The following is a 142,027-nucleotide window of genomic DNA, read 5'->3' as shown; positions in this document are numbered from 1 at the left end:
TTGGGCAACATAGTGAGACCTTCTTTCTACAACTTTTTTATTTTTATTTTTTAATTTAGCTGGGCATGGTGGTGCACACCTGTAGCCCCAGCTACTCAGGAGGCTGAGGCGGGAGGATTGCTTGAGACTGGGAGATCAAGGCTGCAGTGAGCATGATCATGACACTTACTCCAACCTGGGCAAGAGAGCCAGACTCTGTCTCAAAAACAAACAGAAAAATTAGGCTGGAACACAAACAAAAATCAGGCTGAAACTATATGTATAGATACATTTTACTTAAGTATTTGTTTATTGTCTGTCTCTCTCTTCTAGAATGTTAGCACTATGAGTCAGAAATTTCTTTTTTTTTGTTTGTTTTTTTTTTTTTGAGATGGGGTCTCACGCTCTTGCCCAGGCTGGAGTGCAGTGGCGCGATCTCGGCTCACTGCAAGCTCCGCCTCCCGGGTTCCCGCCATTCTCCTGCCTCAGCCTCCTGAGTAGCTGGGACTACAGGCGCCCGCCACCGCGCCCGGCTAATTTTTTGTATTTTTAGTAGAGACGGGGTTTCACTGTGGTCTTGATCTCCTGACCTTGTGATCCGCCTGCCTTGGCCTCCCAAAGTGCTGGGATTACAGGCTTGAGCCACCGCGCCCGGCCTGAGTCAGAAATTTCATCTGTATTGTTCACTAATGTATTTACAATGCTTCAAATGGTGCTGCCTGATATACAGTATATGTTTAATAAATATTTGTTAGGTATGTGAGTGAATGAATAGATGAATAAATAGAAATATGTACTGTATTCCCTTCATGGTGAATTACAGTGTATACTGCCATACTTTGCCCGGGCGACAGAGAGAGACTCCGCCTCAAAAAAAAAAAAAAAAAAAAAGAAAACCTCTGCATAGGAAACATAGTTAACATCTCATTTCCAAATGATGTCACTTTTAAATGTTTTGAAAGTGATAATACATATTATTCATCCCATGGAATTACTATCTGGAGGGACACACTACAGGAAATATTTCTGTCAAATGCATACCATCATTCATGTTAGAAGATGGTCAGGATATTTCACTCCAAACACCACTCTGGACTCTACCACAGAATTCTTAGCGTACTTCAGAAATGGGAGCTGAGTGTGGATGATTATCCAGAAGAGGACTTGCTTTGACTCTGGCCAGTTCTTTGACTTAGAAAGCCAAGGAGCTATGGGAGAATGATCAATAGAAATGACAGGCTAGGCCAGGCGTAGTGGCTCACGCCTGTAATACAAGCATTCTGGGAGGCCAGGGCAGGCGGATCACCTGAGGTCAAGAGTTCAAGACCAGCTGGCAAACATGGTGAAACCCTGTCTCTGCTAAAAAAAAAAAAAAAAAAAAAAAAATTTAGCCAGGGGTGGTGGCAGGCACCTGTAATCCCACCTACTTGGGAGTCTGAGGCAAGAGAATTGCTTGAACCCAGGAGGCGGAGGTTGCAGTGAGCTGAGATCGTGCCATTGCACTCCAATCTGGGCAACTAGAGTGAGACTCTGTCTAAAAAAAAAAAAAAAAAAGGACAGGCTAGAGCTGTGGCCCATGGAAAAGAAATCACAAACTTGGGCCCTATATTTATCAACAGGGTGGAATATATAGTCTCCATATAGTCTCCCTCCAGTGTTTTTGTCTGCCTGTATCTTTTTTCACTATTGGTAAAATGGTGACGGCACTAGTCATGATAACCACATACTAGAACTGTGGGAATAATGTGGGCTTTGCAGTCAAACATGTGTGAGTTCAGATCTGCCTCTGCCATGTATTAGTTGAGCAACATTAGGCAAGCTATTAATACATTGATTCAATTAAGTTTTAGTCTCCTCTCCTGTAAAGTACAAATTTAATACTTATTCTTCAGCATTATTGAGAGTCTTGAATGAGATTTTATTTTATTTTATTTTATTTTATTTTATTTTATTTTATTATTATTTTTTTTTGAGACGGAGTCTTGCTCTGTCGCCCGAGCTGGAGTGCAGTGGCCGGATCTCAGCTCACTGCAAGCTTCGCCTCTCGGGTTTACGCCATTCTCCTGCCTCAGCCTCCCGAGTAGCTGGGACTACAGGCACCAGCCACGTCGCCCGGCTAGCTTTTTGTATTTTTTAGTAGAGTCGGGGTTTCACCGTGTTAGCCAGGATGGTCTCGAACTCCTGACCTCGTGATCTGCCCATCTCGGCCTCCCAAAGTGCTGGGATTACAGGCTTGAGCCACCGCGCCCGGCCTTGAATGAGATTTTAAAAATGTGCCTGTATTCCTGATAAATGCTGGATGTTGTTATTATTTTTTTTTTATTTTTATTTTTTATTTTTTTTATTTTTTGAGATGGAGTCTCGCTCTGTCACCCAGGCTGGAGTGCAGTGGCGCGATCTCTACTCACTGCAAGCTCCGCCTCCCAGGTTCGCGCCATTCTCCTGCCTCAGCCTCCCGAGTAGCTGGGACTACAGGCGCCAGCCACCACGCCCAGCTAATTTTTGTATTTTTTTAGTAGAGACGGGGTTTCACTGTGTTAGCCAGGATGGTCTCGATCTCCTGACCTCGTGATCCACCCGTCTCAGCCTCCCAAAGTTCTGGGATTACAGGCGTGAGCCACCGCGCCCGGCCTGTTGTTATTATTATTATCTAGCAGAATGCCCATTCCACAAAGGCAGGAATTTTTGTTTGTATTGCGCTTTGATGTATTCTTAACAATTAGAACAACGTCTGTCAAGGAAGAAGTGCTCAACAAATATTTGTCAATTGTTGGATGAATTATTATTATTACTAAGACCTCTTGCAGCTCTTTTATGAAGTTATGAACCTGCATAAAAGGAACTTAGCAAAATGCCTTAAAGAAAGGGATGTTCTTTGTGTTGATACTGGACACCCTTGTCTTCTCTAAAGAGTACATTTACCCTCCTTTTACCTAGATATTATTACTCTCAGAAACCAGTACCCAAGAAACCTACAACACTCAGCTATTTCAGTCTTGTCTTCCTTACTAGACTATAACTTCTCAGAAGCCAGGGAATATTTTTTCTTTCCTTTTTTACTTTTGTATATCCTCATGCTACTTAGTGTGTACTACATTTTATATGTTGGCTGAGCATGGTGGCTCACACCTGTAATCCCAGCACTTTGGGAGTCCGAGGTGGGTGGATCACGAGGTCAGAAGCTCGACACCACCCTGGCCAATGTGGTGAAACCTTGTCTCTACTAAAAATACAAAAATTAGCCGGGCATGGTGGCAGGCACCTGTAATCCCAGATACTTGGGAGGCTGAGGCAGGAGAATCGCTTGAACCCGGGACACAGAGGTTGCAGTGAGCTGAGATCACACCATTGCACTCTAGCCCGGGTGACAGAGTAAGACTCTGTCTCAAAAAACAAACAAACAAACAAAACCAACTAACTACATGTCAGGAACTGTTTCAAAAGCTTTGCCTACATGATCTAACTTCATCCTCACAATATCTCTGAGACATCAGTATTCTCATTATTCCCATAGGACAGAGGAAGAAACAGAGGAATACAGTAATCCCAGCTACTCAGGAGGCTGAGGCAGGAGAATCGCTTGAACCTGGGAGGCAGAGGTTGCGGTGAGCCAAGATTGTGCCACTGCACCCCAGCCTGGGCAGTAGATTTAGGCTCTGTCTCAAAAAAATAAAATAACTTAAAGACCGAGATTAGTTTTTCTTCTACTTTGATCTTCTTCGACTCAAAAAATATTATCTCTTCTTTCCTAACCCTTTACAGTCATAATATGAGGAAGTAGGTTTCCCATTTTTCTGAACAAGAGTTTGAGATACCTGCATCACTCTCACAAAATCATATACTACTGGAAATCTCTCTCTCTCTCTCTCTCTCTCTGAGACAAGGCCTGGATGAGTCTGTCACCCAGGCTGGAGTGCAATGGCACTATCTCCTCACTGCAACCTCGGCCTCTTGGGCTCAAGCGATCCTCCCACCTCAGCCTCCCAAGTAGCTGGCATGCGTCACCACATTCGGTTAATTTTTGTATTTTTTGTAGAAATGGGGTTTCATCATGTTGCCTAGACTGGTCTCTAACTCCTGGCCTCAAGCAATCCTCTCACCTTGGCCCCACGAAGTGCTGGGATTACAGGCGTGAGCCACCACACCCAGTAGAAAATGCCATCTCTTTAGCATTCTAAAAATCTCTTGGCTGGGGCGTGGTGGCTCACGCCTGTAATCCCAGCACTTTGGGAGGCCGAGGCGGGCAGATCACGCGGTCAGGAGATCGAGACCATCCTGGCTAACACGGTGAAACCTCGTCTTTACTAAAAAATACAAAAAACTAGCCGGGCCCGGTGGTGGGCACCTGTAGTCCCAGCTACTCCGAAGGCTGAGGTAGGAGAGTGGCGTGAATCTGGGAGGCAGAGTTTGCAGTGAGCCAAGATAGCGCACTGCACTCCAGCCTGGGCCACGGGCGAGACTCCATCTCAAAAAAAAAAAAAAAAAAAAAAAAAAAAAAAAAAAGTCTCTTAGGCCGGGTGCGCTGACTCACGCCTATAATCCCAGTACTTTGGGAGGCCGAGGTGGGCGGATCACTTGAAGTCAGGAGTTCAAGACCAGCCTGGCCAACATGGTAAAACCCCACCTCTATAAAAATACAAAAATTGGCCAGGCGTGGTAGCACGTGCCTGTAATCCCAGTTACTCGGGAGGCTGAGGCAGGAGAGTTGCTGGAACCTGGGAGGCGGACTTGCCGTGAGCAGACATAGTGCCACTGCACTCCAGCCTGGGCAACACAAGACTCCGTCTCAAAAAATAAAAAAGTCTTCATTCATCTGAAATGTGTCGGTGTTACCAGAGCGGGAACCTGCATTGAGAAAAATCAGGTTTTCTGGGAAAGACTTGGAGGTGGGAACTCAAGAAGGTATTCTCAAAACTGTGAGCTGGGAACCAAGACAGCGTGACTCAATTCAGCACCGTGGACAGAGCTGCCGAAGCCCTCAGGACCCTGGACAGAGAAGCAGGCCGCTCAATCCCGGGTAACCGAATTCGCATCACTTGAGAACCCACCAAGCGAAACTAGAGAGTTCAACTCCCCTTTCCCTCCCTTTTCTTCTCCCAGACCTCAGCCACCTGCTCCTGAGTCTTAGGAACAGAGGTACAGGGAGCGAATATATTTTAAGGGCGCCACTAACAGCGGGAGATAAGACTTTTGGGAGGGGAGGATTATGTAAATAAAAATGGCTCTGGCTGATGTACTAGAAGAACTCTTGAAAATTCTAATTAGAGTCCTCAGTTGGGAGTGGGGCACTGCTAACAATATTTGTTAACAATATGTATTTTTTTAGGCGGAGTAGCAAAGGGCCACACTTGTCCTTTTTATCCCACGAAGTCCCACCTCCCATTCCTCATGCTCAAGTTTTCGTTTCTTGGAGAGCACCTCGTAGGAGATAATTTCTGCAGTCTCTTGCTTTCCTTCCCATCTTCCCCTTCCCTACCCCCACTCATCCGGTCTCTCTGAAATACACATGTGCCCACATCCGCACGTGCACACACACACACACAAACACACACACAGAGCCACAGCGTGAGAAGCCCAAAAGGTTCTGCACACTCGGTGGAGAAGATTGAATTCAGAGCAAGCGGATGCCCCCGAAAGCAGGCTCTGTCCCTTTAAATGGGTTGTAGTGGTGGGGGAAGGGAACTGGCCGGAGCTGGCATTGTCCAGTTTGAACTGAGCACCGGAAGTGAAGGGGCAGGGCCAGGGCCGTGCACGGAGCCCCGGGCCATTGTCCATCTCCGACCAGGGCAGTAGCCACCCCCACTAGCCAGCCCTCTTTATCTCCTAGAAGGGGAGGCTACCTCTTCAAATGAGGAGGCCCCCCAGTCCAGTTCCTCCACTAACCCCACTATGGGGATGGGAGCGCATAAGGAGGGCCTGGGAATCTAAGAGTGTGAGGAGTACAGAGGAAGTACCTCTACCCACCAGCCCACCCAGTCCCTCTCTCAGCAGTGGATGGGGATGGGGTGGGGGTGGGACGAGAAGGCAGCTGGCGGAGAAACAGCTTCAAGACTCTTTGGGTTCCTCTTGCTCTTCAGGGAGCTTACCTGGGGCTAACTTTAGACACACAGGTTTGGAGGGAGGAAAGAGGGAAGAATTATTTACAACGAATCAGTTAAGAGCACTTTCTCTTTTCTAACTGGGGGAGGCCCAGAAAAACTCTGTGTCAGAAACTCTGGGAGGCAGACATTCAGATGTAGTCAGAGGCAGACAGACTTTGGAAGGCAGCGCTTTGGTCAGGACAGACCAGCCCTGTGTGTCCCCAGCCTCTCCCCCCTGCTCCCCCATCCCGGGCTTCCTAGTGTCCAGAACTCCAGGTCTATCTAAGCACACGGGGGTGGGGGGTGAGAACGGGTCAGCGCCAAGCAGCCGGGTCAGCTCAGAGGCCTGAGGGGGAAGAGAGGGGGAGGGGCGCTCAAGAGCTGGGGGAGGGGGAGGGCCCATTCATTTCTCCCTTGACAGGTGGTTTGTGTTTCTGATTGGCCAGCGCTGCCAGGCTCACACCTCCCTCCCCCAACTCTCTGGAATGTATAATTATCTGCGCGGGGGGTGGGGGTGGTGTGTGTGTTTGTGTGTGTGTGTGTGTGTGTGTGTGTGTGTGAGCAGTCACGTGGTTTTAAAACTACCCCCCCCCACCAGGTCCCCCACCTGTATCTGCTTTGGGGACCCCTATTGAGTCCAAAATGCAGGATCCCAAATTCCGGGGTACTCAAGCCTTCTAGAGCAGACAGCCCCAACTCCAGATGTGTGTGTGGGGAGGGGGTGTCAAACCTCAAGGTTCTGAGAAGGGACACCCCAGAGGTGTCAGAGACCAGAGCAGTGGGGGAGGGCCGGAGCTGGAGCTGGAGGGAAAGGGAGGGGAAAGGAGAGGGAGGGGAGGGGAGGGGGCTGCCCGCGGGGGGTTGGGTCATTGTCTTTTAGAATTTGGGAGCCTTTGAAAAGCCGTGGGCCCTCCCACCGCTATTGTGCGGGGGAAGATGTAGCAGCCTCTTCTCCGAACCACCCCTTTGCCTTCGGACTTCTCCGGGGCCAGCAGCCGCCCGACCAGGGGCCCGGGGCCACGGGCTCAGCCGACGACCATGGGCTCAGTGTCCAACCAGCAGTTTGCAGGTTCGAGCTCGGGACTTAGCTGGGACACCTTAGGAGGCAGGGGCGGCCAGAAGCCACGTAGAAGGAAGGTGGAGAACTGACTCCAAGGCTGCCCAAAGGACCCCAAGACGGTGCGGCCTCCTTCTTCATAGGGCCGTCTCTGGAGCAAGGAACCTTGGTGTTCCAGTGGCGTGCGCGCCAGACTACGTGGGTGGATGGAGGGGAGAGGTTTGTCTCGCCATGAGTCTCCGGGAAACGCATTGTGGGAAGAGGAGCAAACTTTCGGGGCACCACTGTCCCGGTGTACGCTAGGGGAGCGCGGGAGGCGACCGGGATAGGTTTCTTCTGTTCCTTGGTAGCTGCCCCCTCCTGACTGTCCACTTATGGGGTTGGACACTCGGGTCTCCCTGCCTGGAGCCCGAGACCGCCTTCCGATTCCGTGCCCCCTAGCTGAGTGCCTGGCCCTCCCTCTCTCTAGGTGGCTGCGCCAAGGCGGCAGAAGAGGCACCCGAGGAGGCGCCGGAGGACGCGGCCCGGGCGGCGGACGAGCCTCAGTTGCTGCACGGTGCGGGCATCTGTAAGTGGTTCAACGTGCGCATGGGGTTCGGCTTCCTGTCCATGACCGCCCGCGCTGGGGTCGCGCTCGACCCCCCAGTGGACGTCTTTGTGCACCAGGTGAGACTGATTGCGGTAACTTTGTCCAGGGAAGGGCGTCTAGGTGCACGTATCCACGGGTGGGCTCCGGGTTCGCTGTTGAATTGAGGGCCTTCGGGAACCCTCATTATGCGTCCCTGTCTTTGCTTCGGCACCCCAATTCTGAGTCCCTGTTAACTATCTCGGGGGGAGTAGTTGGAGGCAGCACCAATTATCAGCACCCCCGCCCCCTTCCGGGAACCCCTCCGGCTCACCACGTGTCTATTACCTCTTTCCCCTGGGAAGGGGTAGGGGGCAGGGAGGTGACCCCATGTGGCAGAAACTAAGGTTGTATTGTGCTTGCCGGTGGGGGGAGGGCGAGCAGGCCGGCCAGGGAAGCACATGCCGGGCCTGAGCCGGGCGCCCAGCGCCTCCAACGTCTGAATGGAGCTCAGAAGGCGGGAGAGAGTGAGGGCAACTGGCTACTGGACCCAAGGGGCATAAAGCCGAGAAGTCAGCCACATCCCCTTTTTAATGCAGACCTCACCTGGCTGGTCACTAAAAACTGGGTTTGGCCGATCCCTGAAGGATCCACATGGGAGCTTGTAAGCTCAGGACTGGGGTCTTTGCTGTCCACTTCCCGTGAAGAAGGAAAACCCAAGGAGCCCTGGCCTTCCTTACATTCCTGGGCCAGGCTGGGAGGGAAGTGGATAGGTCGCAACCCCAAGTTCTCAGTTAAAGCAGGGCAGCACAGTAGGGGGTGAAATTCAGTGTCGCAGGGCAGGGGGTGGAGGGAGGCTGGCCTCTGGACCTATTCTCCGCTTGGCATTTATGGCCCCAGACAGCCATTGATTGCTGTCTCAACATTCCTGGCCTCAAACAAGAAGCCAGAGACTTCAGGTCTCCCTCCTCCCAGGCTTCCCCTTCCTGAATATCCTAGAGGCATTCTGGTGGTCCTGGGCCACCAGCTACCCATAAAGACCATGGAAAGGAAGTTGCTTGCTGCCTGTGGCCCTTCCATCTTTGGAGGTTTGCGGCTGGATCTGGAAAGAAGAAATTGCTAATCCCAGATCGTGTAGGTTGACACCCAGGCCGGGCAGGGAGGGGTTACTTAAGGGAGGTTGGCTTTAGGAGGTGTGGGGGAGGGGAAAGGAGGATGTGGGGATTAAGGGCTGGAGCCTGAGGGATGGCATTCTTGGGGGGAGGGGTGGGGAAGGGAGATGCTGGATGGACTAGTTGGAGGCAGCAGGGACATCTTTGAGCACAGCCTTCAGTGAGGAACAAACCAGGGGAATAGATGCAGAGAGATGGGGAGCCACTACTTAGTGCTGGGGCCATGGGGTCAGTGGGCTACTTGAACATCTGCCAAGAGGACCTGTAGCAGGATACTGAGCTGACCCCTTGCAGCATCCTGATCCCCCCCAACCCCCCATTAGACAGCTAGTTTCCCACTGGTGGCTTTTCTCCCTTCTCTGTATCATTTACATATGTGAATGATAACCCACAGGAAGTAATTGTGGGAGAAAGAAGGGAATTGGCCTCTTTAGATCTATTAAATCACTTTATTACAGGAACCAGCTTTGAATGGCCCTCCTCAGCAGGGTAGCAAGCCTCCCCCACTCTCCCATTTATCTGATCACAAAGAGATTAAAATCTTTCCTGGTCTGGGGACTGGACAGCTCCCCCAACTTTGGGAGGCTGGAATAAAAGAGTCAGACCCAACGTTTCCTCATCTCCCATCCAAAGGCTGCCTGATAGGGAAGGGCTGAGGGGAACGTATCCCCTCATCTTTTGGGTTCCTTGGTGATATACATACCCCAAGGAAGGTGGTTTTTTGTTTGGTTTTGTTTTTTGAGCAAATGGGGACTTGGGCCTAGCAGGCTTCACCTCAGGATTTAGAGCAATTGGAAAACTATTGGATGGCATAGAGCATGCATTGAGTCTACACTACGGGGTCAGATGTACTGGCTTGGAAATACTGTGGATTTTAGGCTCTTGGAACATCCAGGAACCCACAGTTGAGTAAGTTGTCAAGAGGGAGCTGAGCTGGAAGAGAACTAAGAATTTGTCTCTCTAATCCCCAGCTCTTCCCATTCTACTCAGAAAGCACAAAGATGGGTGGCGATTCCCTGAACTTTTACCTGGTAGCTCTGATAATGGTAGCATGCCGGCAGGGCTTGGGTCAGGGGTCCTCCAACTCCACCTTAGCGGTAAGTTAGATTAGTGATTCCGGTCTTTGCACTTGTTTTTTGTTTTTTGGTTTTTGGCTTTTTTGAGATGGAGTTTGGCTCTTGTTGCCCAGGCTGGAGTGCAATGGCACGCTCTCTGCTCACAGCAACCTTCACCTCCCAGGTCAAGCGATTCTCCTGCCTCAGCCTCCCGAGTAGCTGGGATTACAGGCATGTGCCACTATGCCCGGCTAATTTTTTGTATTTTTAGTAGAGTCGGGGTTTCTGCATGTTGGTCAGGCTGGTCTTGAACTCCCGACCTCAGGTGATCTGCCTGCCTCGGCCTCCAAAAATGCTGGGATTACAGGCGTGAGCCACCGCGCCTGGCCCTTCTGCACTTGTGGTTAGAAATGACTCTCTGGAAATGTAATGGTAAAGGAATTTAGTAAACACAGGATAAATTGTTTACTGGGGGAGGAAAGTGTTCCCGAAGCAGAGAGTAAGAAATCTTTAACAAAACTTCCCATTCTTTGGCTGCTGGGGTTGGGCACCCTGGGGTTAGGGTGGGCTGGTGGGAAGGTAATTGTCCTAAGATAGCATCTACCAGAGGGAGGGGGTCAGGAAGCCCTTTTGCAAGTAAAGAGGAAGGGGGAAAGGCAATTTAAAAACATTTTCTTTTCCCTTCCAAAGTTGGGGTTATTAGGATCCCAACGCCCTATTAACTAATGTTCTTATGCTCTCTCCCAAATGCTGTAATATCCTCTTCAAGAGTAGATAAGTAGGGGAAAAATCCCACCCCCTAGCCAAAAACTAAACAAAACAACAACAAAACACAAAGCAAAGAGATTTCTATAACAACTCTTCAGGTACACATCTTTAGATTTAGAAATCTGCCTGTCTCTAGAGTTAGGGAAATAGATAGCAAGCCCTTAAATGAGTTTCTCGATCTCAGCACTATTGACATGTTTTGAGCAGGATAATTTGTTCTGGGGAGCCTGTCCTATGCATTACAGGATGTACCGCAGTGTTGCTGGTCTCTACCCGCTAGAGGCCAGTTGCATCTCAGGTGTGACAATCAAAAACATCTCCATACATTTTCAAATGTCCCCTTGGAGTCAAAGTCTCATCCCTGCTTGAGAAACATAGTTATACAGGAAAGCTGGAGCAAGAAGCTAAACTGTCAACTATTTCCCTGGGATTCATCAAGAATTCAAAAATCCTCATTTTGGGCCATTTTAAGAGTTTTGGTGTAACTCATGTTTCCTGTGGTTCAATTTGCAAACTCTCAAGATTTATAAAAATTTGGAAATAAGGAAAACTCCCTGCTTTCCCATAGTTCCTCAGGACCCAGATATGTTTAAATCTCAAATATGTTTAAATTGACTTTCTGGCTAAAATGCTGTATTAGAAGACTAGGAGTCAAAAGAAAAGCCCAGATTTGACCAAGGGACCAAGTTGGTTTAGGAGAAAAAGTTTTTAATACCTAGACGAACTGCTGAAATTGCCCTGAAGCCACGTGGCCTGCTTTTTCTGGAAGCCATGAGTGAGGAGGTGGTAAGAGCAATCTTATTCAGGGTCTAGGTTAGGACTGCTGGGTTTGGTGGCAGGGTTGTGGGGGTGGGTGGGGAAATATACGAGATCTTTCCTCCTGGTTTGTAACACTGCACCTCTGATTGCTCACCTCATGTCTAGTTATTGATGTACTGCTCTTATACCCTTCTTTATGTAACCCATAGGCTCTTTGAAGGGAGAAACTTAGCTGCCTGGTTAATTTTCTAGTATGCACTCGGTGGGCTGAGGAATGAATAAGAAAAGGGGCATCTTGAGGACCTTGGTGAATCAGAAGTACACTTAGCAGTCTGGGGTCCATGTCGGCAGAGATCTTTCGCTTTCTGGGCTGGCTACATGGCCTGGGCACAACATAGAATATGGCCTGGGCACAACATGGCACTATGAAAGTTTGTGGAATGAATGTCAGTAGATCACAACTCTGAGCCCAGAGATGTTCCTCTCATTTTTGTTGATAGAGTGGAAGCCACAGATTTAGTGGCCATCCATGAGTTATTTCTGTCCTAATAGGAAAAGGCAGCTTAAAAATAAATTAACTTGATTTTTCAGAAAGTTGGTAGAGAGGCAGGAAGGTTCCTGAACACATGGTGGAATCTTCTGGGGTCCTCTTCTTTCTGAGACATGCTTCTAGACAATGTCTTTTATTTTTATTTTTTGAGATTGAGTCTTGCTCTGTCACCCAGGCTGGAGTGCAGTGGCACGAACTCGGCTCACTGCAACTTCCGACTTTTGGGTTCAAGCAGTTCTCCTGCCTCAGCCTCCCAAGTAGCTGGGATTACAGATGTACACCACCATGCCCAGCCAACTTTAGTATTTTTAGTAGAGATGGGGTTTCACCATGTTGTCCAGGCTGGTCTCAAACTGGAGTGGTCCACCTGCCTGGGACTTGCAAAGTGCTGGGTGGCATGAGCCACCGTGCCCGGTGACAGTGTAAAGTAAAGGCTGTGACACCATCCTGAACAAAGCTTCAAATATGGGAAGTTTCTACCCTGTGGTTGTTGACACTGCTGCCTGCCTTACAAGTGGTTTTCAGTAACATTCACCATGGCCATTTAGTGTCTTTAACATTGCTAATCACATTCTACTGGAATTATTGTTTTTTGGAGTAACTGCCCTAGGTAAAGCTACATCTCCTCTCTTCCTGCAGGCATGAGTATCAACCACTGGCCACATAGTCGGAGTGGGAGGTCAAAGGAGTTGGGGGAGAATACACAGTTGATAGAGACTTATTTAACATGATCTCAGCATGGAGGTTTTTTTGTTGTTGTTTGGTTTTGTTTTGGAGACGGAATCTCTCTCTGTTACCCAGGATGGAGTGCAGTGGTGTGGCCCCGGCTCACTGCAACCTCCGCCTCCCGGGTTCAAGCGATTCTCCTGCCTCAGCCTCCCAAGTAGCTAGGATTACAAGCACCTGCCACCATGCCCGGCTAATTTTTTGTATTTTTAGTAGAGACGAAGTTTCACCATGTTAGCCAGGTCTCGAACTCCTGACCTCGTGACGATCCGCCCGTCTAGGCCTCCCAAAGTGCTGGGTTTACAGGCATGAGCCACCGCGACTGGCCCAGCGTGGAGTTATTTAATTTAGACGAGACTTGACTTTTCTAAGCAGTATTCTTTTCTAAGCAGTAGACTGTAAGAACTGAGTTTCTGGCCTAAAAGTCTAGGAACCTTTCATTCTTATCCCCGATAGAGCAGGTGGTTGGGTGGGGCCAGGGTGGGACGTGGAGGACGAGATGACTGCCCTAAGGAGCTGTGGAGGATAAATCTACCTGGACACTTGTTCACAGCCCAGACCAGGTAGCTAGCTACTCAGTACCTCCTGGTATAGGCGCCCTCGGGCTTACCTTTGGCCAGACAGGCTGAGCAGCGCCATCTGGTGGAGAACTCCAGGCAGGAACTACACGGCCTGGCTGTGGCTGAGCAGAGGGGATCAGAGGGATTGGTTGCCTGAAGCCTTGGGTTCCAGACACCCCTTTCACCACCCTCCTTGACACACACACACCATCAAATAACTGCTTCTGGGAGAACCGGTTGGTTTCCTAACCCTTACCATATCTTACCTCCAGGAATGAAGCAAGATAGGGATGTGACACCACAGGACTGAGTCACTATAATTACTTTCATCAGATGCTTTTTTAAACGTAGCTGCTAGAAAGTTTTCAATTATATATGTGACTTGCATCATATTGAATTGCATTGGCGAGAGTTAGGCCAGCTGCATTCAGCTCAGCTCTTGCCTCGTACTGCAGCTTTAACGAAGGTGCTTATTAACCCCTCTGACTCCATGTCCTCATGTTGTAACATGAGGGTCTTCATAACACCCCACTGCACCAGTTTATTACAAGGGTTAAGTGAGTTGCAACATGTAAAGTGGTTAGAATGCCACTTAGCCTACAGTAAGCATCAATTAGTAACAGTTATTTTGCATAGTACATAGACATTCGACAAATGATTGTGCAAGCTAGGAACCTAGAACTGAGGTAGAGACTTGCACTATGGAATCTTCGGCTGGAATGGCCTGGAAGAAGAGCTGGAATAGCCTCTTGCAGAAGAGCCAAGAACCCCAGCTTTAATCTGCACAACTGTAGCAAGTACCCTGAAATTCTGTTGCCACTTATGTAGAAAGAGGGACACTTAGGTTCCTGCGTGGTTTTTTTTTCTTTTTTTTTTTTTTTTGTTCATACCTTTTTTTTCTTCTATAATGTTTTGTTTTGTTTTTAACTCCACATTTCCTAAGTGACCCCTAAGGCTCATTCTATCTCTAAACTTGTAAAGGCATAAATTGATGCTGAGATGAGGTACTTAGTGTGGGCTGTATAGGGTAAGGCAGGCAATTACTGAGGTATTAAGAAGGGATCAGAAGGCCTAAGTACTTTAACTGGAGAGCTTCCTTCCCTGCCATCAAAAAAAGAAAAAAATGCTTTCTGTTGTCTGATGCCACATTCCCCAACACAGTAGGCCCAGGCAGGCTCCCCACTGTCCTAACTTGAAGAAATTGGGAAAGGATGATGTGAGTCATGCCTCCTCTCCTCCTCCCCTTTAAAACAATTTATCTGAATCAATAATTGAGGATTGGACTGAAGAGACCCAAGGGGAGGTGGTTCTGTTTGGTTCTATCCATGAAGTGGGCAGTGGGCAAGCCAGAGAAGGGAAGATGGCTGCTGATGGTGACTTTGGCAAGACTGCCTGGGGAAGGAAGGATTTTCTACATCTAGTTCTCTTACCGTGACCATAACCCCAACATGGAGAGGAAGGAAGAAACTGTTGAATGTGGGGAGGAGGGAGAGGGGGATACAAGAGGGATCTGTGCCTTGGAACTCCAGGAATCTGACCACCAGAACCAGCCAGTGTCAACTCTTTGTTTCCTGGGGCTGGGCCCTATTGGGGGAGCTCAGGCCATGCCCCTCCCCCCAAGGTCTTTTCTTTTTGGAGGGGGTGGGGAAAGGGGCGGGGCCCTGCTTTGTGTGTGGTTGGGGGTGGAATGGGGGTGGTACAAGAATTTCAGGCGCTTTTCAGATGCAGGCCCTGGGAGGCTGGCTCTGTGGGGCTGCACGCTGATTACCTATCTGATAAGAGAGGAATTCAAACTATGTGTTTTAGAAAGGGGCGGGGGAGGAGGGCAGGGAGCCACCCCTGGAGACCACCGGTTTAAATCTTGGCCAGCCGGTTACACTGAGATGCCTGCAGGGGTGGGGGTTCACTCTGTAAAAGTCTTAGACCTCAGATCCTCCAGTGATGCAGTGAGTGACCTGAGAGGACTAGTCAATTTCTTGTTGCATGTCCCCACTTAAAGATCCTCTTAAAATAAGCCTATGAGGTGTCCATAGAGGAAGGTGTTACTCTCCAGTAAACTGGGGCTCAGAGAGGGGATAGTCTTCTGAGTTTCTATAGCTAGTTAGGATAAAACCAGATGCTTGGCACTTAGTTCTCTCTGTTAACCCGCCCCATCCAGTCGGAAGAGGTTGATAATTGCCACTGAGGATTTATGTGTGGCAGGCGAAGTGCTAACTACTTCTCATGCATAAAACCTCACAGCACTACCATAAAATTAGTATTTACTCCATTTTATAGATGATTAAAGAAAGGAGGGAACAGGCCCTCAGACTCAATCAACCCTTGTTCCTAACCATTTACCTCCTGAATCACAGCTAGAACTAAGAGTGTCCCAGCCTAACACAGGCTGGGCAAGCGAGTGAAGCTGGAATTGCCTGGGTCCAGAAGGCTCTTGGTCTGGCTCCTCTAAGACCTCCCGACTCACCCACTAATTGCATCTCTTGTCCCACCCAGCTCAATAAAAAATAAGTCAAATCTAATTATAATTTTTATTTTTTGAGATGGATTCTTGCTGTCACCCAGGCAGGAGTGCAGTGGTGCGATCTCAGCTCACTGCAACCTCTGCCTCCCGGATTCAAGCGATCCTTCTACCTCAGCCTCCCAAGTAGCTGGTACCACAGGCACATGTCACCATGCTCAGCTAATTTTTGTATTATTTTGTAGAGAACAGGGTTTTGCCATGTTGCCCAGGCTGGTCTCCAATTCCTGAGCCTCAAGCTCAGGATCCACCTGCCTCAGCCATCCAAATTGCTGGGATTACAGTTGTGAGCCACCATGCTCAACCTTACAAATTTAAGTTTAAACTCAGGGTGGTTACTGTGCAACAGCAAGAGAGATATTGCACCCGGCCCGCAATATCATCTTAAAACAAAAATTTGGCCAGGCACAGTGGCTACGCCTGTAATCCCAGCACTTTGGGAAGCAGAGGTGGGCGGATCATGCGGTCAGGAGTTTGAGACCAGCCTGGCCAATAAGGTGAAAGCCCGTCTCTACTAGAAATACAAAAATTAGCAGGGTGTGGTGGCGTGTGCCTGTAGTTCTAGCTGCTCTGGAGGCTGAGGCAGAAGAATCGCTTAAACCCAGGAGGTGGAGGTTGCAGTGAGCTGAGATCACGTCACTGCACTTCAGCCTGGGCGATAGAGCGAGACTGTGTCTCCAAAAAAAAAAAAGAAGTGATGAGGAATCTGTGGTCCCCATCTTGATGAAGAGCATGCTTCATCTAAGTTCCAGTTTGGAATACTCCCCCCCAGTCACCAGCATAAAATACTAATGCTACTTACTCATGTTTCCTTGAGCGAGGACTAGGTAGGTGCACAGTGATCCCTTTTGCTTTTTTTCTATGACGACTACTCCTTGTTGACATATTGACACTGTTGTTTTACTAAAATAAATGAAGCTGTAATGAAGTCTATTCAGGGTAGGGTCTGAGATGCTGTCACCTCCACTAAATGTCAAGTTGGTGGTGCAGTAAGTGGCATGATAGAATGAGCTCTGAGCTTTAAATCAGGAACTCTGGGTCAACTGACTCTGGCTTTGCTACAGAACTAGCTGTATGAATAACTTTTTTTTTTTTCTTGATGGCTGCTGGCTGTTTGCTAACTGCTTTATAAATATCAGTGTCCTTAAATTTTGGTACAAATATGCAGTGTTCTAATGGGATTATTCCATACATATTGTTCTAAATCTTGCTTTTTGTTTTTTCTTTAACAATACTGTGGTTATCTTTCTCAGCTGAATGATTAAAAATTTGCCTCCTGGTTCATTAATTCATTAAAAAATGTGCTAGGCATTATTTCAGGTACCAAAATGTGGCTGTGAACAAACCAAAGACTTTACGTTGTTTTTAATGGCTGCATGGTATTCATTATTATAGATGTACCATATTTATTCAACCGGTACATTTAACAAGGTAAAAAGCCTATATGAGGAAAAAACTCAAATTATATTAAAGGAAAAAAATGAAAAAACATACCACGATCTTGGATTGGAAGATTCAGTGATTCTAAAGGCTATGGGAAAATATAAATTGCCAAGAATACCAGGTATTACCATTTAAATTGGATATCATCAGCAGCATAGCAACTACAAATAAACCGGTAGGTTATTTCCAATTTTTTTAAACCAACAATGAGATACTGAATATATGTGTCATGCTAAGACTTCCTACTGATATCTACTTATATTATGTTGTGTAATTCTTTTTTCTTAGTGATTCATGGTATATTTTTGTAGTTTTACCAGTCTGATTATCTGTCTTAACTTTTCAGTATTTTTCTTAACAATGAGGTGTTTAAATCCTCTGAAATGTATTTTGCATGTGTATCAAACAATGTGTAGGAATATGGCTTCCTTTCCAAATGGATTATTAATTTTTATAGCAGGATTTATTGGATTATTTTCCTTGCTTATTGATTTCTCCATGTATTCTCAGATCTCTCTGTGATTTTCCATTTTAATCCTCTGATCCATCTGCTTGGGTTATACTGTCTTTTGGTAACATTATTTTAATATAATTTCAAACTTTAAAAAGCCTGCAAGAACAATACCCAACGCTCCCACATAACCTTTACTCAGATTCATCAACTCTTAACATTTTCCCCCTTTGCTTTATCATTCTTTATCTTGGTACAGATAGTTTTATTTCATTTTTTAAAACTGTAAATTGGAGACAGTAAGCACCTTTATCTCTAAATATTTCAGTGCGTATTTCCCAAGAATGGGAATAGTGATCTTTTTTTTTTTTTTTTTTTTTGAGACAGGGTCTCACTCTGTCACCCAGCCTGGAGCATCTCTTTTCACTGCAACCTCTGCTTCCCGGGCTCAAGGGATCCTCCCACCTCAGCCTCCCCAGTAGCTGGGACTACAGGCATGCACCACTATGCCTGGCCCATTTTTGTATTATTTTGTAGAGACGGGTTTTTGCCATATTGCCCAAGCTGGTCTCGAATTCCTGGGCTCAAGCAATCCGCCCATCTTGGCCTCCCAATGTGCTGGGGATTACAGGCATCAGCCACTGTGCCTGACTGGGAATATCAGTCTTACATCATTTCAGTACACTAATCATAATCAGGAAATTAAACACTGATACATTTATCTATATACCATATGCAAATTTTGTCGATTGTCCTATTTTTTTTTTCTGTTTCAAGATTCAATCTGGAATCTTGGATTGCATTGAACTGTTCAGTTCTTCAGGCTTTGTCTTTTTATAGCCTTGACATTTTTGAAGTTCTGTTTTATAGGAATGTCCCTCAGTTTGAGTTTGTCTGATGTTCCCTCAAGGTTAGATTCATAGTCATAAGATTCAAAGTCATTAGATTTAAAGTCATAAGTCCTTAGTGCATCATATCAGGAGATATGTGTGTCCTATTGTAGGCAAAGCAAAATGCAAAGAACTTGACTAGGGTATTATTTGCCAGTTTTCTCCACTGTAAACTTGCTGTTTTTCGCTTTGTAGTTGCTACGCTGCTGATGATATCCAATTTAAATTGTAATAACTGGTATTCTTGGCAATTTATATTTTCCCATAGACTTTAGAATCACTGAATCTTCCAATCCAAGATCGTGGTATGTTTTTTCATTTTTTTCCTTTAATATAATTTGAGTTTTTTCCTCATATAGGCTTTTTAACCTTGTTAAATGTATTCTGAGGGTTTTGGTGTTTTTGTTTGTTTCTGAGACTCTGTTGCCCAGGCTGGAATGCAGTAGCATAATCTCGGCTCACTACAACCTCCATTCCATGGGCTCAAGCAATGCTCCCACCTCTGCTGGGATTACAGGAGTGAGCCAGACAGTGTCTGGCTCCGTCACCCAGGCTGGAGTGCAGTGGTGCCATCTCTGCAACTTCTGCCTCCCGGGTTCAAATGATTGCCTCAGCTTCTTGAGTAGCTGAGATTACAGGTCTGTGTACCATGCCCAGCTAATTTTTGTATTTTTTGTAGAGATGGCATTTCGCCACTTAGGCCAGGCTGGTGTTGAATTCCTGGATTCATGTGATCTGCTCACCTCTGCCTCCCCCAAGTGCTGGGATTACAGATAGGCATGAGTCACGGTACCTGGCCTATTCCATTTATTTGTTTGTTTAACATGTTTTGCAGCCATTATTGTGATTTCTTTTTTTTTTTTTTTTTTGAGACGGAGTTTCATTCTTGTTTCCCAGGCTAAAGTGCAATGGCGCAATCTCGGCTCACCACAACCCCCTCCTCCCAGGTTCAAGTGATTCTCCTACCTCAGCCTCCCAAGTAGCTGGGATTACAGGTGCCCACCACCACACCTGGCTAATTTTGTATTTTTAGTAGTAGAGACAGGGTTTCTCCATGTTGGTTAGGCTGGTCTCAAACTCTTGATCTTAGGTGATCCACCTGCCTTGGCCTCCCAAAATGCTGGGATTACCAGGCATGAGCCATCGCACCCGGCCCATTATTATTATTTCTTAAATCAGTGAGCATCTTGAGGTTTTTTTTCTTTCCTAAATAAGGCATATAATATTGCTTTGAAATAAAAATACCACTTGATTTTGTATTTTTTCCAGTATTCTATTTATTTGGTCTTTTGATGATGGTATAAATACTAAGTGAGGCATTATGTGAAAAATGAATGTTTCAGTACTTTATAGTGTGACACTTTATATTTTATTTATTTATTTTTTTGAGATGGAGTCTTGCTCTGCCAACCAGACTACAGTGGTGTGATCTTGGCTAACTGCAACCTCCACCTCCAGGGTTCAAGCAATTATCCTGCCTCAGCCTCCCGAGTAGCTGGGATTACAGGCGACTGCCACCACACCCGACTAATTTTTGTATTTTTAATAGAGACACAGTTTCACATGTTGGCCAGGCTGGTCTTGAACTCCTGACCTCGTGATCCACCTGCTTCAGCCTCCCAAAGTGCTGGGATTACAGGCGTAAGCCACTGCACGCAGCTGAGCTACCATGCCCAGCTATTTTTATTGTATTTTATTTATTTATTTATCTATTTATTTATTTTTGAGACAAAGTCTTGCTGTGTTGCCCAGGCTGGAGTACAAAGGTGCCATCTCGGCTCACTGCAACCTCTATAGCTTGACACTTCAAATTTCGTAATTTTATATTTGTTGATTTCTTCCAAATGCTTATATGTAGAAATTTTTCTCTTTGTTTGTTTTGTTTTTTGAGACAAAGTCTCACTCTGTTGCCCAGGCTGGAATGCAGTAGCATGATCTTGGCTCACTGCAACCTCCGCTTTCTGGGTTCAAGCAATTCTCCTGCCTCAGCCTCCCAAGTAGCTGGGATTACAGGTGCCTACCACCATGCCTGGCTAATTTTTTTTATTTTTAGTAGAGATGGTGTTTCACCATGTTGGCCAAGCTGGTCTCGAACTCCTGACCTCAGGTGATCCACCCGTCTCGGCCTCGCAAAGTGCTGGGATTATAGGTGTGAGCCACCGTGCCAGGCCCTCTGTTCTATTTTATTAAGAACTTTAGGCCGGGCGCGGTGGCTCAAGCCTGTAATCCCAGCACTTTGGAAGGCCGAGATGGGAGGATCATAAGGTCAGGAGATCGAGACCATCCTGGCTAACACGGCGAAACCCCGTCTCTACTAAAAACACAAAAAATTAGCCGGGCGAGGTGGCGGCGCCTGTGGTCCCAGCTACTCGGGAGGCTGAGGCAGGAGAATGGCGGGAACCCGGGAGGCGGAGCTTGCAGTGAGCTGAGATCTGGCCACTGCACTCCAGCCTGGGCGACAGAGCGAGACTCCGTCTCAAAAAAAAAAAAAAAAAAAAAAAAAAAAAAGAACTTTAAATTCTTAATTTAATAGCTATAAAATATCATGGCATCTGCTTATATAATTATGATTTTTGTTAATGTACTGGTAGACTTTTGTTGTTCGTAATTGTAGTGACTCTGAGTCAGTTTCCTTACCAGTAAAATAGGAGTACCATCACATTTGATTCCTGCCCTACAGGAATAAGTGCTCCTGGTCTTTCGGTGTAATAATGGAAACTAATGTTATTTCCCTTCACCAGAGTAAACTGCACATGGAGGGGTTCCGGAGCTTGAAGGAGGGTGAGGCAGTGGAGTTCACCTTTAAGAAGTCAGCCAAGGGTCTGGAATCCATCCGTGTCACCGGACCTGGTGGGGTGTTCTGTATTGGGAGTGAGAGGCGGCCAAAAGGGAAGAACATGCAGAAGCGCAGATCAAAAGGAGACAGGTATGGACTGGAAGGCAGCTTTTAGGTTGCTGGAGCATCCCCAGTCTCCCAATCCTGTCAGTTTTGGGTCACACAGCAAAACACGAAGGGAAGCCTGTGGTCCCTGGCAGCATCTGGAAGGCTGAGTGCCTGCAATAGGTGTGGGCAAGGGCAGTAGGTGAGGAGGGCACTGGGGGTGACTTAGTGCTTCTACTTGGGACAAGTAAGTTTGCTCTGTGGGCTCTAGCCTCAATTGTTAAGTGAGGCCAGTGATACTAACATCCTAGGATGGTTTTAGAATTAAAGGAAATCATGGATTTGCAAATGATGCGACAAGATAGTATTATCTGTATCTGTTGTTGCTTTACCAGGTCTGCAAATGGCGGGTTTCCTTAATCTTGTTTGGTCTTTTTTTTTTTTTTTGAGACGGAGTCTCGCTCTGTCGCCCGGGCTGAAGTGCAGTGGCCGGATCTCAGCTCACTGCAAGCTCCGCCTCCCAGGTTTACGCCATTCTCCTGCCTCAGCCTCCCAAGTAGCTGGGACTACAGGCGCCCACCACCTCGCCCGGCTAGTTTTTTGTATTTTTTAGTAGAGACGGGGTTTCACCGTGTTAGCCAGGATGGTCTCGATCTCCTGACCTCGTGATCCGCCCGTCTCGGCCTCCCAAAGTGCTGGGATTACAGGCTTGAGCCACTGCGCCCGGCCATCTTGTTTGGTCTTAAAGCCCCTTAGCTCTGAACAGATACTATAATTTGGCTTCTTTAATTTCTCTTATATTAAGGGTATGGAAGAATCTCTCCTATCCTCCAAGTTGCAGTTCCCAGTTGGGGTCAGTAACTTCTATTTCTGGTGTCTTGGTATTTTCAAGTTGACATGAATCTGAAGAGATCACCTAGACAATTAGATGTGGAAAGGACTTAAGAGATCATTTAGTAATAGTCCTCCTTTTGTAAGTGGGAAGTTTGGTCTCTGGGAAGGGAAGTAAGTGACAAACCTGTACCACAGCCAAGGTGTCCTCATTCATGGGAATCATCTGGCCTCTTCTTGCTCCTTTCTCTTACTTTTACCATCTTGATTTGTACTAGGTGCTACAACTGTGGAGGTCTAGACCATCATGCCAAGGAATGCAAGCTGCCACCCCAGCCCAAGAAGTGCCACTTCTGCCAGAGCATCAGCCATATGGTAGCCTCATGTCCGCTGAAGGCCCAGCAGGGCCCTAGTGCACAGGGAAAGCCAACCTACTTTCGGGAGGAAGAAGAAGAAATTCACAGCCCTGCCCTGCTCCCGGAGGCGCAGAATTGAGCCACAATGGGTGGGGGCTATTCTTTTGCTATCAGGAAGTTTTGAGGAGCAGGCAGAGTGGAGAAAGTGGGAATAGGGTGCATTGGGGCTAGTTGGCACTGCCATGTATCTCAGGCTGGGATTCACACCATCACCCTTTCTTTCCTCTAGGTGGGGGGAAAGGGTGAGTCAAAGGAACTCCAATCACGCTCTGTCCAAATGCAAGTGAGGGTTCTGGGGGCAACCAGGATGGGGGAATCACCCTGCAACCTGCATACTTTATCTGAGGCTCCATTCCCAGAATTTCCAGCTTTTGAAAGTGGCCTGGATAGGGAAGTTGTTTTCCTTTTAAAGAAGGATATATAATAATTCCCATGCCAGAGTGAAATGATTAAGTATAAGACCAGATTCATGGAGACAAGCCACTACATTCTGTGGAAGGGAATCTCTCAGGAGTAAGCAGTGTTTTTTTTTTTTTTCACATCTTGTATCCTCATACCCACTTTTGGGATAGGGTGCTGGCAACTGTCCCAAGCAATGGGTAATGATGATGGCAAAAAGGGTGTTTGGGGGAACAGCTGCAGACCTGCTGCTCCTGTGCTCACTCCTGCCCCATTCTGAGCCAATGTGATTTTATTTATTTGCTCCCTTGGATACTGCACCTTGGATCCCACTTTCTCCAGGATGCCAACTGCACTAGCTGTGTGCGAATGACGTATCTTGTGCATTTTAACCTTTTTTTCCCTTAATATAAATATTCTGGTTTTGTATTTTTGTATATTTTAATCTAAGGCCCTCATTTCCTGCACTGTGTTCTCAGGTACATGAGCAATCTCAGGGATAAGCCGGCAGCAGCTCCAGGTCTGCGCAGCAGGAATACTTTTTGTTGTTTTTGCCACCATGGAGAGCAACTATTTGGAGTGCACAGCCTATTGAACTACCTCATTTTTGCCAATAAGAGCTGGCTTTTCTGCCATAGTGTCCTCTTGAAACCCCCTCTGCCTTGAAAATGTTTTATGGGAGACTAGGTTTTAACTGGGTTGCCCCATGACTTGATTGCCTCCTACTGGAAGATTGGGAATTAGTCTAAACAGGAAATGGTGGTACAGAGGCTAGCAGAGGCTGGGCCAAGTGAAAGGCCCAGAGAGCAAGCCAAGATTAGGTGAGGGTTGTCTAATCCTAGGGCACAGGACGTGTTTTACATCTCCAGATCCATTCTTCACCAGATAAGGCTAGGCCTACCATGCACCACAGGGTGTGTGTGTGTTTGTAAAACTGCAGTTGCCAAGGATAAGTTTTAAGACCAATACCCCTGTACTTAATCCTGTGCTGTCCAAGGATGGATATATGAAGTAAGGTCTAAGATTCTTAACCTGTCAAAATTCTCGGGTTCCAGGGAGACACACAAGTGAGGGCTTTGTGGTGCCTGGGGCCTGTGTCCTGCCCTGCTGCAGTAGTGATTAATAGTGTCATGGTAGCTAAAGGAGAAAAAGGGGGTTTCGTTTACATGCTGTGAGATCACCGCAAACCTACCTCACTGTGTTGAAACGGGACAAATGCAATAGAACGCATTGGGTGGTGTGTGTCTCTTCCTGGGTTCTTGTCTCCCCTAAATGCTGCCCCCCCTCTAGTTATTGTATTTGTCTGGGCTTTATAGGACTTCACTAAGTTGATTGCTAGGTGGCCTAGTTTGTGTAAATATAATGTATTGGTCTTTCTCCGTGTTCTTTGGGGGTTTTGTTTACAAACTTCTTTTTGTATTGAGAGAAAAATAGCCAAAGCATCTTTGACAGAAGGTTCTGCACCAGGCAAAAAGATCTGAAACATTAGTTTGGGGGGCCCTCTTCTTAAAGTGGGGATCTTGAACCATCCTTTCTTTTGTATTCCCCTTCCCCTATTACCTATTAGACCAGATCTTCTGTCCTAAAAACTTGTCTTCTACCCTGTCCTCTTTTCTGTTCACTCCCAAAAGAAAACTTACACACCCACACTCATACACATTTAACACTTGGAGTGTCTCCACAACTCTTAAACGATGTATGCAAAAATCCTGAAGCTAGGAAAACCCTCTATCCCTTGTTCCCAACCACCTAAGTCAAGACCATTACCAATTCTTTTTTTTTTTTTAAGATGGAGTCTCTATCACCCAGGCTGGAGTGGAGTGGCATGATTGGCTCACTGCAGCCTCTGCCTTTTGGGTTCAAGCAATTCTGCCTCAGCCTCCTGAGTAGCTGGGATTACAGGTGCCCACCACACCCAGCTAATTTTCATATTTTTAGTAGAGATAGGGTTTCACTGTGTTGTCCAGGCTGGTCTGGAACTCCTGACCTCAGGTGATCTGCCCACCTCGGCCTTCCAAAGTGATGGGATTACAGGCATGAGCCACCACGCTGGGCCGACTATTTCTTGATATATTCATGCCAAACACTGTAGCCCGGGCACAGTGGCTCACGCCTGTAATCCCAGCATGTTGGGAGGCTGAGGTGGGCGGATCACGAGGTCAGGAGTTCAAAACCATCCTGGCCAACACGGTGTCTCTACTAAAATACAAAAAAAAAAAACAGCTGGGTGTGGTGGTGCATACCTGTAGTCCCAGCTGCTCGCAAGGTAGAGGCTGCAGTGAGCCGAGATCGCATCACTGTACTCCAGCCTGGCAAGACTCCATCTCAAAAAAAAAAAAAAAAAAAGACATTGCTGTATTTTGGATGGATCAAACCTACTTAATTTTTAATCCTAAAGTAGAGAGATACAACTGGGGCCTTCCATGTAGGAAGTGGGGTCAGGAGGCCAAGAAAGGGAATATGAATGTAAATCCAAGTCACTCAGGAACTTTTATGCAGGTGCTAGAAACTTATGTCAAAGTGGCCACAAGATTGTTTAATAGGAGACGAACGAATGTAACTCCATGTTTACTGCTAGAAACCAAAGCTTTGTGTAAAATCTTGAATTTATGGGAAGGGAGGGTAGGAAAGCCTGTACCTGTCTGTTTTTTTCCTGATCCCTTTCCCTCATTCCTGAACTGCAGGAGACTGAGCCCCTTTGGGCTTTGGTGACCCCATCACTGGGGTGTGTTTATTTGATGGTTGATTTTGCTGTACTGGGTACTTCCTTTCCCATTTTTTAATCACTTTTTAACACATGCTGACTCTTCTCTTCCCTTCTCCTTTCCCTGGGAAAATACAATGAATAAATAAAGACTTATTGGTACTCAAACTGTCATCCCCTTGTCAGATGTTTTTGCCCTTCCCATAACTCCCACTTTCTTGGATTGGGACTCAGAAGTCACAGAAGAACCATTACATTTTTCTGTTCAGCCACTTTGTTAGGAATGAATCTTGAAAGTTCAGTCCTCTTAGCACCTCATTACAGTGGATTTTTGTTTCTAGTTAAAGCCTCTTGTCCTTTCCTTGGAAGCTTCCACATTCAAGAGGGGATTAGGGGCTTGGCATGCATAAGAATGGGGTTGCCTGTGCCACTGGCTGGGATGAAAGGATGGGGCCATGGCTTGGGGCATGAGACCCTAATAATACTTTGTCCCCTACTCCTCAAAGTCCTTTACAAATCTTAATTAATTAACCCCTTGCAGCATCCCAAGGACAGAAATGTGTTGTGGAACTGGGGAAATTGAGGCCAGAGGAGATTCACTGACTAACTATAAATGCAACATTTTCTTTGAGCCAAAGTTTGCTTTTTATGAGCATCGAATTTTTTTTATATATCACAAGTCATCAAGCAAGAACACTGATTTTTAAACATCTATTCCCACTAAGGGAAGGATTTTAAAAAGGAAAAAAAAACTTGATTGGAGGCAAACCAAGTATATTAACACAACGTGCAAGGAAACAGGGAAACCAGTTTAAATCCCCAAGCCTGACATTGTCAGAGCAAGGGAAAGAAGTTTCATACATCTACTCCAGGGACTTTGTGGCTCCTTAATTGTACCAAAAGTCAAAGCTGACAGTAGAACCTCATAAAGCAGCAAACTACTAGTGGACTTAGTTAAATTGTCTTGCTGCAAAATGAAGTAAGTCGGACTGAAATTTACTCCCCAGGTTGCAAAGCAGGAAGGATAGAAAAGCTCAATACTATTCATTTCTACTCATCTCTAGGGCTTTCTCTGATCATGTTGCTGTGTTAAAATAACCCCTTTCATTAGAAAGAGTGGAAGACGGCCGGGCGCGGTGGCTCAAGCCTGTAATCCCAGCACTTTGGGAGGCCAAGACGGGCGGATCACGAGGTCAGCAGATCGAGACCATCCTGGCTAACCCAGTGAAACCCCGTCTCTACTAAAAAATACAAAAAACTAGCCGGGTGAGGTGGCGGGCGCCTGTAGTCCCAGCTACTCGGGAGGCTGAGGCAGGAGAATGGCGTAAACCCGGGAGGCGGAGCTTGCAGTGAGCCGAGATCCAGCCACTGCACTCCAGCCTGGGCAACAGAGCGAGACTCCGTCTCAAAAAAAAAAAAAAAAAAAAAAAAAAAAAGAAAGAGTGGAAGACATAATCAATTAGAAATTGCCAATAAAAAATCTCTTCCTTGCCTCATTTCTTTAATAATATTGAAAAGTGAAATGCGACAAAAAGGTTCTTTGACAATTGTGAATTTTTATTCCACTCAAGACATAATGCATGATAAAGTTGTATTATGCTTTGCAAGAAATACTGGTTGTGGCCGGGCCAGGTGGCTCAAGCCTGTAATTCCAGCACTTTGAGAGGCCTAGGCAGGCAGATCACCAGGTCAAGAGACCCAAACCATCCTGGCCAAAATGGTGAAACCCTGTCTCTACTAAAAGTACAAAAATTAGCCAGCCGTGGTGGTGCGCGCCTGTAGTCCCAGCTACTCGGGAGGATGAGGCAGGAGAATCGATTGAACCCGGAAGGCGGAGGCTGCAGTGAGCCGAGATCGCGCCATTGCACTCCAGACTCAGTGACAGAGCCAGACTCCGTCTCAAAATAAATACATAAATAAATAAAAATAATACTGGTTGTATAAGAATCTGTAAAAAATTTTTTCCTCCTTTTTCAATTTTGAGAAGATTGAACTACGTTTTTTTTTTTTTTTGAGACGGAGTCTCGCTCTGTCGCTCAGGCTGGAGTGCAGTGGCCCAGTCTCGGCTCACTGCAAGCTCCGCCTCCTGGGTTCACGCCATCCTCCTGCCTCAGCCCCCCGAATAGCTGGGACTACATATGCCCGCCACTACGCCCGGCTAATTTTTTGTATTTTTAGTAGAGACGGGGTTTCACTGCGTTAGCCAGGATGGTCGTGATCTCCCGACCTCGTGATCCACCCGCCTCGGCCTCCCAAAGTGCTGGGATTACAGGCGTGACCCACCGCGCCCAGCCTTAACTACGAATTTCTTTTGTGAGCCTAGAATCCTTGCAACCCTTTTTTTCGTAAAGGTTCAGTACAGAGCTAATGCCCTTAGCTTTTCTACCAGGGTTAATTTGTTATTTTCGTTTATGTGCTGCCAAAGCGAGCACCTTTCTGTTATTTTAGAAGTCATTCTTTTTTTTTTTTTTTTTTTTTTTTTGAGACGGAGTTTCGCTCCTGTTGCCCAGGCTGGAGTGCAGTGGCGTGATCTTGGCTCACCGCAACAGCCGCCTCCAGGGTTCAAGCGATTCTCCTGCCTCAGCCTCCCGAGTAACTGGGACTACAGGCGCCCGCCACCACGCCCGGCTCATTTTTTGTATTTTTAGTAGAGACGGGGGTTTCACGATGTTGGCCAGGCTGGTCTCGAACTCCTAACCTCAGGTGATCCGTTCGCCTCCGCCTCCCAAAGTGCTGGGATTACAGGCGTGGGTCACCGCGTCTGGCCTAGAAGTCATTCTTATGGCAGAGATCCTTCTGGCCTTACCGCTTCTCCTGAGTTCGTTGAGACAGGTCTTGGTAATCCACAAATCCTAAAATATGCGTGCCTTAAATCGGCACAAAATAGATTAATATTCTGCGCGTCTGTAAGATTGGCTGCGGCTAGAAACTTCTTCCCAGACGATTAAATCCACTAAATAAAACACGAAACGTAACGAGATAATTTTTAAGAGTATGTACCAGTGCTCTAATGAAGCCCGGTTCTGCGGCATTCCCAGGTTAGGACGCTGCCTTACCCCATTTCTCAGCAGTCCTAAGCTGCCTTCAAAGGCCGAGAAGCGCCTCGATTCTTCCCCCTGGCTCATTTCACTGGCGCGTTTTCCAGAGGCCTCCCAATCTGTGAGTCTACCGACCCTTCCGCTCCCCACACTGGGCTCAACCCCGTCTTCCCCAGCTGGTCCCCCAGCACGTGGCCTGGAGCCCAGCCTCCCGCCCCGCTGGGTCACGTGAGCCTGGCTCTCACCCTAGCCGGCGTCCACACCCCACAGGACTGAGAACTGCCCTCCCTCTAGCCCGCAGGCGCAGGCGCAGGGCAGGGCCCCCCCAACTTGGGTGACGGAGGGGGCGTGTCGCAGCGCCCAAAGATGACGTGTTCTTCTAGCGCCACGTCGTGAGGAAGTGCCGGCCCACTGACGCGGTGGGGACGCGCCCAGCGGAGCGAATCAGGTGCCACTGAACTGAAGGGGTGAACTAGAGGAGAAGAGGGTGACTGGGCGGGGAGCAGCTGCGGGAGAAGCAAAGGAACGACTGAGGGGATAATCAGGAGACCACTGAGGCGTGAAGTACCGGCGGTGCGATAACTGAAGGGGTTAGTAACTGGGAGCGCAGAGTGGGAAACAGCTTGAGGGAAGATGGAGAAGGAAGAAACAGGGAATGATCAAGATGTGGGCACCATGATGTGGCAGGAAGCTGACTTAGATGTTCAGAAGAAGTCAGTGCAGATACTGAGGAAATGGGAATGGGAACAAGTCTGCAAAGGCACGAGAACCGAGGAAAGGCTTTTGCCCCCCAGAGGTCTCATTGCCTTATAAAACTGTGGGTGGTAAAAGATTATAGGCTTAGACCAGTGTCTTTGGATTCTAATGCTGGCTGCTCTCCACAGTCCATCTGATTCCCCAGAAGTCAGTTATAGCTCTTTGCAAACCTTGGTGGCTTCTTATTTTCTTTCTTCTTTATCCAAGATTACCTGGCTGGTGTTTGGTTGTTCTGGGGTGATCTTCTGACTGGAAAAGAACTATGTCATGGATCAAGGAAGGAGAGCTGTCACTTTGGGAGCGGTTCTGTGCCAACATCATAAAGGTGAGCAATGGCTCAGAGCACTAGTTGGCCTTCTGGTCAGTTGGATAATCTTGTATCAAAATCTGTTAATAAAGTTGAGCAATTCATGATTTAAATTCGTGGAATTTAGCAAGGAAACCAAAGAGTCTTAGAATGGTAACTTCCAGGTCTACATTTCTGGTAGACTTTTGTCCTAACTCTGACATTTTCAGGAAGCCGAGGCCTCTCAATATCAGTGGGCCGCCTAGACTGCTAAGTATTCCTTATAGAGAACTGAAATTTGTTTCCTTGGAATGTTGATCCACTGTTCCTTGTACTGTCCTCTGGATTTAAATAGGTTAATCTTTGATATATTCTTTGATCTGGCAGTAGAGCTTGGGGGCTGGGCCTGGTCCCTCATGCCTGTAATCCCAGCAATTTGGGAGGCCGAGGTGGGCAGACTGTTTGAGCTCAGGAGTTGAGACCAGCCTGGGCAACATGGCAAAACCCTGATTCTACAAAAAAATGCAAAAATTAGCCGGGCTTGGTGGTGTTCACCTGTAGTCCCAGCTACTCGGAAGGCTGAAGTGGGAGAATTTCTTGAGCCCAGGTCAAAGCTGCAGTGAGTCATGATTGTGCCACCGCACTCCAGCCTGGGTGACAGAACGAGACTGTCTCAAAAAAAAAAAAAAAAAAAAAGTTCAGAATGAGACTCTGTCTCAAAAAAAAAACAAAAGGAGTTTGGGCTCTAGAGGCAGACAAACGTGGCTGAAATTCCTGTTCTTTTTTTTGAGACGGAGTCTTGCTCTGTCACCCAGGCTGGAGTGCAATGGCACAGTCTTGGCTCACTGCAGCCTTCATCTCCCAAGTTCAAGCAATTCTCTTGCCTTAGCCTCCCAAGTAGCTGGGGTTACAGGCATGTGCTACCACACATGGCTAATTTTTATATTTTTAATAGAGATGGGATTTTACCATACTGGCCAGGCTGGTCTCAAACTCTTGACCTCAGGTGATCCACCTATCTCAGCCTCTCAAAGTGCTGGGATTATAGGCCTGAGCCACTGCACCTGGTCTGAAAGTCCTGTTCTATCATTTAGTAATCATGTGACTTTAACAACTATAGAATTGTTATGAGAATTAAATGAGACATTAATATAAAGCAGTTAGCATAATGTCTAGCAGTTCTTAATTATTATTAGGGTTGTCTTTCAGCCATTTGAAGACTATTATCTCCCATCTTCCCCAAATCTTCCCTCAGCTTTTTCTCTAGGAATCACAGCAATATTGTATCTGCCTAAGACAGGTTTGAGATTGGGGCCAGTCAGCTTGGTTTTGTTTTTCAGCCACAGGCTGTCAAGCAGCAGGCAGTAATGAATTCATGAGTCAGTAACCTTTATACAAGCCCCACACATGCTCACAAACAAATGCCAAGGGATCTCAAGCAGTCCAGGGAATGGGAAGTATCTCCTTGGGGAACCACTGCAGTGGTATGTTTGGAAGAACAAGCTGCATAACTTGAATGGATTTTGGGGGATGGAAAGGCTGTATGTGGGAGACAGAAGTAGAAAAAGAAGAAGTGTTGATGAGGAAGCAGTCAGGGAAGAGCCCTCCCAGGTGAGGAAAAGTAGGCTAAGGAGTCCATTTGTGTTATGGGAGATAACTCAAAGCTGCTCCAAGCCAGATAAGGGTTTTGTTTTTTATGGTTTCTTTTTTGAGATAGAGTCTTATTCTGTTGCCCAGACTGGAGTGCACTGGTGCAATCTTGGCTCACTGCAACCTCCGCCTCCTGGGTTCAAGCGATTCTCCCACCTCAGCCTCCCAAAGTAGCTGGGATTATAGGCACCCGCCACCACGCCTGGTTATTTTATTTTATTTTTTTTGTATTTTTAGTAGAGTTGGGGTTTCACCATGTTGGCCAGGCTGGTCTTGAACTCCTGGCCTCAAGTGATCTGCCTACCTCAGCGTCCTAAAGTGCTGGGATTACAGGCTTGAGCCACCGTGTCTGGCTCCAAGTAAGTTTTGTTTGGCTCAAAAAAAGTCTTTTTGGTTTGCTTTGAAAAACAATTTTTTTTTTTTTTTTTTGAGACAGAGTCTCACTCTGTCACCCAGGCTGGAGTGCGGTGGCATGATCTCGGCTCACTGCACCCTCTGCCTCCTGGGTTCAAGCAATTCTCCTGCCTCAGCCTCCGAAGTAGCTGGGATTACAGGCACCCGCCACCACACCTGGCTAATTTTTCTTTATTTTTAGTAGAGACTGAGTTTCACCATGTTGGCCAGGCTGGTCTTAAAACTCCTGACCTTGTGATCCACCCGCCTCGGCTGCCCAAAGTTCTGGGATCATAGGCATGAGCCACTGCGCCCGGCCGAAAAGCAAAATTTTTATAAAAATCCTGATGTTTGGTTTTCTTGCAAGATCAACAGATCCAACAATATTGCGCCCCAGTTCCTGTGTGTCAGCAGTTGGCTAGAGGTCAGGAATTAGTGCCCTTTTTTTTTTTTTTTTTTTTGAGACAGAGTCTCACTCTGTCACCCAGGCTGGAGTGCAGTGGCGCCATCTTGGCTCATTGCAACCTCTGCCTCCCGGGTTCAAGCCATTCTCCAGCTTCAGCCTCCTGAGTAGTGGGGATTACAGGCTCCCACCATACCTGGCTAATTTTTTGTATTTTTTGGTTTTTTTTCCCAAGATGGAGTCTTGTTCTGTTGCCCAGGCTGGAGTGCAGTGGCATGATCTTGGCTCACTGCAACCTCCGCCTCCCAGGTTCAAGCAGTTCTCCTGCCTCAGCCTCCCAAGTAGCTAGGATTATAGGCATCTGCCACCACGCCTGGCTAATTTTTGTATTTTTAGTAGAGACGGGGTTTCACCATATTGGCCAGCCTGGTCTTGAACTCCTGACCTTGTGATCTGCCCTCCTTTGCCTCCCAAAGTGCTGAGATTACAGGCGTGAGCCACTGCACCCAGCCCTAATTTTCGCATTTTTAGTAGAGATGGGGTTTCAACATGTTGGCCAAACTGGTCTTTAACTCCTGACCTCAAGTCATCCACCCATTTTGGCCTCCCAAAGTGCTGGAATTACAGGTGTGAGCCACTGCACCTGGCCATATGAGTTCCTTTTTTTCTGTAGAAGGTAACATCTTCGTTTCACTATACCCATCAAAATTTTTCGGCTGGGCACGGTGGCTCAAGCCTGTAATCCCAGCACTTTGGGAGGCTGAGACGGGCGGATCACAAGGTCAGGAGATCGAGACCATCCTGGCTAACACGGTGAAACCCCGTCTCTACTGCAAAAAAACTAGCCAGGTGAGGTGGCGGGCGCCTGTAGTCCCAGCTACTGGGGAGGCTGAGGCAGGAGAATGGCGTGAACCCGGGAGGCGGAGCTTGCAGTGAGCTGAGATCCGGCCACTGCACTCCAGCCTGGGTGACAGAGCAAGACTCCATCTCAAAAAAAAAAAAAAAAAAAAAAAATTTTCCTGGCCAGGCACAATGGCTCAAACCTGTAATCCCAGCACTTTGGGAGGCCAAGTCGAGTGGATCTCTTGATCCCAGGAGTTTGATAGCAGCCTGGCCATTATGGTGAGACCCCCATCTCTACAAAAAATAAAAAAATTAGCTGGGTGTGGTAGTGTATTCCTGTAGTCCTAGCTACTTGGGAAATTGAAGTGGGAGAACCTTTCTCCTCCCAAAAAGTGGAGGTTGCAAATGAGCTGAGATAACACCACCACACTCCATCCAGCTTGGGTAACAGAGTAAGACCCTGTTTTTTTTTTTTTTTTTTTTTGAGACGGAGTCTCACTCTGTTGCCCAGGCTGGAGTGCAGTGGTGCCATCTCAGCTCATTGCAAGCTCCACCTCCCAGGTTCACGCCATTCTCCTGCCTCAGCCTCCCGAGTAGCTGGGACTACAGGCGCCTGCCACCATGCCCGGCTAACTTTTTGTATGTTTAGTAGAGACAGGGTTTCACCATGTTAGCCAGGATGGTCTCGATCTCCTGACCTCGTGATCTGCCCACCTCGGCCTCCCAAAGTGCTGGTGGGATTACAGGTGTGAGCTACCGCGCCTGGCCTGAGTAAGACCTTTTTCAAGGAAAAAAAAATTTTTTTTTCCCTTTGCTCTCTAGTTGCTCTAAACCAAGTCTGTACTTAAGAGCATATGGTTGAAAGATTAACTCTGGAGGCAGAGGGACATCAGTTTGAATCCCCATTTGTCTCTTCTTAACTGTGTGACTTATGCAAGTCACTAGAAGTCTCTGAGCTTGTTTTTCCATCTGTAAAATGAAGATAATACTATTTACTTTATAGACTTGTATGATAAGATGAAGTATAAGAAGCTTAGCAGGCCGGGCGTGGTGGCTCAAGCCTGTAATCCCAGCACTTTGGGAGGCCGAGATGGGCGGATCACGAGGTCAGGAGATCAAGACCGTCCTGGCTAACCCAGTGAAACCCCGTCTCTACTAAAAAATACAAAAAACTAGCCGGGCAAGGTGGTGGGCGCCTGTAGTCCCAGCTACTCGGGAGGCTGAGGCAGGAGAATGGCGTGAACCTGGGAGGCGGAGTTTGCAGTGAGCTGAGATCCGGCCACTGCGCTCCAGCCTGGGCGACAGAGTGAGACTCCGTCTCAAAAAAAAAAGAAGCTTAGCATAGTATTTGCCATGGAGTAAGTGCTCAGTAAATATGTAAATAAAAATAAGTAGGCCGGGCGCAGTGGCTCAGCCTGTAATCCCAGCACTTTGGGAGTCCAAGGTGGGTGGATCACGAGGTCAGGAGATCGAGACCATCCTGGCTAACACAGTGAAACCCCGTCTCTACTAAAAATACAAAAAAAAATTAGCCGGGCGTGGTGGCAGGCGCCTGTAGTCCCAGCTACTCGGGAGGCTGAGGCAGGAGAATGGCGTGAACCCGGGAGGCGGAGCTTGCAGTGAGCCGAAATCGCACCAGTGCACTCCAGCCCGGGCAACAGAGCGAGACTCCATCTCAAAAAAATAATAAGTAGGCCAGCTATGGTGGCTCATACCTTTTTTAATCCCAGCAGTTTGGGAGGCTGATGAAGGAGGATTGCTTGAGCCCAGGAGTTCGAGACCTGGGCAACATGCGAAAACACCCCACCCATCTCTTTTTTTTGAGATGGTCTCACTGTGTCGCCCAGGCTGGAGTGCAGTGGCATGATCTCGACTCACTGCAACCTCCACCTCCTGGGTTCAAGCGATTCTCCTGTCTCAGCCTCCAGAGTAGAGTAGCTGGGACTACAGGCACATGCCACCATGCCTGGCTAATTTTTGTATTTTTAGTAGAGACCAAGTTTCACCATGTTGGCCAGGCTGGTCTCGAACGCCTGACCTCAAGTGATCCACCCACCTCAGCCTCCCAAAGTGCTGGAATTATAGGCGTAAGCCACCATGCCTGGCCGACTCCATCTCTTAAAAAAAAAAAGAAAAAAAAAAAGGCTAGGTAGGTGTGATGGCATGTGCTGGTAGCCCTGGCTAGTCAGTGAGAGGCAGAGGTGGGAGCATCACTTGAGCCCAGGAGGCCAAGGCTGCAGTCAGCTGTGATCACACCATTGCATTCCAGTCTGGGTGACTGAGTGAGATCCTGCCTCAAAATTAAGTAACTAAGTAAGTAAACTTTAATGTCTTTTTACTGAGTTAAAAGCACAAAGTACCCAATTCCCTTCATTGAGGTTTTCATCACATAACCCAAACTTATCACCTTGGGGTGTAGTGTCTTCCTTTATCCCTGAAGAATATGAAACCTGTTCATGATTTGTCTTCCTATTCCACAGGCAGGCCCAATGCCGAAACACATTGCATTCATAATGGACGGGAACCGTCGCTATGCCAAGAAGTGCCAGGTGGAGCGGCAGGAAGGCCACTCACAGGGCTTCAACAAGCTAGCTGAGGTGGGTTTGTATGGCAGAGCCCAAAGTGAATAGTCTGTGGAGAGGTGGATTATAGCTAGAAAACCAGGCTCTGAGTTTGCTGTGGTTGAAGAGTGTTTTGTGTATCTGTCTCTGTGTTTTACTGTTTGCTTGCTAGCTATAGGTCTCATCTTGACATTGGCCAGATGTGGTTGCTTATGCCTGTAATCCCACACTTTGGGAGGCCGAGGCAGGAGGATTGCTTGAGCCCAGGGATTCAGGACCAGCCTGGGCAACATAGTCAAACCCTGTCTCTACAAAAAAAATTTAAAAATTAGCCAGACTTGGTGGTGCACACCTGTGCCTCCAGCTACTCAGGAGGCTGAGGTGGGAGGACTATCTGAGCCCAGGAAGCTTGAGGCGGCAGTGAACAGAGATTGTGCCACTGTACTCTAGCCTGGGTGACAGAGTGACACCATCTCAAGAAAAAAAAAAAATGACATTAACAAAGAAGTAATCATCCAGTGAATGACCATAAAATATTGGAAATAGGAACAAAATTGCCTCTTCTTATTTTAATAAATCAACAGTTTATATTCTATGCCTCATCCAATCCTTATTGTATGCTCTACATGACTTAACATTAATAAAATTGCATCTGTAGCTTCGGTAACCTTATTTTTTAACATTTTGGTTTTGTTTGTTTGAGACAGCGTCTCGCTCTGTTGCCCAGGCTGGAGTGCAGTGGCATGATCTCTGCTCACTGCAACCTCCACCTCCCGGGTTCAAGTGATTTTCTTCCTCAGCCTCCTGAGTAGTTGAGATTGAACACCTGTCACCACATCCAACTAATTCTTTTGTATTTTGAGAGAGATGAGGTTTCACCATGTTGGCCAGGCTGTTCTCGAACTTCTGACCTCAAGTGATCCACCCCCATCAGCCTCCCAAAGTGCTGGGGTTACAGTCATGAGCCACTGTGCCCGGCCAACATTTGGGGAAGCATTTTTTAAGGTGTATATATAAGCTTTCTAACTGTATATTTCAATGACTATAGAACATTTTATCAAGAGGATCTGATACAATTTAACTGCTCCACTATTACTTGACATTACAATAAACATTATAAATAGTACTGTTTCACCCTGGGCAACATGGTGAGATCCTGTCTCTACAAAAAAAAAAAAAAAAAAAAAAATTAGCCAAGCATGGTGGTGCATGCCTGTGGTCCCAGCTACTTATGGGACTGAGGTGGAAGGATCACTTGAACCCTGGAGGTTGAGGCTGCAGTGAGCTATGTTCATGTCACCACACTCCAGCCTGGTGACAGAGCAAGACCTTGTCTGAAAAAAAAAAGTACTCTTTTTGGATAAATTCTTAGAAGTGACATTTCTGGATGAACATTGGGTGACTATTCATTCTGCTTTGGCAAGGCTGACAGGTTTCTCAGGACGCAGATCTTTCAGTGCTAAAACTGGTGAAAGTCCCCAGCAAACCAGGACATCACTCTACACAGAGGTCATGAACATTTTGTGGTATAATGCATGTTATAAATTGGAAAACATTAAGTTTAACAAAAGAATGGAATATGACAATCTTGGTGAAAGTTTTAAGAAGAATGGAGGGCCGGGAGCAGTGGCTCACGCCTGTAATCCCAGCACTTTGGGAGGCCGAGGCACACGGATCATGAGGTCAGAAGATCAAGACTATCCTGGCTAACACAGTGAAACCCCATCTCTACTAAAAATACAAAAAACTAGCCGGGCGTGGTGGCAGGCACCTGTAATCCCAGCTACTCAGGAGGCTGAGGCAGGAGAATGGCATGAACCCGAGAGGCGGAGCTTGCAGTGAGCTGAGATTACATCACTGCACTCCAGCCTAAGCAACAGAGTGAGACTCCGTCTCAAAAAAAAAAAAAAGAATGGAAATATGGTCTGTAGTTCACAGGTCCCAGTATCCTGGCACAAGGGCACAGCGTGATGCCAGGGCTGTGATGTTTTTTTCTTGAATGAGTGGCAGTGGGGTTCTCACTAACACTTTGTAGAAGTCTTTACTTTATGGAGTTTGTTGACTCTGGCTTCTGTTTTGTAACTGAGAGGCAGTTTTGCCTAATGCTTAAGAGCTTAAGCTCTGGAGTCCCTCAGAACTCATTGGCACCCCTGCTCTGTCACTGTCTGGCTTTGCGACCTGCAGTGAGTTATGTAGCTTCCTTTTGCCTCAGTTTCTTCATCTATGAAACAAGGTTAGCAATCTCTCTCAGTAGATTATTTGAAGATAAATAAGATGGCACAATGGAAAGCATGTAGCACAGGCCCTGACATAAAGGAAGTGCTCAAAAATCAAACTTGTTATTAGCAATTATATTGACTGATGTCAGTGGTGGGTTCCAACCCAGATGTGCCATCCACAGTGGCTGCCTTGCAAGGTCTTTAGAGCCTGAGACTGTTCAAGTGTCAGGTTCTCACTGGTAATTTTCCTAAGATAACAATAGATTTGTTTGCTTGTATGTTTGTTAAGGGGTTAGAGAGGTAGCTCTTTAGCTTTGTTTCTTCTGTTCTCCATCTCTCAACATTTCTCCAGCTCTCTATCTCTCAACATTGTTCTTCACCTCTCAGCATTGTTCTCCACCTTTAGTGGTACAGGATTAGAGCAGCCCCAAAGGACTAAGTTTTTTTCTTTTCTTTTTTTTTTTGAGACGGAGTCTCGCTCTGTCGCCCAGACTGGAGTGCAGTGGCGCGATCTCGGCTCACTGCAAGCTCCGCCTCCCGGGTTCACGCCATTCTCCTGCCTCAGCCTCCCGAGTAGCTGGGACTACAGGCGCCCGCCACCAAGCCCGGCTAATTTCTTTTTGTATTTTTAGTAGAGACGGGGTTTCACCGTGTTAGCCAGGATGGTCTCGATCTCCTGACCTCGTGATCCGCCCGCCTCGGCCTCCCAAAGTGCTGGGATTACAGGCTTGAGCCACCGCGCCCGGCCCTTTTTTTTTTTTTTTTTTTTGAGATGGAGTCTTGCTCTGTCACCCAGGCTAGGGTGCAGTGGCGTGATCTCAGCTCACTACAACCTCCGCCTCCCGGGTTCAAGCGATTCTCCTGCCTCAGCCTGCCGAGTAGCTGGGATTACAGGTGCGTGCCACCACTCCTGGCTAATTTTTGTGTTTTTAATAGAGACGGAGTTTCATCATGTTAGCCAGGCTGGTCACAAACTCCTGACCTCGTGATCTGCCCCCCGTGGCCTAAGTGCTGGGATTACAGGTGTGAGCCACCGCGCCCAGCCAGGACTAAGTTTAAGTGTGAGTTTCATTTTTTCTTTTTTTTGAGACAGAGTCGCTCTCTCTGTCGCCCAGGTTGGAGTACAGTGGCGCGATCTTGGCTCACTGCAACCTCTGCCTCCCAGGTTCGAGGGATTTTCCTGCCTCAGCCTCCTGACTAGCTGGGATTTCAGGCCTGCGTCACCACGCCCAGCTAATTTTTGCATTTTTAGTAGAGATGGGGTTTCACCATGTTGGTCAGGCTGGTCTTGAACTCCTGACCTCGTGATCCTCCCACCTCGGCCTCCCAAAGTGCTGGGATTATAGGCATGAGCCACCATGCCTCGCCTGTTTTTTTTGAGTCAAAGTCTCGCTCTGTAGCCCAGGCTGGAGTACAGTGGTAAGATCTCTGCTCACCACAGCCTGTGCCTCCCGGGTTCAAGCAATTCTCCTGCCTCAACCTCCCAAGTAGCTGGGATTACAGGCATGCGCCATTGCACCCAGCTAAGTTTTTGTATTTTTAGTAGAGATGGGGTTTTACCATGTTGGCCAGGCTGGTCTTGAACTCCCGACCTCAGGTAATCCGCTCACCTCGGCCTCCCAAAGTGCTAGGGTTACAGGTGTGACCCACCGCACCCAGCCAGTTTCATTTCTTTTTGAATTATAATTTCATATGGTGAAATGCACAGATTTTAGGTTTTGACAATGCATTCATTTAACCCATACCCCTGTTGAGATATGAGACATTTCCTGCTGGGCGCAGTGGCTCATGCCTGTAATCCTACCACTTTGGGAGGCCGAGGCAGGCAGATCACCTGAGGTCAGGAGTTCGAGACCAGCCTGGCCAGCATGGCGAAATCTGTCTCTGCTAAAAATACAAAAAGTTAGCCGGGTGTGGTGGCACATGCCTGTAGGCCACCTACTCGGGAGGCTGAGGCAGGAGAATCACTTGAACGTAGGAGGTGGAGGTTGTAGTGAGCCAAGATTGTAGCACTGCACTCCAGCCTGGGTGACAGAGCGAGATTCCACCAAAAAACAAACAAAAAAAAAACAAAAAGATGTAGGACATTTCTATCTCTCCAAAAAGTTCCCTGGTGCCCTTTCTCAATCAACTTCTGTTCCACCTCCTCCTTTTCTTCTCTAGGCAACTACTGTTCTGATTTCTGTAACTATAAATTTGTTTTTCCTGTTCTAGAACTCCATATAATGGAATCAGACAGTTGAGTTGAGGATTTTTGACATATTCTTCAACTCTGAGCCTGTTTTATCATCTGTAAAGTAGGCATGAAAACAGCAGTGTCATTTTAAAGTGGGTGTTCAAAGAATCGAATGAAATTATGTGAAACCCCTTTGCAGGCTATTAAATGTTACACAGCTGTCCAGTTATTGCTTTTTTTCTTTTGACTCATCAGCCTCCCAACCTACCAGAATAATGAAGTTACGCTGTGAGTAATAACACCTTGTGTTTTTATATTGTTCGTTAACCACCTTGTAAGGGATGGATTGTGATTCCTATTACAGGTAAGGAGACTTAAACCTAGAGAGATTAAGTGATTTGATTCTAGTCACATAAGTGCATGATGGACTCAGGGACTAGAACCTAGGTCTTTACACTCTCAGTGCAGAGTTCTTTCTTGTAATGCACAATGCCATCAGCATTCACTAAGATCACATTTTTCAGTTTCTTCAATGGTGGTTTTCTCCTTGTTTGATTCATTAATTCTAACATAAACACTGATGTTATCCTAGCTTCACCCAGCTTTGGGAGGAGAAAAGTCTGCCTCCCATCTCCAGCTCTGAGTCAGGACCAAAAAGTACCTCTTATTTCCCTTCCCACTCTTCCTTGTATCCTAGCTCCTTGCCTTCTCCCCTCTCAGACTCTGCGGTGGTGTTTGAACCTGGGCATCCTAGAGGTGACGGTCTACGCATTCAGCATTGAGAACTTCAAACGCTCCAAGAGTGAGGTAGACGGGCTTATGGATCTGGCTCGGCAGAAGTTCAGCCGCTTGATGGAAGAACAGTAAGATGCTATCAGAGGGGAGAGTATGTTCTTCCACCACCCCCAGCCTTATCCTAACCCTTGAAATTCTGTTATCTGAGGCTTACTTAAGGGACTCCCAACTCTTTTTAATGTTGGTTAGACATCTTGGGTGGCAAATATCAGAAATACAAGATAGTCTTTCATTCTTTATTTCTTCCATTTTTTTTAAATTAAAAAAGGGGCATTTATTTGAGGATATTGAGGTGTGTCACATGATTTAAGAACAAGTACAGCCAACCTCAAGCAAAACTGAAACCAGGAATTAAACCCACTAGGTAGAACCTCTATATTCATTTATTTCCATCTCTCTCTGCAGACCAGTTTTCTCTGCCTTAAAAGAGCAACCCAGAATCAATAAAATCCCTTAATTGGGATCCCTAAATTCTATCAGATTTCTACCCCAGAGCCAATAAACTATGGCCAAGGAAGTGGAGTTAAAGAAAACATTAAGGAAGTCATTTTCTGCTGCACAGTGAACCCTAAAAAGTTTCTGTACTCCCCCTGCATAGTCTTTTGGGAGGGATGGGATGATGCATAAGAGACAATTATGGGGAAGCGTCAGTACCATTCTTAGCTGTCAGTAAGTTTAGGCTTAACTTAGGGAATAAAGCCAGAGAGGGGCAAAGACGAAGTTCAGTGGAGACTGCTTGCTTCAAAGTATGGAGCCCTTACCAGCCAGAATTGCCCAAAAGCCTTAGTTACAACTGTTGTGTGCCCAGCTCCTACCTATACCAGGAAGATGAGAGAACAGTGAGCCTAGAACTCCAGTGAAGGTAAGCCTAGAACAATGGGTGGTAGGGAGGGTAGCCAGGCTTCCTTCTGTCTATATTAGGATGGTGAGATTCTGGGCTACAGACATTGCTCCCTGGTCCCCAGCAGAGCCTGTGTGGCTCAGAGTTTACACCTAAGGAGCCGGGGATGGAGGCATGGGGGGCACATCCCACTAATCTTACCTTTTTAAAGTGCTTACTATATGCCAGGCTTTGAGCCTAAAATATATTCTTACTCATCCTGTAATCACATGACAAAGATATTATTGGCCCATTTTTAGAGAGAAGGAAAGTAGAAATCAAAGAAGTTAAGGCATATATCCTGGGTCACACAGCTATCAGGCAGAGCCAAAGTGCACACCTGGGTCTTTCTGACTCCAGAGCTGAGCTATCATCTACACTGTGCTCTGAGAGACAGGCCATCTTACAATTCCTGCAAGATCAAAATGCACGGCAGAAGAGATGCTAATGACATTGCTCTGATCAGTTAATAGTAGAGAAAATGGACTTCGTTTATCATGAAGTCCTGGCGAAAGCAAGAAGAAACCTCAGAGGTGCTTTACCATTAATGTGCCACAGACCCCAAGGTCTGAGGAGGTGTAGAAAGAACCCAGTGGGAGTAGGGTAGAGGGTGCTGAGTTGCATTTACCTATTTTATGTATTAGGCTTCTGTGTAGAATTTGATTTGAAGAAAGGGTTCTTTGGCTGAAAGAAAGTGGGAAAACCACTGGCCTTATTCTGTTTCATCAGTTGGGAAACAAAACCCTGGTAAAGAGAAGAGGTTGAGCAGGGTGGCTCGCACCTGTAATCCCAGCGCTTTGGGAGGCCAAGGAGGGTGGATTGCTTGAGTCCAGGAATTTGCTTGAGTCCAGCCTAGGCAACATGGCAAAACCCCATCTCTACAAGAAAATACAAAAAAAATTAACTGAGGATGGTGGCACATGCCTGTAATCCCAGCTACACGGGAGGCTGAAGAGGGAGGCTCACTTGAGTCTGGGGAGGTTGAGGCTTCAATGAGCTGTCATTGAACCACTATCTTCCATCCTGGGCAACAGAGTGAGATGCTGTCTCAAAAAATTAATTCATTAAAATAAAAATAAGTAAATTAAAAATTTAAAAAACAGAAGACGAGGGCTCACGCCTGGTCACACATCAAGCTAGTGGCAGAACTATACCACAAGCTAGTAGGAAGAGCTGAATCAAGGTCTTCTAGTATACTTCCTTCTATTAAGCTCCCATTTTCCAAACGTGAAGCATTTGGTTTCTTCATAGCATTTCCGGATGAGAGAAACTGGTTGAATTCATTGTCACCATATGCAGAGTTTGGGAGTTATTGTATGGAAGCAATATAATGTCATAATTAAGAAGACAAGCTCTGGAGGCTGACTTCCTATGTACAAATCCTGGTTCTCCATTAATCAACTGTCCGAACAAATTACCTAACGTCCCTGTGCCTCAGCTTCCTCATCTGTAAAAGGGGAATAATAATGGTATATAACTCAGAGGTTGGTGTAAGAATGGAATGTGTTGGTACATGTAAAGCACTTAGACCAATATCTGGAATTTAGTAAACATAGAATGTTAGCTGTCACCATTATCATCATATTTCACTAGAACGTAACAAAAGTAACCAATAATACAGCTCCTTCCCTTGAGGAGTTTACTCACTTCTCAAATGGGACTTCACAGATACATAAAATGCAACTTCCCAAAAAGGACACATGAGGTTGTGTAATGTATAGTAAAGAGTTTGGGTTCTTTTTGTTTTGTTTTGTTTTGTTTTGTTTTGTTTTGTTTTTTGAGACGGAGTCTCGCTCTGTCGCCCAGGCTGGAGTGCAGTGGCGCGATCTCGGCTCACTGCAAGCTCCGCCTCCTGGGTTTACGCCATTCTCCTGCCTCAGCCTCCTGAGTAGCTGGGACTACAGGCGCCCGCCACCGCGCCCGGCTAATTTTTTGTATTTTTAGTAGAGACGGGGTTTCACCGTGGTCTCGATCTCCTGACCTTGTGATCCGCCCGCCTCGGCCTCCCAAAGTGCTGGGATTACAGGCGTGAGCCACCGCGCCCGGCCAGAGTTTGGGTTCTTGCTGGACATGGTGGCTCACACCTGTAATCCTAGCACTGTGGGAGGCTCAGGCAGGAGGATCACTTGACGCCAGGAGTTTGAGACCACCTTGGGCAACATAGTGAGACCTCATCTTTACAAGAAATACAAAAATTAGCCGGGCATGGTGGTGTACACCTTTAGTCCCAGCTACTTGGGAAGCTGTGGCAGGAGGATCGCTTGAGCTCAGGATTTGGAAGTTATATTGAACCATGAGTATACCGCTGCACTCCAGTCTGGGTGAGGGTAAGACCCTGTCTCCAAAAAAGGAAACAAACAAACAACAAAAAAAAAAGAGTTTGGGACTGAGCGCTGTGGCTCATGCCTGTAATCTCAGCTCTTTGGGAGACCGAGGCAGGCAGCTCACTTGAGGTCAAGAGTTCGAGACCAGCCTGGCCAACATAGTGAAACCCCGTCTCTACTAAAAATACAAAAATTAGCCAGGCATGGTGGCGGGTGCCTGTAATCCCAGCTACTTGGGAGGCTGAAGTGGGAAGATCGCTTGAACCTGGGAGGTGGAGGTTGCAGTGAGCTGAGATCACACCACTGCACTCCAGCCTGGGTGACAGAGCAAGAGTCCGTCTCAAGAAAAATAATTTGGGTTCTCAAGTCAGACAGACAGCATTTCAATCCTAACAGAGCACTTGATGGCTGTATGACCTTGGGCAGTCCCCATCTGACTGTCCTGTCTGAGCCTCGGCACTGAAGTAAGCTTTCAGAGTTGTTGAGGGGATGCAAGCATGTAGAACAGTGTCTGACACACAGGAAAGCCCTCAAAAAACTGGTTGTCAGTTATTACCTGAGCACCTTGCTCTCTCCAGCTCAGCAGGGGCCCTATCCCAATGCTGCCTCTTTTCCCTGATCAGGGAGAAACTGCAGAAGCATGGGGTGTGTATCCGGGTCCTGGGCGACCTGCATTTGTTACCCTTGGATCTCCAGGAGCTGATTGCACAAGCTGTACAGGCCACAAAGAACTACAACAAGTAAGTTCTCAGATTTCCCTGTAGGGAGCTGTTTCAATATTTGATTCCCTGCTGGCTTTAGGGAGACGACCTGGGCTTTTCTTGGTCTAGATTGGTGCAACGGGCAATGAGAGAGTAGGTTGAGCAGCTTAGAGACTTTCTCCTGACTGCAGGGCACACCAGACATGATTCTGCAATAACATGTTATATGTGTGTATACTGACACATATGCATAGTTTCCTCCTTTCTGTGCCTACCCCCCACCAAGTAAATGTGTATGTGTGTATATGTATATATGTTTTTACTTGACAGGGGATGGGATCAGAATACAACAGTTCTTATCCCTGTCTTTGAAGACAGATCCTTCAAGAAATTCTTTTTCTGTTACACTCCTTTAACCTATGGATAGGATGACCTTGGGAGGTCATACAGACCTACGGGGAATAGAATTCAATAATCCAAACTCCGTGATGTTTGAAACATAACATGTATTTTGGCAGTGGACTTGTATTTTTTTTTTTTTTTTTTTTTTTAGACGGAGTCTCGCTCTGTCGCCCAGGCTGGAGTGCAGTGGCCGGATCTCAGCTCACTGCAAGCTCCACCTCCCGGGTTTGCGCCATTCTCCTGCCTCAGCCTCCCGAGTAGCTGGGACTACAGGCGCCTGCCACCTTGCCCGGCTAGTTTTTTGTATTTTTTTTAGTAGAGACGGGGTTTCACCGCGTTAGCCAGGATGGTCTTGATCTCCTGACCTCGTGATCCGCCCGTCTCGGCCTCCCAAAGTGCTGGGATTACAGGCTTGAGCCACCGCGCCCGGCCTTTTTTTTTTTTTTTTTTTGAGACGGAGTCTAGTTCTGTCGCCCAGGCTGGAGTGCAGTGGCGCGATCTCGGCTCACTGCAAGCTCCACCTCCCGGGTTCACGCCATTCTCCTGCCTCAGCCTCCCGAGTAGCTGGGACTACAGGCGCCCACCACCGCGCTCAGCTAATTTTTTGTATTTTTAGTAGAGACGGGGTTTCACTGTGATCTCTATCTCCTGACCTCGTGATCTGCCCGCCTCGGCCTCCCAAAGTGCGGGCGTGAGCCACCGCGCCCGGCCAGTGGACTTGTTTTACACCAAACCTCCTTCCTATTTTCCTTTGTTTGTGCCAATGTCACAGTGGAATCTTCCTCTGAAAGCCGGTGTACAGTAGAAGAGGAGAGGGTTAGGAGGACAATAGGAGCTATTTAGTGGCTGGGCACAGTGTCTCACGCCTGTAATCCTAGGCAGGTGAATCACCTGAGGTCAGGAGTTCAAGACCAGCCTGGCCAACATGGTGAAACCCTGTCTCTACTAAAAATACAAAAATTAGCTGGGCGTGGTGGTGTGCGCCTGTAATCCCAGCTACTTGGGAGGCTGAGGCAGAAGAATCACTTGAACCCAGGAGGCAGAGGTTGCAGTGAGTCGAGATCACGCCACTGCACTCCAGCCTGGACAACAAGAGCAAAACTCTGTCTCAAAAAAAAAAGGAGCCATTTAGTACTTGTCTTATTATAAAACTAGTTACATGTTTATTCCAAGAAAACTTGGAAACCACAAAAAATTCATAATTTCACCTTTCAGAGGTATCCACGGTTAACATTTGGTGTGTATTTGTTTTTCTAGGGAAAGGCTGGAAGGGCTGCTCTGTAATCAGTGACTTCAGTCATCATTCCCTGTCCCCCTTTGGTAAATTATTCTCTTCTTCCCTCCTCAGGTGTTTCCTGAATGTCTGTTTTGCATACACATCCCGTCATGAGATCAGCAATGCTGTGAGAGAGATGGCGTGGGGGGTGGAGCAAGGCCTGTTGGATCCCAGGTATCCCGAGTTGTTTTGCATGGTAATTACTAAGGAAAACAAGCCTGGGTCAGCATGGCAGCTCATGCCTGTAATCCCAGCACATTAGGAGGCTTAGGTGGGCAGTCCATTTGAGGCAGGCCAGGAATTCAAGACCAGCCTGGCCAACATGGCAAAACTCCATCTCTTAAACAACAACAACAAAAAAACTAGGCCTGTACCAAACCATAAAACCCCTCTGTGCCATGTACTTGGCCAGAGGTCTAATTAGGGGAGCATGTGGAAAGATTTTTTTTGTTTTTGAGATGGAGTCTTGCTCGGTCGCCCAGGCTGGAGTGCAGTGGCCGGATCTCAGCTCACTGCAAGCTCCACCTCCCGGGTTCACGCCATTCTCCTGCCTCAGCCTCCCGAGTAGCTGGGACTACATGCACCTGCCACCTCGCCCGGCTAGTTTTTTGTATTTTTTAGTAGAGATGGGGTTTCACCGTGTTAGCCAGGATGGTCTCGATCTCCTGACCTCGTGATCCACCCATCTCGGCCTCCCAAAGTGCTGGGATTACAGGCTTGAGCCACCGTGCCCGGCCATGTGGAAAGATTTAAGGGGATCTCCCAAATTTAGAGATTAGGATTGGCTTATTACAACCTGCTTCAGAACTACAGTTCACCACACACCAAGAAACCCCAGAGAAAAAGCAAAGCAGATGACAAAGCCATGTTATTATTCCTTTACAAATTACACCCTCCTGGCCCTTTGGTAGTGTTTTTCCAAGAATGACTTTTCATGAATGCAGTTTGTTGGGGCTAGAGTTCTTTAGGTCTCTCATGTTCTAGTTTCACACAAGATTCAGGTGATTTTCTTTTCTTTTTTTTTTTTTTTTTTTTTTTTTTTTTGAGACGGAGTCTCGCTCTGTTGCCCAGGCTGGAGTGCAGTGGCCGGATCTCAGCTCGCTGCAAGCTCCGCCTCCCGGGTCTACGCCATTCTCCTGCCTCAGCCTCCTGAGTAGCTGGGACTACAGGCGCCCGCCACCTCGCCCGGCTAGTTTTTTTTTTTTTTTTTTTGTATTTTTAGTAGAGACGGGGTTTCACCGTGTTAGCCAGGATGGTCTCGATCTCCTGACCTCGTGATCCACCCGTCTCGGCCTCCCAAAGTGCTGGGATTACAGGCTTGAGCCACCGCGCCCGGCCCAGGTGATTTTCTTTTCTTTTCTTTTCTTCTTTTTTTTTTTTGTGAGACAAAGTCTCATTTTGTCGCCCAGGCTGGAGTCCAGTGATGTGATCTTGTGTCACTGCAACCTTCACCTCCCAGGTTCAAGCCATTCTTCTGCCTCAGCTTCCCAAGTAGCTGGGGCTACAGGCGTGCGCCACCATGCACAGCTGATTTTTGTATTTTTAGTCGAGACAGTTTTCACCATATTGGTCAGGCTGGTCTCGAACCCCTGACCTCATGATCCGCCCACCCCCTCCCAAAGTGTTGAGCTTACAGGCGTGAGCCACCACGCCCGGCGAATTCAGGTATTTTTCAAAAAGAAAATTATTAATTGTTGTCAACATAGTGGAATCCTAATTATTAGAGCTGGAGGGACTTTTTAAGCCATTTAAATATTTGGTCCCTCTCACATTATTGTTCATATAACTTTCAATATTTGTAAACTAATAGCAATAATATAATAATAGTAACAAAAAATAACCCAGGAGATATGTTGTGTTCTGTATTTCATTAAGTCATTAACCTTATGTGTGACAGATTCAAGGCTATTACCCATGTTGTAGATGAGAAAACTGAGTTCAGCATTGAAGTGAATTGCCCAGTTTTACTATACTAGTAAGTGCCAGAGCTGGGACTCATATCTAAAGCTGTTTGATTTTAGGATTCTTATCCTTTACCTCTATTATGTGGGATCTTGGGAACCAGGACTTTTTCTGGTTCCCTTCCCAATTTGATTGACCTAGGAAACTAGATTAAAAATCAAAAAGTTTACTTGGTGAGAATAGAATTAGATAAAAAGGAAAGGAGACAGTTTTTGAGGCTATTTTATGAATGCCTCTCCTTCCTAACAGCTGGGTGACATTTCTCTGTCACATAGTTCATTCATTCAACAAATATTTTATTTTTATTTTTTATTTTTTTGTAGATGGAGTCTCGCTCTGTCTCCAGGCTGGAGTACAATGGCATGATCTTGGCTCACTGCAGCCTCGGCCTCCTGGGTTCCAGCAATTCTTCCACCTCAGCTTCCCAAGTAGCTGGGATTATAGGCGCACACCACCACGCCCAGCTAATTTTTTGTACTTTTTAGTAGAGATGGGGTTTCACCATTTTGTCCAGGCTGGTCTCAAACTCCCGACCTCAAGTGATCTGTCTGCCTCAGCCTCCCAAAGTGCTGGGATTCCAGGCATGAGGCAGCACTCCTGGCCTATTTTTATTTTTATTTTGAGACAGGGACTCGCTCTATCACCCAGGTTGGAGTGCAGTGGTGTGATCTCAGCCCACTGTATTCTGTGCCTCCCAGGCTCAAGCAACCCTCCCACTTCAACCTTCCAAGTAGCTGGGACTACAGGTGTGTGCCACCATGCTCAGCTAATTCTTTTTTGGAGACAGAGTCTCTTGCCCAGGCTGGAGTACAATGGTGCAGTCTCGGCTCACTGCAACCTTCGCATCCTGGGCTCAAGCGATTCTCCTGCTTCAGCCTTCCGAGTAGCTGGGATTACAGTGGCATGTCACCATGTCCGGCTAATTTTTGTATTTTAGTAGGGACGGGGTTTCACTATGTTGACCAGGCTGGTCTCGAACTCCCGACCTCAGGTAATCCACCCACCTCAGCCTCCCAAAGTACTGGGATTACAGGCACGAACTACCACACCTGGCCAGTCAGCTAATTTTTTTTTTTTTTTTTTTCTTTGAGACAGAGTCTTGCTCTGTCGCCCAGGCTGGGGTGCAGATCTTGGCTCACTGCAAGCTCCACCTCCCAGGTTCACGCCATTCTCCTGCCTCAGCCTCCCGAGTAGCTGGGACTACAGGCGCCCACCACCACGCCTGGCTAATTTTTTGTATTTTTAGTAGAGATGGGGTTTTACGTGTTAGCCAGGATGGTCTCGATCTCCTGACCTCGTGATCTGTCTGCCTTGGCCTCCCAAAGTGCTGGGATGACAGGCGTGAGCCACCGCACCCGGACCCTACTCGGCTAATTTTTTAATCCAATATTTATTTATTTTTTTTTGAGACTCGCTTTGTTACCCAGGCTGGAGTGCAATGGGGTGATCTAAGCACACTGCAACACCCACCTCCCAGATTCAAGTGATTCTTGTGCCTCAGCCTCCTGAATAGCTAGGATTACAGGCATGCGCCACCTCGCCAAGTTAATTTTTGTATGTTTAGTAGAGATGAGGTTTCACCATGTTGGCCAGGCTAGTCTTGAGCTCCTGACTTCAAGTGATCCACCTGCCTCAGCCTCCCAAAGTTCTGAGATTACAGGCGTGAGCCACTGCGCCTGGCCTCTTAATTCAAATATTTTTTAAGTGTGCACTATAGGTAGGCACATTGCTGTACATAGGGGATAAAAATACATATTTCCTGCCTCATGGAGCTCTGGTAAAGGAAAAAAACATTAATGAAGATTATGCAAGTTAGCATAAAATTATAATGGTGACAACTGGTATAAAGGCAGTGGTGCATGGTACAACAAGAATTTTTCTTTCTGAATTTTCTTTTTTTGTTTCGTTTTGTTTTGTTTTTGTTTTTTTGTTTTGAGACAATGCCTCTCTCTGTTGCCCAGACTAGAGTGCAGTGGCGTGATCTTGGCTCACTGTAACCTCCATCTCCCAGGTTCAAGTGATTCTCCTACTTCAGCCTCCCAAATAGCTGGGATTACAGGCAGCCACCCCCATGCCCAGCTAATTTTTGTATTTTTTAGTTGAGATGAGGTTTCACCATCTTGGCCAGGCTGGTCTCAAACTCCTGACCTCAAATGATCCACCGACCTAGGCTTCCCATAATGCTAGGATTACAGGCGTGAGCCATCTCGCCTGACCCTTTTTTTTTTTTTTTAGCTTTTTTACCCGACTTGCAAACTAAACAAGAATTTATAAGAAGAAGAATGGACCCAGTAGGGAAGGCTCCCTGAGAAAATGATAAGTGATCTAAGGAGGAGGAATAAGCAATAACCAGGGTAAGAGGCAGGAGAGTGAGGAGTTCCTTGGTTGCTAAAAAGTTATTGGAACAATTTAAGTAGAGAATACCTGGAAGGCAGCTTGGATTATGGTGGTGGTGGTAGAGTGGTGCTGGTAGTGGTGCTGACGTAATAGACTATGCAAAGAGTTATGAAGTAGCAGCCGGGCGTGGTGGTAATCCCAGCACTTCGGGAGGCCAAGGTGGGTGGATCACCTGAGGTCAGGAGTTCAAGACCAACCTGGCCAACATGGTGAACCCCTGTCTCTACTAAAAATACAAAAAACAGTGTGGTGGCATGCACCTGTAATCTCAGCTACTCAGGAGGCTGAGGCAGGAGAATTGCTTGAACCCAGGAGGCGGAGGTTGCAGAGAGCCAAGATCGCACCATTGCATTCCAGCCTGGATGACAAAGTGAGACTCTGTCTCAAAAAAAAAAAAAAAAGTTATGAAGTAGCTAAAATCAATAGGATTTAATTGACTGACTCTGGGGAAAGGAGTGTTAAGGGTGTCTCCAGGGTTTTAGACTTATATTACAATGAATAGTGGTGCCCTTCACCGTGCTAGGTAACCCTGAAAGAAAATCCAGGAGTTTGGTTTTGGATATCCCGTACATGTTGAACAGAGATGTCAGTTCAACAGTTCAGAGAGGGGTTGGTATAGTCAGGTCAACAGTTCAGACAGGGTTTATCTCTGTCACCAGTATGGAAGCCATCTGTGTGTAAGGCAACCTGAGCAAAGAGGGGATGACAAAGCTAAGGAGAGTCTGTCTATCTGTCTATTTATCTATTTAGAGATGGTCTCACCCTGTCTCCTAGGCTGGAGTGCAGTGGGGCAATCAAAGCTCACTGCAGCCTGGAACTCCTGGTCTCAAAGGAGCCTCTCAAGTACCTACTACTACAGGTGTGCACCACCGTGCCCAGCTAACTTTTTATATTTAGTTTTTGTAAAAACAGGGTCTGATTTTGTTGCCCAGGATGGTCTTGAACTCCTGGCCTCAAGTGGTCTTCCTGCCCTGGCCTCCCAAAATGCTGAGATTACAGGCGTGAGCCACTCTGCCCTGCCTGCAAAGGAGTGAGTGAGAAGAAGAGAGAGCCTAGGATGGTGTTTTTGAGGAACTCTGCCCTTTACTGGCTGGGTAGAGGAGAATAAACTTTATAAGCAAAAAAATAAAACAAAACAAAACAAAATACACACACACAAAAGCAGGAAGAAAACCAGGGCAGCCAGCATTACATAAGCCAAGAAAAGAGGGAGTGTATTGGTGTAGGTTGGGAAGGGGTAGGGCACCCATGGAAACAATGGTGTCAAATGCTGTAGAGAGGTCAATTAACATGTAGAGTGAAAATTAGCTGTTGGTAAAACAATTAAGAGACTGGTGGAGTTGACGGGTAGCAGGCAAGAGGATGAGACAGAAAAGGGGTATAGGAATAGAAGCATGTTTTTGATAATTTTAAAATTCTTAGTTTGGAGGTAGTTACATAGTTCATTATATTTTTGTGCTTTATAATGAATATGTTTCAAATGTTCTTGGGTGTATGAAATAAATATTAAGGGACAAGTGTTGACTCTAGAGTGAAAGAAAGCCATTTGACAAGCAGATCTAATATGCATTATGCCTAGGACTCTGATCTTGACTCCTAGTCCAGCATGCTCTACCCTCATACCACATTGCAGTAACCACTGACCTTATCTCCTGCTTCTTGTCCAGCAAGTTTTTCCATATCCTTCTCTGTCCTGCATGGTTTAGTAACTTGCCTCTATGGGGTTAGTTATGCAGACAGGGTGTGGGCTGGGCAGTATCACCAGGGTCAGGAGGCCAATATCTCAACCCACCAACTCCTGAAACTTAGTGTGCTCAGACTGGGCTAATCAGGGCCTGAGGCAGTATACTTTATATTATTCAAATTTAGACAAACCTACATTTATAACAAAGTCAGTGCATTAATTACAATTAGGTTCTATGCTTCAAATAGCTGGAATTTTCCTGCTTTCTCACATCACCATCCAACTCCTCATTCTTATTTCTTCCAGGGTGTGTGTGTGTGTGTATGTATATATTTTTGTGTTTTTGTTTCTTTGAGATGGAGTCTTGCTCTGTTGCCCAGGGTGAAATGCAGTGGCGTGCTCTCGGCTCACTGCAACCTCCACCTTATAGGTTCAAGTGATTCTCGTGCCTCAGCCTCCTGAGTAGCTAGGATTACAGGCGCACACCACCACACTTGGATTTTTTTTTTTTTTTTTTTTTTTTTGAGACGGAGTTTCGCTCTGTCACTCAGGCTGGAGTGCAGTGGCGCGATCTTGGCTCACTGCAACCTCTGCCTCCTGGGTTCACGCCATTTTCCTGCCTCAGCCTCCTGAGTAGCTGGGAATACAGGGGTCCGCCACCATGCCCGGCTAATTTTTTTGTGTTTTTAGTAGAAATGGGGTTTCACCATGTTAGCCAGGATGGTCTCGATCTCCTGACCTCGCGATCTGCCCTCCTTGGCCTCCCAAAGTGCTGGGATCACACCCAGCTATTTTTTTAATATTTAGTAGAGATGGGGTTTCACCATGTTGACCAGGCTGATCTCAAACTCCTGACCTCAAGTGATCTGCCCACCTTGGCCTCCAAAAGTCCTGGGATTACAGGTGTGAGCCATAGCACCTGGCCTGTTTTGTTTTGTTTTTGAGACAGGGTTTCACTCTGTTGCTGAGGCTGAAGTGCAGTGGTATGAACATGGCTCACTGCAGCCTAGACCTCCTGGGCTCAAGAGATCCCTTCACCTCAGCTTCCTATTTGGGACCACAGGTGCCTCCTACCACATCTGGCTAATTTTTTGACTTCTTTGTAGAGACAGGGTCTTGCCATGTTGTCCAGGCTGGTCTCAAACTCCTGGGCTCAAGTGATCCTCCTGCCTTGGCCTCTCAAAGTGCTGGGATTACAGGTTTGAACCACTGCACCTGACCCAGGTATATATGTATATTTTTAGCAGTTAAATTTTTTTTTTTTTTTTGAGACGGAGTCTCACTCTATCTCCCAGGCTGGAGTGCAGTGGCGCAGTCTCAGCTCACTGCAAGCTCCGCCTCCCGGGTTCAAGCAATTCTCCCACCCCAGCCTCCTGAGTAGCTGGGACTACAGGCGCCCACCACCGCGCCCGGCTAATTTTTTTGTATTTTTAGTAGAGACGGGGTTTCACCGTGTTAGCCAGGATGGTCTCGATCTCCTGACCTCGTGATCTGCCCGCCTCAGCCTCCCAAAGTGCTAGGATTACAGGCGTGAGCCACCATGCCCGGCCAGCAGTTAAATTAATAGATTGTTTTGTAAGTCTGGAAATTATAGAAGAAGGAACTAGACTGAGACCAAAGGATAGTTAATAAATTCTATTCCACCATTACCTTGAATGGGCTACTTGACTCCCTGTAGGCCTCTGTCTTTCTTATAAAACAATAGTGTTAATAGTAATTGCTAACACTTACTGAGCATTTACTCTGTTCCAAGCATTAAGTATTCCACATACGTTTATCCTTAGACCCTATAAGGTATATACTGTTTTTATGCCCATTTTAAAGTGAGAATACTGAGACATGGATAACTTGTGCAAGTTCACATAGTTGGCAAACCTTGGGGCCAAGATTTCAACCTAGCTTCAGAGCCTGTGTTCTCATTCACTGGTATATTGACTTCCTCATAGGAAAGTTGAAATGAACAATAAGGCAGTAAAAAAGAAAAAATTAGATGTGCATGGTGGCTTATGCCTATAATCCCAGGACTTTGGAAGGCTGAGGCAGGAAGATCGCTTGAGCCCTGGAGTTTAAGAGCAGCCCTGGCAACACAGCAAGACCCTGTCTCTACAAAAATAAAACAGTTAGCTGGGTGTTCTGGCACACGCCTGTAGCTACTTGGGAGGCCGAGTGAGGATGATTACTTGAGCCCAGCAGGTCGAGGTTGCAATGAGCTGTGGTTGCACCATTGCTCTCTAGCCTGAACAACAGAGTGAAACCCTGTCTCAAACACACACACACACACACACACACACACACACACTCACTTTTGACATAAGTATTTACAACACATGAAGTCACATAATGAATAGTTTACACTTTGACTCATGCTTTTTTCTTTTTTCTTTTTTTTTTTTTTTGAGACGGAGTCTTGCTCTGTCACCCAGGCTGGAGTGCAGTGGCCGGATCTCAGCTCACTGCAAGCTCCGCCTCCCGGGTTTACGCCGTTCTCCTGCCTCAGCCTCCCAAGTAGCTGGGACTACAGGCGCCCGCCACCTCGCCCGGCTAGTTTTTTTGTATTTTTTAGTAGAGACGGGGTTTCACCGTGTTAGCCGGGATCGTCTCTCGATCTCCTGGCCTCGTGATCCGCCCGTCTCGGCCTCCCAAAGTGCTGGGATTACAGGCTTGAGCCACCGCGCCCGGCCCGACTCATGCTTTTTTCATTCAGTGTTATGAGTACTTTTCCATGACCCATGTTTTTAATAATTCTTCATATCATTATTTATAATGGCTGTAAAATATATCTTGCATTAATTTATTTAACCAGTCTTCTATTTGTTGGGCATATAGGCAGTTTCTAATATTTCATTATTACAAATAATGCCACAATTAAATATTTGACTGAACTTGTCTGCATTTTTTGTTTCCTCAGGATCTGAGTTTGAAAGTGCTCATTTCACCTTATTCTTGCCAAGATTTTTAAAATGTAAACTGTTTTGATCAGGTGCAGTGGCTCACACCTGTTATCCAGCACTTTGGGTGGCTGAGGCGGGTTGGATAGCTTGGCTCATGACTTCGAGACCAGCCTGGGCAAAATGGTGAACCCCCCGTCTCTAAAAGTACAAAAATTAGCTGGGTGTGGTGGTATGCACCTGTAGTCACAGCTACTTGGGAGGCTGAGATGGAAGTATGACTTGAGCCCAGGAAGCTGAGGTTGCAGTAAGCCAAGATCATATCACTGCACTCCAGCCTGGCTAACAGCCAGATCCTGTCTCAAAAAACAAAACAAACAAAAAAACCTATTCTCATAGATAAAAATGGATATTTTACCGTTATTTAATGTAAATCGTTTCTGAAAAGTCTTCACATAGACAACTTTAACTCACCATTCCATTTAGTGATGGATTTTTGTTGGCCAAAGTCTACAGATGTTCCATTTTGATTTTGTCAGTTTCATCTTTCCATCCACCTTAGAGTTACCCCCTTTTTTTTTTTTTTTTTTTTTTTTTGGAGTCAGAGTCTGCTGTATCACCCAGGCGGGAATGCACTGGCACAATCTCAGCTTTTTCCATGAGAATTCTGCCCACTGCCTTAAGTAGGTAGAAGAAACTCTTTGCAGATAAATTGTAAACTCAGAGATACTGAGTCTCTGAAGTCACACTGCAAGTTGGTGGGACTGAAAATAATTTATTATTATTATTATTTGTATAGCACTTTATAGTTCCCAAAGTGTGCTCAAATCTATTATTTCATTTGATTTGACCCTCATGATAACCTATAAGGTGGATAGGACAAATGGGCCCTTTTTTTTTTTTCCTTTTAATTACATTTATTTTAATGCTGAATTTACTCCCCTGCCATAAGTTTTGTTTCTTCAGTTTCTTCTGGGATATCTTTTTCTTCTGGGCAACCTCTTCTGGTTTAGGAACAATCTGTTCCTTTTCAGTAAGGATCATCTCAATGTGGCAAGGAGAGCTCATGTATGGGTTAATCCAACCATGAGCTCTGTAGGTCCAGCGGCGCATCTTAGGTGCTTTGTTCACTTGGATGTGCTCAGTGACCAGAGAATCTACATCTAAACCCTTAAGTTCAGCATTACTCTCTGCATTTTTAAGCATGTGCAACAAAAATTCAGCACTCTTTTTGGGCCACCGACCTTGTGTGCAGCCCCACTGCTTGGCCTGGGCACACCTGCCAACTCCACCATTGTAACGTTGGACTGGTACGCACTGTTTTTGTAAAGTGACATCTTTCAGATACTTCGTGGCTTTTCGTATATGCATACCCTTGATGGCCTGCAGTTTCACAAGTGTTCTTAAAGTGAACACGAAGATTGGAACCTCTTGATTTGCATGATATCATGGGTTTCTCCGGGTTAAGTGAATAGCGAACCATTTTCACAGATTACCTCAGGCCGCTTAGGGAAAGAGCAAATGGGCCCATTTTAAAGATAAGAGAATGAGAAATTATATGGATTGTACAGGGTCTTACATAACTTGGAGAATTAAGACCATGCTGCCAAGACAAGACTATCAGATTACCAGAGAAATCTGAACCAGAGCCCTTCTTATTGTTCAATTATAAGTGAATACTGTTTCTTCTGTGATGATGATAAGGAAAATAAAGCTGTCTCTGTGGTTTGCCTTAAGAGGACTGAGAGACCGAGTAACTTGGTTGGGTGCAGTGGCTCACACCTGTAATCCCAGCACTTTGGGAGGCCGAGGCAGGCAGATCACTTGAGGTCAGGAGTTCAAGACCAGCCTGGCCAACATGGTGAAACCCTGTCTTTACTAAAAGTACAAAAATTAGCTGGGCATGGTGGTGGCTGCCTGTAGTCCCAGCCACTTGGGAGGCTGAGGCAAGATAATCACTTGAACCCAAGAGGTGGAGGTTGCAGTGAGCCGAGATTGCGCCACTACACTCCAGCCTGGGTGACAGAGCAAGACTCTATCTCCAAAAAAAAAAAAAAGATTAATAACTTGCCTAAAGACATACAACTAGTAAGCGTAGAGTCTGGTTTTGAACACTCAGCCCAGATCTTTCTGCTTTCCTGACCATGCATCCAGAAGCATGTTCCCACCAAGAAATTTTGTCTTCTGGACCCTTTCCAAGATGCAACTCTTAACTACCTGGACATTCTGAATTCTGCTTCTGGGTAGTTGGTAGGACAGGTAAACAGCATTCGTGGAGCCAATAGACACCAGCCATGCCCTCTTTCTGTGGACAGGATACTTTTACTTCAGATAAATGCTTTCAGTCACCAGTTTTCTTCAATTCTGTCTCCTTTCTGACCATCTGTGTGCTTGGGAAAGTAGCTCTTATCAAACACAGGAGAACTGATCATATTGCTGTTTATTTAAAATCCTGAGTAATGTGGAATTTTTGCAATGTTTCGGGGTCCATATGACTTAACTAAGGTTTTAAAAATAAATTAGCTGAGCATGGTGTTGCACACCTGTGGTCCCAGCTACCTGGGAAGCTGAGGTGGGAGGATTGCTTGAGCATGGAAGGTGGAGGTAGCAGTGAGCTGAGATCACACCACTGCACTCCAGTCTGGGCAACAGAGGGAGACCCTGTCTGGAAAAAAAAATGTTTTGTGTTTTTGTGTTTTGAGACAGAGCCTTGCTCTGTCACTCAGACTGGAGTTCAGTGGCATAATCTGGGCTTACTGCAACCTCCACCTCCCAGGTTCCAGTGATTCTCCTGCTTCAGCCTCCCAAGTAGCTGGGACTACAGGCATACGCCACCACACCTGGCTAATTTTTGTACTTTTGGTAGAGATGGGGTTTCACCTTGTTGTCCAAGCTGGTCTTGAACTCCTGATTACAGGTGATCTGCCTGCCTCAGCCTCCCAAAGTACCGGGATTACAGGCATGAGTCACCACGCCTGGCCAAAAAAGGTATTTACACAAATTCAAACAATAACAGAAGTGCATAAAGTAAAAAGAGAGTCTTTTCTTCCTTATCCAATCCACTGTTAATAGTATGATGTGTCTTTTTAGACTTTGTTCTTTGTTTATGTGTACTTATATGCATGTGTGAATGTTTGAATGTGTGTGTATGTGTTTTGTTTTTTTTTTTTTTTTTCTGAGACGGAGTCTCGCTCTGCCGCCCAGGCTGGAGTGCAGTGGCCAGATCTCAGCTCACTGCAAGCTCCGCCTCCCGGGTTCATGCCATTCTCCTGCCTCAGCCTCCCGAGTAGCTGGGACTACAGGCGCCCGCCACCTCGCCCGGCTAGTTTTCTGTATTTTTTAGTAGAGACGGGGTTTCACCGTGTCGGCCAGGATGGTCTCGATCTCCTGACCTCGTGATCCGCCCGTCTCGGCCTCCCAAAGTGCTGGGATTACAGGCTTGAGCCACCGCGCCCGGCCTGTGTGTTTTATACTATATATTTTCTGAAACTTGCCTTTTACATTTAACATTAGATTTTGGACATCTTTCCAAATCAGTGCATTTCGATTATCTTTATTTTTAGAATGCAGTTGCATAGTATTTCATCAAATACTGGGTCACAGGATATATGTATCTTAAAAAACAAGATGTTTTAAGCAAAAGACAACAGATATTCTTGTGGGTGCATCTGGTTTTGGGCCTGAGGCTAAATGACTTTCAGCAAATTATTCATCTTTGAGCCTCAGTTTCCTTATCTATAAAATGAGGATAGAAATACCTTATGTATCTGCTGAGCGTGGTGGCTCACGCCTGTAATCCCAGCACTTTTGGAGGCCGAGGCAGGCAGATCACTAGGTCAGGAGATTGAGACCATCCTGGCTAACACGGTGAAACCTTGTCTCTACTAAAAATACAAAAAAAAAAAAAAATTAGCTGGGTGTCTATAGTCCCAGCTACTCGGGAGGCTGAGGCAGGAGAATGGCGTGAACCCAGGAGGCGGTGCTTGCAGTGAGCCAAGATCATGCGACTGCACTTCAGTCTGGGGAACACTGTGAGACTCTGTCTCAAAAAAAAAAAAAAAGAAATACCTTATGTATCAGAACAGGTGGAAAAAGGCAGAAAATTTAAAAAGAGAGAGAAAAGAAAGAATTTTACATTGTGTTTTCTTAAAAAAGAAATGAAATACCTTATGTAGTTGTGAAGATTTAAATTCATTCATTAATTTAGCAAACATTTGTTGAGGGCCTTCTGTGTATCACGTAGTATTGGCTAGTGTATTTGATGGTATTGTATAAACTGGGAAGCCTATGTATGGAAGTTCACCATGAGAATACTACAGAAAGAGAATACTACAGGATGTGTGCCTCTCTGTGTCTCCTCTTGCTCACCTTAGTGATATCTCTGAGTCTCTGCTTGATAAGTGCCTCTATACCAACCGCTCTCCTCACCCTGACATCTTGATACGGACTTCTGGAGAAGTGCGGCTGAGTGACTTCTTGCTATGGCAGGTTGGTCATTTCCAAGTACTATTATGTTTGTGTCATGGGGAAAACCAACTGTATCCACAGAATGGATTAGAGTGGTCCATCCCCACTCCCAGACAGGCTGGGGCCAGAGTACTTCAGGGGAAAGCTAAAATCTGGAGAAGCATCTCTAGGCTGTGTCTGATAATATTTGATGTCCATTCCTCATCTGTCGCTGGCTTTGCAAATCCAACTGTAGTGAAAACTTCATTGTGCCCCTATTCAAGGAATGGGACTTCTGTCTTGCATCCCTGAGATTAAGCTCTTGCCTTGGTAACCTGCCAGGGACCCTAGCCCCTCTGGGTTAGAAGCTTGCCTTGCAGTTACTAGTCCCTCCTCTTCAGGATAAAGGGCCATACCTATGCAAACATGGTCCATGAGGGATATAAACAATATGCAAACACTCAAGTTTCCATCCCCTGTTAACTTGGTCCCTGGATAGCACATAACTAAGGGAAGTCCTTGTTCTAGGATAGGTTGGAGGGAGAGACTCTATTTGGAAACAGCTCACATGATAAAGCTCCAGAAATTTTAATGGACCACAATCTTAAAAACGAGCTAATGCGGGGCGTGGTGGCTCACGCCTGTAATCCCAGCACTTTGGGAGGCTGAGGCAGGCGGATCACTTGAAGTCAGGAGTTTGACACCAGTCCAGCCAACATGGTGAACACCCCTGTCTCTACTAAAAATACAAAAATTAGCCCAGCATGGTGGCAGGTGCCTGTAGTCCCAGCTACTTAGGTGGCTGAGGTGGGAGAATCACTTGAATCCAGGAGGCGGAGGTTGCAGTGAGGCGAGATCGTGCCACTGCACTCCAGCCTGGGCAACAGAGTGAGACTCCGTCTGAAAAAAAAAAGTATAATGTGCACCTATTGGTTCTGTGGCCCACTGTGCTGCTCAGATCACGTTTGGGAAGTTTACAGATGGGCTGAATTTTAAGAGACTACAGAGTCAGTTACTCAGTGTACAGATTAGTTACATTGAAAAACTTGAGGACTTACTGGAAGAGGCCAAACTGGAAAGCAAGGAATCTCATGTCTTAAAAAAATGAGGAAAGGATAGTGGTCTGGAAAAGGGAAGTAAGTGACAAATGTATTCCCTTGGAAAAAAATGTTGAGTTCCTTCTATATGCTGGAAATATAGCAGTGACCGAGTCAGAAATGATCCCTACTGTCTTTAAACTTATAGTTTGCTAGCAAAGACAAACTCTGAACAAGTCATTACAACTTTGGGAACTGATAACAGGCAGCTCTAATCTAGCCTTGAAACATTTGAAAGAATGTCACTTTGAAGAAGAAACAAACCTTTTCCAGAAAAAATACCTGGGACCTTGGTAGAAGTTGTAGGGAAGGTGACATTGGTTTAGCATAAAAAGCCAAACAGGCTATCTGACAACTAGTAATCCCCCATGATGTACTGAACTCCTCACCACTAGAGATATCAGGCAGTGGCTGTCAAGAGTGTTCCAAAAGGGATTCTTCATCAGTGATTATTATTAAAGTACACCTGGCTCTTTGCTATACATATGTTACCTCATTTAATCTAAACAGTACCCAAAAATTAGGTATTTCTATTATCCAGTTTTACATTTGAGGAACCTCAGGCCCAGGTGAAATTACCCCTGCTCGAATAAATGGTAAATGGTTGGAGCCAAAATTCAAAGCCAGGCAGTCTAGCTCCAGAGCCTATGCTCTCAACCACTGTGCCCTGCTGCTGCTACTTAAAAATAACAGTGGCAGCTACCATTTGTTCCTTGCTGACCTTTATCAGACAGTATGTCTTCCAGATGCCCTCTAAGGGCCAAGAGCCAATAACATAATCCAGATGTTATTTCATAGTCCTAAAATTGGCTCTTAGAAAAATCCTGGTGGAAATGTTGATCTAGTCTCGTTTTAGTTCTGCTTTGCCACAGGCAGGTGATCTGGCTGCCTCAAATGACTCCTCCCCCTACTAGTGAGTGAATCAGGGCCAGCAGCAGCTGCAGCTATAGCTCAGGATGCCTGTACCATTCTCATCTCAGGGCTTCTGGGTCCTGCTTAGCCTGCTTTTTCCTCGGAGGACTGACCAGGGGTGCAGCCCAGCAACATGTTACTAAATCATACTCTCCTCCCTTCCTTTCCCAGACCTCTCACTCCTGCCTGGTGTTCCAACCTGTTCTGTGGCCAGAGTATACATTTTGGAACCTCTTCGAGGCCATCCTGCAGTTCCAGATGAACCATAGCGTGCTTCAGGTAAGAAAGAGTTCAGGGCTGGCCAGATGGGATGGGATGGAAGAAAAGATTAGTTCGCACTGATTGACAACCACCTTACTATATACCAGGCACTTCCTAATAAGATGATGATAATGATGATAGTAGCTACCACCTACTTAGTATCTACTACTTGTCAGGCACTGCGAACATTTTACATGCTGCGTCTCATTTAATGTTCCCAAGAACCCAATGAGAGAAGTCTTATTAGCCCTATCCCTTATGTAAGTAAGCAAATAGAAATGATTTAGTTAAGGACACATAATCAGTAAGAGTTTGGAATAGGATTTAAGCTACAGGTCTTTTATCTTTTAAAGACTCAGGAGGAAAAGGCTTCTCAGAGAAATTGGCCATTATTCCTTTAAAGTATTACCCTAATAAAAGATTGTAGCAGTAGGGATTAAGAACTAAATAGCATTGTCTTTCCATTGTGTAAAACTATGTTGTGTCAAGACTTGAAGTTTGACTTTCAGTTTTCATCACCAAATCTTGAAACAGGTTTTATTAGCAGGTAGAGTCACCTGTATATGCTTAGGTCTCTTTATAATAATGGTAGTGGTAGCTAACATATTGAGGATCTACAAGGGCACTTAGGTGTAAGTTTTCTTATTTAACCTAACAACCCAGCAAGTTTGGTGTCCTCATTTTTCATATATGGAACCAGAGGGACAGAGAGACTTAAGTAACTGTCCCAAGGAATCTGAATTTTATTTTATCTTATTTATTTATTTTGAGATGGAGTTTTGCTCTTGTTGCCCAGGCTGGAGTATAGTGGCGTGATCTGGGCTCACTGCAACCTCCCCCTCCCAGGTTCAAACGATTCTTCTGTCTCAGCCTCCCAACTAGCTGGGATTACAGGCACGCGCTACCATGCCTGGCTAATTTTTTGTATTTTCAGTAGAGACAGCGTTTCACCATGTTGGCCAGGCTGGTCTCAAACTCCTGACTTCAAGGTGATCCGCCCACCTTGGCCTCCCAAAGTGCTGGGATTACAGGTGTGAGCCACCGCGTCCATCCTAAGGAACCTGAATTTTAAAATCAAAGCTGGTGCTGCTTCTTGAGTCTGGAGAGATAATGCCGGAAGGAAATAATGATGTGAGTCAGGGATTCTTAATCTCCTTAGGATTGGGGTCCCTTTGGAGAGTCTAATGAAAGCCACAGACCATCTCCTTAGAAAAATTGCAGATCACTCAAATGTGGAATTTTGTATAGAATTGTAAACTTATCATGGAAACACATAGAATACTTTTTCTTTTTTTTTTTTTTTTTTTTGAGATGGAGTTTCACTCTTGTGGCCAAGGCTAGAGTGCAGTGGTGCGATCTTGGCTCAACGCAACCTCCACCTCCCAGGTTCAAGTGATTCTCCTGCCTCAGCCTCCCGAGTAGCTGGGATTACAGGCATGTGCCACCACTCCCGTATTTTTAGTAGAGATGTATTTTTAGTAGAGATGGGGTTTCTCCATGTTAGTCAGGCTGGTCTCAAACTCCTTACCTCAGGTGCTCCGCCCACCTTGGCTTCCCAAAGTGATGGGATTACAGGCAGGAGCCGCCATGCCTGGCCACACATAGAATACTTTAAAGGGGTTCACATAACTGCTGAAATCTGCCCCTGAATCCCAAGTCCATAACTCCTGGTATAAGTCAATCAAATCACAAAGACTTGATCATGTATTTAATTACTTAGTCTCAGAATATGAGGAAATTGAAAGAAGTTTAGAATTAGTGAAAAGAGCCGGGCGCGGTGGCTCAAGCCTGTAATCCCAGCACTTTGGGAGGCCGAGGCGGGCGGATCACAAGGTCAGGAGATCGAGACCACAGTGAAACCCCGTCTCTACTAAAAATACAAAAAAAAATTAGCCGGGCGCGGTGGCGGGCGCCTGTAGTCCTAGCTACTCAGGAGGCTGAGGCAGGAGAATGGCGTGAACCCGGGAGGCGGAGCTTGCAGTGAGCCGAGATCGCGCCACTGCACTCCAGCCTGGGCAACAGCGTGAGACTCCGTCTCAAAAAAAAAAAAAAAAAAAAAAAAAAAAAAAAAAAAAAAGAATTAGTGAAAAGAAAAACAGCAAAAGCACAATTATCTACTGCCAGTGGGGAATGAATATCAGATATTTCCATATGACCAAAGATCCCTCTAAAAACTAAAACTTTCTCCTTTTTTGATGGAAAAATTTCTAAAATGTATCTTGTACATAATTCATTGACATCTATATACCAGGCACTTGCTAATAATGATGATGATTAGGATAATCACATTCTATTTTTTATTTTTTTTTACAAACAGGGTCTCACTCTGTTGCCCAGGCTGGAGTGCAGTTGTGCAACTTTTGCTTACTGCAGCCTCCTGAGTAGCTAGGACTGTGGGCACACACCATCATGCCTGGCTAATTTTTGTATTTTTTGTAGAGATAAGTTCTCACTATGTTGCCCAGGCTGGTCTTGAACACTTAAGCTCAAGTGATCCTCCTGCTTCGGCCTCCCCAAGTGCTAGGATTATAGACATGAGCCACCATGCCTGGCTGTCATATTCTGATTATTATGATAATAATAATTATCTTTAAATACTTCACTGTACAACAATATCCTTGAGGGGTAAGGCTGTTTGCTCTAAGTTAGATGGTCCCAGAATACCTGGGTTTGAGATTTCATGTATATTTTTCTGTGTCCTCCCTCTTTAATTTCCTACTGCTGTCAACAGTTAATTTTGACAGTATCTCTCCTCTTCCATAGTATTTACTGTTTTAAATCGGCTATAGACAAGGAAACCAGTTAGTCAAGCTTGTTGGAATTATGTATATAAAATGAGAGTGAATTGGCTCTGCATGAAGCCCAGAGGAGCTTGGTACATGAGTTTTTGTGTTTTTATCTCTACTTGGGCTGCTCAGATGTCTTTTATAGTAATTTCACATTTCTCAGATACTTTGCACATGGTTGTCAGAGGAGTTAACTCAAGTTTCATTTATTCCATAAGTATTTATTGAGTAGTATGAATCAGGCACTGTGTTAGGCACAGGAGAGTCAATAGTTAGCCAGATGGACAAGATCTCTACCTTTGTGGAACTTGTATTCTTGAGGAGACAGAAATAAACAAGTAAACAAATATATAAGTTCCGATTGTAATAAGGCAGTGAAGAATACAGAGAGATGTGCTAGAAAGTAATGAAGAGAATGCAAAGAGACTGAGGTTAAAGTTCGGGTCTTAGAAGAACAAAAAGGAGGCAGTGTGCCAAGGGAGAAGGGCATGAAATGAGACTAGAGTCAGACCTTGGCTAATACAGAGCCTTGTAGGTCATGGTAACAAAGCTGAAGGACTTTAATCAGGGGATGACAGGATCTGAGTTGCATTTTGTAAAAATCATTCAGAATTTTCAAGGGGCTGGAGTTAAAGCCAAGAGACAGAACTCCTGCAGTAGTCCAGATGAGAGAGGATGTGCCTCGAGGTAGGGTGGTGGCAGTAAGGACGGGGAGGAGTGAAGATGGGATAAAAACAAACGTTGAAATAGAAACAAGTGAAACTAACTATATCAAGGTGATAACATAACTCCCCAGAGAAAGGAATTAATTCAGCTTACCTGAACACAGTTCTCTGCTATTCATCTTTAGTGGAATTTCTTCTCAGGATAATACAAACTGCAACACAAACTTAAACATTACTTAAGAGGTTTATTGTTAGTGGCAATGTTGATAATGTAATTATGAAACTCTTGTTTCTTTCTTTATTTTAGAAACGGAGTTTCGCTCTTGTTGCCCAGGCTGGAATGCAATGGCGCGATCTCGGCTCACTGCAACCTCCGCCTCCCGGGTTCAAGCGATTCTCCTGCCTCAGCCTCCCGAGTGGCTGGCATTACAGGCATGCGCCACCACACCTGGCTAGTTTTATATTTTTAGTAGAGATGGGGTTTCTCCATGTTGGTCAGGCTGGTCTCAAACCCCCGACCTCAGGTGATCTGCCAGCCTCGACCTCCCAAAGTGCTGGGATTACAGGCGTGAACCACCGCACCCAGCCTGAAACTCTTGTTTCTTGTAGGCTAAAACAAATAAGTACAAATAATAATATTTTTAGGAACCAAGACACATAGGTTGTGGCCATAGCAATTGTTCTGCTGTTTCCTGGGATGGGGTGGGAGGTGTTTGAGGTCAACAATTAAGTGTTCCATTTTTACCTATGGATCATATTTGCAAACCTTTTTTTTTTTTGAGACGGAATCTCGCTTTGTCGCTGGAGCACAGTGGCACAATCTTGGCTCACTGCAACCTCTGCCTCCTATGTAGCTGGGACTACAGGCACATGCTGCCACACTCAGACTTAGTAGAAACAGGGTTTCACCATGTTGGCCAGGCTGGTCTCAAAATCCTGACCTCAGGTGATCCACCTGCCTTGGCCTCCAAAAGTACTAGGATTACAGGCATGAGCCACTGCGCCTGTCCTATATTTGCAAACTTTTATTGAGCTCTTACCACATGTCAGGCATCCTTTCAGTAAATTCTATGAACTGCTTTAAGGCAGATACTATGATTATTGCCTCTGTTTTTAGAACAAGGAAACCAGTTATAATAGAGATATTGATTATCTTGAAGCCTTCTCCAGCAGGAGCCCTTGGAGGTCCTGGCTAGGCTTTCTCTACCCCAGAGGCTTCAAAGCTCTGTTTCTAGAGATTGTTATCACCTTGGCAGACATACTAAGGGGAGAATCCAGACTAATGGCATCCTCACCAGTTTGTTTTCAGACCAGAAAGGTCTTTCCAGGCTTTTCTCATGTCTCCCTTTTACAGACTCTGTAGTGTGACCAAACTGGACTCTTCCCAGTTACTTGTTCCATGCCCTCCAGTTTCCTACCTGTATGTCTGTGCTCTTGCCCTATCACCCAAATTCCCATTGTCAAAATCTGAGCTGCTCTGTCTCTAGGCCCTGCCCAATGTGTCCCTATTCTCTGCAGGAAGCCAGGGCAAGGGGCTAGGCTCTGGACCTGGAGTAGCTTAATAGGAGGAAGGCAGCTAGTGGATCCTAAGGGAAGCAGGGACTTGGCTACAAGTTGTTGGGAGCCAGACCTTGGTATCTGAATGGACCATGACAGTCTCTAGGTGGTCACCTAGCCAGTCTTTTTTTTTTTCTTTCTTTCTTTTTTTTCTTTTTCTTTTTTGAAATGGGGCTGGAGTGCAGTGGCATGATCTCAGCTCACTGCAACCTCCACCTCCCAGGTTCAAGCAATTCTCCTGCCTCAGCCTCCCCAGTAGCTGGGATTACAGGCACATGCCACCACTCCCGGCTAATTTTTATATTTTTAGTAGAGACGGGGTTTTGCCATGTTGGCCAGTCTGGTCTCAAACTCCTGACCTCAGGTGATCTGCCCGCCTCAGCCTCCCAAAGTGCTGGGATTACAGGTGTGAGCCACCACGCCCGGCCACCTAACCAGTCTTAAAGGCTGGCAAAGGGAAATCTTGACTATGATGCAGTAGGACTTGTCAGCAAGGAGGCAGGGACAAATAGGGAATCAGGCCAGGGAGGGGGTGTGTGGAGTGCAGAGCAGCTGATCCTCAATCACAAGTTGCATGGATGGTAGGTCCTTGAGAGGTCACTGATGGAGATGAGTAAAAAGTGTTTGTTCACCTCATCTCCAAGGACGATATTAGAAAGGGAAAAGACACATGTTCCCACGAAGCTTCCTGTAGTACATTTGTCACAATTTAAACAGGCTGGACTGAACATTATAGTTCTTGTGCTCTTCAGGTTGTCACTGTCTTAGGATAAAAGCTTGAGTTATGTATGTATGTATGTATGTATATATGCATGTATGTGGAAATGGGGTCTCGCCATGTTGCCCAGCACTTGGGCTCAAGCGAGCCTCCTGCCTTGGCCTAAAAGCTTGAGTTAATGTCTCAGACGTTCATGACTTTGAATATTGGCACTGCCTACATAGCTATGTGACTGTACAGTTACTTAACCCCCTCAGTGCATCATTTTCCTCACCTGTAAAATGAGAGAAGTGGTGTTTACAGTAATACATACCTTGGAGGTTTGTGATAGGGATTCAGTAAGCTAACACATATCAAGTGCTGAGTGCAGTGCCTGGAACAGAGTTCATTTTTCAAGAATAGTGGCCAATATTGTTCCCCACATGTGTGTCTCTGGGCCTTTCCTCAGACTCCTATCTCTGAAAAAGCACCCTGCGCATCCTGTCCCCAGTACAACTCCCCAGGCAAGGAGACTCTGAGGGTGCTTCAGAATATCATGTTTCTGGTAGGAGGTGTCCTTCTCTGCCTGAGGGCAGCCCTCAGAAATGCATTCCTCATGCTGCTAACCTGGGCTAGCTGGTTGCAGCTTGGGGAAGGACTTTTCACTGGCTAATGTTTTGAAGCCAAGGACCTCCAGCCTCTCTCCAGGTGCCCGCAGAGTGGTGGAGGACTTTTAGATTTAAGTACTGGAGGAACTATTACGTCTTGTTCTCTGATTCTACCAAGGAGAGAATAAGAGCACAGAGGGATAATGCCCAGGAGGATTTAGATTCACAGGTTAGAATCATATTTCTCAAAGTGAGCTTCTTGGAGCCCTTGCACCAAGATTGGATAAAGTCTGTACAAAAAGTCTCTAAGGAAAGAATTAATGCCCTCACTTACCCCGATTGGTCATTATACAAAGAGAGTAGACAAATGGTCAGGGAGAGAAAAGTTGACCTCTAGGACTTCTGTTAGCTTGGATTTCCCAAGGGTAAGTACTTGAGAAGAACCGGAAACATCTCTGAGATTGAAAGGGTAGATCCAGACCATGTGGAAGCTGGATAGACAGGTATCCAGATACAGGTCACCAGCTTTTCCACCCCTAGAAAGTAAAGCTTATACACAGGCACAAGATAGACTTCACACTGTACTCTCAAGAAATTACCTTAGTGGAGAAGCCAAGGGAACTTCAGCCATCTCAGCCTTGCTGTCATTTTCTGTCAAATGACGAGTAGGCACCCTCCCAACTCTGCTATCTGAACAATGAACTGCTGGTTCCTCTCAGACAGGAATTAGCTACAGCCCCCTGGGCTACAGCCCCCATTGCTGGCACACACTCTGACGCCATCTGGAAGAAGCTTGCGCCTCATGAAGTGGCTTTAGCTGGCTCTGTATTTCCTCCCTCTGTTGTTGAGTGCCCCCCATCCTTGCTTGCACCTCATGAAGTGGCTTTAGCTAGCTCCGTATTTCCTCCCTCTGTTGCTGAGTGCGCCCCATCCTTTCTGTTCTGCCAGAACTTAGACTACTTAACCCAGTGCACAAATGGTGGTGATAGAACAGCTAACAGTTAATAGCCAAGCAGTAGGCTGGAAATTCATTATCTCATTTTTCCTCAAACAACCCAGTGAGGTGGGTACTCTTATCCCAGTTTTACAGAATAAGAAATAGCCTTAGAGAGGTAAGGGAGGCCTTAGACAGGAAATTCTCAAACCCCACTGCTCCAGGTGGACTTACTCTGGCCTGAACAGACTCTTCAGTTCCATGCATCTTTGCTCATTACTCCCACTGCTGGAATATTCTCCCTGCCCCCCATACACCTCACCTCTGTTTGAATCCTCCTCATTGGTTAAAGCGCCAGCTCAAATTCTGTCCATGAAGGTCACTGCTCCGTGATGTTCATCAGCCACACTTGCTTTCTCCTCTGAACTTGCATGAACCTTACCACATCCTATTTTGTATTATGGCACTCTGTGTGCATGGCTGTATAATCAGCCTGTAAGCACCTGGATTGCTGGGATTGTGTCCTGCACATCTCCATATCCTCAAAAAAAATCCTGTATGTAGCACCCAGGGAGCCCCCTGACCAAGGCCTGCAAGAAGCCCTTCCAGCAAGATGGAGAGCTCTAGCGGCAGCTGTTCAAGCCCGAAGTCTTCATAGCTCCACATGTAATTCATTATAATAGCAGAAGAGAAGTACCCTTGAATGCCTGGAATTATTCAGGAGCCAGGGGGGATAGTCCAGAATTCTCATTTGTCATCCTTATCCATGCAGTAAACCTTTATTGCTGAGAGACAGCAAATCAGTTCCCTGCTCCATGTCTGTCTCCAGCAGAAAGTACCTCCCTCACAGCTCCATTGTGAGGGTCAAGTGAGGCAACAGATGAAGTGGTTGTGCACATGTAAGATATTCTTTGTGAAGACAGAGAAGTCAAGGTGCTTACAGGCTGATTAGGACAAAAACATGTATACAAGTTTACCGTAATACAAGGTAGAATGTGGGAAGGGTCATCAGGGTATAGGATACCATAGGAAAATAGAGTTTCTCACACATGGAATATATTTGGCAGGAGGAGCTCTGGTGCAAAGGCTTTGCAGGTCAGTTAGACTGGCAGGAACAGAGAAGATCAGTGAGGCACAGGAAAGCCTTGGTTCTGCTCCAAAGGGATTTTCCACTCTCTTGTATCAGGAGCATCCTCACTGCTCTCCTGGGATCACGTGGTCAGTCAGTTGAGTGTTTCACATGTACAGGGCACCCCAAGTGCTAGAGAGGAAGAAGCCCAGTCTCTGCCCTCTAGTACTTGGGATGATAACTACTGCCAGGGATTATGATCATCACCTGGTGTCAGAGCTGGTTCCAAGAGGCCTGGAGGCTCTCAAACCTCCAAGGGCTTATTTTCTAAGAGAAAGAGTAGACTATGAACACTAACACTTATTCTACTATGCAGAATGCAATAAGTGGCTTAAGAGAGTTGAACCTACTTCTCAGAATGTTCATAGGAGGGTCATTTGCTGGAAGGATCAGGCTGGTCTTCATACAGAAGGCAAGTGTGGAGCTCTGAAAAATAGCCTAGGGAGTTGGGAGGATGGTGCCCTCAGAGGAAAACCTGGGGAGATCAAAGAAAGTGACCCAATGGACATGTCCCCAACAAGAATAGGACCTTTCTTGCAGCAGAGAATAGGCAATAACAACTTGTAAAAATGCTGTTTCTGTCTAAGAGCCTGCTAATATCCTAGAGAGGATTTTGCATATATTATCTCTAATCCTTAAAACCACTCTTCAAGGTAGGCACAACCCCCACTTTACAGATGAAGAAATGAGGTTAGGACAGGATTTGCCCAAAGCCACAAAGCCAGTTGATGGGGAAATCAGAAGTCAGACCCACATTTGCTTGGTTCCCTTCCAAGTGCATGAGAAAAACTTCAAGAGGTACAGATGCTTCCACACAAAACAAACCAAGATGGACCCAGAACTACCACTGCCCTGCCTGTACAACATGAGCACCACCCACTGCATACCTACTCCCAAGCCTTTTCAAATCTGGTACCTACTTTCTACTGTTCCACTTCACTTGGCCCACCCTGTGCCCCACCCCCTACCTCCTCCATCCCAGTTTCACCCACTCCTAAAAATGGTCTCCCCACCCCAATCCCCACTTTTCTCTAGCAGAAGGCCCGAGACATGTATGCAGAGGAGCGGAAGAGGCAGCAGCTGGAGAGGGACCAGGCTACAGTGACAGAGCAGCTGCTGCGAGAGGGGCTCCAAGCCAGTGGGGACGCCCAGCTCCGAAGGACACGCTTGCACAAGCTCTCGGCCAGACGGGAAGAGCGAGTCCAAGGCTTCCTGCAGGCCTTGGAACTCAAGCGAGCTGACTGGCTGGCCCGTCTGGGCACTGCATCAGCCTGAGTGGGGCTGGTCACCTGCCACTTTGCCCTGCCCTCTGCCTCCAGGGCCCCACTCCCCTTCCTTTTCTTGGTGAAAGGCATCTCCTTTCCTGATAATGAATTGTGTTCCCTTTGCTTGGCTGGGGAGCGCCCCCCCCAGGCCAGGTCTGCTGGCCATAGATACCTTTGGGATGCCTGGGACAGGCTCCTGGGGAGGATTGAGGGTGAAAGTCTCCCACGAGTACACTAAACCCAGGTCTGGTCACCAATAGGGTTTGGAGACAAAGGGCCCCAACTTATCAGCTGCCTGTCTCTTAGATGCACTTTGTTTTTCCACCAGCACATCCTTCAACACAGAATTTCAGGGAAGAGTTCTCCCCAAAACCCTAGCTCTTTACCCATCCATTTTAGCCTTCCACCCAGCTTCCACAAAAGATTTGGCTCTACCTTGGATCTGCTAGTAAATAACTAATAGGCAGCCAGTTATTTGGGTAAGGAAAAAAAGGGGCGGGAGAGACAGAAAATTTGCCCATCTGCTGCTCCTCCCCCTTGGCTCTCCACCTGGGATTTGCTATTGAATCTCTACCCCTCTCCCACCACGCAGTACTGATTGCTCACTGAAAGACTCAGCACCCCCAATGGTGTGCGGAAGCCAGGCGGGCGATTACAATCCAATTACCTATTGTCGACTCAGCCCACACAAGCTTTTCTCCTCCTCTTGCAGGGCATGGGGCCAGGCTCCACTCCCAAGTGAGACTGGCCCCTTCCATGGTATAGGGTAAGAGAAGGGCCTGTAGGCCCTGGTGAATCGAATCCAGCACAGGCCTTCTCCCCTGTAAGACAACAGGACTGAGCAGAACCAAACACTTCTCTCAACTGACTCTGCTCCCTGCCCTCACCATCTCAAACTCTGATTCCCACTCCACTCTTCGAGGTTTCTCTCAGCTTTTTGATCTGGCTCCCGATTTATTCTTGGCATGGCAAAGCTTGTTCTAGGTCCTCTGCTTGTGAGGGTCAAAGCTGTGTCCTTTTCCTTACCTCCCTCTGCCAGGACTTGCTGCAGAGCTGCTGAGAGGATTAGTGCCTTTGAAGAGCTGTCTGCCTGAGCAACTCCATTTCAGGTGCCCCACACCGGCAAGTACCAGCCAGTAACACCAACCAAATGCTACTCTCTTTAGTAAAGTCCATTTTACTTTTACTTTTTGAGACAGAGCCTCACCCTATCCGGGCTGGTCTCGAACTCATGACCTCAGGTGATCCGCTGGCCTCACCCTCCCAAAGTGCTGGAATTACAGGCATGAGCCACTGTGCCAGACTTCCCATTTTACTTTCTGCAAGCTGTTTCCCTAGCAGCTCCCTCTAGGGGAGAGGTGAGATCTTGCAAGCAGTAGCAAGAGCACACAGGAAACCCCTAACTTTCCTATACCCCAACCCTCTCTTCCCCTTTCTGTCCCCGAATACCTGGCGGCAAGAGACCTCTTGGCTATTGTCCTTGCTCCCAGAATCAAGCATAAATGCCAGACAAGGCGATTGAGAAGCCAATCAATGCACCCTTTGGCAAGCCCCCATCCACACCTGGCACTCCCCTCTACCAATCCCTGGCACAGGGTTCCTGGAGAGCAGGTGCTGTACATTTTCCAGCTTTACAATGGGGCTGTTGACAGCCATAATTAGGAAGGCATGAATTATGCGGCTGTAGTGCAGAGCCCTACAATTAAGGCGGGAATGAGGGGCTGGAGGCAGCAAATGGAATCTGCCCTATGAGTGTGGCTGTTGAATCCTGTCTCCTGGGTCTGACTTTCCGTAATATGATTGGGGTACAGTAGAGGTGATTAATGGGGCTGGCATCGCTCTTTGGCCTGAGGTTCTCTATTCTGGGAAAGGTACACAGGGTGGAGTAGGGAGAAGCCGCCCCAGGAGGCGGTGTAGGGGTGGAAAGAAGAGGCAGAGAGGTCATCGTCGTCGCCCAGCAGCAAGGGCTGCAAAACAGTTGAACTCCTGGTTGCTTTGGACATGTATGATTTGTACAAGCCAGGTTCAACCGTTGCCTCAAGAAATCAGATGGGACCAATTTAGTGTCCTTGCACCTGTAAGCGAAGCCCCCATTTGAGGACATATATCGTATTGTGTTCTGGGTTTCAAATAGAATTTTTAAAGATTCTTAGATGTAAAACTTGTTTGCTAACTGCAACGGAAGAACACCTTGTTTTGCTGCTGCAATTGCCTACCCTCCCTCAGGTGCACTTGGCTAGCTCCAAGACCCTGGCTTTGGACTAGGAGGCACTGGAAGAGCCCTTTTGCCATGACACCACCTGTTCCTCTACTTGTTTCCTAATTCCCAGGCGCTTTCCTCCACCCTCCTTTTCCTCGCGCAAGTGAAAGGCAGCCAGCTTGACAGTGTGGAAGGAGGGATTTCGCCAGCTGCGGCTGCAGTGCCCAGGCTTGGTGGCCGCGTCGGGTGGGGGCAGCTGGGCTAGATGTCTCCGAGGGGGGTAGAGTTGTAGGGGGAGGGGAGTGCTGGTAGACCTCGGCGGCCGCTCTCCACCATACTGTGACAGGGTCTGGAGGTTTGGGAATATAGGGACCTTAAGGGAGCCACCCGACAGGCGTTGGGGGTGGGGGCTTCGATAGTATTTGGGGAGGCGGCTGCGCAACGGGTGCTGAAAGGACAGCTCCTACCTGCCCCACGGCACCCAAAAGGCACCTCTGCATGGAAAGTCTCCCCCTGAAACCCCTAGCCCACCTCGAGTGGGACCGTCTTTCAGGTGAGGTGCACGAAAGGCTTTCCCGAAGTGGCAGCTCGGAAGGATGCACGTCCGGCTGCGCCAAGCTGGCTTCCCCGCCTTTTTCCCACTTCGGCGTCAGCCTGGGCCCTGGGAACTGCAGCCTGTGCCTCCAGCCGCGCGCTTCCTTCTGCCTCCAGTGGAGCAGGGCAGTGCAGCCAGGCCTCGCAAACCCCTCTTCTGGGGCCCCCAGCGGGAGCAGGAAGGAAAGCCGCTGAGATGCGCCCTGAGTGTCGCATGGCTTGGAGAAGTGGGTTGCTGGGTTGCATAAGGTGGAAGGAACTTGCTAGTTTGCAAAAGACAGCTCTTGGCGGGAGCCGGAACCCCGAGCCTGCCGACTCGCGCACCCCTCCTCATTTACTGCCTTAGACGCGCGCCTCCCCGACTGCGCCCCCACCCCCTCGGCGCGCCGCCGTCTCGCGCGCACTACCCCCCCCACACCCCCCTCCTCACTCCCTCCAGAGGAGGTGAGTTTAAACCCCGCCCACGTGACCCCAGCTGGGCCAATGAACGGCGGCGGGAGGTGAAATCCGGTTCTAACCGGTCCGGGGCTCCCAGCGCTATAAAAACTTTATAAACCCCCCGGAGCCCGAGCAGTGTGAAGAAGAAGAGGCGAGAACGACCCCCGGACCGACCAAAGCCCGCGCGCGCTGCATCCCGCGTCCAGCACCTACGTCCCGCCGCCGTCGCCACCATGCCCAAGAGAAAGGTACGTGGCGCGAGGGCCGCAGGCGCTGGGCCGCCACTGCCGCCGCCGCCGCCGCCTCCCTGGTGCAGGGCGCGAGAATCGGCGCCGGGCAGGAGCTAGCGCGGCCTCCCCGCGCGGGGGCTCGAGGCGGTTTCGGGCGTCTCGGGGCTAACCCTGAGTGGCTTGGCTGCCCGCGGGCGCCAGAGGCCATATTGGAGGAGCGGCGGCCGCGGCGGGAGGAGCCATGTTGGCGGCTGTTTATCCCGCTCTCCTCGGGCTCGCCGCCCCCGCCTCGTGCCCCCTCCCCCATCGCCAGGGCCCCTTCCCTCCCCTCCCTGCGGGCGGGCAATTCAAACCCGAAAGGGCGGGAAGGCGGCGCTCGGGGTTGGCGGGCGGGGGAACGCGCTGCCGCCAAAAAACCGCCGCCGTGAGGGGGCGGGGTTTGTGTGGTATGGCCCCGCCCCCTCGCCCACGTTCCCGGCGCACGAGACGCGCGCTGCCGCCGCCCACGAGTTCCCCGGGCTGCGCGCGCCTCCCTCTCCCGCCCTCGACGGCTGCCATGGCAACGGCGCTGGGCTCCGCCTCCGGAGGGGGTTTGTTTGCGCCATCTGCAGCTGTTGCTCCTGCCTGGCGCGGTGGTGCGGGCTCGGCTGCCCTCCCCGGCTGCGCTCCGGCTTCAGCCCTGGCTTCTCGGGGTCGGCGAGCTGGGGCTCCTGCGCGCGCTTCGTTCTTATACGAACGTCGGGCTCACTTATTTGTTTATGTCCTAAAAAAGTTGTGTGGACGACTGCTTTAATTTTCTTTGTTAGCACTCTAAAGTTTAGTAAAGAACTAAGAACCACGTCAGAAGCTGCAGTGTTTTGTTCTTGTTTCTTATAGGCTGAAGGGGATGCTAAAGGAGATAAAGCCAAGGTGAAGGACGAAGTAAGTCATTCTCTCTTCAAGGGTCAAAGCCTTGGACTAGCAGAGGCCACTGGACTCGGTGATTAACCTGTGTCCTGAATTTACACTCCTATAATCTAGAGCCAGTTGATACCAAACTTTTCAAAGCGACTTACCTGTTCTAATTTTCTCGTTGTCTTTAATAGCCACAGAGAAGATCCGCGAGGTTGTCTGCTGTAAGTGTATGCTTTTGAATTTTCGTATTTGTCCCTGAACCAAAAAACATCAAAAAACAATTCCCTTTGCTTCCCATGAGTTATGGTTAGTGCCTGGTTTTGAATGATTGCCTCTACTTCGGACTCTTGCCCCTTTGGGTTTTGCTGGTTCTGAAATTTTGATGCGTGTAGCCAAAGTGGGACATTTGAGTGGGCTTCTGGAGATCGAACATTCTAGAAGAAAGCGAGCCACAAAAACTTTGAGGAGGAGAAACTTCTCTGCCTTTGGTACTTTTGGTTGGTTGGTTGGTCGGTCGGTCGTGGGTGGTTTTCTTCAGTCCATTGTACTGATGTTCAATTTTTCCTCTCTTCCTGCCAAAAAAAAGAAACCTGCTCCTCCAAAGCCAGAGCCCAAGCCTAAAAAGGCCCCTGCAAAGGTAAGTGCTAACATTGGAACTGATCATTTTCACAGAATGAGGACTGTTCTTAGTGCCTTAACTTAATTAGCATAATGGTGCCACCATTAATGGAGGTTATAAACTGGATAGTTTGCCTCATCCCTGTCATTCATACCGTTGGTTTCATGATCAAGAGTTGTTTCGTTAGTTTGTAGGAAAATATCTATTTAAATATTAAATACCCCAGGGTTTAAACTGATTTATTTTTCTGTTACTTAGATAGGAAATTTTAAGTAGTAAAGATTATAGCAAATTACATATAATTTAGCCTAGTTTTGATCAGTTGTTCTTGTCAACTGATCAAGGGTTTGTGTTTTATCTTCAGTAAACAATCCTACCTTGTGCAGAACTTTGCAGACCATACCTTGGGAATATGAAATGGGGAGAAATAGTTCTATTTTTTCCCCTTTTTCAGAAGGGAGAGAAGGTACCCAAAGGGAAAAAGGGAAAAGCTGATGCTGGCAAGGAGGGGAATAACCCTGCAGAAAACGGAGATGCCAAAACAGACCAGGTATAACTGCTGTTTCACCCTTTGTTACATTTGCTCATTCAGTTAGTTGCTGATCTCAAAAACTTAATTGCCTTTTTTTAATATCACTCCAAATGTACCATTTGGTCCAGAATCTGCTTGTGGCTTTCCTGTTAACTTTTAAGTCCTAGATTCTTGAAATCTCTACTGTCAGCTGAAGGGCATTGTGTTTTATACTACATAAAGTTTTCAAGCTAGAAGTAACTTCAGGTCTCTAATTCTGGTGTTCCTTCTACCTCAGTTTTACAATAAGGCCCAGAGGAGAGGTGACTTAGCATAGTTACCTAGTAAGTCATTCTCAGAAGAAATACTGAGTCTCAGAACCTGAAACCTGAACTTTGGCCTGGGAGCAAAATGATGCTGTAGGTGGAATGTGAACAAAGATAGTTTTGAAATCTACACATTCATTAATTTGTCTGTTTTCTTTTAGGCACAGAAAGCTGAAGGTGCTGGAGATGCCAAGTGAAGTGTGTGCATTTTTGATAACTGTGTACTTCTGGTGACTGTACAGTTTGAAATACTATTTTTTATCAAGTTTTATAAAAATGCAGAATTTTGTTTTACTTTTTTTTTTTTTTTTTTTTAAAGCTATGTTGTTAGCACACAGAACACTTCATTGTTGTTTTTGGGGGAAGGGGCATATGTCACTAATAGAATGTCTCCAAAGCTGGATTAATGTGGGGAAAACACCTTTCCCTTCTAGTTTTGAGAGACTTCCTCTTGGTTCCCAGGAGGAGGGAGTCCCTGACTTTTGACACACATGGCCACCTTGGCACAAAAGCCTTGTGGTATGGAAAAACAAATTTGTTTTTATGTCCTCTTCTCCCTTTCCATCTTTCAGCATAGACTTAACTCCCTTAAGCCCAGACATCTGTTGGGACCTGACCCGTAGTCATTGGTTACCAGTGTGTCAGGCAATCTGGACTTTCCAGTGATGCCACTGAGATGGCACCTGTCAAAACAGCATTGGTTCCATTTCTAGATTGTGGATCTTCAGATAAATTCTGCCATTTTCATTTCACTTCCTGAAAGTCAGGGTCGGCTTGTGAAAAGTTGTTAAACAACATGCTAAATGTGAAATGTCAACCCTCACTCTAAACTTTCCCTGTTCAGAGCATCAGATGAAGACTTCATTGGGTTTTATAGTGGCTTTCTGATTTTTGGTAGTCCATTGAAGAAGGGAGTTTGAAAGTTGTTGTATACTGTTAACGATTGTCTGCCCATGTCCTGCCTGAAATACCATGATTGTTTATGGAAAGTATCTTTAATAAAGCTGGATACAGTTTGGCTTGGAATGCTGCCTCTGATCTTTTCCCACAAGTGGGGTAACCTGGTTTATCCAAGTCTCTTGGAACAGGGTGCATTCTGCTTTGAGGTATTCTGTGTACAGTCTAATGATGATCTTTCACTGATTAATAGTCAGTTTCCAAAACACACAGTGCTAGGTGGAGTTAGGAAGGATTCCAGGAGTAGATTTAGCTAGTGGTGAAAGGCTGGGAGTATGGAGTGATTTCTGTACTTAGTTATGCAGCATTCCCTGCAGTGTTTGTTTTTTGCATGACTCCGAATACATGAAGTGTATTAAATGCAGATTTTTGGTAGATCTGAGGTTTTGCCTTGGTAGCTGACAGGAGTCTCTCTACTTCAATCTGCATTTGCAACCTCTATAAAATTAGTAAATTAATAGACTCATGTCAGAGAGGGCCTGTGCCCCTGTGAATGTGTGCACAATTGTCTATTTGTAAGGTAGATGACACTTTGCTCTAAGTAGACCTGCAGGCAAAGACAGAATGGGGTCTTTCCTGATTCTTTAGTTTGGAGATGCAGAGAACCCCACGTTTCTCTAAGTGAAATGGCAAAAAGTTACTTGTTAGAATATGGAACTTGTAACAAATTGATGTTTGCACCTTAAATTTGCTTTCACAGACCTCCTGGCTGTATTGGACAGGAATAAAGAAAGTTGGAGACTACAATTGCCTTGTCCATTCCCTTGGTCAAAAAAGTATCAGTTAAGCTCATGAGGTTTTTTGTGTATTATCTCTCAAGTGTTGAGACGTTTGTGTAATGTAAGTACCACACTCATGGATGAGGAAGCAGGCACAGATGAAGAAACTTGTTGAAGGTTATGTGTACATCTCATGAGCAGCAGAGTCAGGATTCAGACCCTCAACTAGAAAAAAGTCATCTCTGACAGACATTCAGGATAAAATACCATCTGTCCATGTAGCCAATTACTAGCCATTTTCATTATTGCTGAAGTCATTCTAGGTTGTAGATGGGTAATTTTCTTTCTAAAAGTGGTGTCCTCTTCCATAGGAAACAGATGTCTTAGAGTGTTCAGGGGTAGTAGGCTGCTATTTGAGCAGAGGTTGCAGAATTTGAGAAAGCTATAGCTGGGGTTCTTTGTCGGTGGCAAGTCTGCTGAGCCCTGAGCTATGCTAGCATCTCTGCCTCATGCGCTTTAATCTTTGAGTCAGTCCTGTGAGATACAGGTGTAGCCCCATTTTGTAGTTGAGAGTGAGGCTCAGATGTGAAGCAACTGGCTGAGGTTAAACTTGATAGTCTGTTTTTACTTATTTTCTGGCCCTCTTCTTGTTGCCAAATAATTACGATGAGTAGGGTGAGCTTGAACTTTTTGGAGTTTTTTTTTTTTCCCTTCCTGGAAAATACTGATTTGACTGGCTCTGGACCATGAAAGTAGCTGGGTCTAAAACCAAACCAGACATCAAAACGTGGTAAGGACCATTCACTAAGACAGCCATAGTAGCATGCTCAGTGCCAGCACTGTCTCCAGGCCCATTCTTACGATCTCAGGAAAAGTCACCAGATGCTTGGGCTCTAAGTAAAAAAAAAAAAAAAAAAAGTAAAATAAATGGCACTAACTAGAGGATTCATCTGATACAAGTCCCGAGGTTGGGCAGTTGTGAGGACCCAGGTGGGCTTCCCATCTTTCTGCTCTGCTGCCCTCAACATGTTCTCCAGCCACCTCACCTTCAAGGCAGTTGTTCCAGGCATTGTAACTTGCCATACCAATGGCAAGAGGCTGGAGGACTGCTGCTTTTTTCCCTGTATTTAAGAATAATGAAATATGGCCGGGCGTGGTGGCTCAAGCCTATAATCCCAGCACTTTGGGAGGCCGAGACCATCCTGGCTAACACAGTGAAACCCTGTCTCTACTAAAAAAAATACAAAAAACTAGCTGGGCAAGGTGGCAGGTGCCTGTAGTCCCAGCTACTCGGGAGGCTGAGGCAGGAGAATGGCGTAAACCCGGGAGGCGGAGCTTGCAGTGAGCTGATATCCGGCCACTGCACTCCAGCCTGGGCGACAGAGCGAGACTCCGTCTCAAAAAAAAAAAAAAAAAAAGAATAATGAAATATTTCGTTCAAGTACCATAGCAGCCTGTGTTTCATTGGGCAGATCTGGATTACCTCTCCATTCCTAAACCAATCGTAGCAAGAGGAGTGAAACCACAGAATCTGCTTAGACCAGTCAGGATTGTTGGAATTCAATAGAGGAGGGATCATGATAGAGGAAAATGGCTGTTGTGTGGATAGCCTGCTGCATGGTCTCTTCAGGCCTGGCCTGACTGATTGCAGCAGTTAACACTGCTGAGAATTACTCTTCCCCTTCTTTAAATTGAGAAATAATCATATGCCATTAAACGTCACCACTTTATTATTATTTTAGGAGATGGAGTCTTGATGTGTTGTCCAGGCTGGTATTCAACTCCTGGGCACAAAGCAGTCTTCCCACCCTGGCCTCCCAAAGTGCTGGCCACCACACCCAGCCAAAATTCACCATTTTAAAGCATATACTACAGTGGTGTTAGTACATTCACAACATTGTGCAACTATTGCCACTATCTAATTCTGGAATATATATGTGTATGTATGTGTGTATAACTATTGCCACTAATTCTGGAATATATACGTGTGTGTGTGTGTATATATATACATGTATATACACATGTATATATATACACGCACACATATATACATATATTTTATATATATATATTTCTTTATGAGATGGAGTGGTCTCACTGTGTCACCCAGGCTAGATTGCAGTGGTATGATCTCAGCTCATTGCTCACTGTAGCATCTGTCTCCCAGGCTCAAGCTCCCACCTCAGCCTCCCAAATAGCTAGGACCACAGGCACAAACCACGGCTGGCTAATTTTTTCTGGTTTTGGTAGAGACAGGGTTTCACCATGTTGCCCAGACAAGTCTTGAACTCCTGACCTCAAGTGATCTGCCTGCCTTCGCCTCCGAAAGTGCTGGGATTATAGGCATGAGCCACCCTGCCCAGCCTCTGAATGTTTTCATCACCCTAAAACTCCATGCCCATTAGCAGTTAACTCCCCATTTCTTCCTCCCCCCATCCCTAGACGATCACTAATTTCTGTCTCTAGACTTTTTCTGGATATTTCATCTAAATGGAATCAGTCTGTGGTTTTTCTCGACTGATTTCTTTCACTTAGCATGTTTTCAAGGTTCTTCCATGTCGTATGTATTTGATAACTTGTACTTCCAAATAACATTCCATTGTGGGAGACTCCGTCTCAAAAAAATAAATAAAAATAAAAATTTCATAGAGACAAGGTCCCACTATGTTGCCCAGGCTGGTCTAAAACTCCTGAGCTCAAGTGATCCTCCTGCCTCCGCCTCCCAAAGAGCTGGGATTATAGGCATGAGCCACCATGCCCAGCCACATAAACAGTTTTTGTTTTTTGTTTTTCTGAGACGGAGTCTCTGTCGCCCAGGCTGGAGTACAGTAGTGCGATCTCGGCTCACTGCAACCTCTGCTGCCGGGTTCAAGCAATTCTCCTGCCTCAGCCTCCCAAGTAGCCAAGATTACAGATGTGTGCCGTCATGCCCAGCTAATTTTTGTATTTTTAGTAGAGATGGGGTTTCACCATGTTGGCCAGGCTGGTCTCGAACTGGTTGGGCTCAAACTCCTGACCTCGTGATCCACCTGCCTCAGCCTCCAAAGTGCTAGGTTTACAGGCGTGAGCCACCGTGCCTGGCCCTAAACAGTTTTTAAAGCCATGGTCCTAGGCCGCATCTCCAAGGATTCTGACTCTGTGGGTCTGAAGCAGGGCCCAAAAACTGCGTTGCTAAGTTCACAGGTATGCTGATGCACTAGTCCCCAAGAGAATGGTGGCGTGGACTAGGTTGTGTCTCATCCTGGTGTTAACCTTGGCCGTTGGGAAAGAGGTGACTGAGGAAAGGATTAAAATGCCAATACTAGACTTGGAAAGGTGGGAGTGTGGTGAGGGATGAGAAATTACCTGATGGAGGTTGGGCGTGGTGGCTCATGCCTGTAATCCCAGCACTTTGGGAGGCCAAGGTGGGCGGATCACCTGAAGTCAGCAGTTTGAGACCAGCCTGACCAACGTGGAGAAATCCCATCTCTACTAAAATTAAAAAATTAGCCAGGCGTGGTGGTGCATGCCTCTAATCCCAGCTACTCGGGAGGCTGAGGCAGGAGAATCGCTTGAACCTGCGAGGCAGAGGTTGCAGGGAGCCGAGATTACGCCTGGGCACTCTAGCCTGGGCAACAGGAGTGAAACTCCATCTCGGGGGGAAGAAAAAAAAAAAAGAGAAATTACCTGATGGATACAGTTCATACATGCACACTCTTCAGGTGATGGTTGCACTAAAAGCCCAGACTTCAACACTAACCAAAGTATCCACATAATGCAACTTCATGTATGCCCCCTAAAAATATATTTAAACAATTTAAAAGCTGACACTTTATTTGGGAGGTGCAAGAATGATCCAATAGAAGTAATGGATAAGGCAAGTGAGGAGGTACCTGTGTGGGCTTAGTCTTAGAGGAGCAGAGGGATAGGTCCTGATCACAAGTTGAAAGTTTGGCTTTAGAGATTTCCCCCATCATAGGAAGGGACCCAAAGGGCGTGTGCACTGTGCTGCAGGTAGGTAGTAGAGGAGATGGTGGGAAGACAAGATAGCTCTCTTCTCACCACATCTTCTATCACCATGAAGTATGAAGGGAAATTGCTGATGAGGGTGAAGAAAGCAGGAGGTTGGAGATGGGAATGAGGTGAAGGTGTGAAATAGTCTATCCAAGACAGGAAAGGTGCCTATATTAGGGAAGTGTAATTAGAGAGTTTTGCAGTATTGAGGGCCCATTTGAAATCTGCGGTTGTAACTATGAGGTGCGTCTAGTTAGCACGATGGTGTAGTACTCTTATGCAATGTCCAGCTGTTTGGGTACAGGTGCCAGCTAAGTACTGGGTTAAGTGTGATAGAGAAGGTCGTTCAGTGTCTAACTCCCTTCGTGCTGGACCATAGAATCTAAGCTGACAAAGAAGGTATGTGAAGACAGGAGGTGACTGGTGGAGAAAAGGTGAGAGTTAGGTTAATCGGCTGGGTGTGGTGGCTCACGCCTGTAATCCTTGGACTTCAGGAGGCCAAGGCAAGAGGATGACTGAGGCCAGGAGTTCAAGACCAGCCTGGCCAACATAGGCAAGAGGATCAACAAAGGCCAGGGGGTCACCGAGGCCAGAAGTTCGAGACCAGTTTGGCCAACATAGTGAGACCCTGTCTCTATTAAAAAAAAAAAAATGTGTCAATGGATTGGAAGTCTCAGGCTGGAAAAGACTAAGATTATTACATATTTATATTAATAATCCTATTATTAAACTTTCCTAAATAACAAAAACTTTCCTAAAAACATAAACATTCCTAAATAACAAAAAAACATAATTTTAAAAAGTAAGAAAAAGACTGCATATGAAGAACTATAGGCCAGGCGTGGTGGCTCACACTTATAATTCCAGCACTTTGGAAGCTGAGGCAGAATTGATTGTTTAAGCACAGAAGTGAGAGACCAGGCTGGGCAAGATAGTGAGACCCCGTCTCTACTTACTTATTTATTTGAGACAGAGTGTCACTCTGTCACCCAGGCTGGAGTGCAGTGGCACGATCTCGGCTCACTGCAACCTCTGCCTCCTGGGTTCAAGTGATTCTCCTGCCTCAGACTCCCGAGTAGCTGGGACTACAGGCACACAGCACCACTCCTGGTGAATTTTTGTATTTTCAGTAGAGATGAGGTTTTGCCATGTTGGCCAGGCTGGTCTTGAACTCCTGACCTCATGTGATCTGCCCTGCAAGCCACCACACCCGGCCCTGTCTCTATTTTTTTTTTTAAAAAGAAAAGAACTATATTTTAAGTGGGCTGAACACGAAGGCTCATGCTTGTAATCCAAGCACTTTGGGAGGCCGAGGCCAGTGGATCGTATGAGCCCAGAAGTTCAACACCAGCTTGGACAACATGGCGAAAACCCATCTCTACCAAAAATTGTTTTAAAAATTAACAGGGCATGGCTGGGCGCGGTGGCTCACGCCTGTAATCCCAGCACTTTAGGAGGCCAAGGCAGGTGGATCACGAGGTCAGGAGATCGAGACCATCCTGGCTAACATGGTGAAACCCCGTCTCTACTAAAAATATAAAAAATTAGCTGGCGTGGTGGCGTGCGCCTGTAGTCCCAGCTACTTGGGAGACTGAGGCAGAAGAATGGCATGAACCCAGGAGGGGGAGCTTGCAGTGAGCTGAGATGGCGCCACTGCACTCCAACCTGGGCAATAGAGTGAAACTCGATCTCAAAAAAAAAAAAAAATTTAGCTGGGCATGGTGGTGTGTGCCTGTAGTCCCAGCTACTCGAGAGGCTGAGGTGGGAGGATCGCTTGAACCTGGGAGGCAGAGGTTGAAGTGAGCCAAGATTGTGCCACTGCAATTCAGACTAGGTGACTGAGAGAGACCTCGTCTCAAAAAATAAGTAAACAAATAAAACTTTTTTTTTTTTTTTTGAGATGGAGTCTTGCTCTGTTTCCCAGGCTGGAGTGCAGTGGTACAATCTTGGCTCACTGCAACCTCTGCCTCCCGGGTTCAAGCAATTCTCCCGCCTCAGCCTCCTGAGTAGCTGGAATTACAGGCATGCGCCACTACACCCAGCTAATTTTGTATTTTTAGTAGAGATGGGGTTTCTCCAGGTTGGTCAGGCTGGTCTTGAACTCTCAGCCTCAGGTGATCTGCCCACCTCAGCTTCCCAAAGTGCTAGGATTACAGGCGTGAGCCACTGTGCCAGCCTGCCTTTTGTTATTCTAATACTCTTGTGTAATATGGGATAAAAGAACTGAGTAATTATGATACTCTTAATTTTATAATTCAGGGTATCACTGAAAATGGATTCTCAGTGTTGAAAAAAGGTATACAGATGTGAGATAAATTCTTAAGTCTTGATTTGAATTGGAAATGTCTGTAGAGCAAAAGATGTATTTTATCTTAAAACATGTGCCTTGGCCAGGCACGTTGGCTCATGCCTGTAATTCCAGCACTTTGGGAGGCTGAGGCGGGCGGATCATGAGGTCAGGAGATCAAGACCATGGTGAAACCCCGTCTCTACTAAAAATACAAAAAATTACCCAGGCACAGTGGCAGGCACCTGTAGTCCCAGCTACTCGGGAGGCTGAGGCAGGAGAATCGCTCGAACCTGGGAGGCAGAGCTGGCAGTGAGCCGAGATCACACCACTGCACTCCAGCCTGGGTGACAGAGTGAGACTCCATCTCAGAAAAAAAAAAAAGGGCTTTGGCGGGGCACGATAGCTCATGCCTGTAATCCTAGCACTTTGGGAAGCTGAGGTAAGCAGGTCATCCAAGGTCAGGAGTTCGAGACCAGCCTGACCAACATGAAGAAACCCTGTCTCTTCTAAAAATACAAAATTAGCCAGGCATGGTGGCGCATGCCTATAATCCCAGCCACTCAGGAGGCTGAGGCAGGAGAATCGCTTAAACCTGGGAGGCGGAGGTTGCAGTGAGCTGAGATCGTGCCTGGGCACTCAAGCCTGGGCAACAAGAATGAAACTCGGTCTCAAAAAAGCAAAACAAAAAAACAAAACATGTGCCTTATGCTCTGTCCCCCCAAACACAGTGGCAACAAGGCATTCTAGAAGTTAGATTTTGGTCTTGTAATGCCAATCACCACTAAAAGGAACCAGGGTTTGTTTGTTCCTAGAAATAGCTGATTCCAGGTTTGGAGCAAGAAATATACAAGATAAGTCTGGAACTTCTATCATGTTAGATAGCAAGGAAGTTGTCAAATACTACTAAGGTTGTATCAAAAGGACTCAGGAGCCAACTTACACAGATCCCACTGGCCAAAAATAAGGACAATTTGAGCATCAGTAAGTTTAATAATTGCAGTGAACTGAAACACATGAAATATATTCAATTTAGTGATCATGATACTAAAAATACTAAACAACTTACTAGTCACCTAAGGAGGATACTAGTAAACCAACTCTTATTTTGGAAATGGCAGAAAGAGAATATCTGGATATTTATTTTCTTTTTCCAACGTGAACTTTAACTCTGGGTAACCAAACAACAGATGAGTGAACATTTATAAGTATTTCAGGTACCATATAAATAAGGAATAATTAGAACATCACCATTTTACAACCCTTGATGAATTAATGAAGGCAGGTGTTTTTAATGGCTGTAACATACAAAAAGAAAGCCAACCAGACATCATGACAACACACTTTTTGTGAGGTTTTCTTGCCACAAAATCTGAATCCAATCACACCTCCAGATACATCCCTAATTAACAGGATATACAAACAATAGAGAAAATGGTTAGAAATTACATATAGAGATATAATCAGTAAAGCTCAGAGTGGGAGAAACAGGGATGGAGACAGAATCTACAGGCTCAAAGAGATGTAGGAGATATGCCAACCAAATGCAATGTATGGACCCGGATTGGACTTTCTTGTTTGTTTTTTCTTTTTTGAGACGGAGTCTCTCTTTGTCACCCAGGCTGGATTGCAATGGCGTGTTCTGGCTCACTGCAACCTCCACCTCCTGGGTCCAAGCAATTCTCTGCCTCAATCTCCCAGGTAGCTGGGACTCCAGGCGGGCACTACCACGCCCAGAGCATTTTTGTAGTTTTAGTAGAGATGGTTTCACCATATTGGCCAGGCTGGTCTCAAACTCCTGACCTCAAATGATCCTCCCACCTTGGCCTCCAGAAGTGCTGGGATTATAGCTGTGAGCTACTGTGCCCAGCCAAGGACCTGGATTGGATTCTAATTCAAACAAGTGCATTCTTATTTTATTTATTTATTTATTTATTTTTTGAGACAGAGTCTCGCTCTGTCACCCAGGCTGGAGTGCAGTGGCACGATCTCAACTCACTGTAAGCTCCGCCTCCCGGGTTCACGCCATTCTCCTGCCTCAGCCTCCTGAGTAGCTGGGACTACAGGCCACCACGCCCGGCTAATTTTTTTTTGTATTTTTAGTAGAGATGGGGTTTCACCATGTTAGCCAAGCTGGTCTCGAACTCCTGAACTTGTCCTTGTGATCCACCTGCCTTGGCCTCCCAAAGTGCTGGGATTACAGGCATGAGCCACCGCACCCGGCAAACAAATGCATTTTCAAAAGAAGATACTTGGACAGTTAGAAATTTTAAAATTTGGGTATTTCATAATATTAAGAAATTAATGTGGACAATGGTATAAACAAGAACCGCAAGAAGTTAATAAGTGTTGAAGTTGTGTGGTGGGAGCATGAGGCTCATTGTATTATCTTACTTTTGCACACATTTGAAATTCTCCAGGACAAAAATAAGATGTTTTTTCAAAGTCAAGTCACCATGACTGAACACACTCACTAGAAATATGTGATGATGGGGAGTGAGAGATGAATCTGGGATAACTTTCAGGTTTCTAGCTTGAGGGGTGGAATGGGTGGTGGTGCTTTTATTATGGGCATGTGAACCAGAGCAACCCCATCTTAAATAGGAACTAGGTAAAATGAGGCTGAGTCCTGCTGGACTTCATTCCCAGATGGTTAAGGCATTCTAAGTCACAGGATGAGATAACAGGACAGCACAAGATACAGGTCATAAAGACCTTGCTGATAAAACAGGTTGCAGTAAAGAAGCCGGCTAAATCCCACTCAAACCAAGATGGCAATGAGAATGACCTCTGGTCATCCTCACAACCAGTGCCATAACAGTTTACAAATGCCATGGCAACGTCAGGAAGTTACCCTATAAGGTCTAAAAAGGGGAGGCATGAATAATCCACCCCTTGTTTAGCATATCATCAAAAAATAACCAAAAAAATGGGCAACCAGCAGACCTTAGGGCTGCTCTGTCTATGGAACAGCCATTCTTTTATTCCTTTCTTTTCTTTTATTTTTTGTTTATTTTATTTTATTTTATTTTATCATTTTATTTTATTTTATTTTATTTTATTTTATTTTATTTTATTTTATTTTATTTTATTTTCGAGACAGAGGCTGGCTGTCGCCCAGGCTGGAGTGCAGTGGCGCGATCTTGGCTCACTGCGAGCTCTGCCTCCCAGGTTCACGCCATTCTTCTGCCTCAGCCTCCCAAGTAGCTGGGACTACAGGCGCCTGCCACCAGGGCCCAGCTAATTTTTTTTGTATTTTTAGTAGAGACAGGGTTTCACCATGTTAGCTAGGATGGTCTCCATCTCCTGACCTTGTGATCCACCCGCCTTGGCCTCACAAAGTGCTGGGATTACAGGCGTGAGCCACTGCGCCCGGCCCTTTCTTTTATTTTTAATGTTTTTTTATTTTTTGAGATGGAGTCTTGCTGTGTTGCCCAGGCTGGAGTGCAGTGGAGCAATCTCGGCTCACTGCAACCTCTGCCACCTGGGTTCAAGCAATTCTCTTGTCTCAGCCCCCCGAGTAGCTGGGACTACAGGCACCCGCCACCACGCCTAGCTAATTTTTTTGGTATTTTTTAGTAGAGATGGGGTTTCACCATAGTGGTCAGGATGGTCTCAAACTCCTGATCTCAGGTGATCCACCCGCCTCAACCTCCCAAAGAGTTGGGATTATGGGTGTGAGTCACTGCACCCAGCCTCCTTTACTTTCTTAATAAACTTGCTTTTGCTTTGCACTGTGGATTTGCCTTGAATTCTTTCTTGCTTGCCATCCAAGAACCCTCTCTTGGGGTCTGGATCAAGATCTCTTTCCTGTAATACTTCTAAAAGATTGAGGGGAAGTAGAGGAGGTGGGCTTGTGAAGAGCAAGGAGAGTTGAATTTTGGTCATGTTGAGTTTGGGGTGCCTGTGGTACATCTGGATGGGACTACACAGGAGTTTGACGGAAATACTGACCTCAAGAGAGATTGGAAGGGATGCAAATGTGAGTCACTAGATGACATCATGAGGAAAAACTGAAGAGGAGGGGATTGCAAAGGGGCTGGAGGAATGGTATCTCGGAAACTAGAAGTTCTAGCCCAGAAAGAGGTCTAGAAAAGTTTTTAGGCCAGGCGCAGTGGCTCACACCTGTAATCCCAGTACTTTGGGAGGCCGAGGCGGGCGGATCACGAGGTCAGGAGATCGAGACCACAGTGAAACCCCGTCTCTACTAAAAATACAAAAAAAAAAAAAAAATTAGCCGGGCGCGGTGGTAGGCGCCTGTAGTCCCAGCTACTTGGGAGGCTGAGGCAGGAGAATGGTGTGAACCTGGGAGGTGGAGCTTGCAGTGAGCCGAGATCACACCACTGCACTCCAGCCTGGGCAACAGAGCTAGACTCCATCTCAAAAAAAAAAAAAAAGAAAAGTTTTTAAAAGGAGGAAATGCTTGGATTCCTACCTCACACACTATACAAAAATTAACTCAAAATAGATCAAAGATCCAAAGTGAAGAGCTAAAACTATTTAAAACTCTTGGAGAACATGCGTGTAAATCTTCATGACTGTGGACTAGGCAATGGTTTCTCAGATATAACGCTAAAAGCACAGGTAACCAGAAATAAGTAAACCGGACTTCATCACAATTAAAAACTTAGTTTGTCAAAGGACGGTATTAAGAAAGTGAAGAAGGGCCGGGCACAGTGGCTACTCCTGTAATCCCAATGCTCGAGAAGGCTGAGGCAGGAGGATTCCTTGAGTTCAAGACCAGCCTAGGCAACATGGTTAGACTCCGTCTCTACAAAAAAATTTAAAAATTAGCTGGGCATCATGAGACGTCTGTAGTCCCAGTTATTCAGGAGGCTGACGGGGGAGTATCACCTGAGCTCAGAGACTGAAGCTGCAGTGAGCAGTGTTCATGCCACTGCACTCCAGGCTGGGTGACAGAGCAGGACTCTATCTCAAAAACAAAACACACACACACACACACACACACACACAGAATGAGGGGATTACAGATCTTATAAGTATCTAATATGGAAAATATATAAAGAACTCAGGCTCGGTGTGGTGGCTCATGCCAGTAATCCCCAGCACTTTGGGAGGCTGAGGTGGGCAGATCACTTGAGGCCAGGAGTTTGAGATCAGCCTGGCCAACATGGCGAAACCCGTCTCTACTAAAAATACAAAAATTAGGCCAGGGTTGGTGGCTCATGCCTGTAATCCCAGCGCTTTGGGAGGCCAAGGTGGGCAGATCACCTGAAGTCACGAGTTCAAGACCAGCCTGGTCAACATGGCAAAACCCCGTCTCTACTAAAAAATACAAAAATTAACTGGGTGTGGTGGCAGACACCTGTAATCCCAGCTGCTTGGGAGGCTGAGGCAGGATAATTGCTTGAACCCAGGAGGTGGAGGTTGTGGTGAGCTGAGATCACACCACTGCACTCCAGCCTGGGTGACACAGGGGAGACCAAAAAAAAAAAAGGCATGGCTAGGTGGTTCAAGCCTGTAATCCCAGCACTTTGGGAGGCAGCGGGCAGATCACCTAAGGTCAGGAGTTCAAGACCAGCCTGGCCAACATGGTGAAACCCTTGTCTCTACTGAAAGTAGAAAAATTAGCCGGGCATGGTAGCGGGCGCCTGTAATCCCAGCTACTCGGAAGGCTGAGACAGGAGAATCGCTTGAACCCGGGAGGCACAGGTTGCAGTGAGCCAAGATCCCACCACTACACTCCAGCCTGGTGACAGAGCAAGACTCAATCTAAAAAAAAGATTATCTGGGCATGGTGGCACATGCCTGTAATCTCAACTGCTCAGGAGACTGAGGCATAAGAATCGCTTGAACCCAGGAGGCGGAGTTTGCAGTGAACCAAGATTGTACCACTGCACTCCAGCCTGGGTGACAGAGTTGAGATTCTGCCTCAAAAACTCCCGCCAAAACAAAAAACTAGCAGGACACGGTGCTGTGTGCCTGCAGTCCTGGCTACAAGGGGGGACTGTTTGAGCCTAGATCAACACTGCAGTGAGCTGTGTTTGCACAACTGCACTCCAGCCTGGGAGACACGGTAAGACCCTGTCTCAAACATAAAAAACTCTCTCTATATATATATATACACACACACACACACATATACATATATAGAAAGAACTCTGAGGCCAGGTACAGGGGCTCACGCCTGTAATCCCAGTACTTTGGGAGGCTGAGGTGGTTGGATCATCTGAGGTCAGGGGTTCGAGATCAGCCTGGCCAACATTGCAAAACCCTGTCTCTACTAAAAATACAAGAATTAGCCAGGCGAGGTGGTGCATGCCTGTAATCCCAGCTACTTGGGACGCTGAGGCACAAGAATCTCTTGAGCCTGGGAAGCAGAGGTTGCAGTGAGCCGAGATTGCGCCATTGCACTCTAGTTTGGGGGACATAGCAAGACCATCTCAAAATAAATTGAAAGAAAAGAAAAAGTGGCTCACGCCTGTAATTCCAGCATTTTGGGAGGCCGAGGCAGGCAGATCACCTGAGGTCAGGAGTTTGAGACCAGCCTGGCCAACATGGCGAATCCCCGTCTCTATTAAAATTCCAAAAAAATTAGCCGGGCACAGTGGCGGTCATCTGTAGTCCCAGCTACTCTGGAGGCTGAGGCAGGGAGAATTGCTTAAACCCAGGAGGCAGAGGTTGCAGTGAGCCGAGATCGTGCCACTGCACTCCAGCCTGGGTGACAGAGCAAGACTCCATCTCAAAAAAAAAAAAAAAGAAAAGAAAAGAAAGAGAACTCTTATACTTCAACAATAAAAACAACCCAGAAAAAATACTTTCCTGAGGAGCATGTTAAACCCACACACACTCCCTAATTAGAAGCTGGCAAAGGATGTGAATACACCCTTCTTTAACAAAAGATATACAGGCCAGGCACGGTGGCTCACACCTGTAATCCCAGCACTTTGGGAGACTGAGGTGGGCAGATCACCTGAGGTCAGGATTTCGAGACCAGCCTGGTGGCCAACAGGGTGAAACCCCTCTCTATAAAAATACAAAAATTAGCTGGGCATGATGTCGGGTGCATGTAATCCCAGCTACTCAGGAGGCTGAGGCAGGAGAATCGCTTGAACCCGGGAGCCGGGGGTTGCAGTGAACTGAGATCGTGCCATTGCACTCTAGCCTGGGTGAGAGAGCAAGACTCTGTCTCAAAAAAAAAAAAAAAAAAAGACCGGCACGGTGGCTCCTGCTCATACCTGTAATCCCAGCACTTTGGGAGGCCGAGGCAGGCAGACCACAAGGACAAAGTCAGGAGTTCAAGACCAGCCCGGCCAATATGGAGAAACCCCGTCTCTACTAAAAATATAAAAATTAGCCGGGTGTGGTGGCAGGCGCCTGTGGTCCCAGCTACTAGGGAGGCTAAGGCAGGAGAATTGCTTGAATCCAGGAGGCGGAGGTTGCAGTGAGCAGAGAACGTGCCACTGCACTCCAGCCTGGGAGACAGAGTAAGACTCTGTCTCAAAACATAAAAAATAAATAAATGAGGCCGGGCATGGTGGCTCATACTTGTAATCCCAGCACTTTGGGAGGCCAAGGTGGGCAGATCACCTGAAGTCAGTAATTTGAAGCCAGTCTGGCCAACATGATGAAACCCCGTCTGTACTAAAAATACAAAAAATTAGCTGGGCGTGGTGGTGGGCACATGTAATCCCAGCTACTCGGGAGGCTGAGGCAGCAGAATTTCCCAGGATGGGGAGGTTGCAGTGAGCTGAGATCACGCCACTGCACTACAGCCTGGGTGACAAAAGCAAAACTCTGTCTTAAAAAAAAAAAGAGGCCGGGTGCAGTGGCTCAAGCCTGTAATCCCAGCACTTTGGGAGGCCGAGACGGGCGGATCACGAGGTCAGGAGATCGAGACCATCCTGGCTAACCCGGTGAAACCCCGTCTCTACTAAAAAATACAAAAAACTAGCCGGGCGAGGTGGCGGGCGCCTGTAGTCCCAGCTACTCAGGAGGCTGAGGCAGGAGAATGGCGTAAACCCGGGAGGCGGAGCTTGCAGTGAGCTGAGATCCAGCCACTGTACTCCAGCCTGGGCGACAGAGCGAGACTCCGTCTCAAAAAAAAAAGAAAGAAAAGAAAAGAAAAGTCTGGGCGTGGTGGCTCACGCCTATAATCCCAGCTCACTGCAAGCTCCGCCTCCTGGGTTCACACCATTCTCCTGCCTCAGCCTCCCGAGTAGCTGGACTACAGGCACCCACCACCACACCCAGCTAATTTTTTGTATTTTTAGTAGAGACGGGGTTTCACCATGTTAGCCTGGATGGTCTCGATCTCCTGACCTTGTGATCCACCCACCTCGGCTTCCCAAAGTGCTGGGTTTACAGGTGTGAGCCACCGTGCCCAGCCCAAAATTTTTAATAATTAGCTGGCTGTGGTGGCATGCACCTGTAATCCCAGGTACTTGGGAGACTTAGGTGAGTGGACTGATTGAGCCCAGGAGGTGGAGGCTGCAGTAAACCATGATCACACCACTGCACTCCAGCCTGGGCAACAGAGTGAGACCCTATCTCAAAAACAAAACAAAAACAAAAACAAACAAACAAAAGAAAACTGTTTAGGTGATTGTTGTGCCCGCCCGAAGTTTGAGAAAGATTTTCTTGAGGGGAAAAAGAGTTTCTAGAAAGGAAGGATTTATTGCTCCTTCCCTCCTTGCTTCCTCCTTGAGATATTTATGCTGATCTGAAGCTTGGAGCTGCAACAACCACCTTATGACCCTAAGGTCAAATGCCAATACACTGACGATAGCAGAGCAGAGGAAAGCCTGGGACAGCACTGAGCTGTCAAGCCAATTTGAGAGCTCCCACCCTCCAGATACGCAGTGAAGTAAAATGCCTTTCTTTTTGTCAGGTACAGTAGTCCCCCCTTAATCCTCTGTTTGACTTTTCGTGGTTTCAGTTGCCCAAGGTCTGAAAATTTTAATTGGAAATTTCCAGAAATAATAATTTTAAATTATGCGCCATTCTGAGTAGCATGATGAAATCTTGCGCCATCTCTCTCCCTCTTGCCTAAGACATGAATCATTCCTTTGTCCAGCATGTCCATACTGTCTGTGCTCCCTGTCCGTTGGTCACTTCAGAGCCCTCTCGGTTATCAGATCGCTGGTCGGGTACTGCAGTGCTTGTGTTCAAGTAGCCCTTATTTTAATAATGGCCTCAGGCCAGGCGCAGTGGCTCACGCCTGTAATCCCAACACTTTGGGGGGCCGAGGCGGGCGGATCAAAAGGTCTAGAGACCATCCTGGCTAACACGGTGAAACCCCGTCTCTACTAAAAATACAAAACATTAGTCGAGCGTGGTGGCGGGTGCCTGTACTCCCAGCTACTTGGAAGGCTGAGGCAGGAGAATGGCGTGAACCCGGGAGACGGAGATTGCAGTGAGCCGAGATCGCACCACTGCACTCCAGCCTGGGTGACAGAGCGAGACTCTGTCTCAAAAAAAAAAAAAAAAAAAAAAAAAGCCCTCAAAGCACAGGAGGAGTGATACTCATAATGTGGATATGCCGAAGAGAAGCCACAAAGTGCTTTCTTTCTTTAAGTGAAAAGGTGAAAGTTCTCTACTTCAGGGAAAAAAAAAAAAAAAAAAAAAAAAAATCAGGCCCGGAACGATGGCTCAAGCCTGTAATTCCAGCACTTTGGGAGGCCAAGGAGGGCGGGTCACGAGATCAGGAGATCAAGACCAGCCTGGCCAACATGGTGAAACCCTGTAGCTACTAAAAAGAATATAAAAATTAGCCGGGCATGGGGGCGCGTGCTTGTAATCTCAGCTACTCGGGAGGCTGAGGCAGGAGAATGGCTTGAATCCGGGAGGCGGAGCTTTCAGGGAGCGGAGATCACTCCATTACACTCTAGCCTGGGTGACAGAGCGAGACTCCGTCTAAAAAAAAAAAAAAATTATACACTGAGGTTGCTAAGATTACAGTAAGAATGAATCTTTTTTTTTTTTTTTTTTTTGAGAGGGAGTTTCGCTTTTGTTGCCCAGGCTGGAGTGCAGTGGCGTGATCTCGGCTCACTGCAAGCTCCGCCTCCCGGGTTCACGCCATTCTCCTGCCTCAGCCTCCTGAGTAGCTGGGACTACAGGCGCCCACCACCACACCCAGCTAATTTTTTGTATTTTTAGTACAGACAGGGTTTCACCATGTTAGCCAGGATGGTCTCGATCTCCTGACCTTGTGATCCACCCACCTCGGCCTCCCAAAGTGTTGGGATTACAGGTGTGAGCCACTGCGCCTGGCCAATTTCCCATTTCTTTTTAGTTTCACATGGCTACTAGAAATCTGAAGACTGCATGTGTGCTTGCATTATATTTCTGTTTGACAGCGCTGCTTTATGTGCATTGCTACTCCACACACTTGTAACATTTATTGAATAGCTTATCTGTGCCAGTCACTAGGCTAGGCATGGGGGATGCAGCAGTGAACAAAATCCTTGCCCTTATAGAGCTTCCATTTTAAGTCATTTAATTTTTTAGCAACAACCTTACCAGGTAAAAACTATTGTTATCTCATTTAATTTAATTTAATTAATTTTTTTTGAGACAGGGCCTTACTCTGTCACCCAGGCTGGAGTGCAATGGTGGGATCACAGCTCACTGCAAGTTGACCTCCTGGGGTCCAGCAATCCCCCGACCTCTGCCTCCTGACTACAGATGAGCACCATCGCATCCAGCTAATTTTTAAGTTTTTTTGTGTGTAGAGGTGGGGTCTTCCTATGTTGCTCAGGCTGGTCTCAAACTCCTGGGCTCAAGCAATCCTCCAACTTCGGTCTCACAAAGTGCTAGGATTACAGGTGTGAGTCACCATGCCCAACCCCATTTTATTTTATGTTTATGTTTTAATTATTTTCTTGAGACAGAGTCTTGGCTGGGCATGGTGGTTCACACCTGTAATCCTAGCACTTTGGGAGGACTGAGGCAGGAGGATCACTTGAGCCCAGGAATTCAAGACCAGCCTGGCCAAGATGACAAGATGATGAGACCCCATCTCTAAAAAAAATAAATAAATAAAAATAAAAATTTTTAAAAGGCCGGGCACGGTGGCTCACGCCTGTAATCCCAGCACTTTGGGAGGCCGAGACAGGAGGATCACGAGGTCAGGAGATTGAGACCATCCTGGCTAACACAGTGAAACCCCGTCTCTACTAAAATACAAAAAAAAAATTAGCCGGGCCTGGTGGTGGGCGCCTGTAGTCCCAGCTACTCAGAGTCTGTGCAGGAGAATGGCATGACCCCAGGAGGTGGAGCTTGCAATGAGCCGAGATCGCGCCACTGCACTCCAGCCTGGGAGACAGAGTGAGACTCCGCCTCAAAATAAAAAAATAAAAATAAAAAATTTTTTTAAAAGACTCTCTTTAATTTAAAAAAAAAAGTTTAAAGAGACAGAGCCTTGCTCTGTCACCCAGGCTGGATCATAGCTCACTGCAGCCTCCAACTCCTAGACTCAAGTGATCCTCAATCTCAGCCTCCCAAGTAGCTAGGACCACAGGCATGCACCACTATGCCTGGCTAGTTTTATTATTTCTTGTAGAGACTGGGTCACAATATGTTGCCCAGGCTGTTTGTTATTCCCTTTTATAAATGAGCAAACTGAAATGCAGAAAAGGTAAATAATTTTCCCAAAGTCACAGAGCCAATGAGTGGTCGAGCTGGGACTTGAATTCGGGCATTTTGAGTTCATCAATTAAGTTATTAACTGCTGGCCGGGCGCGGTGGCTCAAGCCTGTAATCCCAGCACTTTGGGAGGCCGAGGCGGGCGGATCACAAGGTCAGGAGATCGAGACCACAGTGAAACCCCGTCTCTACTAAAAATACAAAAAATTAGCCGGGCGCGGTGGCGGGCGCCTGTAGTCCCAGCTACTCAGGAGGCTGAGGCAGGAGAATGGCGGGAACCCGGGAGGCGGAGCTTGCAGTGAGCCGAGATCGCGCCACTGCACTCCAGCCTGGGCAACAGCGTGAGACTCCGTCTCAAAAAAAAAAAAAAGTTATTAACTGCTGTGTGCCGTGGATACCCATAATATGCAGTGTTATAATTTGTCAAACCAGGCCTTGACTGTTGGATGGTATACAGGAACCAAATAATGTTATGAGACCAAGTCATCTGTGGTTGAGGGCAAACACAAGAGGTTGAAAAGAGACAAGCTTCAAGTCGGAGGTCATAAGCAAGGCCACAGGTGGGACAATGAGGGATATAAGCTGGGGGTGGGGCTTGGCTGGAAAGCATTGAAGAGACCATAAATAGGGGAAAGGGGAGGGCTGGTTTGTCATAGCAGCATCGCCTGGTCGGGGTGGCCCAACAGGCTGAAGGACCTTGTGGGATAGGACTGAGGCTTGGAGAGGTGACTGCATTAAAGGGGCAGCACACAGTAGGGCCAGGCACCAAGGAGAAGCACAGCAGGAACCCCCAAGAGCCAAGCCCTGTGCTAACAAACCTCTAACATGCATTTGATCAACCAGCCAGTCACTCAATAAATATGGACTGGGTGTCTATGCGGCACCAATCTCAAGTCAACAACCTCAGAAGAGCTCTAAGAAGAGGGGTTTTCCCCAACCATTTTACAACTGAATAACATGGGGCTCAGGGAGGTGAAGTGACTTAGCCAAGGTAAATTAGTAAGGTAGTGGAGAGCTGAATGCAAACCTGAAACCACCTGGTTCCAGGACCCTTACCATCCCGGGCCTGCCTTTGTGCCCCAACTCCCCCTCTCTGGCCATCCCAAGTCCACTGGAGATTGGGGTGGAGGTTGGGGTCTATAACTAGCTCCTAAGCCACAGTTGCAGGCGGGCTCTGACCCAGCACAGGAGATGGGAGGAAAGGGGGTGACCCTCATTCCTGGATTTCTGGGTTTTTTGTTTGTTTGTTTTGAGACAGAGTCTCGTTCTGTTGCCCAGGCTGGAGTGCAGTGGCGTGATCTCAGCTTACTGCAACCTCTGCCTCCCAGGTTCAAACAATTCTCTTGCCTCAGCTTCCCAAGTAGCTGGGATTACAAGTGCCCGCCACCATGCTCGGTTAATTTTTATACTTTTAGTAGAGATAGGGTTTTGCCACATTAGCCAGGCTGGTCTCAAACTCCTCACCTCAGGTGATCCACCCGCCTCGGCTTCCCAGTGTTGAGATTACAGGCATGAGCCACCACGCCCATCTGTTTATTTGTTTTGAGACAGAATCTCTTTCTGTCACCCAGGCTGGAGTGCCGTGTCGTGATCTTGGCCCACTGCAACCTCCACCTCCCTGGTTCAAGCGATTCTCCTGCCTCAGCCTCTCCAGTAGCTGGGATTAGGGGCATGCGCCATCATGCCCAGCTAATTGTTGTATTTTTAGTAGAGATGGGGTTTCACCATGTTGGCCAGGCTAGTCTCAAACTCCTGACCTCAAATGATCTGCCCACCTCAGTCTCCCAAAGTTCTGGGATTACAGGCATGAGCTGCCAGGCCCAGCTTCATTCTTGGGTTTCTAAGGGAGTTGTGTGCGTATCTTAGATCTGGAAGAAGAGCATTGTGAATCTCCTGGTGAAGGAAATGTTCCCAACCTCCCACAGAGGGGTCGACAGCATGCTGGGAGGCACAGAGGGAAGACCCTAGGCTCAGGGTCTGAGTAGGCTCGGGTTCTAATCCTGGCTCTGTCCCTGACTGTGTGACCTTGGGCAAGTGACCTCTCCTCTCTGAGGCCTGGCTTCCTCATCTATTGAAAGAAGATCATAAGAAATTATATTTCTTCTTGTCTTCAGTCCCAGACCAGACCAAAGAAGCACCTCTACTCCCTTGTGCCCACCACTGACCAGAGAAACAGTGGACCCAGACTGAGCAGAGAGGCTTCAGGAAGGGAAGGAATAGCACTCATACAGTGGTCTCCACGTGCTCATTTAATCCCCACAATGACCCTCTCTCGGAGCTTCTGCTCCTCTTGTGCCCGGACTGTGCCTCTCCCTCCCGGCTGTGACCATGCCTCCTCTGTGGTCTCCCCTCAGCCTCTTCCTTGTCCTACCAGTTTTGCAAGATGACACTTTAGTTCATTCAACAACTATTTATTGAGCCCTCTTCTGTGTGCCAGGTCCAGTCCTAGGTGCTGTGGACACAATGACAAGCAAAACAGGCAGGTTCCTTCGCGCATGAAGCCTATGTTCTATGGGGGAGTCTGACATTCAACACAGAACCCCACCAGTGGCTGCACAACTGCAGACTGAGGTAAGAGTTCTACAGAAGACCGGGCACGGTGGCTCACGCCTGCAATTCCAGCACTTTGGGAGGCTGAGGCGGGTGGATCACCATAGGTCAGGAGTTCGAGACCAGCCTGACCAACATGGAGAAACCCCATCTCTACTAAAAATACAAAATAATCTGGGCGTGGTGGCACATGCCTGTAATCCCAGCTACTGGGGAGGCTGAGGCAGGAGAATCGCTTGAACCCGGGAGACTGAGGTTGCCATGAGCTGAGATCGCGACATTGCACTCTAGCCTGGGCAACAAGAACAAAACTCCGTCTCAAAAAAAAAAAGCGCTCTGCAGAAAAAGAACAGGTGTAAGAATTTGACTGAGGCCTCCTGAGGCCAGGACAGACGACGGTCTTGTGGAGTGGCCAGGTTGAACGAGTGGGGCTAGGGAAAGGGAATGTTAGGCAGAGGGAAGTGCTTGAGTGAGGAGGCCAGAGTGGGGGGTGTGGTGGGAGACAGGCCAGAAAGTGGAAGGGCCCGATGACACAGGTAAGGCTCTCACCTGGTCATTCCCCTGCTTCCACACTACCTGTGGCTCCCTTTGGCTACACACTCATAGCCCTCAGAGGACCTGAAGGTCATCCTGGACTCCTCTCTCTTCCTCACCTACCATGTCCATTCCACAGCATTTTCTACAATGTCTGTGGTGGCCAGGGACCGTGTTAGGCTCTGGGAATGTAAACATCAGTGAATAAAATGGACATGGTGCCTGTCCTCCTGGAGGTCACAGTCTCTCTGAATCCTAAACGGCTCCTTCTAGCTTTATAGCCATGACCTTTCCAATCGACCCCATCCCTCACCTTGATCTCAGTGGCTTCCTCGCTGTCTCCCACACTCCCTGCTTGTTCCTGAACAATCTCTTCTCTGCACAGCAGCAAGACACATATTTTATCTTTTTTTTTTTTTTTGAGACAGGGTCTGGCTCTGTCGCCCAGACGGGAGTGCAGTAAGACACATATTTAAAGACACAAATCTGCATTTTTCAAGTCTGAGTCATCCTGCCTGTTTTCATCTTGTCCCCTGTTTGTTTCCTTTGTAGCTCTCACAATCTGTAATTATTAATCTATGTATTGGTTTAGGCGAGAATAGAGGCTCTGCAAATTATGGTAGATTGAACATACACATCCAATTTCACTCCCTCCCATAACCTCACTGAAATTACAGTAAAGAGATTCTGTTTAAGGCATAAACCCACCAAGATGGGGAGAATGAGGGAGGAGACAAGTGCACAGCATTTGGAAGCTGGGAAGCAGATGGTCAGGTGGTCACTACACAGCAAACCCATGAAAACTGTACCCCTAAACTGGATGTGGGGAAAGAGAAGAACCCACCCAGTCCAGATCACAGACTCCCCCAAAGGCTGAGGCACCTGTTTATGGGGGTGAGGAGGAATCAAATAAAGAGGAGTTGGACCCTGCTGTTCAAGGATGAAAATTATTAGGTCCCTGGGTGGCTTCCCTAATCCTGGCCGAACACTGGAGGTTTATTCTCTGAGAGGAGAAAACAGGATCACTGGAAAGAGAGATCACAGGCATGGTTGAGGGCGGGGAGATTCTCCCCATATCAGGAGATGAAGTGAACACACACACTGTGAATGCTGAGATCCCATGCCAACCCCTTTTCCCAAACTGGCTCCCAGAAAGCTGGCCGCCATGGCTTTGCTCCCTAGGCAAGAGAGCAAGAAAAGTTTTGTCTAAAGGAAATCTGACCAAGCCAAGAAGAAAGACCTACCTTTAACATCTTCAGAGAGAGAAGAGAAGATATTACATCTGTGATGCAAGAAGAGGGTGTTATTTTATTTATTTACTTTTTTGGGAGACAGAATCTTGCTCTGTCACTCAGGCTGGAGTATAGTGGCGCGATCTTGGCTCACTGCAACGTCCGCCTCGTGGGTTCAAGCAATTCTCCTGTCCCAGCCTCCCAAGTAGCTGGGATTACAGGTGCGCACCACAATGCCTGGCTAATTTTTGTATTTTTTTAATACAAAAATACAAAAATACACCACGCCCAGCCGAAGAGGATGTTATTTTAAAAGAAACAGTCAAGGCCGGGCACGGTGGCTCACGTCTGTAATCCCAGTACTTTGGGAGGCCGAGGCAGGCAGATCACAAGGTCAGGAGTTTGAGACCAGCCTGGCCAAGATGGTGAAACCCCATCTCTGCTAAAAATACAAAAATTAGCCAGGCATGGTGGCGCACACTTGTAATCCCAGCTACTCGGGAGGCTGAGACAGAAGAATCACTTGAACCGGGGATGCGAAGGTTGCAGTGAGCCACGATTGCCCCACTGCACTCCAGCCTGGGCGACAGAGCAAGACTCCATCTCAAAAACAAACAAACAAAAGAAACAGTGAAACATCACCACCAACAAAAAGTCCTTGGGATTTAAAAATTCAATGAAAGGGTTGGAAGATAAATTTGGAGAAATCTTCCAGATAGTAGAACAAAAAGAAAAAGGGATGAAAAAGGGGAAAGAAAAAGATAATTAGGGGCCTGGTCCAGGACACCCAACATTTGAATTAAAGAAATTACAAAAAGAGAAAGCATAGAAAAGAGTGGGGACCAGGGCCGGGCGTAGTGGCTCACACCTGTAATCCCAGCACTTTAGGAGGCTGAGGCTGTCGGACTGTTTGAACCCAGGAGTCCAAGAGGAGCTTGGGCAACATGGTGAAACCTCATCTCTAGAAAAAATACAAAAATTAGCTGGTGGCTCCAGCCTGTAGTCCCAGCTACTCAAGAGGCTGAGGTGGGAGGATGGCTTGATCCTCCTGGAGGCAGAGGCTGCAACAAGGAGACAGAGCCATGGCACTCCAGCCTGAGAAAGAAAGAAAACAGAGGGGAGGAATCAATTAAAAACTGAAAGGCCAGGCTCAGTGGCTCATGACTGTAATACCAGCACTTTGGGAGGCCGAGGCAGGCAGACGGATCACTTGAGCTCAGGAGTTCGAAACCAGCCTGAGCAACATGGTGAAACCTTGTCTCTACAAAAAATACAAAAATTGCCGGGCATAGTGGCTCACACCTGTAATCCCAGCACTTTGGAAAGCTGAGGCAGGCAGATCACAAGGTCAGGAAATCGAGACCATCCTGGCTAACACAGTGAAACCCCGTCTCTACTAAAAATACAAAAAATTAGCCAGGTGTGGTGGCAGGCACCTGTCTGTAGTCCCAGCAACTCTGGAGGCTCAGGCAGGAGAATTGTTTGAACTCGGGAGGTAGAGGTTGCAGTGAGCCGAGATCATGCCACTGCACTCCAGCCTGGGCGACAGAGTGAGACTCTGTCTCACAAAAAGAAAAAATACAAAAATTAGCCCAGCACTACGGCATGCACCTTTATCTCAGCTACTCAGAAGGCTGAGGAGAGCAGATCAATTGAGCCCAGGAGGTCCAGGTTTCAGTGAGCAGAGATGGCACCACTGCACTCTGGCCTGGGCGACAGAGCAAGACTCTGTCTCAATAAAAATAAATAAATAAATAACAAGCCGGGCGCAGTGGCTCACGCCTGTAATCCCAGCACTTCGGGAGGCCAAGGCGGGAGGATCACCTGAGGTAGGGAGTTCAAGACCAGCCTGACCAACATGATGAAACCCCACCTCTACTAAAAATACAAAATTAGCTGGGTGTGGTGCCGCATGCCTGTAATCCCAGCTACTCGGGAGGCTGAGGCAGGAGAATCACTTGAACCTGGAAGGTGGACGTTGTAGTGAGCCGAGATTGCATTGCACTCCAGCCTGGGAAACAAGAGTGAAACTCTGTCTCAAAAAAAAAAAAAAAATAATAATAATAATAATTTTTAAAAATTGAAGAAAATTTCCAGAACTGAAGGACATGCATTTCCATGTTGAAAGGTATCTGCTGCCAGGCGCGGTGGCTCACGCCTGTAATCCCAGCACTTTGGGAGGCCGAGGTGGGTGGATGACGAGGTCAGGAGATCGAGACCATCCTGGCTAACACTGTGAAACCCCGTCTCTACTAAAAATGCAAAAAATTAGCCGGGTGTGGTGGTGTGCGCCTGTAGTCCTAGCTACTCGGAGGCTGAGGCAGGAGAATGGCGTGAACCCGGGAAGCAGAGCTTGCAGTGAGCCGAGATTGCGCCACTGCACTCCAGCCTGGGCGACAAAGCAAGACTCCATCTCAAAAAAAAAAAAAAGAAAAAGAAAAAAGAAAGGTATCTGCAAGTGCTCAGTGTGATAGATGAATATAGATCCAAAGCAAGGTCACCATCATGACCAGGGTGTACCCTGGGGACAAAGAGAGCATCCTCCAGCTTTGAAAGTAAAAAAGAAATTCTGTGCTAAGCACCAGGAGGCAGAATGCCTTTGGTTTATCTATAATAACACTAAAGGAAAATACTCTCCAGCCAGAACTTTTCATTGTACTTCCTATGTGCCAGGCACCATTCTAAGGTTTTTTCATATATTCTGTACCTAGCCAAATTATTAAGCATGAGGGTAGAATGAAGAAGTCTGCAGATACTCGAGGTCTCAAAACTGTCACCTCCCATACCATCTTTCCAAGAAACTACTAGAGTAGGTACTCCACCAACAATGGAGCAAAATGAAGAAAGAGGAAAAGACGTCCAATAAGAATAGAGGTGAGGGGAACCCTGGGATGATGGTGAAGGAGATCCCAGGGTCAGAGGTGGACTCACTGCGAAGCCCCAAAAGCCTCAGTGTCAGGTTCCTGCACTTCCACAGGCCCCTGTGAGTGCATGAGTGTTGGGGCTGTAGAGGGTCCTACAGCCTGAGACCTCAGAAGAGAGGTCCTGAGCTGCCAAGGGACCTGAAGAACCAGGAATATACTGATTTATTTTATCAAAATAAATAAATTATACCTTTTTTTTTTTTTTAAGGAACAGGCACAGTGGCTCACACTTGTAATCCCCGCCCTTTGGGAGGCCGAGGCGGGAGGATGCTTCAGCTCAGGAGTTTGAAGCCAGCCTGGCCAACATGGTGAAACCCCATCTTTACTAAAAATGCAAAAAACTAACTGGGCATGGTGACGTGCACCTACGGTCCCAGCTACTACTCAGGAGGCTGAGGTGGGAGGATTGCTTGAGCTCAGGAGTTTGAGGCTGCAGTGAGCAGAGATGGCACCACTGAGACTCGGGAGGCTGAGGCAGGATAATCGCTTGAACCCTGGAGGCAGAGGTTGCAGTGAGCAGAGATTGCGCCACTGCACTCCAGCCTGGGTGACAGACCGAGACTCTGTCTCAAAAAAAAAAAAAACAAAAACAAAAACAAAAAAAACGCCGGCAGTGGCTCACGCCTGTAATCCCAGCACTTTAGGAGGCTGAAGCAGGTGGATCACCTGAGGCCTGGAGTTAGAGACCAGCCTGGCCAACATGGTGAAACCCTGTCTCTACTAAAAATACAAAAGAATTAGCCAGGCATGGTGGCACACACCTGTAATCCCGGCTACCCCGGAGGCTAAGGCACAAGAATCGTTTGAACCCCGAAGGTGGAGGTTGCAGTGAGCCGAGATGGCGCCACTGCACTCCAGCCTGGATGACAGAGCCAGACTGTCTCAAAATAAATAAATAAATAAATATATAAGCCTTTTTTTTTTTTTTTTTTTTTTTTTTGAGTCAAGGCCTCACTCCTTCGCTCAGGCTGGAGTACAGTGGCGCAAACATGCCTCAGTGCAGCCTTGACCTCCTGGGCTCAAGCAATCCTCCTGCCTCAACTTCCACCACACCCAGGTAATTTTGGATTGAATGACTGATGGTAGAAAGTGGGGCTTGTTATGTTGCCCAGGCTGGTCTTGAACTCCTGGCCTAGATTCTCTTACTTTGGCTTCTCAAAGTTCTGAGCCACCACACCATGCCTGCATAAGTTTTAGACCTTAAACAATCTGGATCTTTCCCTGCCCAGAGTGACACCTGCTCACCAGGTATAAAGGGCAAACACTCCAGACTGGAGCAGAACACAGGACTCCAAGAAAACTTCAAGAACATGAAAGTGATAGAAGATTGATGTGGTAGTCATGGAGATGAGCCTCCCAGCACCCCCCTACCCTTCAAGGAAGGGCCTGCTGCCCAGATGTCAGCTCCAGGGCTGGCCTCAGATGCAGATAGCTCCCTCGCTCAAGATCACATCCTTCCACATCCTTCCCCAGGGCAGCCCCATCAGGTGACTGAGCCAGGCAGTGGTATAAAGGCCTGGCTATTCCAGCCAGGTTTGGCACACTCTGATGATCAAAACTCGCTCCAGAGATCCTTGCCAGGTTGGCCTAGGCTTTGCCAGGCCTGCACTGTAGTTTGACTTCTGCCCAATCCTGCTTCCTCCCACTTCCTTTCATAGGTGTCAACCCCTAACAAACCTCTCCTCCGTAACTTCCAGAGAGACCAACCTGAGACACCTGATTTGTCTGAACATCTTGAGAAGAGATTTAGATACCTGGTGGGGAGTGGAATACGCTAAACAAGTGGCAAAACAGGACAATTGAGAGCTGCAGGGAAAACAGAAAGTTGCAGAGGAAAGGAATCATAGTGCCATAGAATAATGTAAACAATGAGAATTGAACAAAACAAAATTATGATGGCAGTTTAGAAAGATGGGAATTATGTGTATGGCTGGTGATGGGAAGTGTTAAAGCTATCTTCCTCCAGCCTGGGCAACAAAAGTGAGACCCCATCTCTACAAAAAACAGAAAAAGTATTAGCCTGGCATGGTGGTGCACGCCTATTGTCAGTTACTCAAGAGACTGAGCTGAGGATCGCTTGAACCAAGGAGGTCGAGGCTGCAGTGAGCCACGGATGGCACCGCTGCACTCCAGCCTGGCTGAGAGTGAGACCCTGTCTCAAAAAACCCCCCCAAATAAAACTTTTTTCCATGGTAGAAAAACAAGAGATAGTGCCTATAACTGAAACATCAAGGAGCAAAACAAGCACATTTATTTCGAGATATGGAGATAAATATGAAATATAGTCAGTTAAAGAAGTTGAAAATGGTTTCCTCTGGTTCAGTGGAATGGGGGATGTCTTTCTGTTTTCTTAGTAGAGATGGAGGTCTCACTCTGTTGCCCAGGCTGGTCTTGAACTCCTGGGCTCAAGCAATCCTCCCACCTTGGCCTCCCAAAGTGCTGGGATTACAGGTGTGAAAATCATGCCCAGCCTGCTTTCTGCTTTTATAAAAACTTATCTGTTTAAACTTTGTGCATATATAACTTTGATTAGGAAAAGAGTATAAGCTTCCCAGTGACAGAGGCTGCAAGAGTCTGGTTACTATAAAATCCCCAGCATTCTACATGTAGTAGGTGCTCAAGAAGTATTTGTTGTTCACCTCATTGAATAAAAGTCATCCCCCAGCTTGGAACTCTGAATGGCTTCTGATAGCACAGTATTAAGATCACAGTCTAAGACTGGGCAACACAGGGAAACCCTGGCTCTACAAAAAAATACAAAAATCAGCCAGGCATAGTGGCGCACACCTGTAGTCCCAGCTGCTAGGGAGGCTGAGGTGGAAGGATTGCTTGAGCCTAGGAGGTCGACGCTACAGTGAGCCATGGATGGCACAACTGCACTCCAGCCTGGGTGACAGAGCGAGACTGTCTCAGAAAACAAAAAAAAAGATCACAGTCTGTGATGCACCAGGCACTCAAGAGTCTGGCCTCTGCAGACTCCTCCAGTTTCTTCTTCACGCCTCTTTCAGGTGGTCACACGCACAAGGTTTCCTCCTGTCTCAGGAACTGCTTACACGCTGTTCCTTCTCCCTAGAAAGCGCAGCATCACCTGGTTCTCGAACATAAATTGGTGAGATTTCTGCTCAAATGTCACTTCCTCCAGGAAGCCCTCCCTGTTTCTTGGTTCTCCTGTCTCATTCTCTCACTCACCAGGCCAGTGGAGCCATGGTGGACCTATCCCAAGATCCCAAAGGGCCTTGCAGGCCATGTTAAGACATTTGCTCTGTGTCTGGAAGAGAACTGGGAGTCACCGAAGTGTTGACAGCAGGGAAGATTAAGATCAGATATGCTGATAGATCTGGGGCTCAGAAAGAATTATGAAAAGCAGCAAGCCTCCTTACTTGATACACAGACAAGCTTGCTCAACCAACAGTGGCTTCATCCTACCTCCCCAGGGTACTTCCCGTAATTCCCTACGGTAGTGTTTTCCAGAATGGGACATGACTACACCTGGGGGCCCTATAATTTTTTTTTTTTTTTTGAGACAGCATTGATCTGTTGCCCAGACTGGAGTGCAGTGGCGTGATCTGGACTCACTGCAACCTCTGCCTCCTGGGTTCAAGCAATTCTCCTGCCTCAGCCTCCCGAGTAACTGGGACTACAGGCATGCACCACCACGCCTAGCTAATTGTTGTATTTTTAGTAGAGATGGGGTTTCACTATGTTGGCCAGGCTGGTCTTGAACTCCTGACCTCGTGATCTACCTGCCTCGGCCTCGCCTTGGCAAAACTCCGTCTCTACTAAAAATACAAAACTTAGCCAGGCGTGGTGGCTCGTGCCTGTAAGTCCCAGCTACTTGGGAGGCTGAGGCAGGAGAACTGCTTGAACTTTGGAGAGAGAGGTTGCAGTGAGCCAAGATCATACTGCTGAACTCCAGCAAAAAAAAAAAAAAAAAAAAAAAGGAAGCTGGGGCTGGGCGCCGGCGCTCACGCCTGTAACCCCAGCACCTTGGGAGGCCAAGATGGGAGGATCGCTTGAGGCCAGGAGTTTGAGACCAGCCTGGTCAACAGAGTGAAACCCTAAACAAAAAAAGCTGGTTGGTTGTTGGGAGGCCTGGTTGCTTTTTGGGAAGGATAATCCTCGTCCACACCAGGTGATTCAGTGAGCAGGGTGGACACAGATGCTGGGTGTCCACGCCCCGGCCCCACAGCAGCCAGAGGAAGATACCAGCCCGCGCACCCGTCGCCATGGCAACCTCAACCCCACTCCTGGACCCTAGCTCATAAGGGGGCAGGGTCTCGAAAGCCGTTCGCCCAGAGGCTCCTCGGTGCCCCGTGCGGGTCCCCGCCGTCAGCCCTAAGGACCCTCTTGGCACCAAGCAGCGCTGTCTCCCTTCGGCCACACGGTGGCGGCGCAGAGTCGAGCTCTGCGCCCCACCTGGGAGGCGGCGCCCGCGGGATGGGGCTCCTCCGCCCAGCTCCCCGACCTCTACCAGGACCGGGCCCGACATCCAGGCCGAGAGCGTCGCTGGGGCTTAACCGCCGTTCCCCAGGGCGCCCCTCCACTCCTCCAGCGGGCTCCCGCATCCCCCATTATCCGGCGGACCCCAACCCCTGCTCACGTGACTCGCCCGCCACCCTCGAAGAACTCTCGAGCGGCCTTCCCGCCCTGCTGCAGGTCACGCGCTGCGCACCTGGAGGGCGTCAGGCCAGCCCCCAGCTACAGCTTTCCCCTGCTCAGGCTCGGCTCAACCCGGGCCCGCCCCTGCTCCGAGCCCAGGAAGAGCGTCCTGTCCAGCTCCCAAGTGTGCCGGCCCGTGGGGAACGAGGCGGGAGTGGGCTCCAGCGGTGCGACCCTCGCTTCTCCGACTCGGGGCCCTCCCACCTCGGGGGAAAAAAGAGGCCTCTGCCTCCGCCTCCTTCCCTGAGCGCTGCCACCCTCACCCCAGCTCTCCGACCGCGGATCCCGGGTATTGCGCTTAGGGGTCGCCTTGCAGGCCCAGAGAAGCGGGCAGAGCACGCGCACGCACGTGCCGGGGCGGGGCGTCACCGGGGGTGGGCCCTGGAGGGGCGGGGTCTGCGGGCTCCGGTTCCCGCGGGGCGCGCGCGGGGTGACGGGAGCCAGGACTACGCGGAAATGGGGGTGGGGGGCGCGGCACGCGGAGGGGTGTCCCCAGCATCCGCGAGTGGCTTGAGGGAGCACAAGGCCAGCTGGGTCTGGGCGCTGGATGGGCGGCCTTGGCATTGGGTCCTGATTTGGGTCCCAAGTACTGTGCACAACCGGCCCGAGGGGAGAGGGGAGGAGACAGGAACCCCGCCCATTTTCCGGACCAGGTTCTTGGAACCAGCCCGGAAATCCTGGGACTCAATCTGGGGGCCAGATCTGTAGGCGATAGTTTTTTCTAGAGACGGGTTTATGCAGCCCCAATACGCCGTCGCACTCATTTCCCACATTCCAGGAACGGTCCAGGTCTGTCCTTCAAGGGTTTGGGGACTCCGTGACTCCCTCTCTCCACAACTGCAGGGTGGGCCCCACTCTGAAAACCCGGCAAAGCGATGGCGGTCCCTCAGAGCCCCTCCTTCATATTCAGTTTCAACAGGATTGGGCATTGGGGAAACCTTGGGACCTCAAGCCACATGGAGAAAGAGCTCCCCGCTGGTTCCTTTCTCGTGCAGTCTTTGCAAAAGAGGACCAGGTGGTGACCAGAAGGGCACTTTGAGGGCTGAAGAGCTCAAACTGCACAGGGATAGGACCAAGGTGCAGAGTCCTGGGGGCCCTTTTTTTTTGTCATGTCTGTTTTTCCATTCGGCCTGGAAATACCCGGAAATTCTTCCTACCTGTTTTTCCCTCAGAAAAGTTTTTTTCTGTAAAAGTGGCCAGGCACGACTGTAATCCCAGCACTTTGGAGGCCGAGGTGGGCGGATTGCTTGAGGCCAGGAGTTCGAGACCAGCCTGGGTAACATAGCAAGACCCCGTCTCTGCCAAAAATACAACAAGTTAGCCAGGCGTGGAGACGCGCGCCTGTAATCCTAACTGCTGGGGAGGCTGAGGCAGGAGACTCGCTTGAACCTGGGAGGCAGAGGTTACGGTGAGCCACCAAGATTGAGATCGTGCCACTGCACTCCAGCCTGGGCCACAGAAGTGAGACTCTGTCTCAAAACAAGGAAAAAAAAAGAAAAGTAAAGAAAGGACATCTCGGCCGGGCTCTGTGTGTGGCTTATGTCTGTAATATCAACACTTTGGGAGCCTGAGGCAGAGGGATTGCTTGAGGCCAGGAGTTTGAGTCCAGTCTGGGCAACATTGAGAGACCCTGTGTCTACAAAATATAAACAAAATTCATGCGCCTGTAGTCCCAGCTACTCTGGAGGCTGGGGTGGGAGGATCACTTGAGGCCAGGAGGTCGAGGCTGCAGTGAGCAGCCGCTCTATCCTGGGTGACAGAGACCCTGTCTCTCAGAAATGAATGAATGAATGGACATCTTGCTGTGAGATGTGCTGTGTAAACCCTTTGCAATGTCCTCCAGAGAACTTTGGTAAGGGCTTTTGCTTTTTTTCGGTGCTTTTTGGAGTTGGATTGGAGGGTGTGTGTGTGTGTGCGCAAGTAGGGAGAAAGGGACTGGTTTTATACATTTTGTATATTTTTCCTTTTATGAGAATAGAATAGCCTCCCTGGCTATTCTGGTAGAATAGCTCATTCTGTGCCCTCTACCCCGAATGCCCTGCCTTTCCTCCTCCCCATCCTGTAAGGGCCACCTTTCTCCACCTCATTCTGCTCCTTCTGTTGCCACCAGCTCTTTTCCAGTCCCTCATTATAGTCAAATAAGAACAGGTGAGTGGCCTTTCTACTGGTGAATCAGTAGGCCATAATGAGTGGGAATTTTGCTACCACCAGAATACTTTTTTTTTTTTTTTTTTTTGAGACGGAGTTTCACTCTTGTTGCCCAGGCTGGAGTGCCCAGGCACGATCTTGGCTCACCCCAACCTCCGCCTGGGTTCAAGCGATTCTCCTGCCTCAACCTCCTGAGTAGCTGGGACTACAGGCGCCCGCCACCACGCCCAGCTAATTTTTGTATTTGTAGTAGAGACAGGGTTTCACCATGTTGGCCAGGCTGGTCTCCAACTCCTGACCTCAGGTGATGTGCCCGCCTCAGCCTTCCCAAAGTGCTGAGATTACAGGCGTGAACCACCACACCAGGCCCCAGAATCCTTATGATTACAAGAAACTGCTGGTTTGTTGGTTTTATAAACCTCTTGGTTAACATAATTCTTGTTTCCCTCTTTGTTTTGGATGGTAAGAAGCTCAGAACTTTTCTGTATCTTTATTATTTTTTGTTCTAATTTCCTTCCTTCCTTCCTTTCTTCCTTCCTTCCTTCCTCCCTCCCTCCCCCCCTTTCTTTCTCTCTCTCTCTTTCTCTCATTGTCTCTTTCTCTCCTTCCTTCCTTCCCTCCCTCCTTCCCTTCCTTTCCCTTCCCTCCCCTCCCCTCCCCTTCTTTTCTTTCTTTCTCTTGCACTGTCACCCAGGCTGGAGTGCAGTGGTGCAATCTGGGCTCACTGCAACCTCCACCTCCCAGGTTCAAGCAAATCTCCAGCCTCAGCCTTCCGAGTCGCTGGGATTACAGGTGCATGCTGCCATGCTTAGCTTAATTTTATATTTTTAGTAGAAACAGTGTTTCACCATGTTGGCCAGGCTGGTCTCAAACTCCTGACCTCAAGTGATCCATCAGCCTTGGCCTCCCAAAATGTTGGGATTACAGGCGTGAGCCACCATGCCCAGCCCCAATTCTCTTATTTACTTTTTTTTTTTTTTTTAAACAGAGGAGGTCTTGCTACGTTGCCTAGGCTAGACTCGGACTCCTGGGCTCAAGCAGTACTCCCAACTCAACCTCCCAAGTAGCTGAGACTATAGATACCCACCTGGCTTGGTATAATAAAAATATTTTTTAAGGCTAAAAGTAAAGAATAAGTTCAGTGCAGGCCGGGCGCGGTGGCTCAAGCCTGTAATCCCAGCGCTTTGGGAGGCCGAGGCGGGTGGATCACGAGGTCAGGAGATCGAGACTATCCTGGCTAACACGGTGAAACCCCGTCTCTACTAAAAATACAAAAAACTAGCCGGGCGTGGTGGCGGGCGCCTGTAGTCTCAGCTCCTCGGGAGGCTGAGGCGGGAGAATGGCGTGAACCCGGGAGGCGGAGCTTGCAGTGAGCTGAGATCACGCCACTGCACTCCAGCCTGGGAGACACAGCGAGACTCCGTCTCAAAAAAAAAAAAAAAAAAAAAAAAAAAGAATAAGTTCAGTGCAGTGGTGCATGCCAGGAGTCCAATTATAGCCTAGGAAACACAGCAAGATACTGTCTCTCAAAAAATAAAAAAATAAAAACTTTTTATTTTGGAAATTTTCAAGCATACATAAAAGTAGAGAGAATATAATAAATTATCATGGCCGGGCACGGTGGCTCACGCCTGTAATCCCAGGACTTTGGGAGGCCAAGGTGGGCAGATCATGAAGTCAGGAGTTCAAGACCAGCCTGGCCAAAATAGTGAAACCCTGTCTCTACTAAAAATACAAGAATTAGCCGGGCATGGTTGCATGTGCCTGTAGTCCCAGCTACTTGGGAAGCTGAAGCAGTAGAATCGCTTGAACCCAGGAGCTGGAGGTTGCAGTGAGCCGAGATCTCGCCACTGTACTCCAGCTTGGGCGACAGAGTGAGACTTCGTCTCAAAAAATAATAATAATAAATTATTATGTACCTACCACACACCTTCAATAATTATCAACATTTTACCAATCTTGTTTCATCCACCCCCCCACTTTTTCCACTCTCTGAAGTATTATAAAGCAAATTCCAGACATGATATCAATTCACCTGAATTATTTCATTATCAATCTCAAATAAGATTTTTTCATGGGAGGCTGAGTGAGGAGAATGGCGTGAACCTGTGAGGCAGAGGTTGCAGTGAGCCGAGATCTTGCCACTACACTCCAGCCTGGGCGACAGAGCGAGACTCCATCTCAAAAAAAAAATTTTTTTTTGAGATGGAGTCTCGCTCTGTCGCCCAGGCTGGAGTGCAGGGGCGTGATCTCTGCTCACTGCAACCTCCGCCTACCGGGTTCACGCCATTCTCCTGCCTCAGCCTCCTGAGTAGCTGGGATTACAGGTGTGCGCCACCACGCCCAGCTAATTTTTGTATTTTTAGTAGAGACGGGGTTTCACCATGGTGGTCAGGCTGGTCTCGAACCCCTGACCTCGCGATCCACCCGCCTTGGCCTCCCAAAGTGCTGGGATTACAAGCGTGAGCCACCGCGCCCAGCCCAAAAAAATTTTTTTTCAAACATAACTCTAATGCTACTGTCACACCTAATTGACAAAATTTATGCAAATTCCCTAACATTATTTAATACCTAGTCCATGTTCAAATTTCTTTTTTTTGAGACAGAGACTCATTCTGTCACCCAGGCTGGAGTGCAGTGGTACAATCTCGGCTCACTGCAACCTCCGCCTCCTGGGTTTGAGCAATTCTCCTGCCTCAGCCTCCCTAGTAGCTGGGATTACAGGTACCTGCCACCACACCAGGCTAAGTTTTTGCATTTTTAGTAGAGACGGGGTTTCACTGTGTTGGCCAGGCTGGTCTCGAACTCCTGACCTCGTGATCTGCCCGCCTAGGCCTCCCAAAGTGCTGGGATTCCAGGTGTGAGTCACCGTGCCCGGCCTCGAGTTTCTTTAACAATTGGTTTGTTCCAATCAGGATTCAACAAGATCCACACACTTCACTTGGTTGATGTGTCTCTTAAGTAACTTTTGATCAGTTCCACTTTTCTTTCCATTTTCTAATGCTATTGAGTTGTAGAAGAAACCAAAATATTTGTCCTGTAAAAGTTCCTACATCCCAGATTTGGCTGATTGCTTTCCAGTAGTGTATTTTTTTCTTTTTTGAGACGGAGTCTTGCTCTTGTCGCCCAGGCTGGAGTGCAATGGCACGATCTTGGCCACCGCAACCTCCACCTCCAGGTTCAAGCAATTCTCCTGCCTCAGCCTGCTGAGTAGCTGGGATTACAGCCACCTGCCACTACGCCTGAGTAATTTTAGTAGAGATGTGGTTTCACCATGTTGGCCAGGCTAGTCTCAAACTCCTGACCTCAGGTGATCTACCTGCCTTGGCCTTCCAAAGTACTAGGATTACAGGCGTGAGCCACCGCACCCAGACTCGGTAGTGTATTTTACCTTGTTTTTCTGCCCTTTGTATTTCCAGTAAACTGAAAATTAGATCCAGAGGCTTAATTAGATTCAATAATGCCTGAATGTTTCTTTTTCTTTCTTTTTTTTTAATTTGTGACAGGGTCTCGCTCTGTCGTCCAGGCTGGAGTGCAGTGGCACAATCATGGCTCACTACAGCCTTGACCTCCTGCCTCAGCCTCCCAAGTAGCTGGGACTACAGGCAGGCCATCACACCTGGCTACTTTTTTTTTGAGATGGGGTCTCACTCTGTCACCCAGGCTGCAATGCAGTGGCGTGATCTTGGCTCATTGCAACCTCCGCCTCCCAGGCTGAAGCGATTCTTCTGCCTTAGCCTCCCGAGTAGCTGGGACTACAGGCGCCTGCCACCATGCCTGGCTAATTTTTGTATTTTTAGTAGAGATGGGGTTTCACCATATTGGCCAGGCTGGTCTCGAAGGCCTGACTTCGTGATCCACCTGCCTCGGCCTCCCAAAGTGCTGGGATTACAGGCGTGAGCCACCGCGCCCGGCCATACCTGGCTACTTTTTAATATTTTTGTAGAAATGAGGTCTTACTATGTGGCCCAGGCTGGTCTTGAACTCCTGAGCTTGAGTGATCCTCCCACCTCGGCCTCCCAAAGTACTGGTATTACAGGTGTGAGCCACTGCACCTGGCCCCCTGAGCGTTTCAAGAATACCTTATTGGTAACAGTGCTGTGTACTTATTACATCACATCTGGAGACACATATGTCTAGTTGACATTTTTACTGATTGATCAGTGGGTTTGCCCTCTTCAGTATAAAATTTCCCATTAACCTTTCACCTATTGGTTTTAGTATCCACTAATGATTCAATTGTATTAGCTATTGCAAAATAATTTTCTAATTCATTCTTTTTGAATTCATTAGCTCAGTGTAAAGAACTTTTTTTTTTTTTTTCTTTTTTGAAATGGAGTCTTGCTCTGTTTCTCAGGCTGGAGTGCAGTGGCGCGATCTCCGCTCACTACAAGCTCCGTCGCCTCCCGGGTTCACGCCATTCTCCTGCCTCAGCTTCCCGAGAAGCTGGGACTACAGGCGCCTGCCACCACGCCCGGCTAATTTTTTTTTTTGTATTTTTTAGTAGAGACGGGGTTTCACCGTGTTCGCCAGGATGGTCTCGATCTCCTGACCTCGTGATCCGCCCGCCTCGGCCTCCCAAAGTGCTGGGATTACAGGCTTGAGCCACTGCGCCCGGCCAGTGTAAAGAACTTTTTCTCATTCATTATTTGATTCTTTTGAAATAAAATTTATACAAGACAGACAAAATAAATGCTTAATTTCTCTTATGTATTTTTATGACTTGCCTGAACTCCTTTGTGGAACAGTGTGTTAAAAACAAAAAGACAGGCCTAGCCGTGGAATTGAGAGAGTACACACCTCGGAGTCATACTTACTAGCTGTCTGACCTTGGGCAATCCTTGTGAGCCTGTTTGCTTAACTGCAAAATGGAGTTACTGACCCCAGCATCTCCATACCTTCCATAGAATCATATCCAGGCCTAGATCTAACAATTCCTTGTGCAGGATGTAGAAAGCATTAATTGTGGAAAATTTGGAAAATGCAGATAGAACAAAGAAGATGATATAAGTCTTGTGAAAAAAGTCTAGCACATGCCTAGCATATAGGAAATAATTTTTACAATCCTCGCTCCGCTTTCATGCTGCCCTACCTCAGCATCCTCCTGGAAGAGGGGAAATTTAGCCACGAATTTCTTGGGATAACTCCAGCTTCATCCCTAGAAAATCCAAGCAGGAGTGAGAGGGGGTGTCCCGGGAAGGGAGCAGGTGGTGGATTCCTCTAGTCTTATGTTAAGAGCTAGTGATTTGAGCTTAGACCTGCCACAAACTTGCTGTGAGATCCTGGGAAAGTCACATAACTCCCTGAACCAGAGTTACTCACCTGAGAGATAGAGGTTGTCCATGCTGCTCTGTCGAGGTTGTTGGAAGACCACATGGGATGTGAACGTGTATGTGCCCACCACAGTGCTAGCTATTGGGAGGTGCTCAGAAAATAGCAGTTAGCTCGGTTCTGAGTTGGGGACCTCCCTTCACATTCAAGTTCACTCATAATAGTCTATGAGGGGCTGGGCATGGTGGCTCACGCCTATAATCCCAGCACTTTAAGAGGCTGAAGTGGGCAGATCACTTGAGGCCAAGAGTTTGAGACCAGCCTGGCCAACATGGTGAAACCCCATCTCTACTAAAACTACAAAAATTAGCTGGGTATGGTGGCATGTGCCTGTAATCCCAGTTACTTGGGAGGCTGAGGCTCCCAAGCCTGGGCGACAGACTCCATCTCAAAAAAAAAAAAAAAAAAAAGTCGGCCAGGCACAAAGTCTATGAGGGCTGTATGAGGTGAGGTTTGGAACTCAGCTTCTCACAAAGCTGCTGTGTGAATTGGGAAACCTCCCCTTTTCTGGGGCATGGATCCCTCCATTTGTGAAACGGTGAAATTAGAGGTCCAAATTTAAATGCCCATAGGAGCAGCTGGGTAACATAAGGAAGTTAAATGAGTGAGGAGTTCAGACAATGGGGACTATAGCAGTTTGACAAACTAACCTCATGCAAAAGAGGTGGCTACTCTATTCCTGCTGGTGGTTACAAAGCAGGAATAGCAGGAATGTGGGCCTGGGTGGCCATGTTTTTTTTTTGTTTTTTGTTTTTGAGACAGTGTCTCGCTCTGTCGCCCAGGCTGGAGTGCAGTGGCGTGATCTCAGCTCACTGCAAGCTCCTCCTTCCGGGTTAGGCCATTCTCCTGCCTCAGCCTCCTGAGTAACTGGGACTACAGGCGCCTGCCACCACGCCTGGCTAATTTTTTGTATTTTTAGTAGAGACGGGGTTTCACCGTGTTAGCCAGGATGGTCTCGATCTCCTGACCTCATGATCCGCCCACCTCAGCCTCCCAAAGTGCCTGTAATCCCAGATTACAGGCATGAGCCACCGCGTCCGGCCACCATGTTTTTAAAGAAGCTGGAGCCGGGCGCGGTGGCTCACGCCTGTAATCCCAGCACTTTGGGAGACCGAGGCGGGCGGATCACAAGGTCAGGAGATCGAGACCATGGTGAAACCCCGTCTCTACGAAAAATAGAAAAAAATTAGCCGGGCGCAGTGGCGGGCGCCTGTAGTCCCAGCTACTCGGGAGGCTGAGGCAGGAGAATGGCGTGAACCCGGGAGGCGGAGCTTGCAGTGAGCCGAGATTGCGCCACTGCACTCCAGCCTGGGCGACAGAGCAAGACTCCGTCTCAAAAAAAAAAAAAAAAAAGCTGGAAAGTTGTATTTTTAAAATCTTATTTATTTTGTTGTTAACTTAATTTTAAATTGGAATGATGGCAAGTAATTTGAGATATTTAACAACCTGTGCACAGCAAACAAAACGAGTGCAGACATACCTCATTTTATTGCACTTTACTTGTGCTTCATCAAATTTTTTTTTTTTTTTTTTTTTTTTTAGGTAGGGTCTTGCCCTGTCACCCAGGCTAGAGTGCAGTGGCACGATCACTGCTCACTGTAGCCCCAACTGCCCGGGCTCAAGTGATCCTCTCACCTCAGCCTCCTCGGTAGCTAGGATCACAGGTGCGAGGCACCAGGTCTAGCTGATTTTATTTTTTATTTAATTTAATTTATTTATTTATTATTATTTTTTGAGATGGAGGTTTGCTCTTATTGCCCAGGCTGGAGTGCAATGGCACAACCTTGCCTCACCGCACCGTCCACCTCCCAGGTTCAAGTGATTCTCCTGCCTCAGCCTCTGGAGTAGCTGGGATTACAGGCATGTGCCACCACGCCTGGCTAGTTTTGTATTTTTAGGAGAGACGGGGTTTCTCCATTTTATCAGGCTCGTCTCGAACTCCTGACCTCAGGTGATCCACCTGCTTCAGCCTCCCAAAGTGTTAGGATTACAGGCATGAGCCACTGCACCCGGCGTATTTTTTATTTTTTGTGTAGAGATGAGGTCTCCCTATGTTGCCCAGGCTGGTCTTGAACTCCTGTGCTCAAGCAATGCTTCCATCTTGGCTTCCCAAAGTGCTAGGATTCCAGGTCCAAACCACCACGCCCAATCGAATTTTTTTTTTTTTTTTTTTTTTTTTTTTTTTTTGAGACGGAGTCTCGCTGTGTCTCCCAGGCTGGAGTGCAGTGGCGTGATCTCGGCTCACTGCAAGCTCCGCCTCCCGGGTTCACGCCATTCTCCGGCCTGATATTTTTTTTTTTGAGACAGAGTCTCGCTCTGTCGCCCACGCTGGAGTGCAGTGGCTTGATTTCAGCTCACTGCAAGCTCCGCCTCCCGGGTTCACGCCATTCTCCTGCTTCAGCCTCCCCAGTAGCTGGGACTACAGGCGTCCGCCACCATGCCCAGCTAATTTTTTTTTATATTTTTAGTAGAGACGGGGTTTCACCATGTTAGCCAGGATGATCTCGATCTCCTGACCTCGTGATCCACCCGTCTCGGCCTCCCAAAGTGCTGGGATTACAGGCGTGAGCCACCGCGCCTGGCCCCGATATTTTGTTTTTAACAAATTGGAGGTTTGTGGCAACCCCATGTCGAGCAACTACAGGCACCATTTTTCCTACAGCATGTGTTCATTTCGTGCCTGTGTCATATTTTGGTAATTCTCACAATATTTCAGATTGTTTCATTATTATGGTATCTGTGATGGTGATCTGTGACCAGTGAGCTTTGATTTTACTATTGTGATTGTTTTGGGGTGCCACAAACTGTGTCCGTATAAGATGGCAAACTTAGGCTGGGTGCGGTGGCTCACACCTGTAATCCCAGCACTTTGGGTGGCCCAGGCGGGTGGATCACGAAGTGTAGGAGTCCGAGACCAGCCTGGCCAATATGGTGACACACCCTATCTCTACTAAAAATACAAAAATTAGCTGGGCGTGGTGGCTCGCACCTATAGTCCCAGCTACTTGGGAGGCTGAGGCAGAAGAATTGCTTGAACCCAGGAGGCAGAGATTGCAGTGAGCCAAGACTGCACCACTGTACTACAGCCTGAGTGACAGAGTGAGACTCTGTCTCAAAAAAAAAAAAAAAAAAAAAAAAAAGATGGCAAACTTAATAAGTGGTGTGTGTTTTCTCACTGTTCCACCCACCAGTGCCCTTCCCTCATCTCTTTCCCTCCCCTCTGGCCTCTCTATTCCCTGAGATAAAACGATATTGAAATTAGGCCAATAAGCCGGGCGTGGTGGCTCAAGCCTGTAATCCCAGCACTTTGGGAGGCCGAGATGGGCGGATCACGACGTCAGGAGATCGAAACCATCCTGGCTAACACGGTGAAACCCCGTCTCTATTAAGAAATACAAAAAACTAGCCGGGCGAGGTGGCGGGCGCCTGTAGTCCCAGCTACTCGGGAGGCTGAGGCCGGAGAATGGCGTGAACCCGGGAGGCGGAGCTTGCAGTGAGCTGAGATCCGGCCACTGCACTCCAGCCTGGGCGACAGAGCGAGACTCCGTCCCAAAAAAAAAAAAAAAAAAAAAAGAAACCCCGTCTCTACTAAAAGTACAAAAAACTAGCCGGGCGAAGTGGCGGGCGCCTGTAGTCCCAGCTACTCGGGAGGCTGAGGCAGGAGAATGGCGTAAACCCGGGAGGCGGAGCTTGCAGTGAGCTGCGATCCGGCCACTGCACTCCAGCCTGCGCCACAGAGCGAGACTCCGTCTCAAAAGAAAAAAAAGAAAAAAAGAAATTAGGCCAATAAAAACCCTACAGTGCCCCAGAACTTAAAGTATAATTAAAAATAATAATAATAATAATAAAATCCTGCAGTGGCCTCTAAGTGTTCAAGTGAAAGGAAGACTCGAATGTCTCTCATTTTTAATCAAAAGCTAGAATAAATTAAACTTAGTGAGGAAGGCCAAAAGCTAGGCCTCCTGTGTAAGTTAGCCAAGTTGTGAATGCAAAATAAAAGTTCTTACAGGAAATTAAAAGTGCTACTCCAGTGAACACATGAACGATAAGAATGTGGAACAGGCTGGGCACTGTGGCTCACGCCTGTAATCCCAGTTCTTTGGGCGGCCAAGGCAGGCGGATCACTTGAGTCCAGGAGTTAGAGGTCAGCTTGGGCAACATAGTGAGACCCTATCTCTACAAAAATAAAAAGTGAGCCAGGGCTGAGTGCAGTGGCTCACACCTGTAATCCCAGAACTTTGGGAGGCAGAGGCAGGCAGATCACTTGAGGTTGGGAGTTTGAGACCAGACTGACCGACATGGTGAAACCCTGTGTCTACTAAAATACAAAAAAAAAATTAGCCGAGTGTGGTGGTGCATGCTTGTAATCCCAGCTACTTGGGAGGCTGAGGCTGCAGTGAGCAGAGATCGTGCCATTGCACTCCAGCCTGGGCGGCAGAGTGAAAATTCGTCTAAAAAAAAAAAAAAAAAAAAGTGCAAGGTGAAGCAGCAAGTGCTAATGGAGAAGCTTTAGCAAATAATCCAGAGAATCTTTTGTTTTTTTTTTTTTTTTGGAGACAGAGTCTTCTTCTGTCACCCAGGCTAGAGTGCAGTGGCACAATCTTGCACTGCAACCTCCGCCTCCTGAGTTCAAATTATTCTCCTGCCTCAGCCTCCCACGTTGCTGGGAATACAGGTGCCCACCACCACGCCTGGCTAATTTTTTTTTTTTTTTTTAGATGGAGTTTTGCTTTTGTTACCCAGGCTGGAGTGCAATGGCTTGATCTTGGCTCACTGCAACCTCTGCCTCCCGGGTTCAAGCAATTCTCCTGCCTCAGCCTCGCGAGTAGCTGGGATTACAGGCGTGTGCCACCACACCAGGCTAGTTTTGTATTTTTAGTAGAGATGGGGTTTCACCATGTTCACCAGGCTAGTTTTGAACTCCTGACCTCAGGTGATCCACCCGCCTCGGCCTCCCAAAGTGTTGGGATTACAGGCGTGAGCCACCGTGCCCAGCCTAATTTTTGTATATTTAATAGAGACGAGGTTTCACCATGTTGGCGAGGCTGGTCTCAAACTCCTGACCTCAAGTGATCCACTCGCCTCAGCCTCTCAAAGTGCTGGGATTACAAGAGTGAGCCACCATGCCCACCCAACATATTTTCAGTGTAGATGAAGCAGACTCCAGTCCAAGCACGGTGGTTCATGCCTGTAATCCCAGCTGGGTGTGGTGGCAGGCACCTGTAATCCCAGCTACTCAGGAGGGTGAGGCAGGAGAATTACTTGAACCCAGGAGGCAGAGGTTGGAGCTGAGCCTCGGAAGGAGCCGAGATTGCACCATTGCGCTCCAGCCTTTGTAACAAGAACAAAACTCTGACACACATACACATGCACACACACACGAGCCTTCTATAGGAAGAAGATGCCATCTAGAACTTTCATAGCTAGAGAGAAGTCAATGTGTGGCTTCAGTGCTTCAAAGGACAGGCTGACTCTCTTGTTACGGGCTAATGCAGCTGGTAACCTGAATTTGAAGCCAGTACTCACTGACCATTCTGGGGAAAATCTCAAGGACTTTAAAACTTATGCTGAATCTACTCTTGCTGCCCTCCATAAATCTGGCAACACAGCCTGGATGACAACACATCTGTTTACAGCATGGTTTATGGAATAGTTTAGGCCCACTGTTGAGACCTACTTCTTAGGAAAAAGATTTCTTTTAAAATATTACTGCTCATTGACAATGCACCTGATCACCACCCAAGAGCTCTGATGGAGATGTACAAGATTAATATGATTTTTGTGCCTGCTAACACAACATCCATTCTGCAGCCCATGCATCAGGGAGTAATTTTAACTTTCAAGTCTTACTATTTTAAGAAATACATTCGGCTGGGCGTGGTGGTTCACGCCTGTAATCCCAGCACTTTGGGAGGCCGAGACGGGCGGATCACGAGGTCAGGAGATCGAGACCATCCCGGCTAACACGGTGACACCCCGTCTTTACTAAAAATACAAAAAAATTAGCCGGGTATGGTGGCAGGCACCTGTAGTCCCAGCTACTTGGGAGGCTGAGTCAGGAGAATGGCATGAACCCAGGAGGCGGAGCTTGCAGTGAGCCGAGATCGCGCCACTGCACTCCAGCCTGGCCAACAGAGCCAGACTCCGTCTCAAATAAATAAATAAATAAATAAATAAATAAATAAATAAGAAATACATTTTAGGCCGGTGCAGTGGCTCATGCCTATAATCCAAACACTTTGGGAGGCTGAGGCAGGCAGATCACCTGAGGTCAGGAGTTCAAGACCAGCCTGGCCAACATGGAGAAACCCCATCTCCACTAAAAATACAAAAATAGCCAGGCGTGGTGGCACGTGCCTGTAATCCCAGCTACTCGGGAGGCTGAGGCAGGAGAATTGCTTGAACCTGGGAGGTGGAGGTTGTGGTGAGCCGAGATCATGCCATTGCACTCCAGCCTGGGCAACAACAGCGAAACTCCGTCTCAAAAAAAAAGAAAGAAAAGAAAGAGGAGAGGGGAGGGGAGGGGAGAGGGGGAGAGAGGAGGGGTGGGGCAAGGCAAACATTTTAATGCTGGGCGCCGTGGCTCCCACCTGTAATCCCAGCATTTTGGGAGGCCGAGGCAGGTGGATTACCTGAGGTCAGGAGTTTGAGACCAGCCTGACCAATATGATGAAACCCCGGCTCAAAGCAAAACAAAAAACAAAGTGTATGTCCTTGACCAAATCACCTAGCCTCTCTGTGGCTCACTTTTCTTTTTTTGAGACAGTCTCGCTCTATCGCCCAGGCTGGAGTGCAGTGGCCTGATCTCGGCTCACTGCAACCTCCACCTCCCGGGTTAAAGCAATTCTACCTCAGCCTCCCAAGTAGCTGCGACTACAGATGCCCGCCACCACGCCTGGCAAATTTTTAAAAAACTTTTAGTAGAGATGGGGTTTCACCGTGTTAGCCAGGATGGTCTTGATCTACTGACCTTGTGATCCGCCCACCTCGACCTCCCAAAGTGCTAGTATTACAGATGTAAGCCACCGTTCCTGGCCTGTGCCTCACTTTTCTTATCTGTAACATTGGGTAATTATAGCACTTACTTTACAGGATTGTTGCAAGGGTTAAATGAGCAAGGTCAGGACTAGGGGGAGGTTAATGAGGTACTCCTCTTAAAGCACAAAATTTAAGGAGACACCAAAAATCTCAATAATCAAGACAATAACTGGGTTTTTTTTTCTTTTTTTCATTTTTTTAAGAAGGAGGCTAGGCATGGTGGCTCACGCTTACCTGACCACTTTAGGAGGCTGAGGAGGGCAGACAACTTGAGCCCAGGAGTTTGAGCCCAGCCTGGGCAACATGCCAAACTCCGCCTCTACAAAAAATACAAAAATTAGCCAGACCTGGTGGTGCATACCTGTAGTCCCAGCTACTAGGGAGGCTGAGGTGGGTGGATTGCCTGAGCCGGGGAAGTCGAGGCTCCAGTGAGCCACGAGTGTGCCACTGCATTCTAGCATGGGAGACAGAGTAAGACCGTGTCTCAAAAAAATAAAATAAAGGCCAGGCACGGTGGCATATGCCTGTAATCCCAGCACTTTGGAAGGCCAAAGTGGGTGGATCACCTGAGGTCAGGAGTTCAAGACCAGCCTGGCCAACACGGTGAAACCCCATCTCTACTTAAAATTATAAAAATTAGCTGGGTGTGGTGGTGTACACCTGTAATCTCAGCTACTCGGGAGGCTAAGATAGGAGAGTCACTTGAGCCTGGAAAGTGGAGGTTACAGTGAACCAAAATCGCTCCACTGCACTCTAGCTCAGGAGACAGAGTGAGACTTCATCTCAAAATAAATAAATAAATACATAAAATCAAATTAAAAAGAGACGGGGTCTCAATATGTTACTCAGGCTGGTCTCAAAATCCTGGGATCAAGTGATGCTCCCCCTCAGCCTCTCAAAGTGCTGGGATTACAGGCATTAGCTACCATGCCTAGCCAATAATCAAGGCATATATTTTAATATAATTTTGTTTTTCTTTGTTTTGAGATGGAGTCTCTCTCTGTTGCCCCGCCTGGAGTGCAGTGGTGTAGTCTCAGCTCACTGCAACCTCCACCCGCTGGGTTCAAATGATTCTCCTGCCTCAGCCTCCCGAGTAGCTGGGATTACAGGCACATGCCACCATGCCCGGATAATTTTTGTAATTTTAGTAGACACAAGATTTCAACATGTTGGCCAGGCTGGTCTTGAACTCCTGGCCTCAAGTGATCTACCCACCTCAGCCTCCCAAAGTGCTGAGATTACAGGCATGGGCCCCTATGCCCAGCCTTAATGTAATTTTTAAAACTCAAAAATATTGCAAAAAACTCCATGATGAACAAAACATCAACATTTTAAATAATGACTGAATTTGACACTTGCATGGGCACTTGCATGACTGGGGTTTACTGGTCTCACCCTAATCTCAGTCCTGTGGGATCCTGTCTGTATTGAAATTTTTAAATGAGATGCTACATATCAAACCTTAGAACAGTGTCTGGCACCATGCGAGTGCTCAGTAAAATAATAATGATGAGGCCAGGTGCAGTGAATCACTCCTGTAATCCCAGTACTTCGGGAAGCCAAGGCAGGAGGATCACTTGAGCCCAGGGGTTTGAAACCAGCCTGGGCAACATAGCAAGACCCTGTCTCTACAAAAATAAAAATTAAGGCCAGGCACGGTGGCTTACAAGTGTAATCCTAGCACTTTGGGAGGCCAAGGTGGGTGGATCACAAGGTCTAGCAACTTGAGACCAGCCCGGCCAACATGGCAAAACCCTGTCTCTACTAAAAATACAAAAAATTAGCTGGGTGTGGTGGCACACACCTGTAGTCCCAGCTACTCAGGAGGCTGAGGTAGGAGAATTGCTTGAACCTAGGAGGCAGAGATTGCAGTGAGCAGAGATCACACCATTGCACTCCAGCCTGGGTGACAGCGCAAGACTCCATCTCAAAAAAAAAAAAAAAGTAGTCAGGTGTGGTGGTTAATGCCTGTAGTACTAGCTCCTTGGTAGGCTGAGATGAAAGAATCACTTGAGCCCAGGAGTTTGAGGCTACAGTGAGCTCCACCACATTTCAGCCTGGGTGACAGGGCAAGACCTGTGTCCAAAATAGATAAATAAATAAAATGATGATTATGATGGATAACATAATGATGTAAGCCACTGTGGGTCCTATTCTGTCTTCAGGTCAATGGTACACATAGTGTATTTGACACACAGAGAGAATCATATTTTAACCTCCATATGTCAGAATTTTTATCAGTAACAATTATGAAATAAAACAAATAATCATGGCCAGAAAGTAAACATAGTGAAAATTTTATTTTTTATTTTTATTTTTTTTTGAGATGGAGTCTTGCTCTGTTGCCTGGGATGGAGTGCAGTGGCACGATCTTGGCTTACAGAAAGCTCTGCCTCCCAGGTTCATGCCATTCTCCTGCCTCAGCCTCCCGAGTAGCTGGGACTACAGGTGCCCGCCACCATGCCCAGCTAATTTTTTTGTATTTTTAATAGAGATGGGGTTTCACCATGTTAGCCAGGATGATCTCGATCTTCTGACCTTGTGACCCACCTGCCTCGGCCTCCCAAAGTGCTGGGATTACAGGTGTGGGCCACCATGCCTGGCCAAAACATTTATTTTATTTAACTACATATATATACTCAAACTAATAAAAATGTCTTGAAAATGAAATAAAAAGCCAGGCGCAGTGGCTCAAGCCTGTAATCCCAGCACTTTGGGAGGCCGAGACGGGCGGATCACGAGGTCAGGAGATTGAGACCATCTTGGCTAACACGGTGAAACCCCGTCTCTACTAAAAATACAAAAAACTAGCCGGACGCGGTGGCGGGCGCCTGTAGTCCCAGCTACTCCGGAGACTGAGGCAGGAGAATGGTGTAAACCTGGGAGACGGAGCTTGCAGTGAGCTGAGATCAGGACACTGCACTCCAGCCCGGGTGACAGAGCAAGACTCCGTATCAAAAAAAAAAAAAAAAAAGAAAATGAAATAAAAATTACAATTCAAAATGGAAAAGTAGGGGTCTATGCATGGTGGCTCATACCTGTAATCCTAGCAGTTGGGGAGGCTGAGGCAGGTGGATGGCTTGAGCCCAGGAGTTCAAGACCAGCCTGGGCAACATGGCAAAACCCTGTCTCTACAAAAATTGCAAAGATTGGCTGGGCACAGTGGCTCACGCCCGCAATCCTAGCACTTTGACAGGCCAAAGCGGGTGAATCACCTGAGGTCAGGAGTTCGAGACCAGCCTGGCCAACATGGTGAAACCCCGTCTCTTCTAAAAATACAAAAATTAACTGGGCATGGTGGTGCATGCCTGTAATCCCAGCTACTTGGGAGGCTGAGGCAGGAGAATCGCTTGAACCTGGGAGGTGGAGGTTACAGTGAGCTGAGATTGTGCCACTGCACTCCAGCCTGGGCAACAAGAGTAAAACTCCATCTCAAAAAAAAAAAAAAAAAAAATTAGCTAGGCATGGTGGTGGGCATCTGTAGTCCCAGCTACCGGAGAGGCTGAAGCGGGAGGATTACCAGAGCCAGGGAAGTCAAGGCTGCAGTAAGCTATAATCACACCACTGCACTCCAGCCTGGGTGACAGGGCGAGACCCTATCTCGAAAAAAAAAAGAAAAATCAAATGTTGGGGAAGGCGGGCACAGTGGCTCACACCTGTAATCCCAGAACTTTGGGAGACTGAGGTGGGTGAATCACTTGAGCCCAGGAGTTTCTGAGACCAGCCTGGGCAACATGGTGAAACCCCATCTCTACCAAAAATACAAAAATTAGCCAGTGTCATAACTTGGTCTCAAAATAAATAAATAAATAAATAGATTAAAAAAATTTTTTAAGCACAAAAGGGAAAAAAGTAATGGACTAATAGTTTTTAATTATATTTATGGAATTTTTTTTTTTCCCACAAAAGGGAACATACGTACACACAAGAAGAAATACCTCCAAAAGTGTGCACTTGGCTGGGTGCAGAGAATAATTTGCACAAAGAATGACAGAATTGAAGCAATTCAAATTTTTTCCCCTTGCTTTTTTTTTTTTGTTTGAGATGGCGTCTTGCTCTGTAGCCCAGGCTGGGGTGCACTGGCACCATCTTGGCTCACTGCAAGCTCCACCTCCCACGTTCATGCCATTCTCCTGCCTCAGCCTCCCGAGTAGCTGGGACTACAGGCACCCACCACCACGCCTGGCTAATTTTTTGTATTTTCAGTAAAGATGGGGTTTCACTGTGTTAGTCAGGATGGTCTCAATCTCTCGGCTTCGTGATCCACCCGCCTTGGCCTCCCAAAGTGCTGGGATTACAGGCGTAAGCCACTGCGCCCGGCTCTTCCCTTGTTTTTACAGTTACTGTGCTATCACTGTTGATTTCAAATTTGTTGTTTAAATGCAAGGATGTGGAGACATGAACTACTCCCAAAGTGAGCTCCCATGATTTTGACCCACTGGGGACTCTCAAACTAAAGGTGTTTTGTAGCTGACTCCCTGTGTGCTGGGGGCCAAGCGTATAACTCAGAGTTATCCAAATTAGCTTCCATGTAGAATATATTACTTATTAAACGTTAGATAATAAAAACATATGAATCTGCAGCTTACATATATTCCTAAAATTTACAGTAGTCCCTCTGCTTTGGGAGGCCGAGGTGGGAGGACCCCTTGAGCCCAGGAATTCGAGGCTGTAGCGAGCTGTGATTGTGCCACTGCCCTTCAGCCTGGCTGACAGAGGGAAACTCTGTCTCTTAAAAAAAAAAGAACAAAAAACAAAAACCTCACAGCAATCACAACAATTAGTACTTTGACCAACAGAGGGATCTCTTTAGGAAGGATGATTTTATCACCAACATTATTTAGAATTGCCAAGCCATGGTGATAGTAAAAAGCAGACCTACCCAGTTTCATTGATGTTTCTATTTTATCTTTTTTTTTTTTTTTTAACTTTTTTTGTAGAGATGGGGTTTCGCCATGTTGCCCAGGTTGGTCTTGAACTCCTGGGCTCAAGCAATCCGCCTGTCTCAGCCTCCCAAAGTGTTGGGAGTACAGGCGTGAGCCATGGCACCTGGCCTCACTAATGTTTTAAAATTCTCTACAGACAAAGCATGCCTTATTTCTTCCACATGGCAGGCTCCGCCACCACCCTTACCTGATTCACCTCTGCCTCAGGCTACCAGTTTCCCATCTTTGGCCAAGACAAAGGCCCCTTCCAAAGCTGACAACATTCCACTACTTTTTTTTTTTTTTGAGATGGAGTCTCGCCCTGTCACCCAGACTGGAGTGCAATGGCACGATCTCAGCTCACTGCAACCTCTGCCTCCTGGGTTCAAGCCACTTTCCTGCCCCAGCCTTCTGAGTAGCTGGGATTGCAGGCGTGCACCACCACTCCCCGCTAATCTTTAGTAGAGACAGGGTTTCACCATATTGGCCAGGCATGGTCTCGAACTCCTGACTTTGTGATCCACCCACCTCAGCCTCCCAAAGTGCTGGATTACAGGCATGAGCCACTGCGCCCAGTCCTTTTTTTTTTTTTTTTGAGGTGGAGTCTTGCTCTGTCACCCAGGCTGGAGTGCAGTGGCGTGAATTTTTATTTCCCGGTTTCAAGTGATTATCCTGCCTCAGTCTCCCAAGTAGCTGGGATTATAGGCGTGGACCTTGATGCCCGGCTAATTTTTGTAGTTTTAGTAGAGACGGGGTCTCGCCATGTTGGCCAGGCTGGTCTCAAACTCCTGACCTCAAATGATCCATCCGCTTCAGTCTTGCAAAGTGCTGGGATTACAGGCATGAACCACTGCACCTGGCCAACTTTCTTTTATTAATTCTTTCTTTTATAAAAAGAGACAAAGACTACCTCTAAATCCACTCTTTCTAATTTTGGCTCCACAAGCTATTTCCAGCCAATGACCCTGGGTAAGTCAATTCATCTCTTTAAGCCTGTTTTCTCATCTGGAAATGGAAGTAACAGTCCCTGCCCATGCCTTACCCCTGTGAGGGCTCCATGAAGCAGTGGGGGAGAAGAGTGTTTAGAAAGAGGGAGGCACCACCCAGGTGGCAGGTGTACACAGATGGCAGGTCTTGACAACAAAGTTGATTATGTTCTTCTGAGGTCACTGGATCCAGGATCTGGGAGAGGGGAAGGGGATCTGGTGGGTGCTAGACTGCAATCACTGAGTTAGATTTTTTCCTTCCAGGAAAAGGCTAGATCCTCTTGGCCAGGAGGCAGAGGACTGATCACCATGACCTGGCCTGCTCTGCTGCTGGATCAGAGCCTGACTGGATAGAGAAGTTCTCTTCCAGTGGAAGGTGGCCAAGGAGTAGGGTACAAAGAAACACTGAAGCCCACTGGCTCTTGTCCTGGGAAGCACCCGGAAAAGAGCTTACCTATTTGTTTAACTGTCTTCCCCAAAGAAAATGTAACTTTTTTTTTTTTTTTTTTTTGAGACAGGGCCTCATTCTGTCTCCCAGGCTGGAGTGCAGTGCCATAATCATTGCTCAGTGCAGCCTTAACATCCCAGGTTCAAACTATCCTCCTGCCTCAGCCTTCTGATTAGCCGGGACTACAGGCACATGGCACCAGGCATTTTTGTAGAGACGGGGTTTCACTGTGTTGCCCAGGCTGGCCTCAAACTCCTGGGCTCAAGCAAGCCTGCCTCAATCTCCCAAACTGCTGGAATTACAGGCATTAGCCACCGTGTCTAGCCAGAGAATGTAACTTTCTAGAGCGGGAGTCTTTTTTTGGGGGGAGCTCAAACAGCAGAAATTTATTTCTCACAGTTCTAGAGGTTGGGAAATCCAAGATCAAGGTGCTACCAAGGTAGATTTCATTCTGAGGACTCTTCCCTTGACTTGTCATCAGCCACCATCTTGCTGTGTGCTCACATGACCACATGACCTCTTCTTTGTGAGCTTGAGAGACAGCTATCTGGTGCCTCTTCTTATTAGGGCACTGTCTTAGTCCATCGAGGCTGCTACAACAAAATACTTTACAGTGGGTAATTTATCAAAGACTGAAATTTATTTCTCCCAGTTCTGGAGGCTAGGAAGTCCAGGATCAAGGCCCCAGAACATTTGGTGTCTAGTGATGACCAGTTCCTCATCCAGAGCACTTTCTATGTGTCCTCACACGGCAGAAAGGCAAGGCAGCTCTCTGGTGCCTCCTTTTTTTTTTTTTAATTTCTTTTTATTTATTTTTAGACAGAGTTTACCTCTTTTTGCCCAGCTGATCCGCCTGCCTCAGCCTCCCAAAGTGCTGGGATTACAGGCGTGAGCCACTACACCCGGCCTCTGGTACCTCCTTTTTTTTTTTTTTTTTAAATTTTATACTTTACATTCTGTGATACATGTGCAGAACATGTAGGTCTGTTACACAGGTATACACATGCCATGGTGGTTTCCTGCACCCATCAACCCGTCATCTACATTAGGTTTTTCTCTTAATGCTGTCCCTCCTCTAACCTACCTCACCCCCTGAACAAACTTTTTTCCGAAAGAGCCAGCTAGTAAATATTTTAGGCTTTTCAGGCCATATGGTCTCTGTTGCAAGTACTCGACTCTGCTGTTGTAGTGAGAAAGCAGCCATAGACGATACGTAAACGGAGCGTGGCTGTGTTCCAATAAAACTTTATTTATGGATACTACAGTATGAATTTCATATAACTTTCACATGTCATGAAATATTCTTCTTTTGACTTTTAAAATGATTTAAAAATCTAAAAACCATTCTTAACTTGCGAGCATACAAACACAGTAGGCCAGATTTATCATGTGGGCCACAGTTTGTGCGCCTCTATCCTAGAGGGCAGAGACCGTCTTCTCCTCTGCTGTATTCCCAGTGCCTAGAACAGTGCCTGGCATGTAGCTGGTGCTCAGTAACTATTTGTTGGTGATCAGCTGCTCCCTTTTCTGCCCCTTTTAACTTCAATTCCCTCCCCAACTCTTCCTGCTACTATATCACCTCTGCTGTCACCTCCTGTCCTCTCTGATGCCAGCAACCAAATTCAGCCTCACCCCCGGGCTCCAGGACAATGGTACTGCTCTGTGGAGGAGCTCACTGCCTAATTCTCCGCCTTGCTCTCCTTCACCCTCTGCAGTCCTGGACCATCCCACCTGCATGTTTCTGTTCCTCCTCTTCCTCTCTGACCACTCCCTTTTTTTTTTTTTTTTTTTTTTGCCAATTGCAGTGACTTTATTTTAAAGGGTTTTCAGACTTATAGAAAGGGGCTTTTTAGATGGGGCTGTGTCACTAGTCAACCATCTTCACTGTGGAGTCCTAATCACTATGATGCTTGTTTTGTAGATCACAAGGATTCATTCAAATTGTCTCTTCCATTCCTTCATAATAGGTTACGTAGTCTGAAAGTACACCCCTCCTTCTCTAGTACATTGCATTCAAACAGGTTGCTGCTACTTCTCTATTGTCATTCATCTTTTCATCATCTTCTTATTCCTCTTAGCGCAGTCGGGGCATAACATATTATCTTCTATGCCTGGGGTGGGGGGGATGGGAAAATGCAGACAGGTGACAAGAAGAGAGAAATCATCCTCCTGTGAGTGGTAGGCACCCAGGCCTGACCTGCATGAAACTGCAGGCGCACCCAACCCTTTGTGTCTGCCGAGAGAAGTCTGCCATGGACCACACACCACCTGACTCCAGAGGCTTGCATCAAAAAGGCCTCAAGAGAAACAGGAATGGAACATGAATTCACAGCCTTAGGCTGAACAGCCCTTGCAGCAATTCTTGCCCGTGATGCCAACATGGCTCCCTCGCTGAAGTTATCACTTCAACTGTATTAGTCTCTTCTGCTCTCTCATTCATCTCATAGGTTTTCTGAAGCCTTGCTGTCTTGGTCACTGCCTTGCGTTTCCTCGAACATCGCTGTAATCTGGTCCTTTGTGACACTTCAGGTATATCTTGCTGTTGTTCAGGGCAAGCATGCCTACGGACCCTCAGATAAACTTAGATTTTCTTGCCATTGGTACTCAAACTGAGTGTCGACACCAGTCCCGCAAAGAGTCCCAACACACCTTATTAATGGGAGGCAAAATGGTTGGCAAGGGAAGAGCCGGTATTTTGCATCTAGCTTTTTGTGGAGCTGTAAATTGTTCATGTGTTTGAAGTAGATGACCTTGATTGTATTTCATAGGCTTCTCCAGTTTGACACCAGAAGTTGAAGAAACACTTGGTTCCATTTGTTCCATATTTGGATCATCTTTAACTGGCACCAATGTCAAAATCACACTTTCCTCATCATCTACTTCCCCCTCAAAGAAATTCTTCTTGCTGCTATCCAAATTTGAGTCTGACATTTTCAGCAACACCCGTCTTGCCCATTCGGTGATATGTTGTTTCAAAAATTAGGCCGGGCAAGATGGCTCATGCCTGTAATCCCAGCACTCTGGGAGGCCCAGGCAGGCAGATCACTTGAGTCCAGGAGTTCGAGATCAGCCTGGGAAACATGGCGAGACCCCTGTCTCTACCAAAAAATACAAAAATTAGGCAGGCGTTGTGGCGTGTGCCTGTAATCCCACCTACTTGGGAGGGGGTAGTGGGAGGACTACCACTCCCTCTTTTTTTTTTTTTTGGCAACGCAGTCTCACTCTGTGGCCCAGCCTGGAGTGCAATGGCACAATCTCGGCTCACTGCAACCTCCACCTCATGGGTTCAAGTGATTCTCCTGCTCAGCCTCCCGAGTGGCTGGAACTACAGGCGTGTGCCACCACGCCTGGCTAATTTTTGTATTTTTAGTAGAGATGGGTTTCACCATGTTGGCCAGGCTTGAAACCACTCCCTCTTTGGCTTCATTGTCTACCAGTCCCTGATCACAGTCAGGGGAGTTCCTCTAGGCTGAGGCCTCATGCCTTCACTGCACACAAGTGCAGAACCCACTCAGTGAACCCCAGGCCCCAATCTCTGGCTCTCCCACTTCTTTGCAGGGGGAAGAATTTGGAGAAAAGAAGGAAGTCTATGATTGTCACCTACCATTTCTTTTTTTCTTTTTCTTTTTCTTTTATTTATGTTTTTTGAGACAGAGTCTCACTCTGTTGCCCAGGTTGGAGTGCAGTGGTGAGATCTTGGCTCACCGCAAGCTCTGCCTCCCGGGTTCACACCATTCTCCTGCCTCAGCCTCCCAAGTAGCTGGGACTACAGGCGCCCGCCACCACACCTGGCTAATTTTTTGTATTTTTAGTAGAGACGGGGTTTCACCGTGTTAGCCAGGATGGTCTCGATCTCCTGACCTCGTGATCCACCCGCCTCGGCCTCCCAAAGTGCTGGGATTATAGGCATGAGCCACCACGCCTGGCTGTCACCTACCATTTCTATGGAGCACCTATCGTGTGCCAGGTGCTACACAGGTATTTTATTGCCTGATCTCACTTAATACTCATAACCACCTCTAGTTTTCCAAGGCACAAACTGAGGCTCAGAGGGGTTAACTGAAATACTCAAAGTCACACAGCTAGGAGGTAGCCAGACTGGGATTAGAGCCAGGGTTGGTGTGGCTCCATTCACAAGTACATTTTGAGGGCCTACAGTATATCATATGTATCCAGAGAAACAGCAGTAAATAGACAAGTGCTGCCTCATGGAGCTTTGTTCTAGTGGGAGAAACAAACAGGTAAATATATAACAGGACTGCTAGTAAAGAGGTTTGCCATGAAAAATAAAAAGATAACATAGGTTATATCGCTGATGGAGAGCTTTTTTTTTTTTTTTCAGACAGTCTCGCTCTGTCACTCAGGCTGCAGTGCAATGGCGCAATCTTGGCTCACTGCAAACTCCGCCTCCTGGGTTCAAGTGATTCTCCTGCCTCAGCCTCCCAGGAAGCTGGGATAACAGGCGTGCGCGCCAACACGACCGGCTGATTTTTGTATTTTTAGTAGAGACGGGGTTTCACGGTGTTGGCCAGACTGGTCTCAAACTTCTGACCTCAAGTGATCCGCCCACCTCAGCCTCCCAAAGTGCTGGGATTACATGCGTGAGCCACCGTGCCTGGCCAAGGGGAACTATTTTAGATAAGAAAAGCAAAGTCCTCTCCAGGAGGTGACATTTGAGCAGAGGTGTGAATGAAGAGAGTGAACCCTGAGAACTGGAGAAAGAACGTTCCAGGTGGAGGGCACAGCAGGAGCAGAGCCTGATGGGAGCATACCGGGCATGTCCAGTGATCCGCAAAGATACCTGGTGGCAGGAGGGCAGCAAACTAGGGACAGAGTGGTAGGAGAGGGTGACCGAGGGAGTGGGCTGGGGCCTGGGGGCCTTCTCAGACTTGGCCAAGACTTCGGATTTTGTTTGAACTGTGATGGGGGAGGCACAGGAGGGTTTCAAGCAGAAAGATGACACCTGACACCATTCCCATCCCTCAGATGAGGGATGAGACAGACAAGAGACTCTGCCCCCTGGCTCCATCACTGCCACCCACTGTGTGCACACTGAGCTCTCCTGGACCCCCTTCTGAACTTAGCATAGTGAAGTGATCAAGAGCACTGGCTTTCAGGTCTGAGAGAAGTGAGTTCCCAGCCCAGCTGCAATACTTACTGGCTGTCTGACCATGGGCAATCCTGTTCCTCTCTAAGCCTCAGTTTTCTCATCTGGAAAATGGGGACAAATGGGGACAATAATTTTTTTTTTTTTAAACTGAATCTCGCTCTGTCGCCCAGGCTGGAGTACAGTGGTGCAATCTCAGCTCATTGCAAGCTCCACTTCCTGGGTTCATGCCATTCTCCTGCCTCAGCCTCCCGAGTAGCTGGGAGTACAGGCGTCCACCACCACGCCCGGCTAATTTTTTGTATTTTTAGTAGAGACAGGGTTTCACCGTGTTAGCCAGGATGGTCTCGATCTCCTGACCTCGTGGTCTGCCTACCTCGGCCTCCCAAAGTGCTGGGATTACAGGCGTGAGCCACCCCGCCCAGCCGATGACAATAATTTTTGTCTCATGGCATTGTATCGTTGGGGTGATTAGATGATCTCTTACTTGTAAAACACTCAGCTCCAGGCAGGCTACATAGTGCTCTCTCAATAAGCACTCATAGTTTGTTACTATTTTTTTTTTAAGTTTTTTGAGGCAGGATCTTGCTCTTTTGCCCAGGCTGCAGTGCAGTGGCTCAATCATAGCTCATTGCAACCTCAAACTCCTGGGCTCAAGCTATCCTCTGGCCTCAGCCTCCAAGTAGCTAGGACTACGAGTGCGTGCCACCATGCCTGGCTAATATTTTTATTTTTAGTAGAGATGGGATCTTGCTATGTTGCCTAGGCTGGCCTCAAACTCCTGGTCTCAGGCAATCCTCTTGGCTCAGCCTCCCAAAGTGCTGGAATTACCGGCATGAGCCACTGTACCCCACTTGTGATTATTATTATTTAAAGTCTCAGCTCTGTTCTGGCACTTTGTAACAGCTCATTAAAGGTAACTATCATTATGATTATTCTCCTCACCCTGTTCCACCTGTTAAAGACACATTAGCCAGGAACCCCCTTTACTGAGAGGCCAAGAAAGAATAATGATGACAGACCCTCTCCCCAGGGCAGGTCCCTTCCAGAACCTCTGCTCTTGAACATTATAGAAAAACCTCGGCCGGGTGTGGAGGCTAACGCCTGTAATCCCAGCACTTTGGAAGGCCAAGGCGGGCAGATCACAAGGTCAGGAGATCAAGACCATCCCGGCTAACACGGTGAAACCCTGTCTCTACTAAAAATACAAAAATTTAGCCAGGCGTGGTGGTACATGCCTGTAGTCCCAGCTACTCGGGAGGCTGAGGCAGGAGAATCGCTTGAACTCAGGAGGCAGTGAGCCGAGATCGTGCCATTGCACTCCAGCCTGGGGTACAAGGGCGAAACTCTGTCTCAAAAAAAAAAAAAAAAAAGGCCGGGCGCGGTGGCTCAAGCCTGTAATCCCAGCACTTTGGGAGGCCGAGACGGGTGGATCACGAGGTCAGGAGATCGAGACCATCCTGGCTAAAACAGTGAAACCCCGTCTCTACTAAAAAAATACAAAAATCTAGCTGGGCGAGGTGGCGGGTGCCTGTAGTCCCAGCTACTTGGGAGGCTGAGGCAGGAGAATGGCGTAAACCCGGGAGGCGGAGCTTGCAGTGAGCTGAGATGCGCCACTGCACTCCAGCCTGGGTGACAGAGCGAGACTCCATCTCAACAAACAAACAAACAAACAAAAAAGCCAGATGTTAATCAAATAGTCACATAAACACATGTAAGAAAGTACAACTTTGAGAAGCACTGTAAAGTATTGATTGCTATGGGCATGAGTACTATGGAGGTGAGGGAAAATGTCCTGGAGGAAGTGATGTAGAGCTGAGCTGGCTTGAAGAACACAGAATACTGTTTCAAGTACAAGGAGTGACATGTGCAAAAGCCCTGTGGCAGAACTGAAGGAAAGCCAGTGTGGCTGCAGCCGCGAGAGAGGTGGAACAAAGTGTGCACTGAAACTGCAGCAGCATCAGCACTTGTGGATTACGGTTTGTTCTGCACAGCTCTCTGATGAGTGAGTGCTATGCCTACCCCAGAGATGGGCAAGATGACCTGGAGAAGCTCTCCAGGTAGAGCCCAGATGTCCTTTGGGCTCCCTTCTTACCAGCATGACCCACTCGTGGGAGAGGGGACACAGGAAGTGAAGCTTATTCATAAAAGGTTGAAAGCACAACCAATCAGTCCTTAAGTGAGAGGATGCACTTGACAGGGAGATTACTTTGAGAGGGAGAAGAAAGAGGGTCAGGGGCCCAGGATGGGGGAAAGCTGAAGGTAGAACCACTCCTGCTTTCCCTCACTTCCTCTATTCCTGCCATCCACCCCACCTCTCTGGCCCAGCCCCTCACCCTCCTTCTGTGGGTCTCAGTGTCTCTCTTCCTAACTTAAATGTGGCTGACTGCAAGTCAGGTATCTGGCATCTGTGTGCGATCTGTTTCAACTCCTGAGTACGATTACTGGATCTAGCAAATCAAAATACATGATGCCCAGTTAAATTTGAATTTCAGACAAACAACACATAAACTTTTAGTCAAAATATGTTCAAGTATAACAGCTCAAACTGGGAGCAGCAAGAGCTGGGGCATCACAAACTGCTTCCAGGTAACTGAACTGGATGATCCCCACACTGATGTGAATAATGGCTTCCATCTCTGGTCCAGGCTGCTGTCTGTTTTGTCACCTTTTCTCATTAGGGAGGTGGAGACTATGTGAACAAAAGAACACACTCTGGGCTGGGCATGGTGGCTCAGGCCTGTAATCCCAGCATTTTGGGAGGTCGATGGGGGCAGATCACCTGAGGTCAGAAGCTCAAGACCAGCCTGGTCACCATGGTGAAACCCCATCTCTATTGAAAATACAAAAAAATTAGCTGGACGTGGTGGCAGGCACCTGTAATCCCAGCTACTCGAGAGGCTGAGGCAGGAGAATGGCTTGAACCCGGGACGTAAAGGCTGCAGTGGGCTGAGATCATACCATTGCACTCCAGCCTGGGCAACAAGAGTGAAACTCTGTCTAATAAATAAATAAATAACACACTCTGGAGCCAGACTGTCAGGTTGTCTCTCCGCTCTGCCATTTTTTAGTCCTGTGGCTTTTTTGTTTTTTTTTTTTTAGATGGAGTTTCCCTCTTGTCACCAAGGCTGGAGTACAATGGCACAATCTCAACTCACTAAAACCTCCACCTCCCAGGTTCAAGCGATTCTCCTGCATCAGCCTCCTCAGTTGCTAGGATTACAGGCACCTGCCACCACGTCGAGCTTTTTTTTTTTTTTTTTGTATTTTTAGTAGAGACAGGATTTCACCGTTTGGCCAGGCTGGTCTCGAACTCCTGACCTCAGGTGATCCACCCGCCTTGGCCTCCCAAAGGGCTGGGATTACAGGCGTGAGCCACCATGCCTGGCCACAGTCCTGTGGCCTTGGAGGGACCCAAGTAATGGGATGCTTACTTTCTCTGCCCTCAGTTTCCTCATCTGTACACTGGAGAGAATAATAGCACATAATCCATAAGATTACAAGGATTACCTTAGTTTATGCAGGTAAAAAATGTGTAGAACAGTGCCTGGTCCATAGTAAGTGCTATGTTAGTGTTAGCTGTCATTATTTATTTAGTTACACCACAATGAATGTAAACTCCATACCGGCAAATACTTTATTTATTATGTATTTTATTATTTATTTTTCAGCAATGGGGTCTCACTCTGTTGCCCAGGCTGGAATGAAATAGCGTGATTGAGGCCGGGCGCGGTGGCTCAAGCCTGTAATCCCAGCACTTTGGGAGGCCGAGACGGGCGGATCACAAGGTCAGGAGATCGAGACCATCCTGGCTAACATGGTGAAACCCCGTCTCTACTAAAAATACAAAAAACTAGCCGGGCGAGGTGGCGGGCGCCTGTAGTCCCAGCTACTCGGGAGGCTGAGGCAGGAGAATGGTATAAACCCGGGAGGCGGAGCTTGCAGTGAGCTGAGATCCGGCCACTGCACTCCAGCCTGGGCGACAGAGCGAGACTCCGTCTCAAAAAAAAAAAAAAAAAAAAAAAAAAAGAAATAGCGTGATCATAGCTCACTAGAGTCTCGAATTCCTGAGCTCGATGGATCATTCTACCTCAGCCTCCTGAGTAGCTAGGATTACAGGCACCCAACTAAGGACTTTGATTTATTCATTGCTATATTCTCAGCCTCTAGTAGAAAGCCTGAGCCATGCCCCCTGGTGTGCTGAGGCAAAAGGATTGCTTGAGGTCAGGAGTTCAAGGCTGTAGTGTGCTATGGTTGCCTCTATGAATAGCCACTGCACTCCAGCCTGGGCAACATAGCGAGACTCCATCTTTAAAAATAATAATAATAGGTCGGGCACAGTAGCTCATGCCTGTAATCCCAGCACTTTGGGAGGCCGAGGCGAGCAGATCACGAGGTCAGGAGATCGAGACCATACTGGCAAACATGGTGAAACCTTGTCTCTACTAAAAAATATATACATAAAATTAGCCAGGTGTGGTGGCACACGCCTATACAAAAATTATCCAGGTGTGGTGGCACATGCCTGTAGTCCCTGCTACTTGGGAGGCTGAGGCAGGAGAATTGTTTGAACCCGGGAGGCAGAGGTTACAGTGAGCCAAGATCAGGCCACTGCACTGCACTACAGCCTGGGCGACAGAGTGAGACTCCATCTCAAAATAATAATAATAAAAAGAAGGCTTGGCTTACAATACATGCTCAGAAAGAGGGCCTAGTGTGTAATATATAGCCATAAATAAACCAGGTGTGGTGGCTGTAATTCCAGCATTTTGGGAGGCTGGAGGATCGCTTGAGGCCAGGAGTTTAAGACCAGCCTGGGCAAGATAGTGAGATTCCATCTCTACAAAAACAAAACATATAGAAAATTAGCTGGGGGCCTGCTGCAGTGGCTCACGCTTGTAATCCCAGCACTTTGGGAGGCCAAGGCGGGAGGACCATGAAGTCAGGAGATTGAGACCATCCCAGCTAATACAGTGAAACCCCGTCTCTACTGAAAATACAAAATGTTAGCTGAGCGTGGTGGCATGCACCTGTAGTCCCAGCTACTCGGCAGGCTGAGGCAGGAGAATTGCTTGAACCTGGGAGGTGGAGGTTGCAGTGAGCTGAGATTGAGCCACTGCACTCTAGCTTGGGTGACAGAGCGAGACTCTATCTCAAAAGAAAATTAAAAAAAATTAGCTGGGCATGGTGGCACACACCTGAAATGCTAGCTACTTGTGGGAGTTAGGAGGATCACTTGAGCCCAGAAGTTCAAGGCTGCAGTGAGCTATGATCTTACCACTGCACTGTAGCCTGGGCAACAGAGTGAGACCCTGTCTCTAAAAAACAAATAAAAAATATATAGATGTACGGCCGGGCACGGTGGCTCAAGCCTGTAATCCCAGCACTTTGGGAGGCCGAGACGGGCGAATCACGAGTTCAGGAGATCGAGACCATCCTGGCTAACACGGTGAAACTCCGTCTCTACTAAAATACAAAAAAAAAAAAAATTAGCCGGGCGAGGTGGCGGGCGCCTGTACTCCCAGCTACTCGGGAGGCTGAGGCAGGAGAATGGCGTGAACCCGGGAGGTGGGGCTTGCAGTGAGCTGAGATCCGGCCACTGCACTCCAGCCTGGGCAACAGAGCCAGACTCCGTCTCAAAAAAAAAAAAAAAAAAAATATATATATATATATGTAAATAATTTATTGAATTAAAATGAATCTTGTCCTATATACCTGAAAGATTGAGATTATAATTCCCGTTTTACAGATGGAGAAATTGAGGTTTAGAGCCGTAAAATGAGTTTCCCAATGTTAAGAAGGTAGCAGAGCTGGAAGTCAAACCCAGATTTGTTGGGTTCCAAAGTCCTTTCCACTCAAAATTCAGTTCAACAGCGGAGGTCCTACCCTGGGAAAGCCATGGAAAAGGGGGAGCGTGTGGATTCTGGGGAAATCCTCATCCACTTTGATTTTTTTTTTTTTTTGAGATGGAGTCTCCCTCTGTCGCCCAGGCTGGAGTGCAGTGGCACTATCTCGGTTCACTGCAAGCTCCGCCTCCTGGGTCCACGCCATTCTCCTGCCTAAGCCTCCCGAGTAGCTGGGACTATAGGTGCCTGCCACCACGCCTGACTAATTTTTTGTATTTTTAGTAGAGACAGGGTTTCACCATGTTAGCCAGGATGGTTTCGATCTCCTGACCTCGTGATCCGCCAGTCTCGGCCTCCCAAAGTGCTCGGATTACAGGCGTGACACTGATTTTTTTAAGCCTTAGTCTGTTCTCAACTTCTTGTGTGACCTTGGGTAAGTCACTTCATCTTTCTGAGCCTGTTTCATGATTTGTAAACTAGGTGGTGGTAATCACTCAAGGAAATCACATGGCTCGCAGGAAGCTTTTGATAAACATTCCTTCCCATCCCCCTGCCTTACAACAGCTTTGCAGATAACTGACCAGTCTTCCTGCCTGCTAAACCAGCAAGCTTGTCCCTCCAGCAAGCTCACTCCTCACACGTGAATACATCTCACCACACCCAGACCCCTAAGGCTCTTCAGGTGCAGGCTGAATCTCTCTGGGGGAACCAGTTTCCTGGTCTTTCACTCTGAGTCCCACCAAGCCACAGTTCATCCTGGGAGCCTGGTCCCTCCTCAGAGAGTCGCAAACCTAAACCAGTCCAGAGCTGGGGCTGCAGGTGACTCCAGGGAGACCTGGCCTGAAAGGACTCCCTTCAAAGGGCAGAGCACAGATTGCAAAAACGCATATTAAGAAATCACTCTTGGCGGGGCGCAGTAGCTCACTCCTGTAATCCCAGCACTTTGGGAGGCCGAGGCAGGAGGATCGCTTGAGCCCAGGAGTCAGAGACCAGCCCAGGTAACAGCGAAACTTCATGTCTCTCTCTCTCTCACTATATACACACATACATACCTATATATGTATATATATATTTATGGATGTAATATTTATATACATTATGTAAAATCAGTCGATCAAACAATCAATCA

The 142,027-nt window shown here is 47.3% G+C and overlaps 3 protein-coding genes and 2 pseudogenes across 18 annotated transcripts; 3 read left to right on the top strand and 2 right to left on the bottom strand.

Annotated features, from left to right (window-relative positions):
- The first annotated feature begins 6,969 nt into the window (after positions 1–6,969).
- Positions 6,970–25,972, top strand: LIN28A (lin-28 homolog A). Its single transcript, XM_005544332.4, has 4 exons — positions 6,970–7,128; positions 7,586–7,782; positions 21,315–21,499; positions 22,564–25,972. The coding sequence occupies exons 1-4, from the start codon at positions 7,098–7,100 to the stop codon at positions 22,778–22,780; spliced, it is 630 nt and encodes a 209-aa protein (XP_005544389.1). The 5' UTR covers positions 6,970–7,097; the 3' UTR covers positions 22,781–25,972.
- A 3,262-nt stretch (positions 25,973–29,234) lies between these two features.
- DHDDS (dehydrodolichyl diphosphate synthase subunit) lies at positions 29,235–73,956 on the top strand. 16 transcript variants are annotated; one of them, XM_015440205.4, is made up of 9 exons: positions 29,235–29,290; positions 29,806–29,923; positions 35,654–35,770; positions 40,850–40,992; positions 44,752–44,868; positions 46,580–46,681; positions 59,812–59,926; positions 62,065–62,172; positions 71,569–73,956. In XM_015440205.4, exons 2-9 carry the CDS (start codon positions 29,861–29,863, stop codon positions 71,803–71,805), a joined length of 1,002 nt encoding a protein of 333 aa, XP_015295691.1. In that variant the 5' UTR covers positions 29,235–29,290; positions 29,806–29,860; the 3' UTR covers positions 71,806–73,956. The 16 variants fall into 16 exon arrangements, with proteins under 16 accessions (XP_015295691.1, XP_015295682.1, XP_045233143.1 ...); XM_015440196.4 differs by having other exon boundaries at positions 71,566–73,956; XM_015440201.4 differs by lacking the exon at positions 29,235–29,290 and adding an exon at positions 29,317–29,432.
- Positions 56,276–56,957, bottom strand: LOC102140051 (large ribosomal subunit protein uL22 pseudogene; annotated as a pseudogene).
- Positions 73,957–74,591: 635 nt separating the features above from the next.
- Positions 74,592–78,633, top strand: HMGN2 (high mobility group nucleosomal binding domain 2). The gene is made up of 8 exons (XM_074038611.1): positions 74,592–74,816; positions 74,936–75,033; positions 75,155–75,275; positions 76,134–76,178; positions 76,343–76,372; positions 76,738–76,788; positions 77,225–77,320; positions 77,769–78,633. Exons 1-8 carry the CDS (start codon positions 74,592–74,594, stop codon positions 77,802–77,804), a joined length of 702 nt encoding a protein of 233 aa, XP_073894712.1. The 3' UTR covers positions 77,805–78,633.
- Positions 78,634–131,844: 53,211 nt separating this feature from the next.
- On the bottom strand, positions 131,845–132,876 carry LOC102139691 (developmental pluripotency-associated protein 2 pseudogene; annotated as a pseudogene).
- Positions 132,877–142,027: the final 9,151 nt, after the last annotated feature.

This window comes from Macaca fascicularis, chromosome 1 (genome assembly GCF_037993035.2).
Source record: "Macaca fascicularis isolate 582-1 chromosome 1, T2T-MFA8v1.1".
NCBI classification, from domain to species: Eukaryota; Metazoa; Chordata; class Mammalia; order Primates; family Cercopithecidae; genus Macaca; species Macaca fascicularis.
Note: the sequence above shows the minus strand (reverse complement) of the source record. Positions and strands in the feature narration are given on the sequence as shown.

Coding starts and splice junctions, on each gene's coding strand:
- LIN28A (XM_005544332.4), top strand. CDS start 7,098: ATGGGCTCAGTGTCCAACCAGCAGTTTGCAG. Junction 7,129..7,585: donor GTCCAACCAGCAGTTTGCAG/GTTCGAGCTCGG, acceptor CCCTCTCTCTAG/GTGGCTGCGCCAAGGCGGCA. Junction 7,783..21,314: donor TGGACGTCTTTGTGCACCAG/GTGAGACTGATT, acceptor TCCCTTCACCAG/AGTAAACTGCACATGGAGGG.
- DHDDS (XM_015440196.4), top strand. CDS start 29,861: ATGTCATGGATCAAGGAAGGAGAGCTGTCACTTTGGGAGCGGTTCTGT. Junction 35,771..40,849: donor GCTTCAACAAGCTAGCTGAG/GTGGGTTTGTAT, acceptor CTCCCCTCTCAG/ACTCTGCGGTGGTGTTTGAA. Junction 46,682..59,811: donor CAAGGCCTGTTGGATCCCAG/GTATCCCGAGTT, acceptor TGCTCACCTTAG/TGATATCTCTGAGTCTCTGC.
- HMGN2 (XM_074038611.1), top strand. CDS start 74,592: ATGCACGTCCGGCTGCGCCAAGCTGGCTTCCCCGCCTTTTTCCCACTT. Junction 75,034..75,154: donor CCTCACTCCCTCCAGAGGAG/GTGAGTTTAAAC, acceptor AACCCCCCGGAG/CCCGAGCAGTGTGAAGAAGA. Junction 76,179..76,342: donor AAGCCAAGGTGAAGGACGAA/GTAAGTCATTCT, acceptor TGTCTTTAATAG/CCACAGAGAAGATCCGCGAG.